This window comes from Heptranchias perlo, chromosome 19 (genome assembly GCF_035084215.1).
Source record: "Heptranchias perlo isolate sHepPer1 chromosome 19, sHepPer1.hap1, whole genome shotgun sequence".
Classification (NCBI taxonomy): domain Eukaryota; kingdom Metazoa; phylum Chordata; class Chondrichthyes; order Hexanchiformes; family Hexanchidae; genus Heptranchias; species Heptranchias perlo.
Genome location: NC_090343.1, coordinates 22,606,601 through 22,721,264, shown reverse-complemented (window position 1 = coordinate 22,721,264; position 114,664 = coordinate 22,606,601). Strand labels below are relative to the sequence as shown.

General features: G+C 41.5%; 1 protein-coding gene across 3 annotated transcripts; it reads right to left on the bottom strand.

The window, feature by feature from the left end:
* Window positions 1–9,048: 9,048 nt before the first annotated feature.
* On the bottom strand, window positions 9,049–93,891 carry LOC137335232 (zinc finger and BTB domain-containing protein 46-like). Of its 3 annotated transcripts, XM_068000482.1 has the most exons (8): window positions 93,767–93,891; window positions 81,973–82,088; window positions 67,723–68,702; window positions 38,771–39,025; window positions 29,423–29,586; window positions 29,029–29,092; window positions 15,499–15,674; window positions 9,049–11,453 (listed from the first exon to the last, which is right to left on the bottom strand). In XM_068000482.1, exons 2-8 carry the CDS (start codon window positions 82,029–82,031, stop codon window positions 10,665–10,667), a joined length of 2,487 nt encoding a protein of 828 aa, XP_067856583.1. In that variant the 5' UTR covers window positions 82,032–82,088; window positions 93,767–93,891; the 3' UTR covers window positions 9,049–10,664. The 3 variants fall into 3 exon arrangements, with proteins under 3 accessions (XP_067856583.1, XP_067856581.1, XP_067856582.1); XM_068000481.1 differs by lacking the exons at window positions 9,049–11,453; window positions 15,499–15,674 and adding an exon at window positions 26,694–28,943; XM_068000480.1 differs by lacking the exons at window positions 29,029–29,092; window positions 29,423–29,586.
* Window positions 93,892–114,664: the final 20,773 nt, after the last annotated feature.

The window sequence follows — 114,664 nt, the reverse complement described above, 5'->3', positions numbered from 1 at the left end:
ATTTTAATAATCTTCCTGTAGCTAGACCTGACAGAACCTGGCTGCTTGGTCATGTGAAAAAGAAAGGATGTCTCGGTTGCCCCCAGAGGCAATTCAAAACCTCTTTGATACAAACTTATCAGCAACTCTGTGGGTGATGCCAGAGCCAGCAAAATGAGGTTGAATTCAATGTCACACTTCTTGTCATTTACCATACAACATACACTGCATCAATCTTAGAAGAAAATGTAACTGTTTATTTTCTTTCTTGCTTCTTCTGTGAAAATTACTTTGGTACAAACTAGCCCTGCATGAGTAGATTATAGGAAATGCCAGCATGTGAGTTTGAACATTAAAGAACCAAAAGGGCAAACCATAAGTTCTCAGTGAAACACAAACATCATTTATAGTTGTATGTTTTTTCTATTATTGATATATTAGTAGTGGTTTGTCAAAGTGGAAATATGACAATAGCTGGGGAAAAGAAAAATCAGACAGGTTACTTTTGGAAGGGCAGATTTAAAGATCAAATTCTGTACTTAAAATTTCTAAATTAGGTGCAATTTGATATTACTTCAAGCCATTAAAATATATTTTATTATTTTTTCTATAGTAATTGGGGTATCTAATGGAGATTTACGAAATTATGAAAGGTTTGGAGAGGGTGAACAGTGAACGATTGTTTCCACTGATTGGCAGAAAGGTAACAAGTGGCCCTGGAATGACGGAGGAAGTTATAAGTTTTTCATACAGAGGGCGATAAGAACATGAAACGCTTTACCACAGATGATTATTGAGCCAGAGACTTTGGGGAGCAATTTAACTTATGCCCAAAATGTGTGGCAAATCAGCATACTGATCGGTCCGCATGCCAGTCCATGCCAGCCTGAGGCCCAAAGCAAATTCAGCACTGTGCCTCATTTGAATGGAAGTAGCGAGCCAATGCAGCTCACGGTTGTGGTCTCACGAATTACTGCTCGCTCTAACGCCAAGCCAATCTGCAGGTAGCTCTTGCGGAGGATGAAGTTGGGTGAAGGGGGTTGAGTCAAAGTTCTGGGGAGTGAGCCCAGGCCGGCAGTGGCCCACAGTATTTTTATGGAGCCAAGGGGAGCACTTCTGCTCCTTCAGGCTCCACAAATATATAACTTTGAAAAGGTTTTGAGATTGTATTGGTTAGGCTGCTCAAGACCAGGCACAAGCTCCATCATCCATTTATACCTGAATTTTACATTGGGGCCCGACAACCAGTGTAGAATTTTGATTTGCATAGTAAAGCAGCCTGTTTCATGCGGGGGTGGGCTGCACGTCCATTTACAGGCCTGCCTGAAGATGACATCATGATGAGCCGCTGAATTATCACCTCACCCCGATTTTCAACTCTAGGCTGCCAGTTTGAGTATTTGAAATGGGAGAATATAAAATGTGGAATTGGAGTAGACAGCTCCAATTGAACAGGTAGCTCTGGCACATGTGCGATGGCATGAATGGCCTCCCATGGTGTAATTCCAGAAAAAGAAAATCAGAAACTGGGTGTTGTGCACTCGTGAAAATGTATGCATGCATCACATGTTCACATTATACATATGCAAGAATATGAATTACAGGGCATCTTTTACTTAGCAGCATTTGTTCTTTAGTGACCTGTGCAATTCCGAAAATAGAAATAATTTTCCTGTACAACTGGGTTAGTTATTTTGTTTAATTCAAGAATTTTCTAGCTGTACGGCGATGATTGCTGATAATCAAGATACACTGAGGATACCTTTAATTATGTGAGTGATATTCATGTTTGTACATTTAATTGCTGGAAAATCTCTACCCCAATATTTATAAAACAGTCTATTCCACTTATGCTGCATGTGCACTAGTAGAGTTGAACATTTCATAACTGAACTGCAAGCCATATAATGTTATTCATGGGGGGACTTTAAAAGCCTTGGTAAAATCCTGACTCAAAAATCCATAATGTCACATTATCTCACACCTTGTGTTATTTGCACCAGAATTATAATAATATAATCAATATAAATAAAAATAGCTGCCACCAACCAACACTGTCAAGCATGTGATTTGTGGCTGTAGCTATGGTCAAACACAATCAGAAACCTCCCAAAAAAAATCAAACCATTTCAATAAAGCTAGCTGTGGCGTGGGAGACAAGCCCGGATTTTAACCCTGGCGTGAACGGGGGCACTGTGGGTAGTTAAAATGCAGGCCGGGAGGTTTGCGGCACGTTTCCAGCGCGTTCCGCCCCACACCATTTTAACTCGGCAAAAAATTTGTTCAGGTGGGCAGCCCGCCTCAGGCAGGCAGGGGCCTACTTAACATTCAAAAGTCTTGGCCTGATGTTATCAGCTCTGCAATGTGATTTTAACTAGAAAGGTGGGACGGTCCACACAGCACCAAAGCCACCAGCGAAAGCTGGTGGGAGGCAGCAGAGCAGCCAGAAGAACTACAGTAAGTATTTTACAATAATTTCTGTGGGCTAGGAGGAGCAGGAGTGCTCCTCCATGACCCATAAGGAATTCTTGGGCCTCTTCAGCGCCAGCCTTCCCTCCCAGCATTGGCATCTGTTTGGAAACATCCCTCCCCAGCACTAACTTTATGCCAGGGACCATCCCTTTGAACTTTCGCTCCCACCCTCCAACCTTGACGTCATTCCCGCCAGCTCTGGGTAGAGACAGTTCAGAGCAATTCAAATAAGGTCTGGGAGTTAAAATGGCCCGGCCTTACGCTCAACTCTCCACCGGGTTTCCCGTCTGTCCTGCACCTCGCCCACCTTGCACACGCCCCCGGTTAAAATCATGGTGTAGCATTTGAACCCAAGCCTCTATTAACATTTGGCCCCAGATTAACTCTAGTTTGATTTGTCCGTCTTAACCAGGTTATGTTCAGCACTGCACAGAGGCCAAAGGAAGCAAGAAAACCACTGCTACAAAACGTCCTTGCAGCCCATTGCAATTCTAACCATACACTTAAAGTAATTCAGACCATCCAGTCTTCTGTATAGATCTAAGTAGAGGATATACAATTGGGGGAGGTAGGTGATCTAGGAAAAGAATGTCAAAAACAATTTCTAAGGAAAACTAGAAAAAAGTAAATGGGGAAATAGTCTGATTTCAGCATGTGAACAGCAAATCAACTTATTTGATGACCAGGCGATTGACTGTAATACCTAGTAATGCTACATTACAGTCAATAAAAAAGTACAGTATTGTTGCAATACTACGTATGAGAATGAAAAATGTGAAAGATGTTGTGAATGTTGGTTATTAGGAGTGCATTCACACTGTAGCATCTGTGTGAGGGGGTTTGGCTTCACACTGATGCTGCATTTACAGTGTAAATACACCCTAATGCCAGCATCAGAGCATGCCTGACCAGACACCAGAAGGAAGCTGTGTGAGGCTCCCTGAAGGAGGGTGTCTCACACCACTTAGATTTGAAATTAGTTCTGACCGTGTCAACTGATTTACACTCCAAGTTTAGCATTGGTGTGAATCAGTTTGTGTTTCATATTGACACTAAACTTAAATATGAACGCACCCCTGAGCTTACTACTGGAAAAAATAGGCGAGCTTCTTCTGGCAGCATTGAATTGTTGACCTGTTTTAATGCGGAGAAAATTTTTCCAGCAACAGAGATGCTGTAAGATAAATACAATTAAGCAACATTATCTCTTTACAATTGCATTTGAATGTAACTAAGTTACAATATAGAATTAAAACTAACTATAGTCATTTCTGGCAGTTGATGGTATTGTTCGGAGATGATGCAGGGTGTTTTTTTAAAAGCACTACCCGTTTTGTTCCTGCATCGTGAAATATTTATGATATTTAAAAAATACAGTTTCATACTTTGAACGCTTAGCTTACAATTAGAAGTACTAAGCACTTGAGTATAAATATGCATTTCCATGGTAGTAGTAGGATGCAAGTTTACTGGTTAATCTCTACACCACTGAATTCCTGATTCCATTCATAATGCTGAGAAGAAAGCAAGGGCAGGGCAAATCAGAGACAGCAGCCCAAGCTCATTCTTGCACAGTTCCTAGTTATTAATTTAATGCAGCACTGGAATAGGTAAATCACCCACCTGCCCTTCAGTGCACGCCTAAACTACAATAAGCTCCACGAGTGTGGAGCAAATCTGTACAAAGTGCTTCTCTTTGAGTTACTCATAGTTCCATGTTTATTCACCAGTTGTTACAATTTGCAACTCATTGTTGGCTGGACAATCTCTGTCCCTAAGGAAATAAGCAAAATGAACACTGATGATGCTTTTGAAATTGCCACAAACTGCAGCACCAGGGGTTACTGCTCAAACTTAGAGAGAGATGGTGCAAGAGGTTTGGATTTAACTACTTTGTTCTACATGTTCACCACCCTTTGTATTGACAGCCCAGGGAGCCAAATAATGTGGAAAAATTTATGGAAGAATTGGACTTATATTTGAGGGAGTGGGAGATTGAGGGTTATTGGCTTTTGGGACCAGCCAGATGAATTCATCTTTGCTGGTTCTGTGCTTTCCTATGTGCCCTATTTTTGAATGACTTGCAAAATGCCATGGAGCTAGTATTGGACAAGTCCAGCCACTTGAAAATGTAGATGATCTTCAGGGGTAAAATGTTTTTTTTTAAAACTTCATCTGTGCATTCATGTTCCTGGCTACAAATATTTTGTCTGCTGCATCATATTTTCCATGTGACCGAATCTGTTCACCTACTTGTTTGAGATATTCTGATTGGGACCTATGTTATCATTCTTTGATTTTCTGCAGGACTGTCACTGGAGGATTTGGTAAAGAGTTCAGATTTCAATTTTTTCAGAGAATTGGGTAATTATCCATGCATTTCAGAATCTCTATCAGAGAGGTTAAAAAAGTCATGCTTCACTTGTACATCTGTAGGCAATGCAAAAATGTAGTCCATGCAGCATCAGAATTACTCTGACTCTTTCTGCTCAGTGTCTCAGCTATGAACGTTTCAACATGCTAACAAAAGACCAAAAAAGGACCCTTGAAGACACAAAAACAAGGGGGAAATAGGTAAAACTGTTCCGACACTCAAAGTAGAAAAGTCACCCGGTCCAGATGGGATACATCCTAGGTTACTCAGCGAAGTACAGGTGGAAATTGCTGAGGCTCTGGCCACTATCTTCCAATCCTTCTCAGATATGGCAGTGTGCCAGAGGACCGGAAGATTGCAAATGTTACACCCGTTCAAAAAAGGGAAGGGGGATAAACCCGGCAATTACAAGCCAGTCAGCTTAACGTCGGTAGTGGGGAAACTTTGAGACAATAATGCGGGACAAAATTAATTGGCACTTGGAAAAGTATGGGCTAAAAGATTAAAGTCAGTTAAAGGAAAATTAAGTTTGACTAACTTGATTGAGTTCTTTGATGAAGTAACGGACAGGGTTGATAAGGATAGTGCGGTTGGTGTTGTGTATATGGACTTTCAAAAGGCATTTGATAAAGTATCACATAAGACGACTTGTTAGCAAAATTGAAGTCCATGGGATTAAAGGGACAATGGCAACGGGGATACAAAATTGGCTAAGGGACAGAAAGCAGAGTAGTGGTGAACAGTTGTTTTTCATACTGAAGGGAAGTATACCGTGGTGTTCCTCAGGGGTCGGTAATAGGACCACTGCTCTTTTTGATATATATTAATGACCTGGTCTTGGGTATACGGGGTATAATTTCAAAGTTTGTAGATGACATGAAACTCAAACGTAGTAAACAATGTGGAGGATAGAAGTGTGAAGTGATACATTTTGGTAGGAAGAATGAGGAGAGGCAATATAAACTTAATGCTGCAATTTTAAAGCAAGTGCAGGAACAGAGACACCTGGGGGTGTATGTACACAAATCTTTGAAGGTGGCAGGACAACTTGAGAAGGCTGTTAAAAAAGCATATGGGATCCTTGGCTTTATTAATAGAGGCATAGAGTACAAAAGCAAGGAAGTTGTGCTAAACCTTTATAAAACACTGGTTAGGCCTCAGCTGGAGTATTGTGTTCAATTCTGTGCACCACACTTTAGGAAGGATGTCAAAGGGTGCAGAAGAGATTTACTAGAATTGTACCAGGGATGAAGGACTTCAGATATGTGGACAGACTGGAGAAGCTGGGGTTGTTCTCCTTAGAGCAGAGAAGGTTAAGAGAAGATTTGATGGAGGTATTCAAAATCATGAACAGTTTTGCTAGAGTAAATAAGGAGAAACTGTTTCCAGTGACACAGATTTAAGGTAATTGACAAAAGAACCAGAGGCGACATGAGAAAACATTTTTTTTTTAAAAACACAGCAAGTTATGATGATCGGGAATGCACTGCCTGAAAGGGTGGTGGAAGCAGATTCATTAGTAACTTTCAAAAAGGAATTGAATACTTGAAAGGAGAAAATTTACAGGGCTATGGGGAAACAGCAGGAGAGTGGGACTAATCGGATAGCTCTTTCAAAGAGCCGGCAAAAGCACGATAGGCTGAATGGCCTCCTCCTGTGCTGTACCGTACTATGATACCTTGAACGGAGGAAGGGAAGGGAGAAAATTGACAGAAAAGGAGAGAAAAGAATCTTCAGAATTTGTATTGGATTAACAAAAACACTGACTCAGCCAGCATATATTGCAGTTATTTTGTTTTTTGCAATATAAAAATGTCTCAAAGGCCTTCAATTTATAATTCCTGTATTGTACGTAATAATGTAAATTTATTAAACATCAACAGTGCAGATGATGGAGGCTATTTGGCACATCCAGCTCATATTCTATAAAAACCTCCAGTCCCCATCCAAATGCCTTTGGAAGCATTCCAGAGTTGTGCCTTCACTACCCTACCCAGAAGACCATTCCAGGTATTAATCACTCCTGTGGAAAAAGTGCTTCCTCACCTCAGTCCTGAACTTTCCTTTTACTACTTTGTACTTATGTCCCTTAGTTCAATGGTTTAATATGAATTTGAGCTCAGAAATAACCTTTTCTATTCCACTTCGTATCATATACCTTCATAAAGTCCACTCTCATTCGCCTCCTTTCAAATGCATACTTTTACTAATACTTCTTCATAACTCAGATACTGGAATCAGCATTACTTCCAGGGCATGGTAGATTCACTTGTACCTCACTGAACACAGTACTCGAGCTATGTCCTGTCCAAAACATTTCAGCAGGACACCTTCACGCCTGTACTGTACTGATTTGGCAAAGTAGCTCAGCATCCTGTTTACTTTGCTCATTGCTGTTCTCCAAAGACTAAACATGGCAAGCATTGAGTCTTATTACTCCAGGACCTCTTCAAATCTCACCTGTAGTCATTTCAAGGCAAAAGCTGAGCAGCATCGGCTGAAAAGGTCACAAAAATTTAGTCCAACTGAGCCAAGTCAGGCTTCATTTAGCTGAACTGGTATGTAATGGGTGCCCAATGTGATATTTCTTTGTATGATTTTAGTTATTTTCGTGACTCTTGATGCTGCTTTCCTTAACGTATTTTTCATTTTTCTCCTTGATAAGAAATCAACTTAGTCGTTCAGTTATGTTAAAGAAAATGGAACTCGATTCAGCCACGGTCTTATCTGATAATAGAAACTGCATGTAAGTGCACTATTATAAAGACTGTTAGGGTGAAGGAGCTTTCTTCTAAAAAAAAGTATCTAATATTGATAACTTGCTTTTGTTTAAATTGGAAATGTAATGCCCTATTTTAATTTGTTTCTCTAAGGGCCATTCATCAAACATTGTCCATTGGGTTGATGATTTGTTCAGATACCTCTGCCAATATTGCTCGATACCACACTGCAGTGATTTTGGGCTGTTCAGAGCATTAGTGGAAATATTTAGATGAATTCACTGAAGTTGCTTGCATGTATCACTTTTTTCAGTTTCTTAATTTTTTCTTAAAATTTGACAATTGTGTTCACAGTGAGTATACTTGATAAGTTTGTAAGTGCCACTATCTACTTCGGAATTGAGGCAGAATCATAGACTCTAACTGCTATTCATATCTTGCTAGGTTTCTTTTCTGTAATGTAATCAAAATGTGATTAATTCACAAACATCTGCTAAAGAGGGTTGTAATTCTTCAAATTTGTGCAATAAAGTGTTCTGCTACAAGCAAGCAGCTTTTCAGGTATTGCTAATACAGGGCTTTAGGTTATCCAGAAAGTTCTGGGATTACTACAGATAATTCTTAACTTTTCAGAAAAATGACTGACATGCTTCTCCAAAGTGGTTAAGCTTTTAGGTACTTCTAGAAAAGCTAGGGCAAGAACGTCCAAACCATAGACCACAAGTCACACGTGGCCCACAAACCCTGGTAATCCAATCATTGAAGCCCAAACAACTATTTGCGCTTATACTTCTTCGCTGGTTTGTCCTGTTTGAATTTTGTGGACCGGAGGTTTGGAAACACTGTTCTTATTGTTGTTGCCCTATTGCTGGTTAAATCTTAAATCAGACACAAAGATCTTTGAGCATCAGCAACCTGAAATATATGCAGAACAACAGGAACATGGATCTAAACTTTATATGTTGCCCATGAGGCTTTGTAGTACGCACCCAAGTGGTCCACAATGATAAAAGGCTTGTACATTCCAGAGATAGGGTGAAGATATGGTTCCCACTGCATCGTTATATCTCCAGAACGTGCTGAAGCTGTTGATGTCCATTGAAACTATCCCATATAGAGAATTACATTTCAACATTTTCAAATGGATAAATTGAAACAATGGACTCAAAGTCACCTTTTTGCATTCATATAAGTGACTGAGTTATCTTATTGCATTAAGTATAGCAGTAATTTAGTTTTCACAGGAGAAAAAGGCAACTGAGAGCAAGAGGTCAATGCAGCACAAGACTTAGAGCCATAATGATCCATGGTAGTCCTGCATTATTTTACCCCATGCAAATTCCACTAGATGGTAGTTTTTAAATCACTGTTCTGTGTTTGATATGCTACTCTCAAAAACAGTGCAAAGGTGCACATACAGCATTCACATCCTTTATATTTGTACGAGATATAGCATTCAAAGTTAGATATTAGATAAAAGCTTCAAAACAAGCACAGCACTGGTTTGCTTTGGCAGCAATTCCCGATTTATTTAAGATTGATTTGGGTGTGAGTATATCCAAGCTATTCCCAGCACATGAACTTTAGGCAGACCTTTGGCATGCCTAAGATACAGAAAGCATAATCACCTAAAAAAATGTAATTACTACATTTACAGAGATCAGTACAATGCACGGTCATCTTCTCCCACTACTCATAACTAACTCTGAATATTAAACACATTTTGAATACAAACACAGGTTTATAATTACAAAGTCAGTATCATATAGAATAATATTCCAAGCAGAGAAGATTTCAACAGCTTTAAGCGCTCTCTTAACAAATCCAGCTGAAAGCATGTTGAAAAAATAAATATATGAGAGCATACTCACACAGCACTCTTAAAACTTTCATCAGGCAAAACTCCTAATGTAAAAGGCAGAAATCTGAAATACAACAATATAGATTTCTAAAAGGTAACCATAGTTATGGCTTAATTTAGTACGGATTTGCACAAATTACCACTAACAAGCCAAAACATGATAAGATTTGATTTTCTGAAATATATTGAACAATTCCAGTTTTTTTGCATTTTTCTAAATGATAAACAAAAATCATCAGTAAAGTATCCAAAGTAAATTCTATTAAAACATATAATTTGGTATATATTCAGTATTTAGTGTATATTAGAACTAAAAAAGCATGTGCTACCTTTTTATCAATGCAACAAATAAGTTAACTCCTTACTTCCTTGTCTAAAGAGCATAGAGATCTGGCACAGCTTTGAACTTTGTGAAAGCTTCATGTCTTTTGACACAGCCAAAATTAATCTCCACAAGAAGGCCAAAAAATATAGACATTGAAAATGTTAAAAGAACACAACGCAGCACATGACTCACACCCGCCATAGCGAAGAAACCCCATTATGAAACACTTCTTAAAATGCACTAACTCAGAAACTAAATCTATGGTAGAATTTGTGTGCACAGAGACGTTATAGAATGAAGGAATGTCTCATCTGTTTGCAAAGTGGAGAATCTTCTTTTTTGGGAATGTACACCTTTCTTGTTTTTCTGCATAATTTGTCAGTGATATCTAATCTATTAACACACAATATGATGGGGTTTTTACATTAAGATGCATTTTTGGGCTGCAGGAGGGAATGATAACTTGAACAATTATAGATCATTACTTGGGAAGCAAACAGTCAGATAAAACCTTTGTTACTCAATGGCTGTTTCATTATCTCTCAACGGTTAGCAATGTGCTTTGGATCCTGCATTCACATGGGCAAACTGGATTAACATTTTAAGGACAACAATAGGTCATAAAATGGTTGAAAATCTCAAAATTTACCAACATTCTTCAAAAATATTATGAAATTTAAGAAAGAAAGGTGTATAGAACCACTGGTACAATGCCCCCAAATTTTAACAACATCTAATCCTAAATTTCACAAGTGGACAATGAACCTGAAAAATCACTGTGGTGTACATATCTTTCTGAATAGTATTCTTTGTAAATATAATGTTCTTGTAAAACTGCCCGACTACAATTTAACATGTACATTAGTGAAACAGCTAGCACTCTAAGAACTATGGTGCACTGATGCACTTCAGAATGTAAAAGTAACCCAAAGGCTACATTTCCTGTGAAATCCACCCAAAATCCTTGTCATCTGCTACAGGAATTTCTTGATTCTCTTGGTCTTGTTGGGAATCGATCACCTCCTTATCATCTTCCAGAATTATATCAGCCTGGGGAATCACATCATCATCCTTCCACTTCATCTCCTCCTCACCATCTGCCATTTCTTCATCAACTTCCCTTTCTCTATCCTCATGATCTTCACGGTACTGGCTTTCACCATGATCTTCAGGGTACTGGCCTTCACCATGATCTTCAGGGTACTGGCTTTCACCATGATCTTCAGGGTACTGGCTTTCACCATGACCTTCAGGGTACTGGCTTTCACCATGACCTTCAGGGTACTGGCTTTCACCATGACCTTCAGGGTACTGGCTTTCCTCATGTTCATCAGGATACTGGCTTTCCTCATGTTCATCAGGGTACTGGCTTTCACCATGATCTTCAGGGTACTGGCTTTCACCATGATCATCAGGGTACTGGCTTTCACCATGATCATCAGGGTACTGGCTTTCACCATGATCATCAGGGTACTGGCTTTCACCATGATCATCAGGGTACTGGCTTTCACCATGATCTTCAGGGTATTGGTTTTCTGCAGAGAACATTCCATCTGGAGACTCAACTGCACCATCCTGGTCGAGCTGAGACATCAGACTTCCACCCGCACAATCCATGCATATTCCATGACGTCTAGAGCCGTGCTTAATCCCAACACTGGCTGCTGACATGAAGACTCTGTTGCAGACCTTGCAAACATACTTTTTGTCTTTGCTGTGCACCTAAATAGATAAAACATATTATGTTCAGTGTTTTTCCTTTAAATAAAGAATTCCACTAAAAAGCCTCTACTGAAAAAAAGTGATAGAGGTGGTTTGGGAAATCATTCAAAGGTCAGATATGATCAGGATTTTTTAAAAAATATTGCCATCACCAATTTTCTCCCCTCCTACAAGTTTGCTGCAGTGTGGTTTTTCAGGAACCCTTCTGTATCTCTCCCAAGTGGCCACTATGCAAATGTGTAAGCCTGGACAGCAAATGTTGGCAGGGTTATTTGATGATCTTACCCTCAACATCCACATGGACACTTGGACAGGGTCACTGGATAACAATCAGAAGCAGGAAGCCTGGCTGATTTTCCTCTCTGTAGCTCAGGGGTTCAAGGCCAATTGTAACACTCTTGCCACTATAGTAGCTGACATAAGCTAATAGTACAGCCTGGGGATCAAATCTGGGTCCCTTCTGGTCCATGACTCAGCTACTTACTAGATAAACTTATTGAACCATTGTGGGAGCAATTTTACAGCATTTAATACTGACAAATGTAAATCTAGAAATACTGTTACCACACCATCGCACTGAAGGGAGATTTGACAAACTTCTGCCAAATCAATAGCTGAAGCAGCCCATAAAAAAAGTGCACAAATCATCAAGGGAACCTACTAATCCTACAAATGGCCTCAACAAATCACAAGTAGTAGCAGTGAGAGTTATGGCCTAAATCGTTCACGCCCGGTTGACAGAATAAGGTTGGGGGGTTGGGGGAAAGAGAGAACAGACAAGAGAATTTGCCTTCCAGTTTCTTAAAACAGTATTCATAAGGAAGACATGTGGCCTTCAAATTGACTTAATATTTAGTAGGTTACTATACAAGATGAAGTCCTGTGGGATTGGAGAACAGATCCTATGTTGGAAATGGAATTTGTTGTGCTCTCAGACAGAGGATTGTCATTAATGGTAGCGGCTCTGCTTGGAGACTCGTTACAAATGGAGTTCCGCAGGGTTCGGTCTTAAGGACCGTTGTTCTTCACGATTTATATCAATGATCTGGATGAAGGTGTTGTGGGTACTGATCGCAAGTGCGTGGATGACACGAAGATCTGTGCTGATATCAGAGTCCTTCAGGAGAAAAAATAACTACAATCTGATGTGGATGCAATGGGAGGATAGGCCTGCATCTGGTGAGGGGTGACAATTAATGCAGATAAATGTAATGTAATGCATGTGGGTAGGGCTAACATCAGCATGTGTATACCATGCTGGGCTCTGAATTAAAGTCTGTTAAGAGAGAAAAGAGTCCTAGGTTCTATAATGCACAAGTCTCTAAAGATCCACAACCAGTGCCAAGAGGCTATAGCGAAAGCTAGGATGATTTAAAATAAAACAAAGAGCACCACAGTGTCCACGTACAAAACCCTTGTTAGGCCTCATCTGAAATACTATGTTCAGTTCTGGTCTGGTCTCCTCACATGATGGGAGACAGAGATGCTCTGGAGATGTTTCAGAATGCCACCAGATTAATATCTAGTTGAAAAACCTATCTTGATAGGTTCAGAGGCGGGGTCTTTTTACTCGAGAAAAAGTTAGACCTTGGAGAGACTTGATTGAAGTATTTAAAATGATGAATGGACTGGACTGTTTACATGTGGACAGATTATTTGAATTAGAGAGAATGAGAGGACATGAGTACAAGTTATGTAACCGTAGAACTAGGTTAGATATTGAGGTTTTTCTTTTCCCAGAGTCTTAGTGACTTTTGGAACAAGTTGCTGGCTTGTGCAGTGAGTGCAGATTCACTGCAAACATTCCAAAGGGAGCTGGACAGGTTCCTGGAGGAGGCTGATATCACTATGTACAAAAGGTAGGCAGGATGCTGGCTAATGTACCCATGGTCATTATCATCTCCTGGAACTCATTTTTGATTGCCTTCGGGGGGTTGAGAGAGGAATTTCCCAGAATGTTATCTTCTCTGATTTGGCCTAGGTTTATTTTTAAAATCTGTTTTTCCCTCTGCCAGGAGATTACATGGCTGCTGGTGGGTGGGGTGCATTGAGGGCCATGTTGCTTAGTTTCAACACAGCTGAATGGGACAGACTCGATGGACCAGCTGATCTTTTTCTGCCCATCTCTTTAGTATGATCTTTTGTGGCACTGCTCAAGGACAGCTGCTAACCTGACCTATCTGCTTAAGTCCACTGGTCAAATGCAGACAATTGTAGCCGCTTCTAAATTGTTGATACCAATTGGAAATCAGTAAATTGTTTGTAAATTTCAGGCTCCATATCAGAAGAATGCCTGGCTTTCTTCTTTTAATTTTGCATCTGTAACAGCGCAAGACACATGTTAAACACAAGACTCTATACATCTAGATGTACTAGGGCTAAACTTTCACTCAGGAAACCCATTACATTGGATTCCCACCGCTGTTTTTGCATGTTAAAATTGGCACAGAAGTGGGGCGGGCTCATAATATGCACACCCACATACAGCGTGTGTATTAGAATGCCAAGCATATGTATTTCCTGTCATTTGCACCCTGGTAACACGTATGTGCCCTTGGTGTCCAACAGGGGCTTTTTGTTCTCCAAGTCAGGTACATCTTAAGGAATGTTTATTTTTAGTTGCCAAGTTCAGATTATCAACTAAAATAAATGGAACTGCTCTCAGTGCCCTCCCCATTGCTTTATTTACAGAGTTGCATTTATGTTTTGAAAATCATCCCCCTCCTGCTCTGTAGAAATTTTGTATGCTGCCGAATCTTCTCTTGCTCCTGAACTGATGCTCTGCCGTTTTGCCTTAGTCTTTTTCATCCCCGCTGGGTTTTTGATCTGCTTTTTTGCCTCTTCTAGTGCACTATATGGCACCTAGGGAATTAGGAATCTCTTGACCTTATGCATAAGGCATCACAATCATATGGGACGTTAGGCAGACCAGCTGGTCTTTCCCGTCCGACATCTTCATTTGTTCCTAAAAGGCAATTCAATGGATAAATTTGATCGTTCCCACAAATTGTTAAATATGTTTGAAATTTCTTTTCTTCTTCCATTTTTAATAGGTCACATTTTGTTTGTTATTAATGCCTATCAAATAAAGCTTCAGTTTTGTTGATATATAGTTTTCTTTTAAACTATGGTGAATGTGTAAAGTCTTCACTCAGTTTATAGTGAGCAAGTAGCCTTGTGCTTGACTTTCAACTTGGGTATGAGGGTGCTCGTGGTTTGATGTAAATCTGCTATTTATTCAGCACTTGATATTGAACACTGATATGAAACAAAGTGTATAATTTCTCTTTTATTCTAAGCTTCCCTGTACATTTACGCCATGTCATGTGTGGACGTATTGGTCCAAAAGTAAACCACAAATCACATATCAAACACAATACACATTCAGTTAATGAAGTTTCTGCAAAGGTGTCAGTCTTCATTTTAATTGAAGGCCTAACATAATTGACACTTAACATATCATAGAATGATACAGCACAGAAACAGGTCATTCATCCTATCAAACCCGCATCGGTGATTTATTTCCATAGTCACTTAGTCTAATCCCACTCAATCCACAGGTTTAACATGCTAACTTCTCAAATCTCTATTTTTAACTAACACCTCAAACATTTCCACCTTCTAAAAACATTTAAGTGAAACCAAAGTATGTGACATTTATAGTCCAAAACAAGAAAAGAAAAATCACAATTTTCAAAAATTAGTCTGCACATATTTTAAGAATTACTGTAAAGATGAAAACTTTCAATTAAATGGATGCTGCATTTAATTTCTAATAGCCTAGATTTGATCAGTGCAGTTAAAGTATGTTGGATCCTTAAACAGACAAAATACTGCACTTATTCTCTCTAATAATTATTGGTTTCATCATTTAATTGAATCAACAATACCAAGATTACTCAAACTACACTGCTGTGGTCACAATTATATCCTTGTAGCACACTCAAATATTAATGTTAAAGATAGTTTTAAAGACGATGTTAAATGTTTTAAATACGGACTGCAGTGCTCATGTTTGGCACCAATGAGTATGAATAATGCTTACCAATGTGTGCCTTTTCATGTGTTCCCGCCGAGTAAACTTCTTGCCACAAATTTCACAAGGGTATGGCCTCTCGCCTGTGTGTGAGCGCATGTGCCTCTTCAGGATACATTGATGCATAGCAGAGAAACTGCAGTATGGGCACTTAAACTTCTTTCTTATCACAGTAAATTCGTTAACTGTAAAATGTGAATAAAAACAATTTTTATTTAATTTGTACTCATCTGCAACAGATACGCTTATCATAATTTGTGTGTGTTCCAATAATGTTTTAGTATGAGTGATTTGTACATTTGGCATCAACAGGTAGGAAGCAACATAACCAAATCGGCAGCTACAGCACATTTTTCACTAAGGTAATCACATTCTGGATATTCAGTTAGTTTCAGAGCAACCTTTCTACTTCAGCTGTTTTTCTTAAGAAGCTATTGCTTCTCCAAGATGCTGAGTCATGGAGCGATGGGAATGTACATTGAAACCTACAATTCCTGACAAGCTCCTGATCTCAACAATGCTCTCAGAAGGGGAGGGAGCAAGCAAAGAGATGTACCTCCTCAACAGATACTCAGAGAATGAGCCAGCCTGGGCAATTTCTAGTGGCTGCTTTGATACGAATAGCTCTCAGCCAAGAAACATTAGGCTTCAGGACTTAAAGGAGAGAAAACACAAAATTTGCAGCAGGGGGACATACCTTTATTTTAATGCTACCAAGCTAAACTTTAAATTAAGTACATGTCTCACATCAAGACTATGAACACAGAAATAATTCACAAAACATAGCAAGCAATTATTTTCAACTTAAGAAAAGTTACAAAACCCCAAACAAAAATCTTCGTTTTGAGGGGTGGGGGAGAAGACACATTTGGGGAAGGGGAGGAAAAGACGACAATTTTTAAATTACGTTCAACTAACTTTTTGGAAATCAATAGCCTGTTAAGCAGCCACGAATCAGTGGCTTTGTGGGGAAACAAGTGACAAACCAGAATAGCAAGTATGAGCTACTCTTGCAAAAACACATGGCTTGGCAAGGCTGGGCTATTCAGCTCAAATGAACAAATTCAGAATTTAAGTGGGAACATGCAAGAGGAAAATGACTGCTTGAAAACTGGTGAAGTACAAGACAACAGAAGGCTTGCTAAGTATTAGATGTATGTCTAGATTATTGGTACAGGGTTCGTGATAGTACAGCTAAAATCAATGATTTAGAATGTCAGCACTGCTCACTGCAATTAATTTCTAATGTCAGGTCACATATCCAGAGAAGCACTTATTTTTTTTTAATGTCATGACCATAAATGCTAGTTACAGATGAAACAGTCTGTCTTTCTCGGGTCTGATTGGTAGCAGTGATGAATACTAGCCAAAACTGAAATGAAGATTATGGAGAACCATATTTTAATCTCATCTTTCTAACAGGGACTAAAAGGGGATTAATCATGTCGCTTTGGCGAACGAAAAAAACCCAAAAAAGTTGGGGCTATTGAGCTGACTGTGAGAAAATAGTTTAAGAAATCTTAGGCAATTCATGATTACAATTGGAGTTCAGTGAATAGCAAAATTTAACATGAAGCTGTTGAAAAACTAAGTTAAACAGTAATGGACAGATTATGTACAAAAGACAAGATGATGCAGTAAAGCCACTTCCTATTTGGATTACATAAAACCAATTAGCTGCAAGTCCAGACAAGGTACAATCCCTCAAGCATATTAACCTCAAACGTACATCACCTTAATGTAGGTTGTTAAAGAACATTTTCTGCACGACAGAACAGAGTTAAATACAGAGAAAGAGCTTGCATCCATATAGCTTATGTCCCCGGGGCATCCCAAAGCACTTCATATCCAATGAATTACTTTTGATATGTAGTCACTACTGTGCAGGCAAATGCAGCAGCCAATTTATGCAAATCAAGATTCCACCAAAAGCAATTGAGATGACTGTCCAGTTAATCTATTTTTTTTGGTGGTGGTGGCGGTGGAGAGAGGAATGTTGGCCAGGACACCGGGAAAACTCAGCGCTCTTCTTTGAATAGTGCCAGGGGATCTTTAACATCCAATTTAAACCAGTCTTCCGTTTAACTTCTCATCCAAAAGACTGCACCAAAGCAGCACTCCCTCAGGGTTGCACTGAAGCATCAGTCTAGATTAGGTGCTGAGGCCCTCGAGTCAGAAGCACTAGCGCTGCCAACTGAGCCAAATCGACATCATCTAATGCATAATATTGCATTAGAAAGGTTGAAAGTAGCAATGTGGCTGAGTGACTTGCATCAGTTCAAAATAACAGATTTGAAGATAATCTAAACACATGGGAAGGTATAATGTCTGCAACATAAAGCTGCTTCTTTGCTGGATTTGGTACTATTTTCAGATTTTGTATGACTAGCACGTCAAATTGCTTTTGTACGTTTCGTCAGGGTATCTTCAAGGAACATTAATGCAAGCAAGATCATGACTAGCTAGATTAATGATATTTTGACTCAGGTTAAAGGAAACCTTTAAGGTAAGGCTATCAAGCTCCAACAGACACTAATTACTGCACGTCTCACATGCAGTTTTCATTTCAATACTTAGTTTATTTTGACACTGGAAAACAATGCAAAGATAAGAATAAGTTGCCAAAACGTTGATTACTTTGCAGAAATGTAATTCCTATATACCAGAACCAGTCACTATAAACCTTAGTAACATACAACGGTGTGATGCTGTTAGTGGGGCAGGGTGTACCCAGGGTGGAACCGATGGATGGATAGATAACAGATCAATCTGGAGATCTAAACAACGAAGGGGAAAAAATGGACCGACAGTTAAAGAAGAAAACTAATAATCGTTCATAGCAGATACTAGTGTCACAATATAAATTCCAGACACAAAACTTATGACATAAACTCGTAAAATTATGACAATGTGGAGAATGAGTTTTGTTGCCAGATTTAATTAGCAAAAGCTCTTGGAAAGACAGATTAAAGGCCAGCCATAGTTCATTTGTCAAATAGAATCAAAGCCAAAATTAAACCTTCCTTGCCTTGCAGAATGCTGGCTTACACAATGCAACAAAGATTACACTACTGTAGTCCAATATACTGTACTGGCATTGTAATAATACCTTTTATTACACTAATATAGCAATAAGGACTGCAGAGATGTGTTAAATTTCAATATTGGAAATCAAAACCATCACTGCATGTTAACCTAAATAGTTACTTTAATAACAGTGAAATTGGCAGATGCTATTGTACTGTGAAATCATATGGGACAATAGGCCAGAAATCAAATAAAATGTACTACTCTGCTATACTTCAGAGACAGTTGATCAATAAATGGCTGGATTAAATATTTCCTAAATCTACCATGAAACAAAAAGTATCAATGCCTATTCTGCAATTACTACAACATTTAAACTAAAAAAAAAATCAAATAATTAATCTGATGACTTGTGATATGTGGCAGGTCATTTAAAGGTGGCAAACTTGTCCAGGGATAACGAATGATTTAATTTAAATCGACATGTATTTCTTGAAATGTGTAAACTGTTTAATTTGAATCAAATCCAGAATAATTTGCACTATTTCCATATTTCATGTTATTGTTGAAAAGCAGAGAAGTTATGTTAAACTTGTATAGAACCTTGGTTAGACCACACTTGGAGTATTGTGAACAGTTCTGGTTTCCATATTATAAAAAGGATACAGAGGCATAGGAGAAGGTGCAAAAAAGATTTACTAGGATGATACCAGAACTGAGAGGTTATACCTATCAGGAAAGATTGAGCAGGCTGGGGCTCTTTTCTCTAGAAAAGAGAAGACTGAGGGGTGACTTGATAGAGGTCTTTAAGATTATGTACGGTAGCATAATGGTTACCCGGTCTGGCCTATATGTGACTCCAGACCCAAAGCAATGTGGTTGATTCTTAATTGCCCTCTGAAATGGCCTAGCAAGCCACTCAGTTGTAAAATCTCGCTACGAAAAGTCATAAGAATAAAAGCGGACAGACCACCCGGCATCGGACCACAAGGCACCGGACACGACAACGGTAAACCAAGCCCAGTCGACCCTGCAAAGTCCTCCTCACTAACATCTGGAGACTTGTGCCAAAATTGGGAGAGCTGTCCCACAGACTAGTCAAGCAACAGCCTGACATAGCCATACTCACAGAATCATACCTTTCAGCCAACGTCCCAGACTCTTCGATCACCATCCCTGGATATGTCCTGTCCCACCGGCAGGACAGACCGACCAGAGGTGGCGGTACAATGATACACAGTCAGGAAGGAGTGGCCCTGGGAGTCCTTAACATTGATTCTGGACCCCATGAAATCTCATGGCATCAGGTCAAACATGGGCAAGGAAACCTCCTGCTGATTACCACCTACCGTCCTCCCTCAGCTGATGAATCAGTCCTCCGCCATGTTGAGCACCACTTGGAGGAAGCACTGAGGGTAGCAAGGGCACAAATTGTACTCTGGGTGGGGGACTTCAATGTCCATCACCAAGAGTGGCTCGGTAGCACCACTACTGACCGAGCTGGCCGAGTCCTGAAGGACATAGCTGCCAAACTGGGCCTGCGGCAGGTGGTGAGCGAACCAACACGAGGGAAAAACTTACTTGACCTCGTCCTCACCAATCTACCTGTCGCAAATGCATCTGTCCATGACAGTATTGGTAGGAGTGACCACCGCACAGTCCTGGTGGAGACAAAGTCCCGTCTTCGCAATGAGGGCACCATCCAACGTGTTGTATGGCACTACCACTGTGCTAAATGGGATAGATTCAGAACAGATCTAGCAGCTCAAAACTGGGCATCCATGAGGCACTGAGGGCCATCTGCAGCAGCAGAATTGTATTCCAGCACAATCTGTAACCTCATGGTCCGGCATATTCCTCACTCTACCATTACCAACAAGCCAGGGGATCAGCCCTGGTTCAATGAGGAGTGTAGAAGAGCATGCCAGGAGCAGCACCAGGCGTACCTAAAAATGAGGTGCCAACCTGGTGAAGCTACAACTCAGGACTGCATGCTATAGACAGAGCTAAGCGATTCCACAACCAACAGATCAGATCAAAGCTCTGCAGTCCTGCCACATCCAGTCGTGAATGGCGGTGGACAATTAAACAACTAACGGGAGGAGGAGGCGGCTCTGCAAACATCCCCATCCTCAATGACGGCAGAGTCCAGCACGTGAGTGCAAAAGACAAGGCTGAAGCGTTTGCAACCATCTTCAGCCAGAAGTGCCGAGTGGATGACCCATCTCGGCCTCCTCCCGTTGTCCCCACCATCACAGAAGCCAGTCTTCAGCCAATTCGATTCACTCCACGTGATATCAAGAAACGGCCGAGTGCACTGGATACAGGACACTGGATCCCAGCTGTAGTGCTGAAGACATGTGCTCCAGAACTAGTTGCGCCTCTAGCCAAGTTGTTCCAGTACAGCTACAACACTGGCATCTACCCGACAATGTGGAAAATTGCCCAGGTAGGTCCTGTCCACAAAAAGCAGGACAAATCCAATCCGGCCAATTATCGCCCCATCAGTCTACTCTCAATCAGCAAATTGATGGAAGGTGTCGTCCGCAGTGCTATCAAGCGGCACTTACTCACCAATAACCTGCTCACCGATGCTCAGTTTGGGTTCCGCCAGGACCACTCGGCTCCAGACCTCATTACAGCCTTGGTCCAAACATGGACAAAAGAGCTGAATTCCAGAGGTGAGGTGAGAGTGACTGCCCTTGACATCAAGGCAGCATTTGACTGAGTGTGGCACCAAGGAGCCCTAGTAAAATTGAAGTCAATGGGAATCAGGGGGAAAACTCTCCAGTGGCTGGAGTCATACCTAGCACAAAGTAAGACGGTAGTGGTTGTTGGAGGCCAATCATCTCAGCCCCAGGACACTGCTGCAGGAGTTCCTCAGGGCAGTGTCGTAGGCCCAACTATCTTCAGCTGCTTCATCAATGACCTTCCCTCCATCATAAGGTCAGAAATGGGGATGTTCGCTGCTGATTGCACAGTGTTCAGTTCCATTCGCAACCCCTCAAATAATGAAGCAGTCCGAGCCCGCATGCAGCAAGACATGGACAACATCCAGGCTTGGGCTCATAAGTGGCAAGTAACATTCGCGCCAGACAAGTGCCAGGCAATGAACACCTCCCCTTGACATTCAACGGCATTTCCATCGCCGAATCCCCCACCATCAACATTCTGTAGGGTCACCATTGACCAGAAACTTAACTGGTCCAGCCATATAAATACTGTGGCTATGAGAGCAGGTCAGAGGCTGGGTATTCTGTGGCGAGTGACTCACCTCCTGACTCCCCAAAGCCTTTCCACCATCTACAAGGCACAAGTCAGGAGTGTGATGGAATACTCTCCACTTGCCTGGATGAGTGCAGCTCCAACAACACTCAAGAAGCTCGACACCATCCAAGATAAAGCAGCCCGCTTGATTGGCACCCCATCCACCACCCTAAACATTCACTCCCTTCACCACTGGCGCACAGTGGCTGCAGTGTGTACCATCCACAGGATGCACTGCAGCAACTCGCCAAGGCTTCTTCGACAGCATCTCCCAAACCCGCGACCTCTACCACCTAGAAGGACAAGAGCAGCAGGCACATGGGAATAACACCACCTGCACGTTCCCCTCTAAGTCACACACCATCCCGACTTGGAAATATATCGCCGTTCCTTCATCGTCGCTGGGTCAAAATCCTGGAACTCCCTTCCTAACAGCACTGTGGGAGAACAGTCACCACACGGACTGCAGCGGTTCAAGAAGGTGGCTCACCACCACCTTCTCAAGGGCAATTAGGGATGGGCAATAAATGCCGGCCTCGCCAGCGACGCCCACATCCCATGAACGAATAAATAATGAAAAGGCAAAGGTGGGGAAGATGTTCCCATTAGAACTAGGGGCTCTAAATATATGATTAGTCACTAATAAATCAAAAATCCAATAGGGAATTCAGGAGAATTTACCCAAAGAGTGGTTAGAATGTGGAACTCGTGACCACAAGGAGTTGAGGCAACTAGAATAGATGCATTTAAGGGGACGCTGGATGAGCACGAAGGAGAAAGGAATAGAAGGATATGCTGCTGGGGTTAGATGAAGTAGGCTCGTGTGGTGGATGAACACCAACATGGACCAGTTGGGCCAAATGGCCTGTTTCTGTGCCATATATTCGAGACGTAATTCTATTCTGCAGCCATTTTGTATGCACAACTGAGGTAAAAATTAATGCTCTAAAATACTGTATCTTTGAAAGCAAACCAATAATTTTTCATAGAAATGCAAATTGGCCACTTTAGTAATTCTGTTCTTAACCCAGTGTCTCCAGTATGAACTACTTGTACAGGACCACATCTCAACCTGCAAACGGGAAAACAACAACAAGTGGCCAAAATCAGGGTCACTATTTTACTACATAGCTCCATGAATATTCAAATAAACTTATTCTTTGTAATATTTGTGTTTTTATTGTGTTGCATTGTTGTGGTTTCCACAAATCCACATCAAAGGTGGTTTGTTCGGGGCTTAATTTGTTTCATTTCACATTACTCAATCAGGGATTAACAATTTATTGGATTTTGATAGTAAAAATGATAGTTTCAGGTTGAAGATTGAAATTAAGTAACCAATTTGCTTTATTCCTAGCCCAACATTGTCTTCAAAGTAATTCATTGTCCGAAGCTCAGATATTTCAATTTGACACGGTGCTATGTAAATGCAAATATTAGTGCAATGCCAAAAAGTAAAATTTGGAACAACAGTTTTAGGGTTGGAAAAATTTTGAAATTCAAGAATGCCACTCCAAAGTTGAAAGAGGACAGGATTGAAATTCACCCACAAAGCCAGTTAAAATGTGTGCACACTATACCAAATCAGCTTATGAAACATGGTCAACTTTATTAAAAAGTAAAGAATTACTGTTTTTTTATAATCTATTCCTTAAAGCTCTAGTGCCACTTCACCTGGATTTTTTTTTTTACACACAATTTTTATAGTTTTATCAATATAGGCTTTAATCAAACAGATCTTGTAAAATATTACAACTATCCAACTTCAAAACAAATGCGCCATAGCAGCTACTCCATTCATAGAGCTAACCTTACCCAACCCAATGGTTATGGGGAGGGCTGGGGTAGTGGGGGGAAAGATTTAGAAATATGCACATAAACCAGTTACAAATGTAGTGAATCGTCTTACAGAATGAAACAATCCTTTGACAAAACCCTGGAAGATGAAACAGGGAGCGGAGGATGGAGTTAAACTAATTTTATGAAACAGGTCCAATAAATTCAATCAATTGGAGGGGGGAAAAGTAAAAGTTTATTGTAAGTAATTATAAATTCTTAAAATAGCCTCCATGTTTAACAAGTTTGATTACGCAAGTTAGTATTGGGCTTTTAACTGCATATGCTGAAAATCAAACATGGATAGTTGGAACATTTTCAGTTTTTCCCTTTTCAGATGCTGACAGACCTGTTGTATATTTCCAGTTTCAAATTCAACTTTATTCAAGTGCATCCTATAAAGTAGGAAAGTGCAATCTCTTGTCCTCTGAGTATCCATTTGTCACACAACACAGTAAAGGCCACAATTTTCCCCCTCATTTTAAAAACAGATAGCTAACCCTTCCATCTGGCACCAATAGAGGCCTTATGGATTGGACTACAAAAGGATCAAATACCTTACATTGAGAATGTCCAAGTTTTTTTGTCTTTCAGGTGCCTACCATGGAGCTTGCTGGTAGTGGTGGTGGTGGTGGTGGGGGGGGGACGGCAAGGGGATATATAGCTTAAATCCATGTTATTATTTGAATATATCTCAAGTTGCTGATACTAGCAGATCTTGGCTTTATTCACAGCATTAAGTTATCACTAACAACAGCACTTTCCAAATATCAAGGTCCACAAAGAGGAAAAACCAGTGAATAAGAAATATTAGCATAAATAAGAGTACATTGCCTGGGATTAGAGTAGTGGATTGACTGGGCTCAGGGGCTGCACATGATCCAAAGGCCACAGTTTGGACACACCTGCCTTGCATCATTGTCTCTGAACACGAGAGATAAACTCAGGTCAGCATAACGTCAGTGATGGGGAAACTTTTGGAGACAATAATCCGGGACAAAATTAATTGGCACTTGGAAAAGTATGGGTTAATAAATGAAAGTCAGCACGGATTTGTTAAAAGAAAATCATGTTCGACAAACTTGATTGATTCATTGATGAAGTAACGGAGAGGTTTGATGAGGGTAGTGCGGTTGATGTGTATATGGACTTTCAAAAGGCATTTGATAAAGTACCACATAACAGACTTGTTAGCAAAATTTAAGCCCATGGGATTAAAGGGACAGAGGCAGCATGGATACACAATTGGTTAAGGAACAGAAAGCAGAGTGCAGTGGTGAACAGTTGTTTTTCAGACTAGAGGGAAGCATACAGTGGTACTTCACAGGGGTCGGTTGGTCTTAGGACCACTGCTCTTTTTGACATATATCAATGACCTGGACTTGGGTATAATTTCAAAGTCTGCGGATGACACGAAACTCAAATGTAGTAAACAATGTGGAGGATAGTAACAAACTTCAAGAGAGCACAGACTGGTGAAATGGGCAGACACGTGGCAGATGAAATTCAATGCAGAGAAGTGTGAAATGATACATTTTGGTAGGAAGAATGAGGAGGGGCAATACAAACTAAAGGGTAGAATTTAAAAGAGTGCAGGAACCTGGGGCTGTACGTACTCAAATCTTTGAAGGTGGCAGGACAAGTCGAGAATGCTGTTAAAAAAGCATATGGGATCATTGGCTTCATTAACAGAGGCATAGAGAACAAAAGCAAGAAAGTTATGCTAAATCTTTACAAAACACTGGTTAGGCCTCAGCTGGAATATTGTTTTCAATTTTGGGCTCCACACTTTAGGAAGGATGTCAAGGCCTTAGAGGGTGCAGAAGAGATTTACTAAAATGGTGCCCGGGATGAGGATCTTCAGTTGTGTGAAAAGACTGGAGAAACTGGGGTTGTTCTCCTTAGAACAGAGAAGGTTAAAAGGAGGTTTGATAGAGGTGTTCAAAATCATGAAAGGTTTTGCTGGAGTAAATAAGGAAAAACTGTTTCCAGTGGCAGAAGGATCAGTAACCAGGGGACAGAGATTTCAGGTGATTGGAAAAAGAACCAGAGGCAACACGATGAAACATTTTGTTATGCAGCGAGTTAGGATGATTCAGAATGCACTGCCTGAAAGGGTGGTGGCAACAGATTTAATTGTGATATTGAAAAGGGAATTGGATAAATACTTGAAGGGAAAAAAATTAGAGGGCTATGAGGAAAGAGTAGGAGAGTGGGACTAATTGGATAGCTTTCAAAGAGCCGGTACAGGCACAATGGGCCGAATGGCCGCCTTCTATGCTGTACCATATGATGATAATCATTTGAAAGATGGATGCGTAACCGAGATAATATTTATAGTGTGATGGATTTCATAGTTAATTATACCTTAATTATTCTGATTAATAAAGTATTACATTGCAGATCTTAAGGAAATTTTATTTGTAGTCAAAAGCCAAATTCATATTTGGCACTACATTTTGTATGAAGAATCCAATTGTAAAATCACATGCTTAAATGGCAAGGAAATGATTACATTTAGGAAGTAAGAAAAAGAAAAAAATGTTATATAGCGCCATTCACAACCTCAGTATCTCCCAAAGCGCTGCATTTGACTAGGAAAACATAAATGCTATTTATTTGATATCTTCCTAACTGTCTGTAGAACTGAGTTATGGGAAGTTAAAACATTTTCCTACATATGCCTAGGAAAAAATTTGCTCAGAAGACAACTAAGCCAACATGCATCCTGTAACCCTCAGGAGGCAGTAGAGACGTGCATGAACACACACAAAATCCAGCTGGCAGCATTAATGAAACAGCATTATCTTCATATCCTTGGCTTTTCAACTTAAATAATTGTCACACAAGTTCAAATTCCTAAATTTCAGATTGTAGCAACGCACTGAACTCAATGTCAAATTACAAGTTAAACAGCACTAGTATCTACACAAGTGTTGATTTGCCAACATGAGGTAGCCAAGTCCTGATAAAATACTAACATTTGTTTAAAACTCATTTTCCTGTTCTTTAACTGAAAGAAATACAAATTAGTGAGGACAAAAATAAGAACTCAATACATTTCATATGTTGTTGGTATCTAAATTTTATTGAATTCAAAACAATTTAAACTAGTGTGACCAAATACACCAGTCTGCTATACAGCAAGGTATAATTTGCTATTTCTACAAAAGATAACAGGTATACATCATGTTACAACCTTTCTTGTGAAGATGTACAGAGCATTCCATAAAACATGCCGTGAATCTACAATCCAGTGACAACCATCAGTTACACATTACCTCTAATTATTTTGTGCCTTGAACAAATCAAATAGATAGCTATAGGTAAAGCAGTCTCCAGTTCACATCACTAGATAAACACAGCAAATACTGTATACATAGCAACAGCATGGCTAAACCTTGGAAACAGATTGTGGCTCACAATTAAAAAATTAGAAAAAGTAGGATGTCAGCTTAAGTAGCTCTTGAACAAAACATACAAGAGCCAACTACGAAATTTACAAAACATAATATGTAATCAATATCAAATACTCAATGAATACAAAACTACTGTAGACATGTTATACTTAAAACAGTGGCACATTCAAAGTAAACTACTACATTATTATAGTAGTTCGGGTATCCAAAAGAAAATCATATTTTCCAATACTATGAATTTAGAGAGGGTATGGGAGCTCATGCTTTTCTTTGGTTGCACTAAACAGAAACTGGACATTACCAGTATAGGTAAAAAGAATTTCACCTTTCATCACATCAACAAAACAGTTTGCACTCGTTCTGTGTCTGCACTGGTGGGAAGATCGGAGATAATGGATACTTCATTGTGAAGAAAACTCAAATAGGGAAGCTCCTGAAGGTCACAGAAACTAATGCTGAGCTTTACAAGAGTTTATATCTAGTTTTTAAAGAAACTTAATTTCTCTCATCTATAAATAGCTAGAAGCTCAGATAATATACTTCTAGCTATGTTAAAATATTGAATGTAAAATACTCCCACGGCTGATTTAAATTTATAAATTGCTCTTGCATACATTGTGATCTATTAATCAATAATTTCTGCAAGAGTCCTGTTAAACAGCCCCTTTAACATACCTTAAATGTGCATCACTGAGATCAAAAGTGAAGATATAAGAAAAAAAAAATCACATCCAAAGCTTCTCATTTAACAAGAAAAACTAAACACCACAACTGGATAAGTGAACAAACGAGGTGAATGGTAAATAAGAAAAACATTATGGGCTGTATGTTCTTTCTTTAGTGCTATAAGATTAGGACAAAAACATTAAAAGCCTGATCAATTCCTAATTATATAGGATTTTGCTCAAAATTTAATATAAAATATATTTCTCCATTTCTAGCCACTATACTTCTCCATATTAAAAAGAGTGCATGGTAATCTAAAAGAGTAACTAACTTTGCTCTGCAAAGTCAACATGCCACAAATGCAAAGATGCACCAAAGTAGAAAAAGAATAATCTATTTTCATTAGTAAGATTTTTAAAAGCCTGATTAGGTGCAAAGAGTAACAAAATCTAATGTACTCTGTATACGTGTTGAGGACTTATCCAAATGTTCACTATCCAAAAGGAGTACTAAGAGCCAAATCTAGTTATACATGAAGTTATTCTGACAATTCAATTTCAATGGGTTGTGAGGTGGAGAGCTGCTGGTTGGAACCAAATACTGGTATATCGTTGTAACATTCAAGCTGCTCCTCAACTTTTAGGACATCACTATCCAAAAGCTGGTCAGAAAGCTCAATACCTACCTGAGTACTACCCTGATAGCAAATTCTCACGTGATTCATTAGGTTTTTCTGTATGCCAAAACTCTTTCCACAGTTACTACATACAAAAGCACGCTCACATGAATGTACAGATGCTATATGACGATTTAGATCGGTTCTATCACGGAAAGATTTCAGGCAAAATGAACAGTGCAAATTTTTACGTTTGTAGTGGACAGTTTTTTCATGACGTTCGGCATTTGATTTCAATGTGAAGCTGGCAGGGCACCTTGAGCACTGATAACGGAAATTCTGCCCAGGAAACTCATGGCTGCCTGTTGTTATAAGGGTTGGCCTCACATAATCAGAAGTATCAACTGGCAGCATCATTAATGCATGTCGATATTCGTGCTCTCTATGCTTTTCAGGGCTATTAAACCCCACTTTGCAGAATCTACAGGCTAACTCTTCTTGATGCCAGCTTGTGGTTGGCAATGGGAAACTGGAATCTTTTAAAACTGTGTCTGGAATGAAGCTTGTCCTCATCTTTGGATCTTCACCTTTCAAGAAATCTGCTGCAGTGTTGACGTCAAGGCCTTAGAGAAGGAAATCCATGTATTAGATTGCAGTAATTTTTCTAAGGGGAAAAATTGTTGCAAATTTATAACAATGCGACTGTACCTGAATTGGAATTTTCATAGGACTTCAACATTGTCAGGATTCCCTCTGTACTATCTACCTTGATCTGTAATTGCAAAATGGCACAGGTTAATAAATGAACTGATTTATATTAGTGAAAATAAATACAGAAAAATGACATAGCTTACTAAAAATAATCCACTTTTTTTTAAAATCAAGTGTAACCATACTGATTTTCCACAGGATACAGTTGTGTTTAGATAATAATATTCAAGATGCAAAAATGTTTTCAAAAGATCTAAAATTCTTCCAGGCAATTCTCCCATGGAAACAAATTAGCAGCCCCCTCCCACATTTGCACTTGCATTTTAACAATCCTTTAACATTTAAATTCTTTGTAACTGCAATGGTTCAAAGAATGGCTTTTGATTCTTACCTGCAGTGAGTCAGCTGGTTTATGTGACATTTGTTCAGGTAAAAATTCATCGCATTGCAACATCCTAGGAGGACTCTGTTCTGGAAATTGGGAAGTCGGTGGAGACAAATCTCTTGGCTGGAAATCATGTGCACCTTCTGTGTGATTCAAGTTATTTCCAGACCCTGAGGAAGACAGGAAACGAGTCTCACCTACGTAAACTAGCACCAGCTGGCTTTCGACAAAAAAGAAATGCACTGCAGTAAAGTGTTTTGCTGTTTCTCTTCTGCCAGTGATAAAGAGGAAGGGAGATCCTAAAGTTTGAAAGGAATTGCCCATAGCTTCAAAACACTACGTGTCTTAAAGTAACCAAGGTGTTCAAAGTTTTTTTTTAAAAAGTGAAAACATACTAAATTGTTACCCCTGTTAAAGAACACAAATTGGTATATTCAATTTAGCATATGTAGCCAAAAATACAAACTATTCCTACAATACCACAAATTTTCTTTACAAAGTGATTACCAAAATTATACATCAATAATTTGTAGTTTAAGTAAACTTTGTATTAAAACAGTATACCAGTAATGTTAATGAAATACAAATTCTGATCAGAAAAATCTAGGTCATCTAAGCTCCCCCCACAACCCCCTTTCAATAAATGTTCATATGCTACCAAACAACCTTGCTTAATCTTCATTTCTTCATACTTTCTGAACACTAGTTATGAAAATGCAAAAACAAAGCTTTACACTGTCACTGTCTTGTAAATAAAATGTTCAGTTCTGTGACTTTGAATGCAATAGAGGTAATAGATATACTGCAGGGAATGAAAAAGCAGCAAGTTAGAAAAGCAGTCTCAATTTAATCACCAACCTGTGGACATTTCAGTTAGCATTTAAAATTTCTCAATCGCTACTAGATTCTTGACCCTCAAAAACAGACATTCCTGAATAGCCTGACAGAACAGGATAAATTTTTAACACTAATTTATCTTTAAGATCCAAATTGCTCAGACTAAAAAAAAGTAGCAACAGGAAAGCTTTTAAAATAAAACTGCAATTTGACAAAAATGGTACTATACCGGCCAAAATATGTGGCCACAAAAATGAGGGCAGTAAAATTTTAGTCTTGAAACTGCTGTATAAGAGCCAGTAAGGTTCTAAGTCACAGCTTCCCGCCTTAAATCAGAGTATACTAAATATTTCCAAATTAGAATACAAAAAGAAATCTTTTTGGCCTTTTATCTATTACTTGCAAAGACTTAGCACTACACAATCTCAGATGGATACCACTTGAATAAAGGACCAACTGAGTATAGCTAGCTCATCGCAGTAAAAAGTACAAGCTTAGAACTACTCCTAAGGTTTCAGACTGGGTTAGACTCAAAGACCTTCATGGCAATAGACGATACTTGTATTAATACATGTCCAATACATCTACATGTTGAACGCTTTGACCATTTATGCATTAGGCTCATTATAAACCAACTATGGACAGATACAGTTTTGAGTTGATTGCAGAGGCGTACCCAGTGCAGTGATCTCAGCTGAGGTACTAACAACATTGCAAGTAATGCTTTCAGTAAAACTTCTCAAATGTTTTGTCCAAATAACAACGCTCATTTTTAAAATGACAGTACTTATTTTTGAACACTACAGGTGGCTCGTGTGTATATTATTCACCTACAGAAACATGGGTGCAGAAGTGTTTCAGGCAATATACCACAGCTGTATTGCCTGAAATAAAATCATTTATTGTCTGCTTTCTCAGTCAATATAGTGTATATATTTCAATTTATGCAAAGTTGACACTGTACAGCTAACCTTTTTATGATTCTTTTTATATTAAATTTAAATAATCTAAATTCAATAATTTAATGTAAATTATAATCCATGTAGTTTGAAATATTTTAATTTAAAACAAACTATTGCATTTGGTTTTCCATCACAGTTGGCTGAAGTCAATCATTTGCAGCACTATCACTTACCTGCTTGTAGAGTCAATCCCTAGGCATGTAATGTAAATTCTATCACATTCTTGAATTACCTTTTGTATTAAATTTAAATTCAATGTTTAAAAGATAAAATTGAGATCAGCAAGGACATCGGCACTTAACCGATTTAACAGATGCATCAATATCAGCCTAATCAGTTGTCTTATCTGCATTAGCTTGTTTGCGCTCACCAGCATGCCCCAATCCTCAAGCTAATTGTCTTATCTTGCCAGATAACTTAATGTGGTGACAACTCCACATTATTATTGCGTTCTGCTGCTGGAACGACCACAGACCAGCTCAATCCCCGCGGAAAAGGGTCTCATTGTCCTTTTAATCGTAATCTGATCTATTTATTTGAACCACATTCCATTTCAGAGCTTCCTGATGCAGACTATGGCATAATTAAGTGCAAACTGAATCCAGCACTATTCCACCTCTGTACAGTTGTTAGTTCAATGTCTTTTTGAAAAGAAACATATTTCACATAGTTGCTTATTTAAAAAACCATAATGGTACAATTCTGGAAAATAAAACTACTCACAATGTGAGAGAAGTTATACCAATGTGCCATCTTTGCACAGCAGCCCTAAATGCTGGATCAGATCTTCCAGCAATGGCCTGAGTGCTGTCATTACCGCAGGCAAATCAAACCATGTTTAATTTTATAGCAGATTAAACAATCAAGTGCGTATTAAAAAAAAACATTTTTCTCCCCCTACTAAAAGACGGTGGTGCCAAAAGTGACTCGCGCTGAAGTGAAAACATTTTCTTCCTGTTGGTAACTGCATTTGACAACCGCTTGAAGGGTTTTGTGACCAAAGGCAAAATCTCTAACTTGAGAATCTCAGTTTTCCCCCCACTTAGTCACCTGAAATACAACCCAGCCTGCTAGTTGAATAGGGTCATATTACTCAAAGGATACTCTTATACAATGCTTGTTAACACCTGTAAACAGCTGGATTATGTTTTGATCTGATTTTTACATGAGAAACACTGATAATAGGGCATATAATATGCCAAAGGAATGCTTGTGCCATAGGCACTTGTATGCAGCTGACTTTCAAGAAGCATAGGATAATAAAGATTAATCTATGCAATTCGTTGTCGGCGCAGTTGCTGCACATGACATTGAACAAAACACACCTGTCATGAAGGGTCGTCCACCTGAAACACTAACTTGTCTTTTCCCTTTACAGATGACAACTGACCTTTGTATTTCCGGCATTTTTTGCCTTCTACACTGCATAAAGACAAACTTCCTTCAAGCAAGCTTGCTTTCAACTAAAGTGTGCTCCCTAATTAGTGACTCCATTCCATTCTTATTCACATATAAAACAATTAGACATGTTTACTTTTATACTCAATAGCACAATCAGTGAATGCTTTCCAATTTTGTCAAACTGACAGTTGTTTAAAAGAAAACCTGAAGTTGCTGACTGGATAAAATAAATAAATCAATCATTCACCTCAAATGTTTTTCAGTGCCTAGAAATATTTAAAAGTATTTATACTACATTTGTTGATCCAATACTAGCAGCTCAAGTATAACTTTCAGCCATGCAGCACTTTGTTTATAATGCCTGGCTCCAATTCGAATTCTCCCAGACCAGAGAGAACACTCTGCAAGCATGCTTATACACGTGCATAGCTCTGCTCCCACTGTTTCATTTTAAACGTAATGAGCACACCCACACCTTCAATACATTTAACTAAGTTCTGCGGAACTTTAAAAAGTTCTTAAGAGTCAATGGACTTTGCAACCTGGTTTGACACTGCACAGGAGTTATACTCCATACACTTGTCAAGTCAAAGTAGTGCAAAATTAATTGCCTGCTCCAGGGCATCTCTCACCATTCACCTCCAGGATCATGTCAGGTCACGATTCCAAATTTCCCCAAAAGGGAACTGGATAAGTACTTGGAAAGGAAAAAAATTGCAGGCAAAGGGGGAGTGGGACGAGCTGGATTGCTCTGGCATAGAGCTGACACGGACTTGATGGACTGAATGGCCTCCTTCCGAGCTGTAATCTTTATGATTCTACGATACTGTTGCTTACACTTGACAGTGACACTAAATTTCGAGTATAAATGCCATCTTAATGTCCTCAAGTTCTGTTTCAGCAATCCTGCTCCTCCCCCTCTATTGCAATTTTCCAAGTCTTTCTGTCAGTTCCATCTAAATTCCAAATACAGTATCCTACATACTCTTCCTCTTCTGTTGAAATCAATACAGATTACTGTCTCCTACCCCAGGTCTCGTCTTCATGGACCATAAGGTTATGTACAATAGCACCTCAAACTCCACGTAGTTTAAATCTGTATTCCCATTCATTTGCATATATCCCAAGTTGCTAATCCAAACACATGTTGGTGTTCTGATTTTAAATTTATCCACCAGCTAGGCAACATTGCAAATCTCGAGACCCACAAAATTCAATCAGGACAAATTAGCACACAAGAAATGTAAGCCCTAATAGGATTCAGTTGCCTGGATTTCAAGGACCAGATTGCCAGGACTTGGAGGCTGCATAAGGCCCCATGGGTTGCAAATTGAACACTTTTGTCCTACTCAAATTCTTTCCTGGGGCTCAAAGCCATTGAATTCCTTCCTTCAAACTTCAGGCTTTCAGAACCAATTTGGCATCACTACTTGGTTTACCAATGCTTTCCCCCTCCCAACCCTGCATTGTCGGCATTGGCCCATCTCAGTTTCTAAAAAAGAAAGCTGAAATAAAAAGTCTTACAACTATTGACTTCCCTTTATTATAACTTCTGCATTGTGATGGATAACAAACAGCTTATAATTAAAACAGGACAACAGTTCTAGATTTGCTAGATTGAAAATCCCATCCCAGTCAGGTTACAAATTTAAAACCCAGCTTCCAGTGCTATTCTGAGCTGCTTATCCATTTATACAGCTTGCCACTTTTTTGGACAAGCTACTAAATGGACAACAGTATAGCACCATGCACACCAGGTTACCTTGGGCTGGAGAAGGGTGTGGGGGGGGGGGGGGGGGGGGGGAGTTGACTGCCAATTGATATCAGACTTTTAAATAATCAATTTGACCTGTTGGAAATTGCAATGTCACCAAAGCTTCGCACAATAGGAGAGAACTCTTCAAAAAGATGACTTGTTTCCCTCCGCTCGCCCACCCGCCCCCCCGGGGGCTCAGCCACTTTGCAAATTATAGCAATCTTGTAAATGTTACGACTCTGGGAAAATTCTAAAGCTCCAAACTCTGCAAAGAGCAGGATGAAGTGTCTGCAAGTGTAGAAAATTGCTCCCACCCAACTTCCACCAGGCCTCCCACATCCCAACCGAGGGTCCCGAGCATTGACAGTTGTCAGAAGTACCACCAACCTGTTTTCTCATATCTTCCGAGCTCAAACAGCAATCATGAAGATGGGGGGGGGGTGGGGGGTGGGGGGTTAAGAAAGGGGAATGGAGGCACTTATCCATATGCAAAAAAACGACTGCAGCAGCAGTGTTAAATACAATAGATTTTCTCTATAAATGCAGCAAGGTAAGTAATTATTCAAGAGTTCACTTGGACAATTAGTTAAAAGTACTCCTTTAACAATACACAAGCCCAGTTTAAGTAGAGAACAGGTTTCTTTTCTCTCTTATTCTACACCCAATTATTTTCACTTAACAGGAACTGCTTGTATAGAGGACATTTTTAGACCAATTTTTTTTCAAGGTGAAATCCTCAAAGAAGGCCTTGATTTTACATTTGTTTTATCTGTTTAACACTGCAAAAAGAAAAGAAATAACTGCAGAAGACAATTATTTAAAATTGAAAGTCTAAAAGTAATGCAAGTAATATACTGCAGATTTGATTTTACAATATTAAAAATCACAATTCAGGTGTTTACTTCAGTAAGTACAGCTGCACAAGTGAAAATTTCTCTGCTGCTCCACTGGACCACCCTGTAAAAGACAGCTCTCTCTCAAGTCTTCTCCTGGGAACCTGTAATAGAATCATTATAGTACAGAAAGAGGCCATTCAGCCCATCGAGCCCGTGCCGGGTTCCACCATTGTTGGCTGCTGGGCTCTTTTCTGCAGTGACTCATGAGCTGCTTGCTCCACCATCCTGCCGGCTTTTTATTTCAACCTTGCTGTTGCACGCGAGTTTTATTCTGCTGACTCCTAATCTGAAGTCCATTGCACCACTAGTTTCATGGGCACACGTTCACTGCCTACTGGTTGCCTGAGCTGAGCTTTACTTTGCTCTCCCACTATTTTCCTGGATTAATCTCCATTCCTTCCACAGGCTCCTGGATCAAACTCTGCTCCTCCTGTAGGCTCCCAGTTTAATATCTCATCCGAAAGACAGCACTTCCTACTGCGCTAGCTAAGTGCTACACTGAAGTATCAGCCTAGATTACGTGCTCAAGTCTCTGGAGTGGGGCTTAAATCCACGAGTTTTTAAACTCAGAAGTGAGAGCACAATTACTGAGAGCCAAGGCGGACATCTTTTATTCCTTCCACTTCTTCCCAATCAGGATAATATTATTTCTCCCTCCTGCCCGGAGGTCTCTCCTCCCTTCCTAACCCCTTTGATAGTGTAGTGGTTGTCTCACTTCTTATCAGCTCCATGCCAAGTCGTGCCATGTTTTGATATTTTCCACCAGTTTATGTAATCCAAGGTTTCCCTTTGTGTCAATTCACACGTTCATTCTGGCTGCCACACTGGATTTGATCATTCCATTCATCTAGTAACCATTTCTGAGCCCTGGTCTGCTCTCTCCTCTGCTACCTTTCATGCAGCCATATCACCTCTCTCTTTCCACTTATCCAACACCAAGCCTCCCTTCAACTTTCCTCCCACTAATCACCGTCTGTCAGCCTACGTTCTCTTCTGCAATGCCCAAGGCTCCAAGTCCCTCCTAAATGGGCCTGACTTTTCCCAGTGCACTTCTCTTGATATCTGTTAGCATGTCACACACCACTGACCCTCCCAGAGCAGCAACCCCAACTGGATCACTCTCCACTCCCAGCAATCAACTCACTCCCCAGGAATTAATCCACTTAATCTACACCCCCAACACTGTGACCATGGATCAAATATCTCCGTATGACCACAAGGATGCTTGCTCCCTTGCGAACAAGGCCCTATCTGACCACAATTTGATCATGGATGAATCAATCGAGATTCTGGCACTGACTGAAACATGGCTCATTGGTACAGATTCCATCCCCTTTACCAAAATCTCTTCACCTGGTTATACTTTCCACCACCTGGCCAGTCCAAACAGCCACAGCGGTAACGCAATCTTCATCACCAAGTCCCACCTTAGATCTGTACTTACCCAAATACCTTCCCTTCCTGCAAGCACCTCACCCTGTTCCATCCCTCCCACCTCACATTCAAAATCCTAGGTCCCGTACTGCCCCTCAAGTTTCTGCACTGAGCATTAGTGAACTCAAGCAACACTACCAACATCCTAAACCTCCTCTCCTCTGACAACTTAACGTTATCTTGTACAAACTCATCCAATCCATACCCACCAGCCACCGCCATGACTCTTATTTCTTATGGCCTCATCACTCTTGTGATCTCTATCACTGAGGTCATCTCTGATCATTTCCTCATCATTCTATGTCTCCCCCTTCCCATGATCCTCACCATCCACCCATTTGGGGGTGGGGGGGGGGGGGGGGGGGGATGAGTCTTCACAGTTCTCTCACAAATTCACACTCAAACTCCTAACTCCCTCTTCTCTGGCCTTCCACCCGCAACACCTCTGCCTTCAATCCCTTTAAAATTACTCACCACCTCCTATCCTTGCAATTCCCTCAGGCATCTTTGCTCCCTCAAGTCAGAGGACCATAAACAAGCATATGGTGCACATCTGATCTGATCAATTGCCAGATTTGGTTTCACTATTCAAGCATAACCGTATATCACACCCTTCAGGATTTCTATGTGATTGAGTTTGCCACAACCTCCCCTTTATCTCCTCCCCTGCTCCCAAACACCTTTCTTCCCCCCACCCCTCCCAACCTCCTCTTTCTCCACCCACCCGCAAAGTTCAACCCATATCCCCTGGTCACTGCATCTTCCCTCCTAGCTCCTTCCACCTCTTTTCCAAGCTCACCTCCTTTACAACTGCTTCATTTCATTCCAGGAAATGAAGTGGGACTAACAACTTATAAGAGTAGGAGAACAATTGAGAAGTAGTGACCACGACATAGTTAGGCCCAATGTAAGATAGCAAAGTACAATAAAGAATCAAAGATAAAGGGTGCTTAACTAGAAAAAGGCCAAGTCCAGTGAGATACAAGAGGATCTGATCAAAATTAACTGGGCAGAGAAGTTTGACAGATCAGCAGTGGGAAATCTTCAAGTATGAGATGCATAGGGTACAAGATATATTTCTATAAAGCTAAAAGAGGGTTCAAATAGAGTTCCTTGGATAAACTGATGCAATTGAAATCAAAAGCAAATTATATACAGTTTACTGTAGATAATTTACTATATGCAAAGAAATACAGTAATTGTCTTCCTGTTCCACTTGTTAAAAAAAAATTCTTGTGCTTCCATATCTCTGTAGACTGACCAAAAACATTGCTTTCAAAGACTTACTAATGCTTATTCATTCACTTAGCTGTTAAGGAGATACAGAACAGCTCACTGTTCAGTCCTAAGAAACTTATGCGAAAGTTCTACGATTTTATGTAGTATTGTTGATTATACAGTATGCATTGTACTGAAGAGCTACACACACAAAAACACAAGACAGTATGAAACAGTTGTAAATACCTTACACCAAAACATTTTACATCATGTTACTGACAGCCTGGAAGGCAAGAGGCAAAATGCAGTACCACACATCTGTATATAGCTTTGAGGGGAGAGAATAAAGCAGGGACTATGGTGGCTAAATCAATCTGATTCAATTCCCAAGGATTAATGAGATAAGTGACTGTGCAACATGCTCGGGAGAAAAACAGAGTAAGAAAGCTCATTATAAAGGATGAGGGCACCACGAGGAAACCCAACTTTAAAATCAACCATCACCAAGGTTGAGCATCATGGAAGTCCATTCGTCAAAATTAATATAGACAGATTCAGGGGGCCTGCTGTTTTAACAAGCATCTTATCAGCTGAACACATCTGGCAAACACTCCTGCTTTATCTCTCCAGCTAAAAAAAATTACTTCAACAAGGAGTGGCAGACTGTCAAGCCATGACAACCGCAACCATCTCATGGAAACCTTTCCACTGAAGACGTAAAGCAAGCTACACAGAGCATTTTTAAACCAGTTTCTTCAGACCCTTTATAACAGACTAAATATATATATATGTCCAATTTACTGTAAACTGTGGAAATCTTTTTTAAAAATACAATAAATAGATGGTGTACCTTTAGGCAAGTACTCAAAAATAATAGGATTATCATCTCCTGGTTGGTCAGACTTGACAGACAAGAAGCTATGCTTGCTCAGAAGTGCAGCTCTCAAGTTGGCCACTGTAGATGCCTGCTGTTCTTCTTTTACGGAGGCAACGAACTGAGAAAGATAATTTGATTCTACACCAGCCAGCGGCTCCTCTGGATTCTGACAGAAATCGGGTCTGTCTCCCCGACTATCTGAACTGCTTGGTTCAGTAACATCTGCACCTAAGGAAACACAAGCAAGTTGTTAAGCTATGTGAGCTTGCTTCTTCTTTTAAAATACAGAAATTAAACTAGCCTATGTAGATGAATCTTAAAGTATAATATAAAATACTGTTCAAGTCAAAAGTTCTAAAACATTACTAAGTGTATAAAGGATTATGAGTGGTCAAGTTTGTTACACCATTTGCTGCATCTCTGAAGGACCTTTGGACAATTTCTAAATGAATGGCTACATAAATGGAAGTGATTACCCATTTCTCAGTGTCCAGTGGGCAAGTTACATAGTATTGGTGCCACAGATAGCTAAGATGTAAAATACTAGTGTTCGAGCCAATAATCAACTTTCTGCATTAACAGAATGCAATAAATTAAGTGATATTACTTTATCGTACAACGAAGTGCAGTCACTGTTGTAATGTAGGAAATGCGACAGCCAATTTGCACACAGGAAGGTCCCACAAATAGCCATGTGATAAGGACCAGATAACCTGTTTTAGTGGTCTTGGTTGAGGGATAAATATTGGCCAGGACTCCTGGAAGGACCCCCTGCCCTTCTTCGAAATAATGCTATAGGATCGTTTACATCCAAGAGGGCAAATGGCGCCTCAGTTTAAAGTTCCATCTGAAAGATGGCACCTCAGACAGTGCAGCACACCCTCAGTGCTGCATTGGAGTTTCAGCCTGGAATATATCATAGTAGGTACAGCACAGGAGGCGGCCATTTGGCCCATCGTGCCTGCGCTTTGAAAGAGCTATCCAATTAGTCCCACTCCCCCTGCTCGTTCCTCATAACCCAGCAATTTTTTCCCCTTCAATTATTTATCCAATTCCTTTTTGAAAATTACTTCCGAGTCTGCTTCAATCATCCTTTCAGGGAGTGCATTCCAGATCATTACAACTTGCTTCGTAAAAAATTTTTTCCTCATCTCGCCTCTGGCTCTTTTGCAGACTACCTTGAATCAGTGTCCTCTGGTTACCGACCCTTCTGCCACTGGAAACAGTTTCTCCTTATTTACTCTGTCAAAACCATTCATGGTTTTGAACACCTCTATCAAATCTATCTATTATATGCTCAAATCTCTGGAGTGGGGCTTGAACCCATGCCTTCTGATTGAGACACGAGAGTGCTACCACTGAGCCACGGCTGACACCATAAATAAGTTTAATACGTTAGTAAAGAAAACAAATGTAAGATATTTCAGCATACTACAGATACTGGATAGCATTAAACATATGATAATGAATACATTTCAGCCAAACTTTTGTACACGAATGCTAAATATCACTCATTTCAATGCTTTTTTTTAAAAAAAGAAACACAAGTACAGCAAGTTGGAAGAGTTCACCTTTTTAAAAAATTGTTCTTGGGATGTGGGGATGTTTGCCTCCATCACAACAGTAACTACACTTCAAAAGAAATTCATCAGTTTTCCCCGATTCCCATTGACTTCAATTTTACTAGGGCTCCTTGGTGCCACACTCGGTCAAATGCTGCCTTGATGTCAAGGGCAGTCACTCTCACCTCTCCTCTGGAATTCAGCTCTTTTGTCCATGTTTGGACCAAGGCTGTAATGAGGTCTGGAGCCAAGTGGTCCTGGCAGAACCCAAACTGAGCATCGGTGAGCAGGTTATTGGTGAGTAAGTGCCACTTGATAGCACTGTTGACGCCACCTTCCATCACTTTGCTGATGATTGAGAGGAGACTGATGGGGCGGTAATTGGCCGGATTGGATTTGTCCTGCTTTTGTGGACAGGACCTACCTGGGCAAATTTCCACATTGTCGGGTAGATGCCAGTGTTGTAGCTTGGCTAGAGGTGCGGCTAGCTCTGGAGCACAAGTCTCCAGCACTACAGCTGGGATGTGGTCGGGGCCCATAGCCTTTGCTATGTGCACTCAGCCGTTTCTTGATATCACGTGGAGTGAATCGAATTGGCTAAAGATTGACTTCTGTGAAGGTGGGGATATCGGGAGGAGGCAGAGATGGATCATCTATTCGGCACTTCTGGCTGAAGATGGTTGCAAATACATCAGCCTTGTCTTTTGCACTCACGTGCTGGACTCTGCCATCACTGAGGATGGGGATGTTCACGGAGCCTCCTCCTCCCGTTGGTTGTTTAATTGTCCACCACCATTTACGACTGGATGTGGCAGGACTGGACAGCTTTGATCTGATCTGTTGGTTGTGGAATGTTGCATCTGCTGTTTAGCATGCACGTAGTCCTGAGTTGTCGCTTCACCAGGTTGGCACCTCATTTTGAGGTACGCCTGGTGCTGCTCTTGGCATGCTCGTCTACACTCCTCATGGAACCAGAGTTGATCCCTTGGCTTGTTGGTAACGGTAGAGTGAGGAATATGCCGGGCCATGAGGTTATAGATTGTGCTGGAATACAATTCTGCTGCTGATGGCCCACAGTACCTCATTGATGTCCAGTTTTGAACTGCCAGATCTGTTCTGAATCTATCCCATTTAGCACGGTGGTAGCACCACACAACACGTTGGATGGTGTCCTCAGTGTGAAGACGGGACTTCGTCTCAAGGACTGTGTGGTGGTCACCCCTACCAATACTGTCATGGACAGATGCATTTGCGACAGGTAGATTGGTGAGGACGAGGTCAAGTGGGTTTTTCCCTCGTGTTGGTTCGCTCACCACCTGCCACAGCCCCAATCTGGCAGCTATGTCCTTCAGGACTCTGCCAGCTCGGTCAGCAGTGGTGCTCCTGAGCCACTCTTGGTGATGGACATTGAAGTACCCCACCCAGAGTACATTCTGTGCCCTTGCTACCCTCAGTGCTTCCTCAAAATGGTGCTCAACATGGAGGAGGACCGATTCATCAGCTGAGGGAGGGCAATAGTTGGTAATCAGCAGGAAGTTTCTTTGCCCATGTTTGACCTGATGCCATGAGATTTCATGGGGTCCGGAGTCAATGTTGAGGACTCCCTGGGCCACTCCCTCCTGACTGTATACCACTGTACTGCCACCTCTGGTCGGTCTGTCCTGCCGGTGGGACAGGACATACCCAGGGATGATGATGGAAGAGTCTGCGACATTGGCTGAATGGTATGATTCTGTGAGTATGTCTATGTCAGGCTGTTGCTGGACTAGTCTGTGGGAAATCTATCCCAACTTTGGCACAAGTCCCCACATTTTAGTGAGGAGGACTTTGCAGGGTCAACTGGGCTTGGTTTGCCTTTGTCGTGTCCAGTGACGAGTGGTCCAATGCCGGATGGTCCGGCTGGTTTTATTCTTATTGTGACTTTCTGTGGCAAAATTGTACAACTGAATGGCTTGCTTGGCTATTTCAGAGGGTGATTAAGAATCAACCACATTGCTGTGGGTCTGGAGTCGCATATAGGCCAGACCAGGTAAGGATGGCAGGTTTCCTTCCCTGAAGGACATTGGTGAGCCAGACGGGTTTTTATGACAATCCGGTCTCTTTTATTCCAGATTTTTATTTAATTAAATGAATTTAAATTCCCCAGCTGCCGTGGTAGGATTTGAACTCACGACTCCAGATTATTAGTCCAGGCCTCTGGATTACTCGTCCAGCAACATAACCACTATGCTACTGTACCCATCATTCAGCAACTGTAATTTCTTCCAGTAGTTGGATACAATTTGAAACACATGTATAATTTTACTAATCTCAATGTCAGTCATGAATAATTAAATAAGATTAACTGCAGTTTGATCTGAAGCTTTTTGTGAAGTTGAGTTTAACCTTGTTAAACCTGAAGAACAGAAAAATCACAAAAACTGCTAACTAGTGAGTGTGCAGACATGTGTCAAGAAAGATACAGAATCAGTAATAATGTCACAATAAACTGAAAAACTTTTCCACAAATTTTTCTAAACCTTTCTTGCTTCTGAATGTTATTTATGCCATTTTCATCAACTATCCAAACCAAATTACATAGCGAACAATTGCCCACACAATCAGAAACTTTGAAATGACAACCGAAAGTAGATCAAATAAGTTTGGCATTTGCACAATTGGACCAATTAACATTTGAATTACAACTATCTGTACTAATCAGCAAAGACCTGGAGCCCAAATACAATATCGGGCCAGAAATTATGGGAAACTTGCACCATTACGATGTAGGCAATTATTGTGGCACAGATTTTTCAGGAAATTGTGGGGTAGCTGATTCAATCTATTATTTGCACCATGCTGAAATTTTCTGGGACCCTCTGAGCCAGTCTGCTGTGAGCCTCACCAAAAAAGTGAGAATTCTATCATAGCTCCACCCCAACCCCCATAAAAATCAATGGGCATGTCCAATTTCCTGCAATAATGCTGCTTTGATCGTCGCTGCCACTTAGACTAAACCAGAAAATGCGCCATGGCCTGGCGGCGGCGTGATTTGTAATGAAGGAAGAAGAATGCAAAATTTCATTGCGGAACTTCAACAAGCTGGAAAAGGCATTGACGTAGTAAGTGTCAAACGAATTTAACAGCAATTATATTTAGCAGAAAAACACAACTTGAGATGTATACGTGCAGTTAGCTGAGCTGGTCGAACACACTGTAGTTGAAGACCCTGGCCAACCCGAAGCAGAATTGCTCACGTTTGCAAATATCAAAGCCTTCAACAATACCTTTTCACTCACCCTATCTGAGAACACTAGATTTGAAATGAGTTGGTAGTAGGTCTCTTGGCCACTTCCAGAATACTATTTCAGTTCACAGCAGATCCACCATCCAGCTCTTAAAATCACTTGTGCTTTCTAGAATTGTAGAATGGTTACAGCACAGGAGGCCACTCGGCCCGTCTAGTCCGTGCCGACTCTCTGCAAGAGCAATCCAGCGAGTCCCACTCCCCCGCCCTATCCCCATAGCCCTGCAATTTTTTTTTCCTTCAAGTACTTATCCAATTCCCTTTTGAAGGCCTCGATTGAATCTGCCTCCAGCACCCCCTCAGGCAGTGCATTCCTGATCATAACCACTCACTGTGTAAAAATGTTGTTCCTCATGCAACCTTTGGTTCTTTTGCCAATCACCTTAATTTTATGTCCTCTGGTTCTTGACCCTTCTGCCAATGGGAACAGTTTCTCTATCTGCTCTGTCTGGACCCCTCATGATTTTGAATACCTCGATCAAATTTCCTCTCAACCTTCTCTGCTCTGAGAACAACCCCAGCTTCACCAGTCTATCCACGTAACTAAAATCCCTCATCCCTGGGATCATTCCAGAAAATCGCTTCTGCACCCTCTCCAGAGCCTTCACATCCTTCCTAAAGTGGGGTACCCAGAACTGGGCACAATATTCCAGTTGTGGCCGAACCAGTATTTTATAAAGGTTCATCATAACTTCTTTGCTTTTGTACTCTATGCCTTTATTTATGAAGCCCAGGATTCCATATGCTTTCTTAACTGCTTTCTCAACCTGCCCTGCCACCTTCAATGATTTGTGTACATATACCCACACGTCTCTGTTCCTGCACCTCGTTTAGAATTGTACCCTTTAGTTTATATTGCCTCTCTTCATTCTTCACACTTTTCTGTGTTAAATTTCATCTGCCACACGTCTGCCCATTCCACCAGCCTGTCTATCTCCTCTTGAAGTCTATCACTATCCTCCTCACTGTTCACTGCACTTCCAAGTTTTGTGTCACGTGTAAATTTTGAAATTGTGCCCTGTACACCCAAGACGAAGTATTTAATTTGGATCAAGAAAAGCAATGGTCGTGGTACCAATCCATGGGGAACACCACTATATACCTCCTTCCAGACAGGAAAAACAACTGTTCACCACTGCTCTGTTTCCTGTCTTTTAGCCAATTTCGTATCCATGCTGCCACTGCCCCTTTTAGTCTATGGGCTTCAACTTTGATGACAAGTCTACTGTGCGGCCCTTTATCTAACACCTTTTGGAAGTCCATATACACATCAATCACATTGCCCTCATCGAGCATCTCTGTTACATCATCAAAAAACTCAATCAAGTTAGTTAAACACGATTTGTCTTTAACAAATCCATTCTGGCTTTCCTTAATTAATCCACACTTGTCCAAGTGATTGTTAATTTTGTCCCGGATTATCGTTTCTAAAAGTTTCCCCACTACCAAAGTTAAACTGACTGGCCTGCAGTTGGGGGGTTTATCCTTACACCCTTTTTTGAACAAGGGTGTAACATTTTTAATTCTCCAGTACTCTGGCACCACCCCCATATCTAAGGATGATTGCAAGATTATGACCAGTACCTCCGCAATTTCCACCCTTCCCTCAACAACCAGGATGCATCCCATCTGGACCGGGTGACTTATCTACTTTAAGTACAGCTGGCCTTTCTAGTACCTCCTCTATCAATTTTTAGCCCATCCAGTATCGCAACTACCTCCTCTTTTACTGAGACTCTGGCAGCATCTTCTTCCTTGGCAAAGACAGATGCAAAGTACTCATTTAGCACTTCAGCCATGCCCTCTGCCTCCATGCGGAGATCTCCTTTTTAGTCCCGCACCAGTCCCACCCCTCCTCTTACTACCTGTACACATGACTATAGAAGACTTTTGGGTTCCCTTTTATGTCAGCCTCCAGTCTAATCTCCTACTGTCTCTTTGCCCCTCTTATTTCCTTTCTCGCTTCCCCTCTGAACTTTCTATACTCAGCCTGGTTCTCACTTGTATTATCAACCTGACCTGTCATACACCCCCTTTTTCTGCTTCATCTTACTCTCTCTCTTTTGTCATCCAGGGAGCTCTGGCTTTACTTGCCCGACCTCTCTCGTGGGAATGTACCGAGAATGTACCCGAACCATCTCCCCTTGAAAGGCTGCACATTGTTCAGTTACAGTTTTGCCTGCCAATCTTTGATTCCAATTTACCCAGGCCAGATCTGTTCTCATCCCACTGAAATTGCCCTCCTCCAATTGAGTATTTTGACTTGAGTGGTCCTTGTCCTTTTTCATAGCTAACCTAAACCTTATGATGCTATGATCGCTATTCCCTAAATGTTCCCCCACAGACACTTGCTCCACTTGGCCCACCTCATTCCCCAGAACCAGATCCAGCAATGCCTCCTTCCTCGTTGGGCCGGAAACGTACTCGTCAACAAAGTTCTCCTGAACACACTTCAAAAATTCCTCTCCCTCTTTGCCCCTTACACTACTACGATCCCAGTCTATATTAGGATAGGTTAACATTTAACTTTAGATAAACATCCAAATAATTAATTTTATACATCATGATATCCTAGCTGGAGATTGCCTCGCTTCTTAGCTTTTTAGCCGTTGACGTTAAGGGATCAGTGCGTTGGCCGTTGGCTGCGCCACTTTCATAATGCCACTGTCCTCACTGTGGCCTGTTCCAAGGAGTTTTCCAGCAAATATAATGCATAAATTCGCTGCTGGAAGATCGGGTTACACAACGGTCTAACCTATGGTGTTCGTGATGTTCCAGCAAATTCCGGGCCATCATCAACACCTGCAGGCTCTTCCCCAGAAGTTGGAGCTTACATGATTGTATTCTTCATTGCCCCCTTACATCAGCCTCCAGTTTTCTTTCCTGGACAATTTTCAATGTAGAAACTGTCTGATTTAATTTTAGCATGCATTAATATTACCAAAGATCATCAGAGACATATACTGTCTCTGCAATTTGTATAGTCCCAACCAGGAGCTATGCATGTGTCTAAAGTTTGCTTCCGGGCCATTAAACTCCAAATCTTTTGAGCGAGGGGAAAAAAAAAGAGGGCAAACGGTACGTTGAAATAAATTCTGATACCTCCGAGCACATTTCAAAGCTAGATTCAACACCTCACTGGAATTATACTTCATAGTACAAAAAAAAGGTCTTAAGACTAACCTCTGGGAAATCGCTTAGCAACAATGCTGATTATGCAATATAATATATCCTTATAAATCCAAAAAAAGCCGCAAGAAAAATTTCCTTAAGATTTCAATGGAACAAAAACAATCTGAGCAAACGTAGACTTGTCAAGTCAGTTTTTGAATAACCCAACAATTTTGAATGCAGAAAAGAAAATTGACTTTTCTTCTACAATTTTTCCGATGTTTTCTTGCCCTCATTTCTTTTGTTTTTTTAAGCTGCCTATTCATTCCAACCTACATCTAAAGCAATCCTGTATCTTCAATTCCACTGTAGGCAGGGAGGCTTTGTAGGATTTCTGCTATGCAAAGCAAATCAACATACAATCCATAACGCAACACATGCAGAAACGACTCAGTGGACTGAATGGTTAAGGCCAGCAAGTGAAATCTAAAACATTCAAAGAAGTGGGAAAAGATAGCTTACTATAAAGCAGATACAAATTTATAAATCATAATTATGAAGTATTCCTTTCGGGATGGGAGGAAAGAAACACAGATGGCTGACTAAAGATATTCTTCTCAGGCTAGTTTCTAAGTGGTTACATATCTTTGCAGGAGGACTTGAGACATCTAAAAGATTTGGAAGTATCATTTGTTCCACGGGGGCACAATCTCACTTGTAACCCAGGTTTTTTTTTTATTCGTTCATGGGATGTGGGCGTCACTGGCAAGGCTAGCATTTATTGCCCATCTTGAACCGCTGCAGTCCGTGTGGTGACGGTTCTCCCACACTGCTGTTCGGAAGGGAGTTCCAGGATTTTGACCCAGTGACGATGAAGGAACAGCGATATATTTCCAAATTGGGATGGTGTGTGACTTGGAGGGGAACGTGCAGGTGGTATTGTTCCCATGTGCCTGCTGCTCTTGTCCTTCTAGGTGGTAGAGGTCACGGGTTTGGGAGGTGCTGTTTAAGAAGCCTTGGCGAGTTGCTGCAGTGCATCCTGTGGATGGTACACACTGCAGCCACTGTGCACCGGTGGTGAAGGGAGTGAATGTTTAGGGTGGTGGATGGGGTGCCAATCAAGCGGGCTGCTTTATCTTGGATGGTGTCGAGCTTCTTGAGTGTTGTTGGAATTGCACTCACCCAAGCAAGTGGAGAGTATTCCATCACACTCCTGACTTGTGCCTTGTTGATGGTGGAAAGGCTTTGGGGAGTCAGGAGGTGAGTCACTCGCCACAGAATACCCAGCCTCTGACCTGCTCTCATAGCCACAGTATTTATATGGCTGGACCAGTTAAGTTTCTGGTCAATGGTGACCCCCTAGGATGTTGATGGTGGGGGATTCGGCGATGGTAATGCCGTTGAATGTCATGGGGAGGTGGTTAGACTCTCTCTTGTTGGAGATGGTCATTGCCTGGCACTTGTCTGGTGCGAATGTTACTTGCCACTTATCAGCCCAAGCCTGGATGTTGTCCAGGTCTTGCTGCATGCGGGCTCGGACTGCTTCATTATTTGAGGGGTTGCGAATGGAACTGAACACTGTGCAATCATCAGCGAACATCCCCATTTCTGACCTTATGGAGGGAAGGTCATTGATGAAGCAGCTGAAGATGGTTGGGCCGAGGACACTGCCCTGAAGAACTCCTGCAGCAATGTCCTGGGGCTGAGATGATTGGCCTCCAACAACCACTACCATCTTCCTTCGTGCTAGGTATGACTCCAGCCACTGGAGAGTTTTCCCCGATTCCCATTGACTTCAATTTTACTAGGGCTCCTTGGTGCCACACTCACTCAAATGCTGCCTTGATGTCAAGGGCAGTCACTCTCACCTCTGGAATTCAGCTCTTTTGTCCATGTTTGGACCAAGGCTGTAATGAGGTCTGGAGCCGAGTGGTCCTGGCGGAACCCAAACTGAGCATCGGTGAGCAGGTTATTGGTGAGTAAGTGCCGCTTGATAGCACTGTCGACGACACCTTCCATCACTTTGCTGATGATTGAGAGTAGACTTGATGGGGCGGTAATTGGCCGAATTGGATTTGTCCTGCTTTTTGTGGACAGGACATAGCTGGGCAATTTTCCACATTGTTGGGTAGATGCCAGTGCTGTAGCTGTACTGGAACAGCTTGGCTAGAGGCGCAGCTAGTTCTGGAGCACAATTCTTCAGCACTGCAGCTGGGATGTTGTCGGGGCCCATAGCATTTGCTGCATCCAGTGCACTCAGCCGTTTCTTGATATCACGTGGAGTGAATCGAATTGGCTGAAGACTGGCTTCTGTGATGGTGGGGATATCGGGAGGCGGCCAAGATAGATCATCCACTCGGCACTTCTGGCTGAAGATGGTTGCAAACGCTTCAGCCTTGTCTTTTGCACTCACGTGCTGGACTCCGCCATCGTTGAGGATGGCGATGTTTGCAGAGCCTCCTCCTCCCATTAGTTGTTTAATTGTCCACCACCATTCACGACTGGATGTGGCAGGACTGCAGAGCTTTGATCTGATCTGTTGGTTGTGGAATCACTTAGCTATGTCGATAGCATGTTGCTTCCGCTGTTTAGCATGCATGTAGTCCTGAGTTGTAGCTTCACCAGGTTGGCACCTCATTTTGAGGTACGCCTGGTGCTGCTCCTGGCATGCTCTTCTACACTCCTCATTGAACCAGAGTTGACCCTTTGGCTTGTTGGTAATGGTAAAGCGAGGAATATGCCGGGCCATGAGGTTACAGATTGTGCTGGAATACAATTCTGCTGCTGCTGATGGCCCACAGTGCCTCATGGATGCCCAGTTTTGAGCTGCTAGATCTGTTCTGAATCTATCCCATTTAGCACGGTGGTAGTGCCACACAACACGTTGGATGGTGTCCTCAGTGCGAAGACGGGACTTCGTCTCCACGAGGACTGTGCGGTGGTCACTCCTACCAATGTCATGGACAGATGCATTTGCAACAGGTAGATTGGTGAGGACGAGGTCAAGTAAGTTTTTCCCTCAGTTAACTAAGGTATTTGCACTCCTTCGGTGGAACGGATTTTTCCATACAGGGTTTGGCACATCTTTGTATTAATGACTGGAAAGACAAATGGAAAAACTTACAAGGAACTCTATAAATTCATTGGTTGATACTCAGCAATGTGAATGTGAGAACAGCTCCACCTACTCTGGCGTTCAAGGACTGCAAATCCATTGACCGTGCCAATGATTGGCCTGGGTACAAGCCTGACAAAATTCCTGACCTCCAAATAGTGCTCTTCCTCAAGATTCCAAAGCCCCTAAAAGTTTACACGATGGCATCACATGAGTAGAAACAACTGCATTAAGTTTCTAAGTCAAAGGCCAAATTATTGAGGAAATAAGCATCAGTTTTATGGACTTTTAAAAAAAACACACAGATCAAGATTTTTTTTTTAGGAAAAAAACAGGCAACATGACAAAATCTTACACCAAATAACAGAGTCAAGAAACAGTCCTCGCCAAAGTTCCTCAGATCCACGCTTAACGCCATACGCAGCCAAAGTTCTCAACTTTTTACTTCAGCAGCACGACTCACTTTATTTCAGAGCTATCCTGGTCCACAGTTCCATTTCATCCTTCGCCACATCTGCCGCTTTGACAAAAAACATTTTTCTTCCTTTCAGGCGTCAACAACTACAAGCTTCTACACCTTTCCTCAACATTCAGCCCCTTCACTTTATTCTTACCCTCCTTCCAATCTCACCCTTCGTCATGTGTTCACTATCACCTCTGACCTTCCATTCTCTGACCACGAACGATCGGTCCTCAGCAAAGGTCTCAGATTCACCCCCTTATGCGCCTGCCTCAATGAATTTCACAATGCCAAGCTCGCCATCCCCCCCGCACAGCAAACCCTTTCTCCTGTCTTCAGAGTTCTTATTCCACCTGGACCCCTCTGGACTCTTTCTTGCTCTTGATCTTTTCATTCAGAATTGCCGGCATGATATCGGCTGTCTCAATTACCCTACGCCCCTTACTCACACTAATCTGTCTCCCACTGATCTTGCAGCACTCCGTTCTCTCAGGTCATCCCTGACATTATCATTAAACCTGCTGACAAGGGAGGCGCTGTGGTTGTTTGGCGAAAAGACCTCTACCTTGCAGATAATTCACTTCATTGCTATATTCTGCTGCACTTCCATTCATCTTGGTCATATGCTCTTGCATGGAGCCGATGCGGATTCGAAGGGCCAAATGGCCTCCTTCCATGCTGTAAACTTTCTATGATTCTATACTCTGAAATTCCCATGTCTCAGTGGACACCGTAACCTGAATTTAGTTCAGTCAAGGGTCTCACAGAAAGGTTACAGCGTGGAAGGAGGCCATTCGGCCCATCGAGTCCGTGCCGGATCGATGCAAGCGCAATCCAGCTCGTCCCACTCCCCTGCCCTCTCTCCATAGCCCTGCAATTTTTTTCTTTTCAAGTACTTATCCAGTTCCCTTTTGAAAGCCATGATTGAATCAGCCTCCACCACCCACTCTGGCAGTGCACTCCAGATCCTAACCACTCGCTGTGTAGAAAAGTTTTTCCTCATGTCACCTTTGGTTCTTTTGCCAATCACCTTAAATCTATGTCCTCTGGTTCTTGACCCTTCCCCAATGGGCACAGTTTCTCCCGATCTATTCTGTCTAGACCCTTCATGATTTTAAATACCTCTATCAAATCTCCTCTGTTCCAAGGAGAACCACCCCAGCCTCTCCACGCAACTGAAGTCCCTCATCCCTGGAATAACTCTAGTAAATCTTTTCTGCGCCCTCTCTAAGGCCTTCACATCTTTGCTAAAGTGCGATGCCCAGAACTGGACACAATACTCCAGTTGTGGTCGAACCAGCTTTTATAAAGGTTCATTAAGTTGTAAACTGAAGTTTATCTGCTATTTATGGAAATCGAAAACCAAGGAATAGATTCAAAATAAGGAAAATTAATGGAATTAGATAATTCAAATAAAATTTCTTCAGCAAAAGGATAATGAATAGATGGCGGAAGCTGCCAGTGCAGGCAGCTCAACAGTAAACTTTAAGGAGGGGGGGGTTCATGAAAAAAAAAGTTCCTGGCATTTGAAAGGATTCTTAAGTAAAATTAAATATTTTGGGAAAGAAAGGAATTGCATGCATTAATGGTCTTCTCCTGCCTGAAATATCCTGCTGCATAACTTCTCAGTCAATCTTGGATCACCTGCCAGCTGCTATGTAAATCTAAACAAGTATTGAAGGTTTCACCACTTCAAAGCTATACAAATGTTCTCACATACAAGTTCTGAGCTCAGCATTGCTCTAGGAGGCAGCATCAAGCACAGGGAAGGTAGTTTTCCAACTGGTACTGCTCTGTTTGTGCTTCCTAGTGGCAAGCTCAAGAGCAGCAAAAGTGCAGACCTATTAACAGACTGCTTCCTGTTCACTGAATAGGCAACATAAGGATCATGGCTTCAGTGAACATGAAAAGGCAACAGGGAAAAAATGCCGTCTTTAAAGTACATGCTTAACTAAACCAGTTGTATTTGCAGCTGCCAGTTAAGAGAGGTCTAGGATACCAGTTTTCCAAACGAAACTGAAGCTAAGAGGAAGTCATTTTTGTTTAGCTAAAAGCTGAAAAAGCCTTGTTCAGTTAGAATTCAGAAAAGGGTAGCATCATAAATTGAAATTCCCCACTACCATCACTTAACTTAGTTTAAAAAAAGATGGATGCGCATTTTGCCAAATGCTGTGCTACATATTGAAATATTTTTCTATCCATTGACACACTACTAAACATGAATCAATAAAGACAGATTCCTTTTTAAGCTTGCGTCCCTCCTGAAAAAAAGCATGCAAGGGGGAGGGTAATTTAATTAATTTCTACATCAATCAGTGTACCAACATCCTTTACTGCTAAACCGAAACTCTATATCAACATCCTACAAAGATAAATGAGGTTTTTAATTAAATAGTGGGAGCTGGCTGGTTTATGGTGATGAATACAGGGGTTAACATATAAAATAGCCAATGTTACACAAGTGCAGGAAAGGAATGAATTGCACAAAGTGGCTATATTTTTTAAAGGGAGGTTTACAGCATCACAGTCCGGATTTGTACCTAAAGTTACAAAAACAGCAAGTACAATTTCAAAGTAGCACGGGGACTTAACTGCATCGGCTTGCATTTATTCAGCACATTTAATGTGGTAATCATCCCAAAGCACTTTAGAGAGGTGAAACAGATACAAAGCAATAGAGGCAAAGTTGAGAGAGACAACCAGAAAAGGTGAGTTTTCAAAAGGCTTGCAAGTACCGTGAGGGAAGTGGCAAGCCAAAGCGGTTCCAGCATAGGGCCCTGCTACCGATTATGAAACAGAGGAATCTGGAGAGATTGGGAAGAGGGAGAAGACACAGGTCATGGGCTGGAATGCAGAGCGTGGAGAGGTTACAGAGGTGAATATGATGAGGCAAAGCTGTGGATTGATTAGTAAACAAGGATTTTGAATTCACCGAGTTGGATGGTAAGAAACCCATGTTGCATGGCAAGGGATAAGAGCAATGGGCGTGGACAGGATATGGGATTCTGGACAAGTAGAGTCGAGCTTGCAAAGCCAGCAAAGAGGGCATCGGAGTAACCGAGTCCAGAAGTTACAAAAATATGGTATGGGTTTCAATGACAATGGGGGAAATGGGTCAAGTTGCAACTGCATCCTTTCTTCCCCAAGAAGTTCACTAAAAAGCTACATTCATCATCCCAATTTGTCTTTAACAATCTTAGTACGTGTTGTTGGATCATGAAACTTAAGACTTTCATCAGATAATCCCTGATGAAGGGTGCGATCAGGCACAGTGATGAAGTACAGCAGAGTAATGTGTCAATGTGCAATATTTCACATGGCAAATATTATCCAAAATTGTGTACTTTGCTAAATGGATAGAAAAATATTTCAATATGTAGCACAGCATTTGGCAAAATGCACATCCATCTTTTTTAAACTCCTAGAGCAATGCTGAGCTCAGAACTTGTATGTGAGAAGATTTGTATAGCTTTGAAGTGGTGAAACCTTCAATACTTGTTTAGATTTACATAGCAGCTGGCAGGTGATCCAAGATTGACTGAGAAGTTGTGCAGCAGGATATTTCAGGCAGGAGAAGACCATTAATCCATGCAATTCCTTTCTTTCCCAAAATATTTAATTTTACTTAAGAATCCTTTCAAATGCCAGGAACTTTTTTTTTTCATGAACCCCCCCCTCCTTAAAGTTTACTGTTGAGCTGCCTGCACTGGCAGCTTCCGCCATCTATTCATTATCCTTTTGCTTGAGAAATTTTATTTGAATTATCTAATTCCATTAATTTTCCTTATTTTGAATCTATTCCTTGGTTCTCGATTTCCATAAATAGCAGATAAACTTCAGTTTACAACTTAATGAACCTTTATAAAATGCTGGTTCGACCACAACTGGAGTATTGTGTCCAGTTCTGGGCATCGCACTTTAGCAAAGATGTGAAGGCCTTGGAGAGGGTGCAGAAAAGATTTACTAGAGTTATGAAATTCTAGATCCACAAATTACAGGGATTATACATTGCTTAGGAATTGCATTAAATATATTTCCATACCAACTGTCAGAAAACATACAAGATTCTAAGCACTTCCTAAAAACTGAATTTGTTGAGAACTCCTGACCAGCTGGTCTGAGATTGGACAATTTTCAATATGTAAGGAAAAACCAATGCCTCAATACTAGAGGTAGTCTTAAAGATTACACTTTTATGGTCGAGAAGAATTCCAAATCAGAACAGATTCTAATGGATTTTTAAAAATTGTACAAATCCAAACAATATGACTTTACTAGCCTTGAGCAATAAAAGACTGTTCATCAATTCACAATGCAGAATATTTCAATGTTTTTTGCCACAAAACCGTAAAAATTCTTGGGGTGAAATATTAGATGCTCAAAAGACAACATTTAAATAAACATCCCCATGTACAGATTAGTATGTCCAACCTTTATCATTTTAGCTCACGTATTTGAGTGACTTAATTACTATGTTTCGTATCCTGCTAAAATTTAAATTTCATACTAACTATTGGGATAGATGTGCTGATACTGCTAATGCTTTGGTACTGGAAGTTTAAGTATGGATTGAGAATAGGATATCAACATCCTTACTATTAAGCAGTCATTTGGTCAAGTCCCTCAGACTTTCTTTCACAGCAGCAGCCAAAAGCTCCCTACTGGTAACTGGACCAATGAGGAGGATGCCATCTAAAGTGCTTGCTGTTTCCTTTTAAAGTCAGAGGCCACGCTGGGGATTATCTCAAACAATCCTTTGAGCTATTCACGTCATTCTTCTATGTATTCACTGCTATTTTACCCTTAGTCTAGATAATCAGCCAAATCCAATGAGTGATGTGACAAAAGCCCTTATTTCAAAAGGACTTTCTAGCTTGTGACGTTTCCTCAATTATATCGCTAATTTGAACAAGTTCATTTGGAGGTGTCTTTACATTGTAGTAACAGCCAATGGCAAATTAGCCGTTTTCTTGCCATCAGTTGCACTCACATCAATGATATGACCGACCCTGTTCCTGCACCAGCAAAGATAAAATTGACATTGGAATGGTGACCTCAAGGCACTGGGCTGATTCAGTGCACCAATGAACTGAATCATGCTGCTACTTGATTAAAAAATGGCATCGTAACGCAAGCAAGTTAAATGTACAGGACAAGTTCCACATCAAAATTAGTCATCGATTAGAAACCAGGCCCCATTACTGTAGATCTTAATTGAGTTAATTGCCAATTGTTGGGTTAAATGGGCTTTGCACCAGGAGCTGATTCTTAGAATTATTTTCCAAATGGTGATGGACCTTACAACTATCCACAAGTCAAAAATAAATCGGTATACACAAAGATGGAATTGTGTACTTTCACGCAGCTTCCAACCAACCTGCAGGAGATTTCAAAATATAACAGAAGAGTGGTCTTTTTGCCATCACTCTCCTTGTAGTTTAACTGCCCAAACTATGATATCGAAGCTGGGATAAGAGTGGGAGCATCTGAAGGAGGCAGGATATACATTGGTATATCATGTTCAATATTTTGAGTTTCAAAAAGTGCAAGCTATTTGAAAGTTTATGAAAGATAACCAAAATATTAAAATAAAAATGCTTAAAATTGCAAATATGAAATATAATTGCATCCCCCAAGATTTTAGTTTATATTGCCTCGACTCATTCTTCCTACCAAAATGGATCACTTCACACTTCTCTGCATTAAACTTCATCTACTATGTGTCTGCCCATTTCACCAGTCTGTCTGTGTCCTCCTGAAGTCTGTTACTATCCTCCTCACTGTTCACTACATTTGAGTTTTGTATCATCTGCAACTGTGAAATTATGCCCTGTCTAGGCCACATTCTGCTTGGAAAATAAAGAGTCCAAATGGGGTGGAGGAGCAGAAGGATCTGGGGGTACAGACACATCAATCACTAAAAGTAGTAACTCAGGTTAATAAGGGTATAAAAAAAGCAAACAAAGCACTGGGGTTTCATTTCCAGAGGGATAGAATACAAAAACAGGGAAGTTATGTTAAACTTGTATACAGCCTTGGTTAGATCACACTTGGCGTTCGAGTCTCCATATTATAAGAATAAGAAATAGGAGCAGGAGTAGGCCAATCGGCCCCTCGAGGCTGCTCCGCCATTCAATAAGATCATGGCTGATCTGATCCTCACCTCAAATCTAAATTCATGTCCAATTTCCTGCCCGCTCCCCGTAACCCCTAATTCCCTTTACTTCTTGAAAAAGGATATATATGCACTGGAGAAGGTGCAAAAAAGATTTACTAGGATGATATCAGAATTGAGAGGTTATACCTGTCAGGAAAGACTGAACAAGCTGGGACTCCTTTCTCTAGCAAATAGACTGAGGGGTGACCCGATGGAGGTCTTTAAGATTATAAGGGGGTTTGATTGGGTAGACGTGGAGATTATGTTTCCAGTTGCGGGGGAGACCAGAACTAGAGGCCATAAATATAAGTTAATCACTAATACATCCAATAGGGAATTCAGGAGAAAATTCTTTACCCAGAGAGTGGTTAGAATGTGGAACTCGCTATCGTAAGGAGTAGTTGAGGCAACTAGCATAAATGCATTGAAGAGGAAGCTAGATAAACACACGAGGGAGAAAGGAGTACAAGGATATATTTAAAAAGGGAGATAGAACAAGTCCAGGAAACTATAGACTTAATGTCAGTGGTAGGAAAAATAATGGAATCTTTGCTCAAAGATGTAATAGAAAGACATCTGGAGAACGAAAGTAAAGAAGGAATAGTCAGCACGGATTTCAGACGGGAAAGTCATGGATGACCAACCTTACTGAATTCATTGAAGAAGTAACAGAAAGTTTAGACACAGGTAATGCAGTAGATGTAATATATTTGGATTTTCAAAAGGCCTTTGATATGGTACCGCTGTATTGACTTATGGCTAAGGTCCGAGCATGTGAAGTCAGGGGACTAGTAGCAGAATGGACAGCAAGCTGGCTACAAAACAGAAAACAGAGAATAGGAGTTAAGAGCAGCTACTCAGACTGGCAGAAGGTGGGAAGTGGTGTTCCACAGGGATTGGTGCTGGGACTATGTTGATCAAAATTTACATAACGATTTGGATTTGGGAATAGGGAGATCAATTTCAAAATTTGCGGATGACACCAAAACAGGAGGAAAAGTTAATACAAAGGAAGAATGCGACAAAAAGCAAGAGGACATTAATAAACTTGCAGAAGGGGCGGGCAATTGGCAAATGAATTTCAATATAGGTAAGTGTGAGGTAGGAAGAATGAGGAGGCCACATACTGCTTGGATAATAAGAGTCTAAATGTGATAGAGAAGCAAAAGGATCAGGGGTACAGACATACAAATCGCTCAGAGTAGCGACACAGGTTAATAAGGCCATAAAATTGGCAAATGAAGCACTCTGGTTCATTTCCAGAGGGATAGAATACAAAAACAGGGAAGTTATGTTAAACTTGTATACAGCCTTGGTTAGATCACACTTGGCGTTCGAGTCTCCATATTATAAGAATAAGAAATAGGAGCAGGAGTAGGCCAATCGGCCCCTCGAGGCTGCTCCGCCATTCAATAAGATCATGGCTGATCTGATCCTCACCTCAAATCTAAATTCATGTCCAATTTCCTGCCCGCTCCCCGTAACCCCTAATTCCCTTTACTTCTTGAAAAAGGATATATATGCACTGGAGAAGGTGCAAAAAAGATTTACTAGGATGATATCAGAATTGAGAGGTTATACCTGTCAGGAAAGACTGAACAAGCTGGGACTCCTTTCTCTAGCAAATAGACTGAGGGGTGACCCGATGGAGGTCTTTAAGATTATAAGGGGGTTTGATTGGGTAGACGTGGAGATTATGTTTCCAGTTGCGGGGGAGACCAGAACTAGAGGCCATAAATATAAGTTAATCACTAATACATCCAATAGGGAATTCAGGAGAAAATTCTTTACCCAGAGAGTGGTTAGAATGTGGAACTCGCTATCGTAAGGAGTAGTTGAGGCAACTAGCATAAATGCATTGAAGAGGAAGCTAGATAAACACACGAGGGAGAAAGGAGTACAAGGATATATTTAAAAAGGGAGATAGAACAAGTCCAGGAAACTATAGACTTAATGTCAGTGGTAGGAAAAATAATGGAATCTTTGCTCAAAGATGTAATAGAAAGACATCTGGAGAACGAAAGTAAAGAAGGAATAGTCAGCACGGATTTCAGACGGGAAAGTCATGGATGACCAACCTTACTGAATTCATTGAAGAAGTAACAGAAAGTTTAGACACAGGTAATGCAGTAGATGTAATATATTTGGATTTTCAAAAGGCCTTTGATATGGTACCGCTGTATTGACTTATGGCTAAGGTCCGAGCATGTGAAGTCAGGGGACTAGTAGCAGAATGGACAGCAAGCTGGCTACAAAACAGAAAACAGAGAATAGGAGTTAAGAGCAGCTACTCAGACTGGCAGAAGGTGGGAAGTGGTGTTCCACAGGGATTGGTGCTGGGACTATGTTGATCAAAATTTACATAACGATTTGGATTTGGGAATAGGGAGATCAATTTCAAAATTTGCGGACGACGCCAAAACGGGAGGAAAAGTTAATACAAAGGAAGAATGCGACAAAAAGCAAGAGGACATTAATAAACTTGCAGAAGGGGCGGGCAATTGGCAAATGAATTTCAATATAGGTAAGTGTGAGGTAGGAAGAATGAGGAGGCCACATACTGCTTGGATAATAAGAGTCTAAATGTGATAGAGAAGCAAAAGGATCAGGGGTACAGACATACAAATCGCTCAGAGTAGCGACACAGGTTAATAAGGCCATAAAATTGGCAAATGAAGCACTCTGGTTCATTTCCAGAGGGATAGAATTGAAAAGCAAAGAAGTTATGTTAAACTTGTATCGACCTTGGTTAGACCACACTTGGGGTATTGTGCACAATTCTGGTCTCCATATTATAGAAAGGATATAGAGGCATTGGAGAAAGTACAACAAAGATTCACAAGGATGATACCAGAACGGAGAGGATATCCTTATCAAGAAAGGTTGAACAGGCTGGGGCTCTTTTCTCTAGAAAAGCAAAGGCTGAGGGGTGACCTGATAGAGGTCTTCAAGATAGGATTTGACAGGGTAGACGTAGAGAAAATGTTTCCACTTGTAGGGGAGTCCAAAGCTTGAGGTCATAAATATAAAACAGTCACTAATGAATCCAATAGGGAATTCAGGAGAAACTTCTTTACCCAAACAGTGATAAGAGTCTGAGAGCAGGAAGAGAGCGCGAGGAGAGTCCCGAGAGCACGAGGAGAATCCCGAGAGGTGAGCACAGTGTAAAAGGAGAGTCCAAGAGGTGAGCGCAGTGTAAATCTAAGGCAAGTCATGGCAGCAGAGCTCGCACCCGTGATATGCACCTCCTGCACTATGAGAGAAGTCATGGACACAAGTGTCCAGCTGCAGCTCGTGGCTAACCACATTGCGGAGCTGGAGCTGCGGGTGGATTCAGTATGGAGCATCCGCGATGCAGATTTTCGTGGCTAGCACGTTCAGTGAGGCGGTCACACCGCAGGTAAAGATTACACAGAAAGGAAATGAGTGACTGCCAGGCAGAGTAAAAGGACTTGGCAGGTAGAGCAGAAGTCCCCTGCGGCCATCTCCCTCAAACAGATATTCCGCTTTAGATACTGTTCGGGGAGATGGCTCATCAGGGGAAAGCAGCAAGAGCCATGTTCGTGGCACCACGGGTGGCTCTGCTGCACAGGAGGGGAGGATTATGAGTGGCAGGGCTATATTAATGGGGGATTCAATTGTAAAGGGAACAGATAGGCGTTTCTGCGGCCGCAAATGTGACTCCAGGATGGAATGTTGCGTCCCTGGTGCTAGGGTCAAGGATGTCACGAAGTGGCTGCAGGGCATTCTGGAGGGGGAGGGTGAACAGCCAATCGTCAAGGTCCATATCAGTACCAACATAGGAGAAAAGGGATGAGGCCCTGCAAGGTGAATTTAAGGAGTTAGGAGATAAATTAAAAAGCAAGACGTCAAAGGTAATGATCTCAGGATTACTACCAGTGCCACCTGCTAGTGAGTATAGGAACAGGAGAATAGACCAGATGAATGCAGGGATGGTGTAGGAGGGAGGGATTTAGATTCCTGGGACATTGGAACTGGTTCTGGGGAAGGTGTGACCCGTACAAGCGGGACGGGTTACACCCGAGCAGGACTGGGACCGACGTCCTCGTGGGAGTGTTTGCTTGTGCTGTTGGGGAAGGTTTAAACTAGAATGGCAGGGGGATGGGAACCTGAGCAGGGAGACAGAGGAGGGGGAAACAAGGATGGAAACAAAGACAGAAAGGGAAGAAGCAATAGTGGAAGGCAGAGAAAACAAGGGTGAAAAACATAAAGGGCCATAGTGCAAAATAAAACTAAGATGACTAGCAATCTTAAAAAGACAAGTCTAAAGGCATTGTGTCTTAATGCGCGGAGCATTTGCAATAAGCTAGATGAAGTGACAGCATGGATAGATATTAACGGTTATGATATAGTTGCGATTACGAAGACATGGCTGCAGGGTGACCAAGGATGGGAACCAGGGGTATTCAATATTTAGGAAGGACAGGCAAAAAGGGAAAGGAGGTGGGATAGCATTGTTAGTAAAGGAGGAAATCAATGCAATAGTGAGGAAGGATATTGGCTCGGAAAATCACTATGTGGAATCCGTATGGGTGGAGCTAAGAAACACCAAGGGGCAGAAAACGTTGGTGGGGGTTGTCTATAGGCCCCCAAACAGTAGTGGAGATGTAGGGGAGGGCATTAAACAGGAAATTAGAGACGCATGCAAGAAGGGTACAACTACAATCATGGGTGATTTTAATCGACATATAGATTGGTCAAATCAAATCAGCAATAATACTGTGGGTGAGGAATTCCTGGAGGGTGTACGTGATGGTTTTCTAGACCAATACTTTGAGGAACTAACGAGAGAACAGGCAATCCTAGACTGGGTATTGTGCAATGAGAAAGGGTTAATTAATAATCTTATTGTGGGGGGGTCCCTTAGGGAAGAGAGACCATAACATGATAGAATTCCTCATTAAGATGGAGAGTGAAGTTGTTGAATCCGAAACTAGGGTCCTGAATCTAAATAAAGGAAATTACAAAAGTATGAGGTGCGAGTTGGCTATGATAGATTGGGGAACTTTACGGTTAATAGGCAATGGCTAATATGCAGAATTACAACACTTATTCATTCCTGTCTCGCGCAAAAATAAAACAGGAAAGGTGGCTCAACAGTGGCTTACAAAAGAAATTAGGGATAATATTAGATCCAAAGAGGAGACATATAAAATTGCCAGAAAAAGCAGCAAGCCTGAGGATTGGGAGCAGTTCAGAATTCAGCAAAGGAGAACAAAGAGATTGATTAAGAGGAGAAAAATACGGTATGAGAGTAAACTAGCAGGAAACATAAAAACTGACTGTAAAAGCTTCCATAAATTTGTCAAGAGAAAAAGATTAGTGAAGATAAATGTATGTCCCTTAATCAGAAATGGGGGAAATTATAATGGGGAACAAAGAAATGGCAGAACAATTAAACACATACTTAGGTTCTGACTTCACAAAGGAGGACACAAATAACCACCTAGAAACGTTAGGGAACCAAGGGTCCAGTGAGAGGGAGGAACTGAAGGAAACCAGTATTAGTAAAAAAATAATGCTGGGGAAATTAATGGGTTGAAAGGCTGACAAATCCCCAGGGCCTGATAATCTACATCCCAGAGTACTAAAGGAAGTGGTCCTGGAAATAGTGGATGCATTGGTGATCATCTTCCAAAATTCTACAGACTCTGGAACTGTTCCTACAGATTGGAGGGTGGCAAATGTAACCCCACTACTTTAAAAAAGGGAGAAAAAAACAGGGAATTACAGGCCAGTTAGCGTAACATCAGTAGTGGGGAAAATGCTAGAGTTTATTATAAAAGATGTGATAACTGAACACTTGGAGGGCATTAACGGGATTGGACAAAGTCAGCATGGGTTTATGAAAGGGAAATCATGCTTAACAAATCTACTGGAGTTTTTTGAGGATGTAACTAGTAGAATAGATAGGGGAGAACCATTGGATGTGGTGTACTTGGATTTTCAGAAGGCTTTTGATAAGGTCCCACACAAGAGGTTAGTGTGCAAAATTAAAGCACATGGGATTGGGGGGAATATACTGGCATGGATTGAGAATTGGTTGACAGACAGGAAACAGAGAGTAGGAATAAACGAGTCTTTTTGCAGGTGGCAGGCAGTGACTAGTGGGGTACCGCAGGGATCAGTGCTTAGGCCCCAGCTATTCACAATACATATCAATGATTTGGATGAGGGAACTAAATGTAACATTTCCAAGTTTGCAGACGACATAATACTGGGGTGGAATGTGAGATGTGAGGAGGATGCAAAGAGGCTCCAATGTGATTTAGGCAAGTTGGGTGAGTGGGCAAGAACATGGCAGATACAGTTTAACGTGGATAAATGTGAGGTTATCCACTTTGGTTATAAAAACAGAAAGGCAGATTATCATCTAAATGGTAATAGATTGGGAAAAAGGGAGGTGCAACGAGACCTGGGCATCCTTGTACACCAGTCGCTGAAAGCGAGCATTCAGGTGCAGCATGCAGTTAGGACGGCGAATGGTATGTTGGCCTTCATTGCAAGAGGATTTGAGTACAGGAGCAGGGATGTCTTACTGCAGTTATACAGGGCCTTGGTGAGACCACATCTGGAGTATTGTGCGCGGTTTTGGTCTCCTTATCTGAAGAAGGATGTCCTTGCCATGGAGGGAGTGCAACGAAGGTTTACCAGACTGATTCCTGGGATGGCAGGAGTGACATATGAGGAGAGATTGGGTCGACTAGGCCTATATTCACTAGAGTTAAGAAGAATGAGAGGTGATCTCATCGAAACATAAAATTCTAAAAGGACGAGACAGACTCGATGCAGGGAGGATGTTCCCGATGGCTGGGGAGGCCAAAACCAGGGGTCACAGTCTCAGGATACGGGATATGCCATTTAGAACCGAGATGAAGAGAAATTTCTTCACTCAGAGGGTGGTGAACCTGTGGAATTCTCTACCACAGAAGGCAATGGAGGCCAAGTCATTAGATGTATTCAAGAAGGAGAGATATATTTCTTAATGCCAAAGGGATCAAGATATATGGGGGGAAAAGCAGGGACAGGGTACCGATCAGCCATGATCTTTTTGAATGGCCTACTCTTGCTCCTATTTTCTATGTTTCTAAGAATGTGAAACATGCTATCACAAGTAGGTGTTGAGGGAAATAGCATAGATGCATTTAAGGGGAAGCTAAATAAGCACAAGAGGGAGAAAGGAATAGAAGGGCAGCCTGATAGGGTTCGATGGAGTAGGGTGGGAGGATGCTCGTGTGCAGCATAAACACTGGCATGGGCCCATTGGGCCGAATGGACTGTTTCTGTGCTGTACATTCTATGTAATTCAATGGTGATGGAATTCCCCCTTATACTGAAAACAGCAATGGAACATGCAAGCTATTTTTGCCTTACTTTTTAATCTTGTAACACACTGTTCATCTTGCCCTAATCTAATTTTTTGGCTATGCCATCTGCTTTCCGAGTTTAATTTCTATTTTTATCTATTTCTTATTTTGTGTTTTTTTTTTAAATAGTCTCAGATTTTATCCTTGCAAATATTTATAAGTAGCAGGCACATGGAGAGGGAAACAGGCAAAAATCGAGAGAGAACACAGCTCAAAGATGACATTCACAGGGGAACGAACAGACATGATATGAACAGTAACTCAAGCAGGAATGAAAGTTAAAAATTGCTCTTCCACAAGGAGAACTGTACCGGATACTTCATAAAGCTTTCCTTTTTCCCCCCCCCGAAAATGTTTGCACAGAAGTCTGCATTCTGGGAATCACACAGAAGATATTTACACATAATGCAAAGTTTATGATTTCAACAGGAATGTATTGATAAAAATCAGATAAAACATACACACAAAAATCAGGAGTATGATTTAGTGCAAAATGCTCAAGTTTGCCAAATAACAAAACTATAAATGTTACAATAATGTAACGTTACACATGTTTTCATGAGACTTTATACAGACTTTACACTGCAAAATGGAAACAGCCAGAGTTTCAAAACAAATATTCTCAGGTTCTCCAAGTAGACATGCGAAAGCAATTTAGAGGGGATGAAGAGGCACCATTCAGAAGACTAATACATTGGCAAGCTGAAAGACTACTTTAAAAGAACCTTCTGGCAGAAGGAAAGTGGTATTTAAAACTAAGGTCTGATTTCCTTAATGTATCTGAATACAATTACAATAGATAAAACAGAAATTCATCAAACATTGAAGGAAGAGGTATTTTGTGTGTTAATTCATTCAAGGCTGCCGATGTTAGTGCCATTTCTTGGAGAATAAATGAGAACAAAAAGAGGAGGTGCTTGTTAGGCTCAAAGTAATCCATGCAGATTAATGCAGCTTTACAAAAATGGTATGTTGGTAACTGTTTTAATAGACTGGGGGTAGGGAGGAGGTATTGAAATGGAGTAGGAAAGCAGAAGATTTTTGCACTAACCATCTCAATGTCAAGACAGTTTATGTATAGACAAGAGCAATCAACAAATAAGACTTGCAAACCATCATAACAAACATTTAAGAATTAATCAGGGCATTTGCTGAGCCAACGGAATGTAGATTAAGCTGATTTAGCTCCCACTACAGAATTCAAAAAGAGTGGTATTATATGCAGGCCCTCACTACGCAACCTTCTCAGGATTACGAGCTTTTCATCATCTGATACACAAATTTGAAAACTACAACTTAAACTGAATTATGGAATGAGGTTTGTTAGCTCTGTATTTACAATTAGTCATTCAGAAATATTTGTAAAACAGGATTTCTATTAAACGATGACAACAGATGCCTAATCGGAACTGTCAACGGATCATGCAGATCAGTATATTTACTTTGAAAATGTAACTTATTGCTATGAAGAAATTCAAGCGCAAGCCTGTTGTATCAGTAGGTTTCACAAATAAGACTGGGGGACCTAACTAATTTTACGTATCCTAATCCTATTCGACAACCATTTATTGTAGGCTTGAAATGGAAAGCACCTTAACGATCTGGACTTTGTTTCTTCAGAAATAAAATTGTACCCTGGTGATTTGATTACAGAAGATATAAATGCATGAAATATGAATAATGATCAAATGACAAACGCAGACTTAAAAGTTGAGAGCTTCTCTAACAACTGGCTGGAGGTCATGCAGACATGCAAATGGCAATTTTAATTTTTAGTATTCTTCAACTATAATATATGCACTTTGTACATCTGAAGTGTTTTCTATGATGTTAATTGTTGTCATTTTCTTGGCAAGTACAGATTTTTAAAAAGGTCCATTAAACTTCAATAGTTTATATATTTATTTTTATAATACATCTCCAAAGCCATTTTTCTTCCTTCTATTTTATTCCCCACCCCACATACACTTCAGTTTTCTTTTATCTAGATGTAGCCACTCCCCAAGAGGTAGCCTTGCCTTTTTCTCAAACATTTCCTGTCCTTTAATTGTTCAGAACCTCCTTTCTGAGAATTTTACTTCACATATAGAAGTTACAAAACTAAATTGGGACAGATTCAGAACAGAAACTGAAGAGGAAGACTGGTTGAAGCACAGATGGACCCAGTCAGAAGAAAAAGTGGTATTAACAGAACTAACAAACACCACTTCAGAATTATTTTTTTTAAATCTGAGTATTCAACCTAGCTTACAGGGCAATCTCGTTGGGTAATTTTATTCATTCTAATAATGGAGCCGGTTTAATTTTTTTCTTCAATTACAGAAATCCCCAAAATGCTACGCTGCAAAATTCAAACATTCCACATCCAAAGCACTCTGGGATAACGCAACTGAACATTTGAAGCTTAAGATGTTAAATCAGGCCTGAAGCATCAAGTAAAATGATTCTAGAACCAAGACAAACTCGAAGATAAAACGAGCATTAAAACTCCCAGTGTTAAAATTAACATACATGATAACATTTTATAAACGGAAATCGGATGATGATTTTTGATTACACACTGATTCCAGTTACCAATGTCACAAATCTAAAGTCCTATCATCAGTGTTCTCCTAAATTTAATGATCCAAAAACTGAGTGATTTCACAAGGGATCATGTGGTCTTTCCACTTTATAAACAATGCCAAGAATATTGAGAATGAATTCCAAGTAAAAGGAGGGGGAAATAAAAAACATTTGCTTTTCATTAACCCAACAATTGGTTTATGCAACAGGTTGATATAAATTATGAATTTTGAAATGTCAGCAGAAAACTCTACAGCCAACTTATTAATGCAGCTATGTACTGAACAGCACTTTCATACCCAGTGGGACTCCACTTAACCCTGAACAAATGTGAAACTACAAAGAAAAACTACTAGTTTTAAGGAAGGGTTGGGAAAACAAACATAGAAAATAAGAGCAAGAGTCGGCCGTTCGGCCCTTCGGGCCTGCTCCGCCATTCAAAATGATCATGGCTGATCGTCTAACTCAGTACCCTATTCCCGCTTTTTCCCCCATATCCTTTGGTCCCTTTAGCAACTGCACTCTTTTCAAGAAAAAAAGTGGATTCTACTTAATCCAACTACCACAGCAGAATGATTGCAGCCTGATCCCTCCAGAAGTCAACCTGTAAAAAAAATTCTAGTTTATCCCCAACCCCAACTACTATCATTTGCCACCAAATCAACTAAAGTAACAAATGTGACATTGTTCTCATGTCCATTGGTCCACCACACCTACCCAACAATTTAAGGAGGCGACATGTTGACAAGCACTCTGTTGCAGTCTACTCAACCAACCCAATGGTAAAATGACTTTTGTGGGGTAGCAAGAGTGTTATTCCACGTCAAATTTTAAGATGACAATAATTTAAAGGTCCCTACTTGGCAGATTATTGAAGGGATCACAGTATCAGAATTTATCTCGACCTTTTTAAAAATCCAATAAATTCACATACCATTATGATTTTGCAAAGCTTCTCCCAGCCACTAAAATGTGTACTATCAGTTCTTATTTGAAACACTTCACTTAATGGCGAGACCATTCAACTTAAAGTTAAAAAACTATAAAAACATTACATATACTCAGATTTACTGTAGCATAATATAATACATGGTTATGGGGAAAGAGCAGGTGAATGGGACTAATTGGATAGCTCTTTCCAAGAGCCGGCACAGGCACATTGGGGCGAATGCCCTCCTCCTGTGCTGTAAGATTCAATGATTCGATGATAATAGCCATTAAATTTTAAGCATATCCCTCGACAAGAAGGTGCTGCAAACATTAATTTTGTCTTTTGCTTACCTGTCCCATCACGGCTGTTGTATGGCCACCCAGCGACAGTAAGCATTGATGGCATTGGGGAGCTGGCTCTGCTGTCCACTTCAACATGCTGTGTAATATGGCGCACCGTTTGTTTATTTTTACGATTCTTTTTCCGGCCAGGCAACTGCCACACCTCAGGGACCTGATCAGAAAAAGTGTTCTGTGCTGAAGTGCTGTTCTTTCCAAGGTGAGATTCTCTCAGTTCAGCACCTCCATAATGTGAAGGAGATATCTGTTCCTCCTTGACTCTAAATGAATTGTAACCAACATCACTGGACCAGAGTGACTGTGATGAGATGTCATCGTGGCTGTCAGTTTTTTGCTCATGTTCCTCTTTGCTGTAGCTGCTCCCACCATCGTGACAACTTGCAATTGCCGAATCTCCAGAAGAATTTGCTGGGCTTGTTCGTCGTCTTTCCAACCAGGGAGAGCTACTCCTGCCCACTGCTACTGGTGTTACAATATCAATGCTACTGCCTGAGGGGGCTCCCATATCATACTCCATAATATCCTCTGAAGGCTCAGTCTTTATGCTGATATCTAAAGCTGCCTTGATAAAACTGTGACATGCCTGAACTATGTCTGTCATCTGCAAATAGCTTGCAGCTGACATTACCTCAATGACATTCTTGCTACTCAGTGCTAGGTGGGCTGAATACATAAAATCTATGATTACTTTGAAACCTTGTGCTGTGACTATGTCCAAATGAGTCACAGTGGCCTGGTCTGAGGACATCTTCTGCACCTGACAGTACAAAGTCTTGAAGTAGCGGCTACTACCAAGCAGAACATTTTTGTGTGCTTTAAAGATTTTCCCCTCTACAATGATGCAGACATCACATAAGATGCCATGCTGCCGCTGTTCATTCAACTCCCGCAGTAAGTGGCGATAGTGGGAAGTGATCTCCATGTCGTCCTTTCGGTTGTTCATCGACAAATATTGTTGTTGCTTCTGAATCCTAATAATAGGAAAAAGTGGAGAAAAAATTAGTATAAACCTTACCATTGATGGTAAAGTTAAATCAGAACTCTAGTCCCAATAAAAAAAATAGCTTTATGCTTAAAGGCAACATACTTTCTATTGAATATGAAGTTGCGTTCCAAGGTAAACAGAACTAACAATATTGATTCTCAATCCTGATCACTGCATATTTTACCTTTTGTCAGTCAAATTCACCAGAGAAAAACTTTCACTACTGCAGCATATACCGCAGCCAAGTAATCTTTTGGGGGTTATCCAAAAAAATATAACTTGAAAAACAGCAGTTCCTTACACTGTTTAGTACTAAGCATTTCATAATCAGGTGACAAACATGGCCCGTGAGAGTGTTAACAGAACAGCTGGGAGATACACCATGGCTTGCTTTCATACCCAACTCAGGGTGCCCACCTAGGCAGAAAGAAATAATTTTAACCATTACATGTCAGCCTCCTCTGTGATGCCTTCCATGCTTACACTGAACCAATGCCTAACCATAGAAGATTAGCATTGCACGAAAACACCTTTGCATGGAATTTATGGAACAGAATAAAGAAGTCATGCAAATAAACTGTGCATTCAAAATACTATTGTTATATTGAAATAGTCCCAAGTAAAATTACCAAATTTCACACTGGACACAATTTGTGCAGTCATTCCTGATTACAAGTGAAGTTGCATACATCAAGTTTTATTTTGACCCATAGCACATGGCTGTATTCACTTTGCATTTTATATTTGTCAGCACAGTTGATGTCGCTCCAACAGTAAAAGGGCACATGAACAATTTATCATCCAAGATATGAATACAGTAATATTAACTCAATTTCAAACTAAAAACTCCATTACCTGCAAGTTTCATAAATCAAATATTTGAATACAATTTGTTTCCCTTAAATTTAGCACCAATTTTACCAATGCTCTCTCCTTAAGTAGTGTCAGCTCTCTCATGTCTGAATCAGACAGTTGTGGGTTCAAGCCCCACTTCAGGACGTGCGCCCAATTTAGTCTGACATTACAATGCAATACTGTTAAACATAAGAACATATGAAATAGGAGCAGGAGTAGGCCAATCAGCCCCATGGCTGATCTGATCCTAACCTCAAATCTAAATTCATGTCCAATTTCCTGCCCGCTCCCCGTAACCCCTAATTCCCTTTACTTCTAGGAAACTGTATTTCTGTTTTAAATTTATTTAATGATGTAGCTTCCACAGCTTCCTGAGGCAGCAAATTCCACAGACCTACTACCCTCTGAGTGAAGAAGTTTCTCCTCATCTCAGTTTTGAAAGAGCAGCCCCTTATTCTAAGATTATGCCCCCTAGTTCTAGTTTCACCCATCCTTGGGAACATCCTGACCGCATCCACCCAATCAAGCCCCTTCACAATCTTATATGTTTCAATAAGATCGCCTCTCATTCTTCTGAACTCCAATGAGTAGAGTCCCAATCTACTCAACCTCTCCTCATATGTCCGCCCCCTCATCCCCGGGATTAGCCGAGTGAACCTTCTTTGCACTGCCTCGAGAGCAAGTATGTCTTTTCTTAAGTATGGACACCAAAACTGTTTGCAGTATTCCAGGTGCGATCTCACCAATACCTTATATAACTGCAGCAATACCTCCCTGTTTTTATATTCTATCCCCCTAGCAATAAAAGCCAACATTCCGTTGGCTTTCTTGATCACCTGCATACTAACTTTTTGATTTTCTTGCACTGGGACCCCCAGATCCCTTTGTACTGCAGTACTTTCCAGTTTCTCGCCATTAAGATAATAACTTGCTCTCCGATTTTTCCTGCCAAAGTGCATAACCTCACATTTTCCAATATTATATTGCATCTGACAAATCTCCGCCCACTCACCCAGCCTGTCTATATCACCTTGTAGGTTTTTTATGTCCTCCTCTCTCTACTTTCCCTCCCATCTTTGTATCATCTGCAAACTTTGATATGTTACACTCGGTCCCCTCCTCCAAATCGTTAATATAGATTATAAAGAGTTGGGGACCCAGCACCGACCCCTGCGGAACACCACTGGCTACTGGTTGCCAGTCCGAGAATGAACCGTTTATCCCAACTCTCTGTTTCCTGTTAGATAACCAATCCTCCACCCATGCCAGAATATTACCCCCAATCCAGTGATTCTTTATCTTGAGCAATAATCTTTTATGTGGCACCTTGTCGAATGCCTTCTGGAAGTCTAAATACACTACGTCCACTGGTTCCCCTTTATCCACCTTGTACGTTATGTCCTCAAAGAACTCAAGCAAATTTGTCAGACATGACGTCCCCTTCGTAAAGCCATGCTGACTTTGTCCCATTAAATTATGTTTATCCAAATGTTCCGCTACTGTCTCCTTAATAATACTCCAAAATTTTACCCACCACAGATGTTAGGCTAACTGGTCTATAGTTTCCAGCCTTCTGCCTACTACCCTTTTTAAATAAGGGTGTTACATTAGCAGTTTTCCAATCTTCCGGGACCTTTGCCCTGTCTTTTCGACGAGATGTTAAATCAAGGCCCTGCTCATCAGTTCAGGTGGATGTTAAAGGCCCCATAGCACACTTTTGAAGAGCAAGGAATTCTCCTGGTGTCCTGGCCAACATTCATCCCTCAACCAGCACCAAACAGATTAACCAGTCATTCATCACCGATGTTTGTGGGACCTTGCTATGTGCAAATTGGCTGCTGTGTTTGCCTGTAACAACACTTTGAAAGTAATTTACTGGCTGTGAAGCACTTTGAGATGCCTTGTGGGTATGAACGGCACCACAAAATCCAATTTTTACTTGTTTTTCCCCGACTTGCTGCCAATCGTGGATGCATTCCATTCATCATCTCTGTGAGGTGAGCCACAGAGGTCATGAACTTTGCAACGTCGAAGATAATACTACTTGGAGCTTAGTTCGAAATACATTTACAATGTGGCTATATAGAATCTTACAGCACAGAAGGAAGCCATTTGGCCCGTCGTGTCTGTGCCAGCTCTTTGAAAGAGCAATCCAATCAGTTCCACTCCCCTGCTTTATCTCAAAAGCCCTGCAATTATTTCCTTTTCAAGTATATATCCAATTCCACTTTAAACAAAAATGGATAAACTATTGGCTTTCCATAAGTTTTCAACCACCTTACAAACAGAATTTCCTTTTCTCCTCTCACACAACCTATCACTACTTAGGTGGTCTATTTTTATTATATTAGCCCCAGATTTCAGTAAAATACACCATATGTGCACCACCAACTTATCAGCGCCATTTCTCTGGTTTATTTTTTCACATTTCAACCCGAGCAGGTAATTGCTTTCATGAAATGTTCCACCTTGTGACCCAACTCTGGTAACCCTTAAACTCATTACATATGTGGCTCTCAGAATTAATTTCAGACACCACATGGATTTCAGGACATGACCATACTCGCTGAACTATTTGGACTTGTTAGAGACATGCAGCTTTTGATTCAAAAAAGGCAAATATTTATCTTGCTATTTATCTGCACATTGCCAATTCTATTTGGGCAAGAAAACATTTGGATACAAAGACAATGTGCATCACTGCACAACGGTGCCTTTAGGTCACAGTTTACAACCAACTATTTCAAACAGTCGGTTGAAGTGACTTTTATGGGTTACACAATTTTTTGTAATAAAATTTTCCCTAATCATCTGAAAATGTTTAATATAATGCTGCTTAAAAACTAAAGTCAGTGAAGTGTTCTGAATTTCAATTATAGTTAAATAACGCAAACTGATCAATCGTGAGGAAAAAAATTAGGCCCATTTGTTGGTAACACAAAATACCCAACCAACTCTAGGAGTTCCATTTTTTTTTTAAAAAGTCTCTTATGATAAGACTGACGGTCATGGAGTCCCCAATCTACAGCTTTACAAACAACTCACACAAAAATAAACAATACCTCTGAAAATTGAAGTGGTATTCAAAATTTCTTGCAGGACAATGCTCGTTTTTCAGCAGAACTTTGGGTAATGCAGATGTTGAATTTACATGATACACAATATGGATATCCCAGATTTACCAAAATGAATTGCCCCTGCTTTCAAAGGCTGTGTAAAACCTGCACAATTAATACAGCAATTGTGATGCAAAAGTACTTTTGTTAGTTGCATTCGTTTTTTGAATTGCAAAACACATGTATAGTTCTCCCAGATTCTTCAGTTATACCACTAATATCTTCAGCTTTTCTGGTAAATCTTGGATAAAATTGCAGATTTCATGGGTCTGCATAGGCTTTTTTTTGCACTTTGGACACATGCAAAGCATGCTTGCTGAAGAACTGAATTTTCTTCAGCTACATTAGATTCCAATTGAGAAAGTTCTGAATTGCTGGAAATATTCTAACCCATGCCACCTCCCTCAGCAGAGAATTTCTCCCCTTTGGCCCTTTCTCAATCAAGAACTCTCTCTGCAGCCTGTTCCTTTTATGTGGAATTCTATGTTCCAGTCACCCAGCTTACCTACCTTCCGGCAAGGTGTTGGACGTCTGGCTCCACATCCACACAGTGAGCTTAGCTGCCCCAACACCAGCTTTGCAATGAAGTTACTATTCTCCAAATGTGCCACAGCGACACACATACAATCCTAGTGATTTTTAAAATGGTACTATCCATTGTATCGACAGAACAAAATTATGTCACAGCAGATTAGGCTTACTTTATCAATGCTGGACTGTGATTATAGGGGAAAAAACATTTAAGTCTCAGTGCAAAAAATATTCAACCAAAATAATATTAAGCAGGGCTCAGTATAGCCAAGTTAAACATAAAAAATAATAAATGGGATGAATCAGGATTCTGTACTGCAGTGAAAAAAGCATTTAAACTGGGGTGATAGTTAAACATTAAAAAAACAGGTTTTTGTTACCTCATTAAAAAGGTACTTACATTTATGTAGCAGCCCTAGCTTAATACGGCGAGTTTACTTGGCAATTAATGCGCAAATTCAGCAACTTCATGAAACTCACCGGGAGGCTGAGGGCGAGTTGCCGATTTCACGAGGCTAACAGCTGAGCGACACAAATCGTCCAGCAACTTGGTCCTCTTCCTCGCCACAAGTTGCTGGATAACGTATACATTTGTAATGGTGAGCGCCATTAAACTCGCCGTTATTTTGTCAGGAAAATCTGGACCAACGTTTTTTGTAAGAATCGCAACAGGTTTGTTGATCTGGCTTAATTTTATCATTTGGGTTTGAAAACGATGGCCCACATTTGCATTTTGTCTCCGTTTCTCTGACTCCTCTCCCCATCATAGTACACAAATAAACCTACTACCGGAGATAGGGGGGTGGGTGGGGAGGAGAGGAAAGAAAAATAGATTGGACACAATCCAAATTCTTCATTTTGTCATGAAAAAGTCCGTTTCATAGAAAAATTGACTCAACTGAAGAATACAATCCCCAAAACACCAATAGAAAATTCCAGAAAATGCCTTCATTCCATGTAATGAAAATGAAATTTGACATTCATTCCGTAAAAGTGATCCTGATCTTGATACCTCTTTATTTAGGCCACCCAACTATCTTACAATCATGGAATCTTACAGCACAGAAGGTGGCCATTTGGCCAGTCGTGCATGCGCTGGCTCTTTGTCAGAGCTGTCCAAATTCGTCCCACACCCCAGATTTTCCCCCATAACCCTGCAAATTATTCCTCTTCATGTACACGTCCAATTGCCTTTTGAAAGTTCCTATGGAATCTGCTTCCACCACCCTTTCTGGTAGTGCATTCCAGATCTTGACAACCCTCTGTGAAAAAATTTCTCTTAATTTTCCCTCTGGTTCTTGTGCCAATTATTTTAAATCGATGACCTCTGATTACCAGCCCACTTGCCAGAGAAAACAGTTTCTTCCTACATGCTCGATCAAAACCTCATAATTTTGAATACCTCTATTCGGTATCCCTTTAACCTTCTTTGCTCTAAAGGAGAACAATCCCAACATCTCCAATCACTCCACATAACTGAAGTCCCTCATCCCTGGTAATCCTCCTCTGTACTCTCCCCAAGGCCTCGACATCCTTGCCCAAGTGTGGTGCCCAGAAATGTACACCATACTCCAGCTAAAGCCTAATCAGTGATTTGTACAAGTTTAGCATAACTTCCTTGTTTTTGTATTCAATGCCTCTATTTCCAAAGTCAAATATCCCATACGCTTTCTGAACCGCATTATCGATTTGCCCTGCCACCTAAGATTTGTGAATATGTACCCCCAGTTCCTTCTGCTCTTGCACCCCCTCAAAATAGCACCATTTAGATTACACTGTCTCTCCATTTTGTTCCTCCCTAGGTGCACCACTTCACTTATCCGCATTAAATTGCAACTGCCATCTGTCTGCCCATTTCACCAGCCGATCTAAGTCCTCCTGAAGTCTGCTACTATCCTGCTCACTACTTACAACATTGCCAAGTTTTGTATCATGTGCAAACTTTGAAAATGTACCCCCTATACCCATTTATAAATAAGAAAACCAATGGTCCTATTACCGACCACTGAATGACCCTACTGCATACTTCTCTCCAGTCAGAAAAACATCCGTTCACCACTACTCTCTGCCTCCTATCCCTTAGCCAATTACGTACCCAAGTTACCACCATCCCTTCAATTCCATGTGCTCCTATTTTCTGAATCAGTCTGTTACGTGGTACTTTATCAAATGCCTTTTGAAAGTCCGTATGTACAACATCGACTGCACTACCTTCATTAACCCCCTCTATTACTTCTTCAAAGAACTCAATCAGGTTAGTTAGACACGAGTGGACAAGGTGGTGGAGTGTAATGTGGGGAAATGTGAGGTTACTGACTTTAGTAGGAATAGAACAACAGAATTTTTTTTAAATGGTGAAAAACTATTAAATGTTGGCGCTGAGAGATTTCGGTGTCCTCGTACTAGAAACACAGAACGTTAGCACGCAGGTACAGCAAGCAATTAGGAAGGCAAATGGCATGTTGGCCTTTATTGCAAGGGGATTGGAGTAAAAGAGTAAGGAAGTCTTGCTACAATTGTACAGGGCTTTGGTGAGACCACACCTGGAGTACTGTGTACAGTTTTGGTCTCCTTACCCAAGGAAGGATATACTTGCCTTAGAGGGGGTGCAATGAAGATTCACTAGATTGATTCCTGGGATGAGAGGGTTGCCCTATGAGGAGAGATCGAGTAGAATGGGCCTATACTCTCTGGAGTTAAGAATGAGAGATGATCTCATTGAAACATATAAGATTCTGAGGGGGCTTGACAGAGTAGATGCTGACAGGTTGTTTCCCCTGGCTGGAGAGTCTGGAACTAGGGGGCATAATCTCAGGATAAGGGGTTGGCCATTTTAGACAGAGGAGGAATTTCTTCATTCAGAGTTGTGAATCTTAGGAATTATCCACCCCAGAGGGCTGTGGAGTCATTGAGTATGTTCAAAGCTGAGATAGATAGATTTTTGGACTGGGGAATCAAGGAATATGGGGACCAGGTGGGAAAGTGGACTTGAGGTTGAAGATCAGACATGATCTTATTGAATGGCTGAGCAGGCTCTTGCCTCACCCACACAAGTAATGCACAAGACGTGAAATGTCAGGCGCTTACTGAACTGCAAATCGATGGGAATTTGAAGACTGATGTCAGCTGATGCCATACATATTCACAGCACCAGGTACCGATGTACCACGTATTGGCCATCAATTGACATCTAGCTGTGTCACCTGGCTAGGTGAAAAGTCTGCTTTTAAACAGTTTAAAATGCACAATTCCATATCCATTTTTATAATAAATCAAAAACATCAAAATGTACCAAATCCAAGACAAGCCTGCTGCAGAATCTACATCCTCTGTGCCAGAGTTGGTTTGGCTTGCTGCTGAAATTGGTCTTGAGGTGCAACAGGATTCTAAGGGCCTTGAATGAAAGTTAGCCAGACCATACAAAACTGGAGGGAGAGGGTGAATCGCCAGTCGTCGTGGTCCATATCGGTACCAACGACATCAGTAACAAAAAAAGGGATGAGGTCCTGCAAAGTGAATTAAGGAGTTAGGAGATAAATTAAAAAGCAGGACCTCAAAGGTAGTGATCTCAGGATTACTACCAGTGCCATGTGCTGGTGAGTATAGGAACAGGAGAGTAGACCAGATGAATGTGTGGCTGCAAGGTTGGTCTCGGAAGGAGGGATTTAGATTCCTGGGACATTGGGACCGGTTCTGGGGAAGGTGGGACCTGTACAAGCGGGACGGGTTACACCCGAGCAGGACCTGGACCGATGTCCTCGCGGGGGTGTTTGCTTGTGCTGTTGGGGAAGGTTTAAACTAGAATGGCAGGGGGATGAGAACCTGAGCAGGGAGACAGAGGGGGAAACAAAGATAGAAACAAAAGACAGAAAGGGAAGAAGCAATAGAGGAAGGCAGAGAAAACAAGGGCAAAAAACAAATAGGGCCATAGTGCAAAATAATACGAAGATGACTCGCAATCTTAAAAAGACAAGTCTAAAGGCATTGTGTCTTAAAGAGCGGAGCATTCGCAATAAAGGTAGATGAATTAACAGCGCAGATAGATATTAACGGGTACGATATAGTTGCGATTACAGAGACATGGCTGCAGGGTGACCAAGGATGGGAACTGAACATCCGGGGTATTCAATATTTAGGAAGGACAGGCAATAAGGGAAAGCAGGTGGGGTAGCGTTGCTTGTAAAGGAGGAAATCAATGCAATAGTGAGGAAGGATATTGGCTCGGAAAATCACTATGTGGAATCTGTATAGGTGGACTAAGAAACACCAAGGGGCAGAAAACGTTGGTGGGGTTGTCTTATAGGCCCCCAAACAGTAATGGAGATGCAGGGGAGGGCATTAAACAGGAAATTAGAAACATATGCACAAAGGGTCCAACTATAATCATGGGAAACTTTAATCTACATATAGATTGGTCAAACCAAATTAGCAATAATACTGTGGGGGAGGAATTCCTGGAGTGTGTACATGATGGTTTTCTTGACCAGTACGTTGAGGAACCAACTAGAGAACAGGCGATCCTAGACTGGGTATTGTGCAATGAGAAAGAATTAATTAACAATCTTGTTGTGCGGGGTCCCTTAGGGAAGAACAACCATAACATGACAGAATTCCTCATTAAGATGGAGAGTGAAGTTGTTGAATCCGAAACAAGGGTCCTGAATCTAAATAAAGGAAATTACGAAAGTATGAGGTGTGAGTTGGCTATGATAGATTGGGGAACTTTACTAAAAGGGATGACGGTGGATAGGCAATGGCTAATATTTAAATAACGTGTGCAGGAATTACAACAATTATTCATTCCTGTCTGGTGCAAAAATGAAACAGGAAAGGTGGCTCAACAGTGGCTTACAAAAGAAATTGGGGATAGTATTAGATTCAAAGAGGAGACATATAAAATTGCCAGAAAAAGCAGCAAGCGTGAGGATTGGGAACAGTTCAGAATTCAGCAAAGGAGGACAAAGAGATTGATTAAGAGGGGGAAAAGAGTATGAGAGTAAGCCAGCAGGGAACATAAAAACTGAATCTAAAAGCTTCTATAAATATGTCAAGAGAAAAAGATTAATGAAGACAAATGTAGATCCCTTACAGTCAGAATTGGGGAAATTATAATGGGGAACAAAGAAATGGCAGAACAATTAAACACATCTTTGGTTCTGTCTTCACAAAGGAGGACACAAATAACCTGCCAGAAATGTTAGGGAACCAAGGGTCCAGTGAGAGGGAGGAACTGAAGGAAACCAGTATTAGTAAAAAAAAGTGATCGGGAAATTAATGGGGCTAAAGGCTGACAAATCCCCAGGGCCTGATAATCTACATCCCAGAGTACTAAAGGAAGTGGTCCTGGAAATAGTGGATGCATTGGTGATCATCTTCCAAAATTCTACAGACTCTGGAACTGTTCCTACAGATTGGAGGGTGGCAAATGTAACCCCATTATTTAAAAAAGGAGGGAGAAAAAAAACAGGGAATTGCAGACCAGTTAGCCTAACATCAGTAGTGGGGGAAAAAAGCTAGAGTCTATTATAAAAGATGCGATAACAGAACACTTGGAGGGCATTAACAGGATTGCACAAAGTCAGCATGGGTTTATGAAAAGGAAATCATGCTTAACAAATCTACTGGAGTTTTTTGAGGATGTAACTAGTAGAATAGATCGGGGAGAGCCATTGGATGTGGTGGATTTTCAGAAGGCTTTTGATAAGGTCCCACACAAGAGGTTAGTGTGCAAAATTAAAGCACATGGGATTGGGGGGAATATACTGGCATGGATTGAGAATTGGTTGACAGACAGGAAACAGAGAGTAGGAATAAACGAGTCTTTTTGCAGGTGGCAGGCAGTGACTAGTGGGATACCGCAGGGATCAGTGCTGAGGCCTCAGCTATTCACAATACATATCAATGATTTGGATGAGGGAACCAAATGTAACATTTCCAAGTTTGCAGACGACACAAAGCTGGAGTGGAATGTGAGCTGTGAGGAGGATGCAAAGAGGCTCCAATGTGATTTAGACAAGTTGGGTGAGTGGGCAAGAACATGGCAGATGCAGTATAACATGGATAAACGGGAGGTTATCCACTTTGGTTGTAAAAACAGGAAGGCAAATTATCTGAATGGTGATAGATTGGGAAAAAGGGAGGTGCAACGAGACCTGGGCATCCTTGTACACCAGTCGCTGAAAGCGAGCATTCAGGTGCAGCAAGCAGTTAGGAAGGCAAATGGTATGTTGGTCTTCATTGCAAGAGGATTTGAGTACAGGAGCAGGGATGTCTTACTGCAGTTATACAGGGCCTTGTTGAGACCACACCTGGAGTATTGTGTGCAGTTTTGGTCTCCTTATCTGAGGAAGGATGTCCTTGCCATGGAGGGAGTGCAACAAAGGTTTACCAGACCGATTCCTGGAATGGCAGGAGTGACGTATGAGGAGAGATTGGGTCAACTAGGCCTATATTCACTCGAGTCTAGAAGAACGAGAGGTGATCTCATCGAAACATATAAAATTCTAACAAGACTAGACAGACTAGATGCAGGGAGGATGTTCCTGATGGCTGGGGAGTCCAGAACCAGGGGTCACAGTCTCAGGATACAGTGTATGCCATTTAGAACAGAGATGAGGAGAAATTTCTTCACGCAGAGAGTGGTGAATCTGTGGAATTCTCTACCACAGAAGGCAGTGGAAGCCAAGTCATTAAATATATTCAAGAAGGAGATAGATATATTTCTTAATGCTAAAGGGATATGGGGAAAAAGCAGGAACAGGGTACTGGGTTAGACAATCAGCCATGATCATTTTAAATAGCGGAGCAGACCCGAAGGGCCGAATGGCCTACTCTTGCTCCTATTTTCTATGTTTCTGAACCTAACTCCTGAATGGTTCAGTTTTTTGGCCAATACACCTGATCACATTAGCAAATACATTTCAATGTTACTTTTCTCAAAACAATGACAATGATCTTCTGTGGAACAAGACTGTTAAAGCTATAAAAGGAGAAAAGCACTCCTCGAGTAGCTACTTAATCAATGAGCATTAAGAGATGTACTTACTGGTCTCTACCATCCATTGTTTTACATTTTAACATGGCTGCCCAGAGACAGTGTGGGAAAAAATCTTTTGCAAAGAATTCTACAAAGACGATATGTTCCATTCAGAATGTCACTGGACTACAATTTCAAGATGTTCCTGCAAGGGGAACTGTGTGCAGAATGCCTGATCCAACGCTGCCTCTGGCCAGCACATTTAAAGCATGAAACATAAAACCAAGAAATATGGGATGACAGTCAGACATCCATTTATAAATTAGATGTGGTTTTAAATCTGTGTATAGGGAAGGACTTTTAATAATGGAATGGTGGGAAAAAAGAAAAAGACCACCTTTTGATATACATACTCACAACCAGTGGAGTTCAGAAAGGTATTTTCTTTAAATCCAAGGGGGAGGGTAAGATCATGATTAAAACCAGGATCATGTAGCTCCTGCACCCCTTGTCGCACTGAGCCAGGAAAAGTTCCAGGTTCAAACCATATTATGTGCTGAGCTGGTCTGTCACAGCTTAGTAGCAGCAAGGGTGCTACAGCTGACCTCCGTATGCCCAAATTAAGAGGAAGAAAAAAAAAATCAGTGCTTCCACTCTTGGCTGCTGTCCAGCAATCCCTGACTACCACTGTTAGAAAGTGCACGTGTGGACAGGATAGGCTTGGCTGTAATGTACTCCATGGTAAAACACTGAATGCCAAGTCGCACACCTCAATAACAGCCACTCAACAAGCTGCTTCCCAAAAGGTTTCTGTTATCCACAGAACCAAACACATTGTTGACTTCAAGAAGGTTGAGGGAAAGAAAAAAAGACTGGTACAGTGAAAATAACAGCAATCTGAGTATATCCTTGTTTTGCCACACTTCTACTATGTCTAATTCTGATATTTTGTGCAAGACTATTTTGTGAAATGTACAAATAATTCAGTTCAACTAGCCATCTGGTATACCTACCTGCGACAAGCAAAATGAATGCATATGGGTCAAGCAGAGAAGAGAGGAACAAATGTGCTCAAAATTATGTGTTAATAATGCAGATGTGCCAAATCACTTTGGAGTTGATGACTTATGATTTGACACTTTTTGCCTTTGATTTCAGTTGGTATGGGTAGTGTCATTCCACCTGGAAAGCAGCTGTGGACTAATCTAGTTCAAGGTTCCACAGAACTATGAGGTTATGCCCGTATAAATTATCCATAAAAGTAACGAGCTTCAATTAGTCCCCTCATTTTTCACTTTCCTTCTATGTAATTATCAAAAAGTGATCTCCGTCTCAGCTTTAAGCACTGAGAAATTCTTAATGAGTGGCAAAGCATCCATTTGGTAGCTCTCAGCAGTACCATGTCCTCATTCCAATGCAATGCTACTCCATTTCCAGCAAATATCAGTGCACAGCTCTAATGGCTACTCTGCCACCTAGCTGATTGCTTCTGATGAGATCACTGTATCAGTTGCTTTTCACTTAAACACATCACTGTGACCCTCTGGAGTACAAATTTGTGCATTTAAGAAATGGATTCCAGAGACCTTTACATAGATTTGAATTAATGGAGGTTAATGTTTGAAGGTACCAAGTCTGGTCAAATTATGGTCAGATCTTTTCTGGTTTTTGCACATTTTCTCCTTTTTAACAAAATTTCAGCTTTTTAACAAATGTTAGTTGAAATAATCATCGCAACTTCTTTTCTGTTACAGTTTAACCGTATTTTTTTTGCTTACTGTCTTTCTTTCTCTCGCTGTCCCTCCCCTTCATCAACGTAGTGCCAGTTCCTCCCCATTCTGAACCCAGGATTGTTCACGATCTCCCAGTGCTTTGAAATGAAGAGGAATCCTACCTGGAACCAAACAGCTAATTAGCAAATATCTCATTATTGTACATTAGCATTATTAATGGAATGTCAGTAGCAGCCAGGGACAAAGTCACAAAAATAGCTGAGTAAGCAACAGGTTTCAATTAACACCCAAATTTGGACATTTGTCCATATTGTAAAAACCATTTCAATAGCAATTAACATAAAATTTGACCATATTATTCCTTGTTTCTACTCCATTTCGATGTATCTGTCACCATTTTGTTTAATGCTAATGGAAAGCGTACAAGACCATGACTAGTCCATAAAAGTACATTGGCAACATGAACCGATAAACTAGGATACAGGGGATGTGAAACAGCAATGTTTGCCTAAAAACGGGTGATGCTTCCTTATTGCCTTCCTAATATTTGTGTCTATTGACAAGGCATTAGTTATATCCAATATTGTTGTAAAGAAAGGAAATGCAACAACCACTTTGCGCAGAATGTATGAACACAACCATATTAAGATTTTAGAAAAGACAGGAGAAACACAAAACTATTCATGTCAAAAGAACAAACTTGTATTTATATAGCGCCTTTCATATCCTCCCAATATCTCAAAATGCTTCATAGCCAATGAAGATATTTTTGAAATGCAGTCAGTTGTAAAGTCAGTAAACGAGGCAGCAAATTGACACACATCAAGATCCCACAAGTGGCAATGAGATAAATGACCAGATAATTTGTTTGAGTGGTGCTGGTTGAAGGATAAATGTTGGCCTTCCATGCTCTTCTTCAAATAGTGCCACAGGATCTTTGACATCCACCTGAGAGGGCAGATTTAATATCTTATCTGAATAAGCACCGTATGAATTGTTGTGCAGGAAGGTACTTTACTGGAATCTTCCAGTCACCCTTCCTTTCTGTATTTTACACTTCAAAACATGTCTTAAGAACGAACCATTTGTTTAGAATTCACCTACAGTGACATCAAGATGTTCCTATTCACAATTGAGGCAGTGTGTTATTATACATGGAATTTCTAGGTTGCTCTTGCTTTAAAGCATCAAACGAAGGAACAATTGAGGACAGGTGTCTTCCTTTGTAACTAGAATTACACAGCTATGCAGAAGGATACATTTAACCTTTAACAATCTCCTCCGGTGTCAGCAATGTGTAACAACAACTTGCATTTATATAGCACCTTTAACGTAGTAAAACATCCCAAGGTGCTTCACAGGAGCGTTAAACAAAATATGACATCAAGCCACATAAGATGATACTAGGGCAGGTGACTAAAAGCTTGGTCGAAGAGGTAGGTTTTAAGGAGCGACTTGAAGGAGAGGTGGAGGGGTGTCGGGAGAGAATTCCAGAGTTTAGGGCCTAAGCAGCTGAAGGCATGGCTGCAATTAAAATCAGGGATGAGCAAGAGGTCACAATTGGAGGAGCGGAGATCTCGGAGGGTTGTCGGGCTGGAGGAGGTTGCAGAGAGGGAGAGGAGAGGTCATGGAGGGATTTGAAAACAAGGATGAGAATCTTAAATTCTAGGCGTTGTCAGACCGGGAGCCAATGTAGGTCAGCGAGAACAGGGGTAAAGGGTGAACAGGACTTGGTGCAAGTTAGGATACATGCAGCAGTGTTTTGGATGAGCTCAAGTTTATAGAGGGTGCAAGATGGGAGGCCGGCCAGGAAAGCATTGGAAGAGTCAAGTCTAGGGTTAACAAAGACATGGATGAGGGTTTCAGCCACAGTTGTGCTGAAGCTGGAGTCGAGTCAGGCGATGTTACGGAGGTGGAAGTAGGCGGTCTTGGTGATGGAGCGGATATGGGGTCGGAAGCTCATCTCAAGGCCAAATAGAACGCCAAGGTTGCAAATGGTCTGGTTCAGCCTCAGGTCGTGGCCAGGGAGAGGGACGGAGTTTGTGGCCGAGGCCAAAGACCATGGCTTCGGTCTTCCCAATATTTAGTCGGAGGAAATTTCTGCTTATCCGGTACTGGATGTCAGACAGAGAGCATAACAAATCAGAGGTGATGGAGGGGCCAAGAGAGCCGCTGGTGAGGTAGAATTGGGGTGTCGTCATCTTACATGTGGAACCTGACATGTTTTCGGATGATGTCGCCGAGGGACAGCATGTAGATGAGAAATAGGAGGGGATCAAGGATAGATCCTTGGGGAACTCGAGGTAACAGTGTGGGAGCAGGAAGAGAAGCCATTGAAGGTGATTCTCTGGCTACAGCTAAATATGTAGGAATGGAACCAGGTGAGGGCAGTCCCACCCAGCTGGACAACAGAGGAGATTCGTTGGAAGAGGGTGGTGCGGTCAACCGTGAAGACAGGTCGAGATGGATGAGGAAGGATAGCTTACCACAGTCACAAAGGGTGTCATTTGTGACTTTCATAAGGGCCGTTTCAGTGCTGTAGCGGGGCAGAAACCTGATTGGAAGGGTCACTCTGTAATCACACAGTAACTACAGATAAGGGAATTGGCCTGTCTGAGCTCATCCATAATGGATGAGCTATCAGTTCTCCTCAATCACAGTATCCAAATGATTCTTCAATGATTTCAGTGTTTTTGCCTCCACTAGCCTACTAGTCAATCCAACACATCAATCACTAGGTGGAAAAACTTCCCAATATTAATTCTAAATTTGTCTTTTGCCATTGAACCTGTGCTGCCTTGTTCCACTGTTAGTTGAACTTGAATTAGTGTTCTGGATCTACCTTTTCCATACCATTTCCTGTAAGACATCTCTATTTGAGGCCACATGTCAATCATCTACTTTCAAACTGAATAGCCCAACTTTCTCCAGTTTTCCCTCACAACTCTAACTATGATCTGTGTCATGGGTTTTCTCTGAACCATGTTCAGGGTTTAGATGTCTCCTTCTGTCCCAGTGACCAGAAGTGGGCACAATACTCATTGTGTCGTCTCACCATAACACTAGCAGTTTCAGCATCACTTCCTCTGACTTTCACCCTGTTTTGACTATATAGTTCTGCATTCTATTTGCTCTGTTAATTGTTGCTCTACAATGACTGGCCATGTTAAGCACCAACTTTACTAAAACACAAATCTTTTTCAATTTCACCTTTAGCTATTTTAACAGTATGTACTTTCGTCACTTTTTTCCTTCTGTATGTAGTGGTGTCTATTAAGTTAATGGAGTCATTTTTTAAAAATTTGCAGTTGCACTTCAAAAGAAATCAATTCAAGTCTTATTTTGACTTTTCATCGTCAGGATTCCCAGGGTCCTTGTACTAAATTAACAGTTGACTGAATTTCATGCAAGCTGAGATATCAGGACCCTAGACATAATGACTAAAATGCCATTGCCTGTTTGTATGCAATAAATACTTTCCACAACCTGTGACCCATCCACTGTTTGATGGAATTCAGCCATCCCATATTTCCATTTTGGAATTCAGGCATTTTTCTGCACTGTGTATTTCAAGAATTGACTCATCGTAACATTTATTCAGTGATCTAGTACCATCCATTGATCTCTAAGACAAACAGCTCAGGGTTTTCTCGTTCGCCTTTGATATGTGCAAAAAGGACTATCTTTTGGTGCAATTTACTTAACATTTAAGACCTTTACGAGGTTAATTTTGCTGCACCATTCCAGGGAGCAAATTCAAAAATACTCAATAACTCTCATTATATCAGTCATACAATTGGGAAATGCAGTCCCCACTGCTTATCACGGGCATGTTCATGTGAACGTGATTTGCCCGTTATACACGTTTGTTGTTCTTGCAAAGTTGACATTTGCACCTTTTCTCCCCCGAACACACCGAGTCACTGTCGCTTTTCGCCGACATCTGTTCCGCTCCCATTGAAGAGGTTGGAAATCGGGGAGCAATGAGTGGCTCATTACAGGGTGGGGGGGGGGGGGGGGGGGGGTGGCGGGGGAAGAGAGGAAATAAACTTTCGTCAGGCATTATACCGGCCATTATATTACATCAGGGGTCTCCATTTGTACAATACAATTTTTTCCATATTGGAACAACACTAATGAAGGCTGGAGGAACAGAAATTAGAAAAACTCTTGCAGAAAAAAAGTTGCCATTTCAGTGCCAATGACTGGCAGTATAAATCCTGTGGGAATGTGAATTGGGCAAGATCAGAGTGTAACACTTCAAGGTATGCCAAACTAGAAGGACTGGATAAGGAAGTGTGTTTAATGAAAGAGACACCTTAATGAGGTGCGCACTTGTGAGTAAGCACAGCTGTTCCGGCCCGAAATAAACGGACACTTTAGACGCTACAACCGGCAACTTTGAAATTGATGTTAACGTAAATGAATAATGGTTATCGCTTTTTGGCTGATATAAGCGACTGCCCGTTTTAAACGTGGACCTTTTACATGGTGGGGACTGCAATGAATATATTGCAATTACTTTTAACACTACTTCACCCCATACAAATACTGCCGTAATAAATCTTCCCTCCAATCACATGGGTGCCATGCCAATAGATCACTCGGCTCCTTCATGATAGAACATGATAAAATTAAAAATGTCACAGCAGCAAAAAATAAATGCAGCATGCAGGGTACAGTTCCAATTGCTAATATTCAGCAAAACCAAAGGGTTTACTATCACAACAGCCACAGAACTGCTGTTGTCCCACTAGTCACCGTAACTATCTAACTCCTTCCCTCTCCCCCTCCCCCCCCCCCCCCCCCTCCCTTAAGGCAGTGATTTATAGGGTCCAGTTCCTTGGGTGCTGGTTGCCCTCTTGTACCTTGCTAAAAGGCCACTCCTCTCAATTGCCCAGACAAGCAAATATCAACAGGCCATCTGACCTAGGCAAGCACCAGAGGAAAGTTCAAGACTGTACTCACTCAACACCAACATGTACACTTTATGGCAAGAGTCACTGGGCAGTGACCCTTGGTCTGTACTGTTTAATTCTGCACCAGGTGGTGCATTTATCTATTGAGTTGGGAGAGCAGATATCTTCAACAATTTTTCAGCATATTAGAACAAGTTTAAAAATATGCTACAGTAAATCAAGTTGCTCACTTGACTGCAAATCTGTTTGAAGGTGGAACACCATTAATGTTATCAGCTTCCTTGTTTATTTTCTTGTTCTCGTTGAAAGCTGTTCTACCAACTTCCTGTAATAAAGCTACAAATTACTTCAGGACATCTGAGATTCAGTCGCAGAATAAGGCACCAGTCCAAAGGAAATGCAGCTGAAGCCCTCCCTCCCCCACCCAACCCAGAATTTTATCTGTACTGCTCTGAATACTCAGCAGAAAAAGCAACATGGAGAGCTGGGTTCATATCCTCAAAAGGTCATTTAACACTTTTAAAGTAAAATGTATAGGAACATAAAACGGGTTTTAGTTCTTTAAGTGTCCTATGGAACAAATATCACAATTCCTTTAAAAAAAAGCTTTTCAGCTACAATTAGCCACTACATCTGAGGTGGGATGGGGGAGGGATGAAACAGACAAAGAGGAGGGGAAAAAAACAGGTTTCAAGCTTATGAACGCAATCCAATGACCCCTGCAAAAAAGTGCACACAGGTGGATATTAGATGTGGATAGGATCGGGCTCAGTTCTGATGCATCCTTTTTCTTCCCTCACTCCACTGTTCAAACAGCCTTCCACACTCACTGTCTTGGCTCACATATGAAAAATGCTCATTTGGGCGGGGCACTGGAGGGCTGCCAGTACCCATGTAACTATACCCCAGCATGAGTCACTACCTTCAGAAGGGAGAAGAGAGAAGAAAAAGAGAAAGCTCCAGCAGACTAGCCCCGCAGCTTAGAGCTTGTCACTTGATTCACACTGAACTTCAATGGTAAAAGCCACAATTCTCTTGGAACTCTATAGCTAATAACTGAAGTTAAATATTACCTTTAGAGAAAGTAGCACACACTCCATCCATCTTTCTTCACAATAAGCATACCTCCTGAAAGGCTTCCCAACCAAGCAATGTGAGGAATTACAGGAATTTCTAAAAGGCGTTGAAGTTAGTACCAGGCACCTAAAAGCGTTATCCATTCCGTTGGAAATACACATATAATCCATTACCTCCATAATAAACCTTTACAACATTTTAGGACAATAGATGGCAAAGTTGTTCCAGAATTGTGTTTTTAAGTTTCTAGCCTCAGGTACAATTTGAACTGTCAGAATCCAGGAGACCCTCTATTTAAGAAGGATTTCTATTTAGAAAATGCCAACTCTGTAGAAGTCGGTCAGAGTAACATGATGCATTTGCATTATGTATAACAGTTGCATAGTATAATCATGCCATAGTGCAGGCTGCCAAGTACGGTTACAGTAAAATGATGAGACTGCCACTTCCTTGTCTGTGGAGAATTCAGTTCAAAACGACCAATCTAACTATCCAAAGATGTATTAAATACCATATACACTGAAAACTAGTTTCTTCAAAGTTACAACTTAAATGCTGCAATCTAATTTATGAGCCTACAAATATGCAAATTTGATTTCACTTCTGCTACTGTAGTGCCACTTAGACTTTGAAGAAACACTCTGAAATGTGTATAGAATTTCATAACAGAGTGAAATGTAACTATAATGAAACTAACTTTGGAAGATGTGCGATTGACTTCAGAATTAACTACTCTCAGCTTTCATATCATCCTCTTCATATATTTCTTTTGAAATGGTTCTACATGAGATTACAGTGCAATCGCCAAATATATGTACTCTAATTATCACCCTTGCCAAACATGCACCAGAATTTTTCCAACGGTAAAATCTTGTGCAAGACATTGCCTCTTTGCAAAGCATAACATATTTATTTTATTTATATTTTCTCATTTTCCTGAGTAAAACTAATATTTATTTTGTTATTTTTTTTGCACTTGTCTTCACTTCATACCTGAGGTATCCGTACAAGACCAAGTTTTGAAGACTCTTAGCTGCCAATTTCCATTATCCATCAGATGGACGATATCAGAAAATGGAAGTTCCACTTTGAATTATCTTACATTTCTTCATTTAAAAAAATGCATTGCTGTTAAGCTGCTATTGCTTTCTAAAAGGTACCCAAACATCATAGTAAACTGAAGTACAAAGGAGGCCATGCGTTTAGCTACACTAAGGTACACAATATAAAAGCCAAGAGGTAATGTTTCTATATAGACCCTTAATTAGACCTCAGTTAGAGTACTGTGTACTATTTTAGGCTTCACACTATAGGATAGATTTTGAGGCTTTAGAGGGGGTACAACACAGATACACTTGGATGCTGCCTGGTATGAGGAAATACAAATACAGAGAAGGACTTGAAAAATTGGGTCTTTTGTTAGAACAATATAGATTATGGGCCAATATAACAGACGTGTTTAAAATAAAAAAGGATGGGACAGGGTAGATAGAAGCAGACTGTATTCAGTAGTTGAGGAGCCATAGATGCAAGATTAAATGTAAGTGATTTACAACAGAGGGCAGGAAAAACTTCTTCACACAGAGTTGAGTCTGTGGAATTCACTTCCAGGGTTAGTGGTTGAGGCAGAAACTATGTTAACATTCCAGATTAGGTTGGATAGGGGGACGAAGGGAAATGGGAACAGGGTGGGTAAATGTGATTGGAATTGGGATTATTTGCACTGTGGACGGTAAATGCCAACATGGACTGGTTGGGTCGATTGGCCTGTTTCCGTGCTTTAACTTCTATGTATTTCTGTCAGAAAGATTCAATACTGCTCCAAGCATCACTGGAATAAAAATTTTCCTGTCAGTAAAGCCAAAAAAGATACTCTGCTGGTTTTTGCATCAGGAAACAAAGGGAATGCAGGGATTATTTTAGCTTCTCCCCATTTGGCAACATTTGCTTGTATGGGAAATATACATTTACATTTCTCTAATAACTTGAATAGAAGATGCTTTGTAATATCACTATCTAATGAGTTGGTACACTTCAAAGTGCTCAGAGTGATTTTATTACATTTTTGGACTAAGGATTACATCCAAGACTTTCCCTTGAATGTTCCTCTTGTTTGAGTGGACTGCATGAACCCATAAGCAGCACTCATCCAAAATTTCAGAAGAAATAGTTTTCTTCCTGTTGTGAAGTTTTTGGCAGTCTCAAACCACAACACCTGAAAACTAAAGCTAAAAGGCAACTTTTATTTCTTCAAAAGGTTCCCACAATCAGTTCAAGCACTGAACTGACAGTTAGCAGGGTTCTCCCTTAGTGGGTGTTCTAGTCATATTGGTTTCCTCCCCCACTCCACCCATTTTGAACAGGAAATTTATAATGGGAAACACCCACTTGCACACAATTAAAAAATCTTTCACCACAAAAGTTCCCAACTGGGAAAAATTCTGGGAAAGTATCGGTACATCTTGCTGCCGTTGTTTTACAATAAACTTGCAAATATATACAATTTTGCAGTTCCTCCGGAATACCAAAGGGATTGCAAAATTCAGTGGATTAGTCTGACATCACGATTCACTATAGATGATCCCCTCAAAGATAGTTGTGTTCAGTATTAGAAGCTGCTGTTGTCATGGCTTGACCATGTGCATCAAACCATAGATGGAGTGGACATTTCTAGTACAAATCAATTTGAGGTGACAAACACATTGTGTTCTTTTGTCAGAATTTATACTACATTCCAAGATACAAAGTATAGCTGAAACGGAGGCACTATTTGTTGTCTGAATGTGCTTACTTCAAGAACAATACACAGTTAAGTACTACAAACCCATATTACATAGCACACACTGGACTATTCAAATCGAGCTGTGACAGTCCGTCACCATTCCTAAAATAATCTCTCCAATCCATTCTACTTCAGTGAGCTATTCCGATTATGAACTTTTGTGTCTTTCATACAATTAACATTTTAAATAATTGAGTCGCATTAAATATTGTTTCACTACGATGCAGAAATCTGCCTGAACACAACCTTGAAGTGCAGCATGCACCTTAATTCATATTTTCATAAACTATAATCAAGTCATAAGGAAAAAAGTTGGAACCATAGGAAAGGGAATCAATGAAAATTTGAGGGGAAAAAAAGCAAAAAAGATACTTACAAATGAACAGAAATGTAATACTTAAGTCCTCTTCTCAAAAACATACAGAATGCATTTGTTCAAATACTCTGCATTCCAAAAATATTTCCCCCCTCCCCCCTACCAGGGAGTATTAATGGACCACAACACTAAGTTCTCGTTCTACCCATTAATACATTGAGCCAAACACAGAGTATAGCTTTTAATCTGTGCCCCTCATTGGACAAATATCAGCCTAGTTTTCTCCCAGCAACAGAATAAAATATGCAGATTTACATAGCTTCACAACATTTTAAATATTGACACCAATTTACTGCAAATCTTTTCAAAAAGATCCATGGGAATAGCTTCAGGACCTCCTCCTGGCCTCCCTAGCTCCCAGATCTCTCGTGGTTTCACCATCTGGTATATTTGTTGCCTACAACAGACCAAATAGCACTTCTAATATTCAAATTGAGTTTAGTAATTTCTTTAAACTGGGAACAAAAAAATGGATATGGATGCAGAGTAGTTTAGCAGATGCTGCATTTAGGCAACTTTACTTGATACCAGTAGACTGATATAACATGTTTTTCATCTATTGACTAGGCCTTCTGATGCAGAGCACAGATCAATATTGCTGGCAGAAGAATCCTGGATGTGATATTAAATCTTGTGCCAATTTTGTTGAACTAGCAAAGTATGGGTTTGTTTAGTTCTCCAACTTGGCCACCAGTTCCTCAACCCATAATTTCCTTTAAAAATAATCACCACATCCCATCTGTTATAAATTTACTTTTGTATAGTTTCTTTGGGTTCGTAATCACCTGCATATATGAACCAATAAACTTCCTTAAATGGCCACGTATACCAAGTGCCACAATTGTACAAAGTCAACAAAAAAGTTCACAAAACAAGTTAATTATACAGAACAGCCACTGCAATGTGCATCTAATGCCCTCCCCAAATTTGAAGCATTCAGTTTTAAAGCCTTCTACATGGATTTGTTTATTTGCAAATTACTAGTTAAGTGTAAATTTGCATGAAATTAAACAAATGTTACTGTAAAAATTACTTCTGTTGTATGCCCTACAAAACATCCTCAAGACAAAACCAATCATTTCTGTCATAAACTATTAAACCCTAGTATCACAGCAACTACTATACAAAACATCAACTGTGAAAACCAGCACATTTTACTAATTATTTTAGGGCCCCAGCAGTGAAACATTTAAAAGAATGGGGAAGCCCTTTCTGGGACATCTCTGCGCTCTCTGGAAACTCCAACCAGGAAGCGGTTGAGCAGGACTGCAAATGTGTGTTTGTGTGCGTGAGCTACTGGAGCACATTTGTGCCAACAGAATGGAGGATGTGGGCAAACAACACCCCAGCTATGGCTGGTAGCCAATGTATCAGGTTTTCCTACCAAAGTGGAAACCCCCACTAGATGGATGTATTTTTTTATTAATAACATAGCTAATAAATCAACCCAACTAAATCAACCTAAAAATATTGTACTTCAAAAAAAAATTTCTTACTTCAATGCTTGCTTTTTTGGTTCCAATGTAAAGTATACATCCAACTTTTCTTTTTACAGATGCTGGCTGACTTGCTACATATTTCCAATTTTTTTTAGATTTCCAATATTTGCATGTTTCTTTTTATGCTACATATAATCAAGTCAGTGTATTCACCATTATAGGTGCATTATGCATTTATCTTGTGTAATAAAGTCACACATGTAATCAAATAATTTTGTAACTTAATGTTACTTATTAAGTTTAAGTTTAACATACTAAAGTAAGAAAACCAAAAGATTCAAATAATTTGTGTAAAAAAAAGTGAAGGATTTTTGTATTTATTTTATCGTGGAAAGGAGTACGTAAATACATAAAAATACAGGCATCTAATTTTGCTTTCTGCATTTAAACACCATCTACAAAAGCTGTGGATTTCACTTCTTCATGCTACCTGTTACTTACAAAATCCCACCGTTCACAGCAAGTACTTAAGGATGAAGAATCTAATCCAAATCACCCTTCCTATATTTATCAGCAACAAAACGGAAGCAGCACATGGGCGAAATCATGTGTACAGCCTAATAGTTTTCACCACAAACTCTTCCAAATATGACTTTTACGTAATAAAATGGAGCGCCAAGTGGATTTTTAAAAGAAGTTACCCAGATTTATTTTTAACGTGTACTCGTTAAAAATACTGAAATAAAAATAAGAGGAAATTCTCTAACAGGACCAGACAGTTAAGCTGTTTTGCATTTGCCGGTTTAAGTCTGGGTTGCTGGATAATCCCTTCAGCCGACACTAGCTCTCTCCAAACAAAGTCAGGCTTCAGGGGGAGACAATACCCGGCCAGGCCGCGGCCTCGGCCTCACACCGCGCTCTCCCCGCACTTTTTAACCGCACTTCAACTCTCCCCGACTTTGGCCCGAACCGGAGGGAAAGGGGGGAGAGGAAGGGGGGCGATGGGGAATTGGCTCCATCTCGGCTGAGGCCAAGGGGCTTTTGGAGCCGAAAGACGGGCGTTGACGCAGCAGGAATCAACGCACCGCCTCGCCCCCTCCCCCAGCTCTCTGGCCCCGCGGGTGAGGCTGGACTCAGTCCGGGTTTAAACCCTTCGACCCGCCGACGACGACGGCCAGGAGGATCAAAACAAAAAAAAAATCAACAAAGTACCTCAGCGAAAGGGCGAGCGTCGCCCGACACTCACCGATTAACCCATGTATATGTGCAGCAGCGGATTAGGGCCCCGAAACCAATGACTCCGGCACAAGAGGGGAAAAGAAATGATCCCGAGAAGCCGCCGCCTCCTCCCAGCCTGAGTAACCAGGAACCTGCTCTCCTCGCGAACGGAAACGAGAGCCTGGTATTGTGGGTAAGGCATAGTCCCACCCCTGCCTGCTTCGTGAACTCACATACACAAACACACATATACCACACTACAGACCCTGCCTGCTTCGTGAACTCACATACACAAACACACATATACCACACTACAGATCCTGCCTGCTTCGTGAACTCACATAATAAACACACGTATCCCACACTACAGATCCTGCCTGCTTCGTGAACTCACATAATAAACACACGTATCCCACACTACAGATCCTGCCTGCTTCGTGAACTCACATACACAAACTCACGTATACCACACTACAGATCCTGCATGCTTCGTGAACTCACATATACAAACACACGTATACCACACTACAGACCCTGTTTGCTTTGTGAACTCACATATGCAAACACACATATACCACACTACAGCCCCTGCCTGCTTCGTGAACTCACATACGCAAACACACATATACCACACTACAGCCCCTGCCTGCTTCATGAGCTCACATACATAAACACACGTATCCCACACTACAGACCCTGCCTGCTTCGTGAACTCACATATGCAAACACACGTATACCACACTACAGACCCTGTTTGCTTCGTGAACTCACGTACACAAACACACATATACCACACTGCAGCCCCTGCCTGCTTTGTGAACTCACATACGCAAACACACATATACCACACTACAGCCCCTGCCTGCTTCGTGAACTCACATACACAAACAAACATATTCCACACTACAGACCCTGCTTGCGTCGTGAACTCACGTACACAGACACACGTATACCATACTACAGACCCTGCTTGCGTCGTGAACTCACGTACACAGACAAACATATACCACACTACAGACCCTGCCTGCTTCGTGAACTCACATACACAAACACACATATACCACACTACAGATCCTGCATGCTTCGTGAACTCACGTATACCACAGTACAGACCCTGCCTGCTTCGTGAACTCACATACACAAAAACACATATACCACACTACAGACTCTGCCTGCTTCATGAACTCACATATGCAAACACACATATACCACACTACAGACCCTGCTTGCTTCGTGAACTCACGTGCACAGACACACATATACCACACTACAGACCCTGCCTGCTTCGTGAACTTACATACACAAACACACATATACCACACTACAGACCCTGCCTGCTTCGTAAACTCACATACACAAACACACATATACCACACTACAGACCCTGCCTGCTTCGTAAACTCACATACACAAACACACGTATCCCACACTACAGACCCTACCTGCTTCGTGAACTCACGTATACCACACTACAGCCCCTGCCTGCTTTGTGAACTCACATACGCAAACACACATATACCACACTACAGCCCTTGCCTGCTTCATCAACTCACATATGCAAACACACATATACCACACTACAGCCCCTGCCTGCTTCGTGAACTCACATACACAAACACACGTATCCCACATTACAGATCCTGCATTTTTTTTTTTATTCGTTCACGGGATGTGGGCGTCGCTGGCAAGGCCGGCATTTATTGCCCATCCCTAATTGCCCTCGAGAAGGTGGTGGTGAGCCGCCTTCTTGAACCGCTGCAATCCGTGTGGTGACGGTTCTCCCACAGTGCTTTTAGGAAGGGAGTTCCAGGATTTTGACCCAGCGACAATGAAGGAACGGCGATATATTTCCAAGTCGGGATGGTGTGTGACTTGGAGGGGAACGTGCAGGTGGTGTTGTTCCCATGCGCCTGCTGCCCTTGTCCTTCTAGGTGGTAACGGTCGCGGGTTTGGGAGGTGCTGTCGAAGAAGCCTTGGCGAGTTGCTGCAGTGCATCCTGTGGATGGTGCACACTGCAGCCACAGTGCGCCGGTGGTGAAGGGAGTGAATGTTTAGGGTGGTGGATGGGGTGCCAATCAAGCGGGCTGCTTTATCTTGGATGGTGTCGAGCTTCTTGAGAGTTGTTGGAGCTGCACTCATCCAGGCAAGTGGAGAGTATTCCATCACACTCCTGACTTGTGCCTTGTAGATGGTGGAAAGGCTTTGGGGAGTCAGGAGGTGAGTCACTCGCTGCAGAATACCCAGCCTCTGACCTGCTCTCGTAGCCACAGTATTTATATGGCTGGTCCAGTTAAGTTTCTGGTCAATGGTGACCCCCAGGATGTTGATGGTGGGGGATTCGGCGATGGTAATGCCGTTGAATGTGAAGGGGAGGTGGTTCGACTCTCTCTTGTTGGAGATGGTCATTGCCTGGCACTTATCTGGCGCGAATGTTACTTGCCACTTATGATCCCAAGCCTGGATGTTGTCCAGGTCTTGCTGCATGCAGGCTCGGACTGCTTCATTATCTGAGGGGTTGCGAATGGAACTGAACACTGTGCAGTCATCAGTGAACATCCCCATTTCTGACCTTATGATGGAGGGAAGGTCATTGATGAAGCAGCTGAAGATGGTTGGGCCTAGGACACTGCCCTGAGGAACTCCTGCAGCAATGTCCTGGGGCTGAGATGATTGGCCTCCAACAACCACTACCATCTTCCTTTGTGCTAGGTATGACTCCAGCCACTGGAGAGTTTTCCCCCTGATTCCCATTGACTTCAATTTTACTAGGGCTCCCTGGTGCCACACTCGGTCAAATGCTGCTTTGATGCATGCTTCGTGAACTCACGTATACCACACTACAGACCCTGCCTGCTTCGTGAACTCACATACACAAACACACATATACCACACTACAGCCCCTGCCTGCTTCGTAAACTCATATACACAAACACACATATACCACACTACAGATCCTGCATGCTTCGTGAACTCATGTATACCACACTACAGACCCTGCCTGCTTCATAAACTCACATACACAAAAACACATATACCACACTACAGACTCTGCCTGCTTCATGAACTCACATATGCAAACACACATATACCACACTACAGACCCTGCTTGCTTCGTGAACTCACGTACACAGACACACATATACCACACTACAGACCCTGCCTGCTTCGTAAACTCACATACACAAACACACATATCCCATACTACAGATCCTGCATGCTTCGTGAACTCACGTATACCACACTACAGACCCTTGCCTGCTTCGTGAACTCACATACACAAACACACATATACCACACTACAGACCCTGCCTGCTTCGTAAACTCATATACACAAACACACATATCCCACACTACAGATCCTGCATGCTTCGTGAACTCATGTATACCACACTACAGACCCTGCCTACTTCGTAAACTCACATACGCAAACACACATATACCACACTACAGACTCTGCCTGCTTCATGAACTCACATATGCAAACACACGTATACCACACTACAGACCCTGCTTGCTTCGTGAACTCACGTACACAGACACACATATACCACACTACAGACCCTGCCTGCTTCGTGAACTCACATATACAAACACACATATACCACACTGCAGACCCTGACTGCTTCATCAACTCGCATACACAAACACACATATACTACACTACAGCCCCTGCCTGCTTCGTGAACTCACATACACAAACACACATACACCACACTACAGCCCATACTTGCATTGTGAACTGACACACACAAACACACATATACCACACTACTGCCCCTGACTGCTTTGTGAACTCACATACACAAACACACATATACCACACTACAGCCCCTGCCTGTTTCAAGTAGTCACATACACAAACACACATATACCACACAAAAGACCCTGCCTGCTTCGTGAACTCACATACACAAATACACATATTCCACACTACAGCCCTACCTGTTTCATAAACTCGTAGACATGCTGACACATATACTCCAGTAGAGCTGCATTATATAAAAGTGAAACAAACTGCAAATGCTGGGAATCTGAAGTATAACAATTGGTTGCAAGTACAGTGCAGCCTTCCTCCTCCCACCCCCACAGAAAAGGCAGGGTTGCGAGGGGTGGAAATGGTTTCTGCCTATCCAAAACATTAACCTTTCTTCAGGATCGCGTATGAAATATATGCTTATCCTTAGGGCTGTTGGTTTACCTTAAATGTCGAATTCCTGGGACGTTCTTGATATTTAATGAGTATCGTATTCTGCGATTAGTTTTTACTTATTGGTTTATTGTGAATAAATCAAATTCCATTTTTCTCAAAACTGAAAATACTGGAAAATTGGAATAAAAATAGAAAATTCTGGAAATGCACAGTAGGTCAATCAGTATCTGTAAAGAGAAAAGATAAGTTATGATGTTTTGGATGAAAACTGTTCAATCCAACCCAAGAAAGGAACCTTCCACTTGATTCTAGTCCCACACTGTGCCTTTTTTAATTGACCTATAAAGGCGACACTGGAGCAACAATCGCAGAATAGCGTTTTCTCGCAAACATTGTGTCTGCCCCTTGGGCTCTCAGTTGCACACGTTGATCATTGCTGACTTGGAAAGAAAAGGGTCTCGCTTGGAAAGAGTAGTGACAGTGGGCTTCACCCACATTGGAGATACCCTATCAACTGTTTAATTGCAGCCCACTAATCTTCCATTTGAATTGCTGAGCACCAGTGGCCTGACTTCAGAAAGATCCAAGATGTGGCTTTCGCTCAAGGGGCACATATCTTCCCACTCAAGCCAGATCCCTCTAAGCAGAGAACAAATGCCAGAGAAAGGGCAGGCACTGGCAACCATAGCTGCTTATCATACACAGCTCTTAATAGTTGCAGGAGCATCTGGAGCCCTTCACCCTAGAGAGCTATGGCAATGACCATCCCAGTAGACTCACAGCACGCCAGGTCTATCTGCCACAACAATTGCTTCTCGCAGTTGGAGAGTACTTTGGCACAACTCAAGGTTAAGGAGCAGATCAAGCACACCTTCCACAATCACCAAGGGGAAGCATGGGTGTAGCAAATAGTTTGCTTCACTGTTCCGTAGGCACAGTAATAATTTCTGAAATGTTTTCCCCCTTTCATTTTGGATTGCAATGTAGTTTGGAGGGAAAGGAAAGGCTCAAAGTTCTGGGTATGATAGGCAACCTGACAGGTCAGCATGAGTATAGAGAATATGCTATTTGTAGGGCTTCCATTGTGTATTTATCATAGGTTGATGAAAGATGGCAGATAGGAGTAAGTGTCACTTATCGGAAGTAGCTTTCCCTAGCAGTTTCAGGCTACGCTCCATCTCTTCCTCTTTTTCTTTCTTGGTACTCTCATCCTGTAGTTGCATGCTCATCCAACAACAACTTGCATTTATATAGCACCTTTAATGTAGAAAAACATCCTAAGGTGCTTCATAGATGCATAATCAGATGAAAATGGACATCAAAACAAAGAAGGAGATATTAGGAGGTGACCAAAAGTTTGGTCAAAAAGGTGGGTTTTAAGGAGGGCCTTAAAGGAGGAGGGCAGTGGAGAGGTTTAGGGAGAAAATTCCAGAGCAGGGTGCATACATGGTTGATGGCACGGCCGTCTAGGTGGGGCAGAGGATGAGGGGTTACACAAGAGCTTACAGTCAGAGGAATGGAGAGTTCATAGCGGGGTTGTAGGGCTGGAAGAGGTTACAAAGATAGAGAAGGGCAAGGACATTAAGGGATTTAAATACGGGGATGAGAATTTCAAATTTGAGGCAATGGGGGACCAGGGGCCAATGTAGGTCAGCAAGGACAGGAGTGATGGGTGAGCGGGACTTGGTGAGGAATAGAATATAGGCAGAGATGTTTTGGATGACATTTACAGAGGGTGGAGAATGGGAGACCAGCCAGGAGAGCATTGGAATTGAAGGATAAACATAGGAGGAATAGAGTTCCATATTGATCTGCTTGTTGGCACAAGGTTATAAAGGTATGGATGAGGGTTTCAGCAGCAGATGGGTTGAGTCAGGAGCGGATGCGGGTGGTGTTACGGAGGTGGAAATAGGCGGTATTTGTCATGGAGAGTATATGGGTTCGGAAGCTCAGCTCGGGAAAACTGGGGTGCTGAGATTGCTAACAGTCTGGTTCAGACTGAGACAATGGCCAGGAGGGGGGATCGAATCAGGAGCAAGAGTACAGAGTTTATGGCAGGGGCAGAAGATGATCCCTCTTTGAAGGGCAAAATTGTGCAGCATGCAGCAGACAATAATGATTTTGCACACCTTCGATAGATTATAGAGCAGCACCTTACCAAGTGATATAAGCAATGGAATTGTTGCTTTCAACAACTCGTGTGTTGCCATTGATTTCATTGTATCTGCACTTTGTTGCAGTGTGGTGGTTTCTAATTTTGGTCCTGAGCCATAGGTGCAAAGGTTCGCTATAGTTTCCCAATAGCCATCCATTTATTTGCTCGGCACCCTCGAACAATGTAGGGCAGTGTTCACTGCTGCAGAACAAAAGAATCATGGATGTCCCCTAGATAAAAGGCATTAATACGCAGGGTGACATTTTTGTGGTTGGAAACCACCTGCACATTAATTGAGTGGTACCTGTTCATGTTCATCTGAGCATTGGGGTTGTCATGAAGAACCATAATGGCCACTTGGGTTCCTTCTGTAAGATCCTGCATTCAGGTGATGAAAGTTCTGTGCCCTTTCCATTTATGTGTGTCCTTTTTACAGGGAAAATGATAAAGATGTTTCCCTAGCAAGCATATCATCATTCACTTGTTTTATGCAGGAATGAACTGCAAATTGACTTATCAGGCAGATGTCACCTGTGATGGCTTGGAAGAATCCTGTTACATTGAAGTTTAATGCCCTGGTAACCTTGACAGTAACAGGAAGAGCACCTCCAGTCCTTGAGGTCATCTGTAAGTCAGGCTGCAGCAGCTGGCATAGCTCAGTTGCTGTATTTGCAATCAAGTGAAGGTGACAAAACATATCTCATCAGGTGTGCCCAGGTAGGAGTAAACATAGGTCCTATGGTAATAGCAGGAGGATACATAGCACCTAAGTTGCCTTTGCACCTGCAGGTGATGACTACGATGAAGTGGCCCTTCTCATCCAAATCATGCAACAGTATTGAAGTTGACACAACCAGTCCCATCTTCCCAACCTTCCTTGGTGCTATCTGTATTGCTGGAGGAACTTGCTCTCTTACAAGAGAGAGTGTAACCACTTCCCCTTGACATTCAACAGCATTACCATCGCCGAATCCCCCACCATCAACATCCTGGGGGTCACCATTGACCAGAAACTAAACTAAAACAGCCACATAAATACTGTGGTTACAAGAGCAGGTCAAAGGTTGGGTATTCTGCAGCGACTGACTCCCCAAAGCCTTTCCACCGTCGACAAGGCACAAGTCAGGAGTGTGATAGAATACTCTCCACTTGCCTGGATGAGTGCAGCTCCAACAACACACAAGAAGCTCAACACCTTCCAGGACAAAGCAGCCCGCTTGATTGGCACCCCATTCACCATCTTAAACATTCACTCCCTCCACCACTGGCGCATCGTGGCTGCAGTGTGTGCCATCTACATGATGCACTGCAGCAACTCGCCAACTTCTTCGACAGCACCTCCCAAACCCGCGACCTCTACCACCTAGAAGGACAATGGCAGCAAGCACATGGGAACACCACCACCTGCACGTTCCCCTCCAAGTCACACACCATCCTGACTTGGAAATATATCGCCATTCCTTCATCGTTGCTGGGTCAAAATCCTGGAACTCCCTACCTACCAGCACTATGGGAGAACATTCACCACACGGACTGCAGCGGCTCAGTACCACCTTCTCAAGGGCAATTAGGGATGGGTAATAAATGCTGGCCTTGCCAGCGATGCCCACATCCTATGAATGAATAAAAAAAGTGCAAGTGTAGCAGACTGAAATAAAGCAAGGTGCAAAAAGGTATCACCCGAGTGCCAAAAAAAATTGCAAAATGTTCAATGCAGAAGCTTAAAAATGCTCCCAGTCAAAAAATTGGTATTTGAAAAGCAATCTAAACAATAGCAAAGTGGTTTTAAGAAGCAGTACAAAGCTGACCTGGCCTGCTCAGCATTCATGCATCCAGTTTTTATGGGTGAGGCTATGCCAGGAGCATGGCTTCTTCCTGGTCCCCATTCCAGATTCACTCTTTGGAAAATTGGACATGATGAGAATCAAGCACACAAGATGTGCACCCCATTTTCCAACCCATGCCTGCTGCCTTTGAGGCCCTGCAGCAGTAGTGGAGCCTTGCAAAATTGAGTTTTAGAATTATAAGTGTTCTCAACAGTTAAAGTGCTTTATTAAAAACAGTCGTATGCCTTGATTTGGAACTGTTGGTGACAGAATTTCTGATACAGTATTTTTACCTCTCATAATTGTTTAAAATATATGCATCTAATTTATTTTAAAAATTATAAGCAGAGAAGGACCATTACTATCCCACTAGAGGCCCTAGTTTGCATATTTAAGGCTAAGCAGATTGTAGCTGTACGTTCCCACCTAATTGAACCTCAGTCTGCTTCCTAGACTGTCATGGCACAGTGTATGACAGACACAACAGTGTATAACAGACACAGTCATCTATGACACAAGCTAGCCTGGAGCCTGACTGAGCCAGGTTAGGGAACTGATTCTTTCCTTATGTAATGCTGTGTTGTCATCTCATTGAGGAGTTCCCAGGCAGGCTTACTTCCTGGAATAACCTGCTCCTATAATACAGTCATGTTGGGTGCCACAGAAAGTGGCACTACAGCAGATGTTGTAACAGCTGGAGCACAAACTTTTGCAATATGGTTTCAATTGGTCATATTAATTTTAACTTACAACCTTTAAAAATTAGAAAGAAAATTAGTGGCAGATGCAGCCAGTGATGCAGTGCAGTCATCGTATCACCAGTTATGTCTTGTTTTAAATCTCTCTCTTTCATTAATTACAATCAGAAAAGCACTTGTGCTCCCATACTAAAGTTCGTACCCTGAAACAGCAGCTGAAGCTGCACATCCTCCCACCTACAACTGACACTGTATGGGACAATGAGAGGTGCGGTAGGTTCCTTATTACATTTTCCACTGCAGTTGATGCAGTGACACAGTGGAGTGAGGTGGAATCAAATGCAATAAAGGACTGATTCTCTTACTGTTTCAGCGTCAATTTAAAAAAAAACAGTTACCTCAAGAGGAATTTACATTCAAAATAAAACAAAAAATATAAACTCCATTAAAGTTAAAATTGCCCTATTCAAAAACCACGATTTGCCTTTAACAAATCCATGCTGGCTTTCCTTAATTAACCCACACTTATCCAAGTGACTGTTAATTTTGTCCTGGATTATCATTTCTAAAAGTTTCCCCACTGCCGAAGCAAAACTGGCCTGTAGTTGCTGGGTTTATCCTTACACCCTTTTTTGAACAAGGGTGTAACATTTGCAATTCTCCGGTCCTCTGACACCACCCCCATATCGAAGGATGATTGGAAGATTATCACCAGTACCTCCGCAATTTCCACCCTTACTTCCCTCAGCAACCTAGGATGGGTCCCATCCGGACCTGGTGACTTATCTACTTTAAGTACAGCCAGCCTTTCTAGTACCTCCTCTTTATCAATTTTTAGCCCATCCAGTATATCAACTACCTTCTCTTTTACTGTGACCCCTCGACTAAGTTCTTTAGCATTGGAGATTCATATAGGTTGTCCCTCATGCACTCCAGTCCTCTTCAATAGGTATAAAAAAGATCACACTGTCAGATCATATAGTCCAGGCGAAACTACCGGTTGAATTTATTACAAAAGACAAAGCTATGCAGAAACAAAAATAAATGTCAAACTTACACACAATTTATTTCTTGAAAATAACAAAGATCTGCAGATTCTGTTTTTTTAAGAATCTTTAAACTGAGTCCTGCAATGATCTTTCTGTAGGTCCATGTCTCTGTGCCCACAGAATTCTTTCCAACTGCTGCAAGGTTTAATAGTTTAACTGAGTGTCTTACAGCTGCTGCCCAGGTATACCCATCACTTCCTTTGAAGTGGAGGCCAACTTATTTGAGGAAACTCCCAGTTGTTTCAGAATGGGATGGTAATTCTAATGTTAATTATTTTATCACCCAAGTAGATTGGGATGTGCTCATACCTGAAACAAAGCATTTTGGAATTTCTATCTGGCATGATATGTTCTTAATGCATGCGTCAATTACAGGCAACAGGCTCTGTTCTTCTCATAGTGACAAATTTGCATACAATATCATTTCATAAGGTTGAAGTATTTGGTCAAACAATTAACACTTGATGGTTACAGGTAACGACATAAACAGAGATCAACTAATTTTGAACTTCATATTTAATTCAAGGTGGCAATAGTGCTTGGCAGCGTACACAGGCCTTCATGTCAAAACTAAAGAAATTCCTTCAGAAGTATTTGACATAACTGCATTTTAACTTCCAGTACATTAGCACAGCTACAATGTCTTATGGATATAATGTAATACAGAAATATTCAGGCCTAGAAACATCAATTGCTGAGAATCCAATTTTTTTAGCAGTGTTACAATCTGAGCTCAGTCTAGATCTTTTTATCATGCTCAAAACACAGGTCCACTTCTACAGGAAAGCCCACACGACTGAGGAACCAAAGCATGACCTTATGTGCAGAATAATCTGGAGTAGCAGACACCGTGGTGAATTATGAACCCTTTACCAATGAGGTATGCACTGGATATAGGTTATTAATGTACGTTCCTGATCTTTCTCTAACTGACAGACTGTACATCTCAGGTTAGAAACTACAAGTCTGTATTTTTAAGAAATAAAATTAGCAAAAAGAAAAGTAAAAACAGAAGGTAAATAAATTACAGAGGTAGATCTTGACTTTGTGCTATTGAGTAAAATTGGTGATAACAAGTCAGAAGCCCATTTTACATCTCTCCTGATTTTTATTTCCACTGATGTCAGTAATGAGAAATAAAAAAAGTCATTGAGAATGTGGCTTTAAAACACCAGAAATAGTAACATTGGGTCCTGCTGCACCTAAAACTTTGGGTACAAATTTACGCACTTCCAGAACTGGCATAAATGCAGGAAACCTGCGTTCTCTGGTCTTTCGTATGGGGCGCAAAGTTATATTAATCAGCTAAGTAGGGATTTGGTGGTTGTAACTCGGGAGTGGTGCAAATGATAAAGGAAAAATGTTCGTAGCAATGTTTCAGCGTAAAACCGGCTTATATCACTTACACATGAATTTCCTTGGGAAAAAAACGACACAACTCTGCTCTTGCGAACTGTATCCTAAAAGGTATTTATATTAGATTGGTATTTATATATAATTTACACACACAATTTTAAATAATGTATATACAGTATCTCATATAATACGTAGTACATATTTTCTTTATATTTTTATATATATAAAAATTCTTACATTATGGTGGGTGCAGTCCATACAGGTGATGGTGGGGAACAGTAAGAGTAAGGCAAAGGAGTGAGGGGGAATCTAAATGAGTAGAAAGGGTGGTTGGGGCAATGGGAAAGCGAGTAGCTGTATTCATGGACCCCGGGATTCAACAGGATGCGGGGCAGAGGATAAGTGAATTGGCAATGCATTTTAAGTGGTTTATCTCCCCCCAGCAATGATGCACCACCCACCATCCCACCACCGTTCACCTATAATGAGAGATGAAGAGGAGCTTACTAAGACAGTTGACAGAGACAAGCACAAGAAGAGATAAAGAGAATAAGAGAGAAAAGCAGCAACACAACAGAGACAGGTAAGAGAATCACTCCTCTGACTAAATGTGAGTTGTGCAACCCACTCCATGCTGGCCTCACTCCAACATTTAAAATACTTAGTCTATCTATGCCCTGCTCCTGGCCATCGAGGCCTAGCTCCCAGCAGTGGCTCACTCACTCCATATTCTGCTGTGCTCTCTTCTGGCCCCATTCAAAACTTAAAGAAATTCGGGCCATCTCGGCCCCACACCAAGCTTCCAGCTGGCTTCTCGACCTCACTCATTCCAAACTTTACAAAGCTGGGCATGAAGCTGAAGCAGTGGAGTGTTAAAAAGTCAGGAAAGGTGTGAGTCCCAAAACATATTGATTTGTGTCTTTTTAATCCCTGGCATTTTGTTTGTGTTTTTTTTTAGTCCTGTTTGTGGCATTTCTGTGGTCTTTTTGGTGTAGTACCCAGTGTTTCTGTTTCTAAGTATAACTCTGCTGTTTCCTTTTAACTCCTATTCCCATTGTTTCTTTCTTTTTAAGTACAGCTCTACTCGTTGTTATTGGTCCCACTCTTTGTGTTTGTAGGCTTTTTAAAAAATTGTTATTTGAGGCATTTGTGTTTTTCTTAGTTACACTCTTAATGTTTATTTGTTAGATACAGCTCTGTTGTTTCCTTCCAAGTCCCAGTCCTAGTGTTTCTGTTTCTATTAGTCTCACTTCCACTGTTGCCATTTTTTTTGATTCCCACTCCCAATGTTTGTTTTTTTAATTGCAACTCTTTTGCTCTTTTTAGTTCTGCTCCCAGTTTTGTGCTTTTCTTTTTAAGTCCACACATCCTGAAACTTCCCAAGACAACCCCCACTCCCAGTACTCCGATATATATATATGGAACAAAAACCCGCAATGCCGTTTGACCGCCATGACAATGGCGGAGTGGGAATTCCAACCCAATGGTGATCCAGAGCCTGACTCCATTGGATTCCATGAGGTCAAGAAATTTGCATGTTCTTGGTGGTGGCAAAGCCAGTATTGATGCATCTTGGATGTCCAGTCCAAGGGGTCATCTGCTTGATTGCAAAGCTAGCCGATCCAGTTGGAAACAGCAGCAAAAACTTGAAATCAGCCCCTTTATATGAAGAATAGTTTCACTGGGTTTTGGAGTATTCTAAGCCGTGAGACTGGCCGAGAACACTTTTGTGGGCCCAACCTCTGCCGTAGAAACGTACTACATTCCTGCCTCTAGCACCAGTGGTGGAACTAATGTGAATTCCAGTGGATAGCACCATCCCACTGGTCCACCTACCTTAAGCATGCTAGCCTGCAAGGGACCGCACACAACAGCCGCCCACCCCTGTCCCAGTAGAAATCCCAGGACAATTTACAAAGGGGTGGAGATCCAATGTAACCAGGTCTTCCATTGTATCCATCTCTGAAACCCTCCAACCGCTCTACATCCATTTTGAATCTACTGATAAGTCCATGGATTTTCAGGGCCATTATTTTTAACTTTCTCCAGTACCTTTTCCCTCACTAACTTTCTCTTTCCTGCTAAAACCTCATCCCACTAACCTCTTCTATACTCGCCATTCACCACCACCAAATTCTCTGGAACACATAACTTTCTATCTGAAACTTTTCAATACTTTCCATGACTCAATTTTAACCACCCATGCACCACTACAACCCCTTTTACATTCACCATTATCAACCTCTCCACAGCCTGATGTTTTCTCCTCTCCCCTCCCTTCCTACCACTCAATTTGGTGTGATTGAGGAATGCAGCTTAGAGCATAACCAGTCAGGAAAGGACACAAGGTCAGAGGATATATTTTTGTAAAAATTGCATTGCAACAACGACACAAAGCTTTATATTTTCTGAAAAATTAATAAAATGCTCTGGGCTTTTTATATGAGTATAGCAAAATACTTATAGGGTTGCAAGGGCAGGGCCAAAGGTTGTCGGTGGAGTCAAATGTTGTTGAGTGGGGCCATACCACTGCACTGACAGATCCGTCCAAGTGAAGACTTATTCTGGGTCTGGGAATTAGGAGAAAGAAGAAAAAAGACTTGCATTTATATAGCGTCTTATCATGTTATCACATCTCGCAGAGACATCGAAAGGGCTTCATATACAATGAATTATTCTGATGTGGTGTTGTTGTGCAGGCAAACATTACAGCTAATTTGCACACAGAAAGATCACACAAACAGCAGTTAAATGAATAACTAGTTAATCTGTTTTTAACAGTGCTGGTTGATGGAGGAATGTTACCCCGGACACCAGTAGAACTTTCTGTTCCTCAAATTGTGCCATGGGTTCTTGAACATCTGCCTGGACAACAGGAATAAACAGTATCTCACTGTAATGTTTTATCGAATGATGGGACCTCTAACAGTGCAGCACTTCCTCAGTAGTGCTCCTCTAAATTATCTGCTTAAGTCCTAGAATAAGACTTGAACCCACAAATTTCTGATTTAGAGGCAATAGTGCTACCATTTGAGCCAAGGCGACACTTAAGTGTCCATGTAAGGGTGTGTGAACCCATCCAGCAGCTGATAGAATTATTTAGCAACTTAATAAGTTTGAGAAGATGATTAAGGGGCCATATAATACTTATACAACACAGTATCAGGGTGCCCTCAAGTTTATTAATGTGGTCAATATCTTTATAGGATTTGCAGGTGTCGTAAGCTGGCCTTAACTACTTTTTTATTGTTTGGCTATGAAGGGTGAATGTTTTGTTTAATGATTAACAATGTCACAGGTTTCTAGGAATTACATTTTATATAGTTATGTGTTATACAATTGCGTAATACTTATTTTGTAGATTAGTGACTCTCTTCCCCCCCGCCCCAACAACTAATTTTCTGTTCCTCTCATTATGTTGGGTTATGGTTCCATGAGTACGAGAAGCATTCCAGAATCTCACTCTGTTCTCTCCCCTATTGCCACCAGAGCTGCAGTCCGTGTTTCTGTGGAGGTGGAAACACCGACTGGTCCCTGGCCTCTTCTCAGCTGCAGGTTCTGATGAAGCTGCCACTCACTCCATTGGTTCCTGAAACAAAGACAAAGCTTCCAAGATGTTGCCGAAAAGGAGAGCTGTAGACTTGAGCCATGCCTGTCAGTTGCCCCACATTCTCGGGCATTGACCACCGATCCTGAATGTAAGTACGATGTTCCTTGGACAGTCTTCTCTTCAGGCAAGTAGCCATGAGTTCTGGGTCCCATAATTTTGAAGCCATAGGTAGCATTCTTCTATTTGTGGTCTCCCCCAGATAGATTTCAAAAGTCCTATAACCATGATGATGGAAGCAAGTAGGGATCACTTAACTTGTCCTTTGAAAAAAAAACAGAGAGGCTGGGCCTTTACCCCTGTAGTGATTCCTATAATTACCCAATATCTATTTAGTCAATTTATCAGATTTCTTCTGAGCTCAGGTTACAAAAAGTCATATTTCTATGGTTCTTATCTTCCGATGTATTACATTTAAACAGCAAATTCCTGATCCATCAAATCTAGTTTTGCTAATAGCAAGACTGAAGAGCATTTTTTTAAATGGAGGGAGAGTGGACTTCTGTCAAGTTAGCTGCCTTAATGTGGAATCTTACAAAGTGTTGACAACTTTTTTTTGTTGCATTGACTCATAAAAGCTTTGATCTCTCAACTCTCAAATGTATGGTAAAAGATTAGGAGGCTAATGCTCAGCCACAGGTTTACAGAACAGGAAGAAGTCAAAACATCAACAACATTAAACTCAGAACTGCTAACCACACTAAGAAACTTATTGAACAATGTCACAGGTTTCTAGGAATTACATTTTATATAGTGATGTGTTATATAATTGCGTAATACTTATAGAATCATAGAATCATAGAAGTTACAACATGGAAACAGGCCCTTCGGCCCAACATGTCCATGTCGCCCAGTTTATACCACTAAGCTAGTCCCAATTGCCTGCACTTGGCCCATATCCCTCGATACCCATCTTCCCCATGTAACTGTCCAAATGCTTTTTAAAAGACAAAATTGTACCCGCCTCTACTACTGCCTCTGGCAGCTCGTTCCAGACACTCACCACCCTTTGAGTGAAAAAATTGCCCCTCTGGATCCTTTTGTATCTCTCCCCTCTCACCTTAAATCTGTGCCCCCTCGTTATAGACTCCCCTACATTTGGGAAAAGATTTTGACTATCTACCTTATCTATGCCCCTCATTATTTTATAGACTTCTATAAGATCACCCCTTAACCTCCTACTCTCCAGGGAATAAAGTCCCAGTCTGTCTAACCTCTCCCTGTAAGTCAAACCATCAAGTCCCGGTAGCATCCTAGTAAATCTTTTCTGCACTCTTTCTAGTTTAATAATATCCTTTCTATAATAGGGTGACCAGAACTGTACACAGTACTCCAAGTGTGGCCTCACCAATGCCCTGTACAACTTCAACAAGACATCCCAACTCCTGCATTCAATGTTCTGACCAATGAAACCAAGCATGCTGAATGCCTTCTTCACCACCCTATCCACCTGTGACTCCACTTTCAAGGAGCTATGAATCTGTACTCCTAGATCTCTTTGTTCTATAACTTTCCCCAACGCCCTACCATTAACGGAGTAGGTCCTGGCCCGATTCGATCTACCAAAATGCATCACCTCACATTTATCTAAATTAAACTCCATCTGCCATTCATCGGCCCACTGGCCCAATTTATCAAGATCCCGTTGCAATCCTAGATAACCTTCTTCACTGTCCACAATGCCACCAATCTTGGTGTCATCTGCAAACTTACTAACCATGCCTCCTAAATTCTCATCCAAATCATTAATATAAATAACAAATAACAGCGGACCCAGCACCGATCCCTGAGGCACACCGCTGGACACAGGCATCCAGTTTGAAAAACAACCCTCCACAACCACCCTGTCTTCTGTCGTCAAGCCAATTTTGTATCCAATTGGCTACCTCACCTTGGATCCCATGAGATTTAACCTTATGTAACAACCTACCATGCGGTACCTTGTCAAATGCTTTGCTGAAGTCCATGTAGACCACGTCTACTGCACAGCCCTCATCTATCTTCTTGGTTACCCCTTCAAAAAACTCAATCAAATTCGTGAGACATGATTTTCCTCTCACAAAACCATGCTGACTGTTCCTAATTAGTCCCTGCCTCTCCAAATGCCTGTAGATCCTGTCCCTCAGAATACCCTCTAACAACTTACCCACTACAGATGTCAGGCTCACTGGTCTGTAGTTCCCAGGCTTTTCCCTGCCGCCCTTCTTAAACAAAGGCACAACATTTGCTACCCTCCAATCTTCAGGCACCTCACCTGTAGCGGTGGATGATTCAAATATCTCTGCTAGGGGACCCGCAATTTCCTCCCTAACCTCCCATAACGTCCTGGGATACATTTCATCAGGTCCCGGAGATTTATCTACCTTGATGCGCGTTAAGACTTCCAGCACCTCCCTCTCTGTAATATGTACACTCCTCAAGACATCACTATTTATTTCCCCAAGTTCCCTAACATCCATGCCTTTCTCAACCGTAAATACCGATGTGAAATATTCATTCAGGATCTCACCCATCTCTTGTGGTTCCGCACTTAGATGACCTTGTTGATCCTTAAGAGGCCCTACTCTCTCCCTAGTTACCCTTTTGCCCTTTATGTATTTGTAGAAGCTCTTTGGATTCACCTTTGCCTGATCTGCCAAAGCAATCTCATATCCCCTTTTTGCCCTCCTGATTTCTCTCTTAACTCTACTCCGGCAATCTCTATACTCTTCAAGGGATCCACTTGATCCCAGCTGCCTATGCATGTCATATGCCTCCTTCTTATTTTTGACTAGTGCCTCAATCTCCCGAGTCATCCAAGGTTCCCTACTTCTACCAGCCTTGCCCTTCACTTTATAAGGAATGTGCTTACCCTGAACCCTGGTTAACACACTTTTGAAAGCCTCCCACTTACCAGACGTCCCTTTGCCTGCCAACAGACTCTCCCAATCAACTTCTGAAAGTTCCTGTCTAATACCATCAAAATTGGCCTTTCCCCAATTTAGAATTTTAACTTTTGGGCCAGACCTATCCTTCTCCATAGCTATCTTAAAACTAATGGAATTATGATCACTGGTCCCAAAGTGATCCCTCACTAACACTTCTGTCACCTGCCCTTCCTTATTTCCCAAGAGGAGGTCAAGTTTTGCCCCCTCTCTAGTCGGGCCATCCACATACTGAATGAGAAATTCCTCCTGAATACACTCAACCAATTTCTCTCCATCCAAGCCCCTAATGCTATGGCTGTCCCAGTCAATGTTGGGAAAGTTAAAGTCCCCTACTATTACCACCCTATTTTTCTTGCAGCTGTCTGTAATCTCCTTACATATTTGCTCCTCAATTTCCCGTTGACTATTTGGGGGTCTGTAGTACAATCCTATCAAAGTGATCTCTCCCTTCTTATTTTTCAGTTCTACCCATATGGACTCAGTGGGCGAACCCTCGGATATATCCCCTCTCACTACTGCCGTGATGTTCTCCCTAATCAAGAACGCAACTCCCCCTCCTCTCTTACCTCCTGCTCTATCTTTCCTATAGCATCTGTACCCTGGAACATTGAGCTGCCAGTCCTGCCCCTCCCTTAGCCATGTTTCAGTAATAGCTATAACATCCCAGTCCCATGTACCCATCCATGCCCTGAGTTCATCTGCCTTGCCCATCAGACTTCTTGCATTGAAATAAATGCAGTTTAATCTAGACTTCCCTTGGTCTTTGCCCTGCTTTCTCAGACCATCTGTCCGGTCATGTTCTGTACACTCTCCCTTACTGCCTTTTGTTTCTGTCACCACTTTATTTCCCACTGACTTCCTGCATCGGTTCCCATCCCCCTGCCACATTAGTTTAAACCCTCCCCAACAGCACTGGCAAACACTCCCCCTAGGACAATGGTTCCAGTCCTGCCCAGATGCAGACCGTCCAATTTGTACTGGTCCCACCTCCCCCAGAACCGGTTCCAATGGCCCAGGAATTTGAATCCCTCCAGCTTGCACCATCTCTCAAGCCACGTATTCATCTTAGCTATCCTGTCATTCCTACTCTGACTAACCCGTGGCACTGGTAGCAATCCTGAGATTACTACCTTTGAGGTCCTACTCTTTAGTTTAACTCCTAACTCCCTAAATTCAGCTTGTAGGACCTCATCCTGTTTTTTACCTATATCGTTGGTGCCTATATGCACCACGACAACTGGCTGTTCACCCTCCCCCTCCAGAATGTCCTGCAGCCGCTCCGAGACATCCTTGACCCTTGCACCAGGGAGGCAACATACCATCCTGGAGTCTCGGTTGCGTCCGCAGAAACGCCTGTCTATTCCCCTTACAACCGAGTCCCCTATCACTATAGCTCTGCCACTCTTTTTCCTGCCCTCCTGTGCAGCAGAGCCAGCCACGGTGCCATGAACCTGGCCACTGCCACCTTTCCCTGGTGAGCCATCTCCGCCAACAGTATCCAAAACGGTATACCTGTTTTGGAGGGAGATGACCGCAGGGGACCCCTGCACTGCCTTCCTACTCTTCCTCTGTCTGTTGGTCACCCATTCACTATCTCCCTCAGTAATTTTTATCTGCGGTGTGACCAACTCACTGAACGTGCTATCCACGACTTTCTCAGCATCGCGGATGCTCCAAAGTGAGTCCATCCGCAGCTCCAGAGCCGTCAAGCGGTCAAACAATAGCTGCAGCTGGACACACTTCCCGCAGGTGAAGGAATCAGGGATACAGGAAGGAGCCCTGAATTCCCACATCCCACAAGAGGAACATGACACGGCGCTGGGATCTCCTGCCATGACTTAACCCTTAAATTAGCTTAAGAACAACTACAATGTCAAGAGAAAAAAAAAGGAAAGAAAAACTACTTACCACTCCCTTTAAGGAGTTTACTCCTTTAAATTGTTCTCAATTTAGAGAATGTTAACTACACTGGGGACCTTGATTCACTAAAAAATAAACGCTACTTCCTATAAGACCTGCAGACCTCTCCATCCTAATTTTCTGTTCCTCTCCTTATGTTGGGATGTGGTTCCATGGGTACTAGAAGCATTCCAGAATCTCACTCTGTTCTCTCCCCTATTGTCACCAGAGCTGCAGTCCGTGTTTCTGTGGAGGTGGAAACACCGACTGGTCCCTGGCCTCTTCTCAGCTGCAGATTCTGATGAAGCTGCCACTCACTCCATTGGTGCCTGCAACAAAGACAAAACTTCCAAGATGTTGCCGAAAAGGAGAGCTGTAGACTCAAGCCACGCCTGTCAGTTGCTTCATATCCTCGGAGATTGACCTCAGATCCTGCACATAAGTACGATGTTTCTCGGACATTCTTCTCTTCAGGCAAGTAGCCATGAGTTCTGGGTCCCATAATTCTGAAGCCATAGGTAGCATTCTCCTCAGCCTCTGCTGGGAAGGTGGCACACACACATCCACTTCCAAGTCCTTTGGCTCCCTTATGCTCTGTGAATCACCTGATGCCACATCCTCACTAACACTATCCAATTGGCCCTGGGTGAAAGTCTCTGAGCTAGTGCTTGGGAGTGAGGAAACAAGTTCCACAGGAATTCCTCTCCTTCATCATCCTCTGCTCCCCCTCTTGCTGTGATGGATCTGCAGGAAAGGAGGGTAGATGTTAAGAATGGGTGAGCATTACTTCCTTGGGATTAAGGGGACAAAGAACAGGTGGAAGGTTGTCTGAGTGAGGGTACATGGGATGCCAGGGTGACAGTATAGGTGTTCAGTCACTAATCTGGCACTAGTAATATATCTCCAACCTTGCCATCTTTTATGGTAAGAACAGAGTGCCTCCCCATTAGTTCCATAGAACTTCTCATTGAGTGTGAGGAGTTTAAGGGTGGGGATGCCCTCTCCAGTGGCCTACCTCTGTCAGACATTGTGCGCCATTTTCTGCAGCAAGCAGATAGAATAAATGAGGGGAAGGCCAGCCCTAAAGGTGTGTGTGCCAAGTGGCATGGAATCACTGAAGAGATGTGGGGGTATCAACCTGTTAAAAGTGAAGGAAGGGTTGTAGGGTTGTGCATACAAGTAATTGCTGATGGGGGAGTTGGGTCGTCATAGTGCAAAATCCCAAGTTAGAGCCCCGCTTCGAGTGTGGTGTGAAGGGT

Coding starts and splice junctions, on each gene's coding strand:
- LOC137335232 (XM_068000482.1), bottom strand. CDS start 82,031: ATGGGGAGGAACTGGCACTACGTTGATGAAGGGGAGGGACAGCGAGAG. Junction 15,675..29,028: donor CTATGAAAATTCCAATTCAG/GTACAGTCGCAT, acceptor CACATTTTACAG/TTAACGAATTTACTGTGATA. Junction 11,454..15,498: donor ACATGAAAAGGCACACATTG/GTAAGCATTATT, acceptor TTATCTATTTAG/GTGCACAGCAAAGACAAAAA.